Consider the following 108,304-nt stretch of genomic DNA (forward strand, 5'->3'; position numbering starts at 1 on the left):
AGTCAAATATTTTCTGTTAAAACACTCTTTCAACTGAAATTTGGGCTTTCTAATAAATGTTGTGGAGGAGTACCAAAGAGAAGTGCAGGCTTTTTACAGAAAATATTTATTTCATCTCAAAGTCTCTTTTGGTAAGATGGTGTAGTTCAGGAATTTAATGTTGTTTATGGTCTGAACTGGGCTCCTTGAACAAATTATACCTAACTATCCAACAATTTTGCAACTTTTATTATGAGATCTATCCAGACTAAATGTCACCTTGTAGACTGGGTACATAAGACAACTGATCTACAGTTTCAAACAGTTTCTTTCAGCTATGTTTTCAAATCAAATTATTTGGTGCACAGGCAAAACTTTTCAGTCTTTTCAGAAAAGTCTTTTTTTTTTCCTTAGACTTTCTGTAAAAGACAATGACTTTCTATTAAAAAGTACATGCATGTTAGTTTTTCCCACGGATGCTCAGCCAAAATCCATGCATTACTGGTAGTAAAACGCGTTAGGATTTTTAGAGGTAGAAGGAATGTTCTGCAGGTAGTCTGCCTCGGTCCCAACTCAGCCCAGTTAATAATGTGCTTTTAACTAATTTAATCCTCTGTGTACCTGAGTTTACAGGCCCAGGCTACTAACCTACACAAAGTTGCTATCAAGATGAACATTCATAATTACAAGTATTTGCTATCATTCTTCTGAGATCACTGTAAGGACGGAAAGAAGGACAGTGAGATCTCACACAAGAAGTAAGTCTACAAGAGGGTTTTTTTCGTTTTGGTTTGGTTTGCTGTTGTTTCTGTTTGGAGGGGGTGGTTTGTGGGGTTTTTTAATATCTCATCCATACATTAATAAGTTAAGATATTTTCAATGTTGGCAAACAGATTCCACAGAGGTATTTGAGCCTTAAGACTCATGTTATAATGTAATGCATTAGAAACATTTGCTTTCTACTTTTCAACAAAACCACTACATTTGATAAATACGGACCAAACACCTTCTTGCATACATTAAAGACAACCAACTTCGATAATAAAAAAAAAAAAAAACAAACAACTTTGGTTGTGGTATGTTACTCTTTTGCAGAACTGTGCTTGGAGTTCACACGGAGAAAATATTTTCCCTATCTAGGCTTGCTTTGATTTCACAAGCTTCCTGTAGATATATATTGAGGTCTGCAGAATTAACATATGGAAGGTCTCAGATCATATTACCACATATGCTAAATATAATCACTAATTATGTATGATATCACCTGAAACTAATTCAGCCTCCTTCACAGCAAGCCTACATTGTGAGCTCACATCAATCATACTGGCCCTGTGCATTCCAGTCTGTCTGTATATCCTGCCTGCTTCTTCAAAGGCATACAGGTGCCCCAGTGTCACCTTCCACACTGCCCCTTCTGCACAGGGCACGCTGTCCAAGTCCATCTGCCAAACTACCTTCTATGTCAACATTTGCTTTCCATGCTGGCTGTAGGAACAAGGACAATTAAAATACAATGTCAAATCCAAAAGAGAAACATACATCTCCCTGAGCTGACCATACGATCTTCCTTCAACTACCCTTGTTACCTTCCTCCCTGTAACACACAATTCTGTTGTTTTGGTTTTTTTTAAATATTATTTTATATCAGAGAATAGCTTTATTTGGGCCAGAATCCACCTACTGAATACTTGGCTTGCTTCTGACCACATGCACAGATTACCTAGCACAAAACCAACTTCATGATTATGGCACCATTTTTAGTTATTTCCTTTGCTACTAATTCTGCTGGTATTAATAACAGTTCATGTGTACTCAACACTTTTAAAAAGCAATCCTCCTTAGTAAATAAGTAAGCATTGAGTGAGGAGCCTTCCACTGGATGCTTTTGTTTTTCAAGATAAATGATAATTATTAATTATTAATATTAATAATTTTATTGATTTATTTCATTATTATATTATTATATTTATATTATATTTGTATTTATGTTATTTTAATAATTTTTAATTTTATTATTATTTTATTTTAATACTATTTTATTAATAATTTTATTATAATCATTAAAATTATTTTAAAATATAATTTTTAAAAAGTTATTAAATCTTTACAAGGAAGTGTACATGCAACACATGTTGAGGAGCAGCATTTGCCAACTATGTTTAGGCCAAGGTGTTAACATCAAAGCATCATACTACTATGAATGTAAATAACCATCATTATTAAGTATTATTTGGTTAAGCATGAAAAGTATGATTTGTAGAATACACATATCTGTAGAAGTTACATGGTAAGCTGAAACTGGCTTCAGTCATCAACAAGGTTGTGAAGGCTCATGTCAACCCTAGTTGCCCTGATTGCTGAAAACACAGGCAGACGCAAAAGGTAGCCTCACCATCCTTGCTAGGCCCTGGCAGAACAGATATTTGGCAAGTGGTTATTTTTCTAGTTCTTATTGTCTCAAGAAGACAACAAACAGTCAGAATGATAATGGCTTGGCTGCCTAAAAATGGCAAATTCATGGAAAGGAATAGGAAAGCAAGATTTAAAAAAACAAAAGGGGAACAAAACTCCATGTCTGGAGCAAATCGGTCACTGCAAATATGAAAAAGTTTCAAAATGTTTGAAGGTTGACAGTACATTTGATAGAGCAAAATATGGCCAAGAGTCAGTAAGTATAGGAAGAAGGGAATGGTCACATATCTGCAGAATTCATTTCATGCAAAAGACTTATTCTTAGTTCATATCCTAAGAGAGCAGCAGAGAACACGAGACACAGTGGAATAGACACTGGGAACTGTAGAAAATGTTAATAAATTTACCTTGAATGAGCAGAAGTGACAGTCAAGATCTACCTTTCACAGCTTCCACATAACAGACAAAGTCAATCATAGGTATGATGCTGTGACTACTTATAGGAATACCTGAGGGGGTACTGGCCCTCCGCAGAAAGAGACTTGTTAATGGAAAACTGGTGAAGAATTCCTCTACTTGTCTGTGTAGGGAGCCTAATTTCTCAAAAACATGACAGGAGAAAAAGAAAACCAACCCAACAAGCATCTCTTCCACACCCCCACACCCCCCCAAAAAGCAAACAACTACATCAGTAAATAAAAATTTCAGACAAGTCTGGACTAAAAAAAAAAAAAAAAACAAAACCCAAAACAAAACCCAATCTAGAAACAAAAATGCAGACCAGGCAAGAAGACACCACCTTAAAGACAAAGCAAAAGCCAATCCGTAGAGACATAGGCAATACTTATTAATACGGAATTTTACAATCTAAATATTGCCAGTCTAAAACAACTGACATCACTAAAATAAAAAAGTGAAGCAGCAGCAAAAAGCAAATCAGGTGACTCTTAAAAAGAGTATCTAGATCAGTTATCTCTAATATGACATTTCTTATGTTATGGGTAAGCATACTAGAAAACTAGTACAGTATTCTTACGGAAGATGGAAGTACGTATTCTTACGCAAGACTATTTTAGTAGTAATGTTTATAATGGTATACAGTTAGTCCTGAAGTCAAGGATACACACAATATATGGGCACAAAACACAGCATATTGTCTATGGAACACAATGTCAGATGGAGGCACTGCTAAGATTCAGGACTTGCTTGAAAGACTCATTTTGGCAACTCTGACTATGACTGGCAAGAGGGAAACGCAGAAGGAAGTCCACTATTGTACTAGTTTATTAGAGACTTTTAGCACTAATGCTTGAGACATCCCAGAAGAGGCTTACAAGAATAGCAGGAAAGGAAAAAGGAAAGGAAGAAGGCCCAGTTTATTGCAGCTGAAGGATTTTTCAGTAAAATGCAGAAAGAAGTATAACAGAATGGAACGGTGTTACCATCAACGCGATAAAAAGGAGCTGACAAACAGTTGAGCAGAAGTGGCAAAAATTTAGGGGGAGCCTGAGGAATGGTTGTTTAAAAGCAATGTTAAACTTGGAAGGAAATCCTGCAGCTTGTTGAGGGACACGGAGCTTGGCACAATCAAAATGTGAGCAGTTTCCACAACTACTGAACCCACAAAAGGCTCCTCTGCAGCTCTGTAATAGTACTCCCCTGCCTCAGCTTACCACTACAGCTGTCCAGGCATACAACACTCACTGGAAATCTTGGCAGAGTGGGTTTTTTTGGGAACCACAAAAAAGGACTTAGAACAGACCTAGAAGTTCCCCCTTTATTTATTTATTTATGGTGTTTTGAATTCAGGTTTAGCGAGAAGAACAATAGGCAGAGAGCAAGTTTCAAGGAAACAGCCTGAAGTGTGGAGAAAATACAACACATCTTCCAAAGAAGCTGTATCAACAACATTTCCGTTTCATATATTTGGATGAATTTCACTGAGAGCTGGAGCAGAAAGGCATTCTTCAAAAGCCTTTGCCTGAATCTCTCCAAATTTGGTCAAAAGGGATCTTTAATCAAATCATGGTGATTTGTTTTTGTTGGGGTTTGTTTTTTTTTGTTTTAAAAAAAGGAAAAAAGGAAAAAAGGAAAAAAGAAAAAGAAACTCAATTACCACCTCACATTTCAAAGTTAGTTATCTAAGTTGCATGCTTAGTTTCTCATTTTGCAGCATAGTGGTATTTACACTAATAAAGCCAGAATCAATAGTTGTTGTGGGTTTGTTTTCTTCTCTTCCTTCCTTCCCTAGAAAAAGAGGCTGGTCAAGGCTACATTGGCCAAAGTCTATAATACATTGTAAATCAATTCTCCAAAGGCAGGAAGAAAGGGATATGGAGCACTGGAGTAAACAAAGCAGTCATTTCAAAATAAAACCAACAAGATGACACTGAAGTGCAGCCAGAACTGCCACATGCCATTGTAAACAGAGACTGTGCGAACAGCTCCATCACTGGAGTCACAAGCAGATGCTCGTGTCAGAGGAGCACTCTGCATGGACAGGTCACAGGAGGCCATGCTGCTCCCCAGGGGGAGCAATCAATGGTGTACATCTAAGACAGTTAAGCACAGCAGGATCATGTCACCATGGGACAAGGATTCAGAATATTGCTATGTTGTTTTATCTAGCAAGTTTTATTTCTGGCTGACAGAGCTGGCCTTTAGGGTCTCCAAAGACGCAAGTCCCAGGCTGCTTTGATTTGCAAAACTGTAAACTCTTGCTCTAATCTCAGCTTGCTTAAAAAATAAGCATCTTTCCATCCCTGGTCTATCCTCTATCTTTCAAAATAATCTTGTCAACATACACTGACTGATAGAGTTGAAAGTGTCATAGATGTGTTTTTACAGTCACATTATTTTCATAGTCAGGACAAACAACTGCTCAGAGCTGACCTCAGAGATCTCTCTCAAGTTTTTTGTAAAGGATTTCTGTTCATTTCAGCTGTGAAGAATAGCACTGCCCTGGCTACCAGGGCCAACTGCAATTGCTCACAGCTGTAACAACTCTAGTGTGCAAGCAGCATGATGGCAAACCACTAATTCCAGGCCAGGGCTGTGACCTGAAAGCCGGGCATAGATGGGACCTCGCAGGAGTCTCATTCCTCTAAAGAAAGTACTAAAAACTTAACTAGGCCCAGGAGGAGCCAAAGAAATGAAAGTACTGATCACAGCCCACCATCCTGTTGCTGCTGCTTCTTCTCCCATCTCCAAAATCACAGATTAACTCCTCAGACTACAGACAACAGCACTCCTGTACCCAGCCTGTGACCAGGGTACCCCCGCAAGGAGTCTACATGGTCAGCTTTGCTGAAACTCAGAAACAACTTTGGTTTAAAATTGTGGATGATGGTAGAAGTTGAAAGAAAAATCATCTCTACTGAAAGCTTCTTTATCTCACCAGCTCTTCTACTATTCAGCATTCAAACATTGGCATTGCTGCTTCTCAGAGTCCCAGACCCAGTCCTTTGCAGCCAGGACTACTGTGGGAAGCAATAGGTAAGAGGATTATTTCTAAGGCTGTTAAAGAAAAAAAAAAACTGAGATAAATGCTCTAATGAACTGAAAAGTAAAGCATACACAGAGGAGCCTGTAAAGCAAATTATTAGATGTCCAACAAGTACTTTGATTTTCCACTTTTCAAAGCTGAGCACACACAGCATGAGAGCTTTAAAAATTCACCCTGATCCAGATTTTCTAGGTCTACCCAAATTCAGACACAGTTATTTGAAGGAATTCATCAGGATGTTAAATGTTATTGCCTCCTCCTTCTTTCTGAATGTTTAAACCATCTACATTAGCAGACTTATGTACAACACAGAATATTTTTAGGTGCAAAGCAACCTTATTTTTACAGGGGTGTGCCGTATAGAGCAGTTATGCCTTTCAGCACCAGCACCCATACCAAGGGGACTGGTCATGTGTGGAATGGCACAAATTACTAAAAGAGCTAAAAAACCACCTCAGACCAGTGTTTTTCTACAGGAGGGTAGGTATGTTTTTCTCCACGATATCTTGCAGCTACTGCAGCTGTAGGATTCTTCCAAAGAATCATTTTGCTAATACATCAAACCCTTTTAGTTTACTCCTGAACACTGGGACAGTGAAAACAACCCTCTGAATCAACCAGCCTAACCCCATCCCATGAGTGCAGAGAACTTAACTCTGTCTTGAAGTAGCAAATAATTTGTTCCCATACCTTAAATGTCACAGTTGCATTGTTTACATTAAACCAGTTTTAATATTTACCTATTTGACATTTCCACTGTCATTACATTATCACTAGATTCTCTTATCTACACTGACAGTCTACCACAGCTCTTTTCTTCTGTAGTTACTGTCATTATTGGTGCTGCCCTATTGCAAAAGAAAAGAGGTGCTCTAATAGGATCACATTATGCCAGACCCAGAGCAATTAAAACAGTCTCTGTCTCAAACATCCTGCAGGCTCAAGTAACTTGCCCACTCTTTTCTTTGGGCTTAACCTCTGTGATTGCTAAATCTCATTTACTTTATCCTTTTCAGATACTCAAATTTTTGTCTGTCTTCTGCTACTTTTCTCAAGATGTGTACCTTTTTGTGAAGATACCACATATAGGCCCTGTGTCCCCTTTTGGCAAACCTCTTAGAAACATACAAAATTAAGTTCTCTAAACCATGTAGCTGAAGAGGATGAGGCTAGGGGTCCCTTTAGCTCAGTCAATTGTAACAGCAATTGAAGTGAGTACCTCAGGAAGAATGGAAACCCTTCACTAAATAAACCCTAATTACAACTTCACCAGACAAATATTTCCAACATACTAAGTACCTAGTAGCAACCTTCCAAACTTGTGCAGCCATCTTACTGCAGCTCTTTCTTGATCACAACAGGTAATATAATGCAATACTGCATTCAATGTCTTTCCAAGAACAGAAGTACTCCCCTTTTTTTAATTTAACTAATTTTACACATACAAAAGATTGAAATTCAGTAACAATAGCATGAGCACTCTTAACTCAGTCCAGTATAATATTATTTGACTACCATCTTCCAGTCTGTATACATACTGTCTCCCTAATCAGTAAGGGGATCCAATCAGATATTCAACCAAAACTTTTACCTGCTCTTTTACAGACAGTTAACCCAAGTTTCTCCTCTGGCCAGCTAAAATTTATCTTGCCTTACCATTTTAAATTTAACTGCTAATGGTATTCATCTTTCCCCAGATACTTCCCTTAATTTTGTACTTCTCAGTAAATGCCAGTTGGTACTGTATTTTGCATACTTTCATGGTATGCTCAAGAAGGAATAGAGAGGACCCAAACCTGTATATTTTTTTAATTGTAATTGATATAAAAGAAAAGCGATAGTGACCATTATTAGGTATTCATGCAACAAATAAATTAAATAACAGACTTTTCTACATAACTCAAATGGAAGGCTGCACATAAGGGTTTGTTTCAGTGGAGTCTTAAATGCATGCCACTGTTTTGGTATAGTTTCTCCTCACTGTTTCACATTCCTCATTATTAACAAAAATCCTTCTTTCCTCTCTTCCTGTAGTCTACAAGTGATGCTCAGTCACTACTATATATTGTCTGGGAAGAAAGAAGACAGCCAATGGGACTGCAAGGATACTAAGCTGCATAGATTTATCCAACCTAATACATTGATGAAAGCAAAGATCAACAGATCTGACAGAACATGATGAAGTCTTCCTCAGTTCCAAGGACAATAGAATGGAAAAATAATGCAAACTACTCCTAGTGTTGTCAACAAACCTACTACCTGTGGGAAGCCTCATCCAAAGCACGGGGGTGCCTTTTCTGGTTCTACCATGCTAAATGTGTGAATCCTAGTGGTTGGTGACAGAACAGCATCACACTAAAACATGCTTCTTGTGACAAGTTTTCTGTTGTTTTGCATTTCTAAGGAGTGATGACACAGAAGCCCCACAGAACTTGCCTGAGAGCATGTTATGATGTCAAAAGCATCGCATACACCCCTGATTAAAACAATCTCAGGCAGATGTCCTCAGCTGTCACATGGATCACTCAGAGGATTTCAGAAAACTAAAATCATAATGGCATCCGTACAAGTAATTGCATATATTGGAGTGTCAGCTACATGTAGTGCAACTTAGACATATAAGGTAGAGAGTTTACTTGTTTGGAGCTGCAGCTAGTTTAGCAATCTAATGAGCTACATAGGTAGATTTTTCTAATGAAAACAATAACACATAATCCATCAGTACCATTTAAAAAATGCAGGATAAACTTTCATACAAAAATGCATCGAAGATGTCTTTTCCCCACAGAATACATTAAGGGTGGATCTTCTACTCGATTCCCTCAAGTACTGCAGTGAGGCACAGGAGCAAAAAAACATGTTCAAAAGCTTTTGCAGGAGCTTGATATCTTCCATCTGCTTTTTTTGGACATAGCCAAGGTCTATACAGGTGTATGCCAGATGGGCATGGTTACAGTGCTTGTGTTGACAAGTGCAATATTTCCAAAAGTTTTCCTGTTTTTCTTGGACAGCCTTCTAGAGAATGCCTAATACTTTGCCATGTACTTCATTAAATCCTGGAAAATTTTAAACTTCTCTGTAGAAGCCAAGAGAAGATGAGAATATTGCAGCTGGGACTGGATGTTGTTCTGCTGGAGTTTGAGGTTTTTCTCCATTCTGTCAGATAGCTGGTGTTGGAGAAACCAAGTTGTATGAGAAGATTTAATGCACCCTTTGAAACTGAAGACCTGTTCTTTGGAAACAGTGGGCAATGCTGGCTTTGTGGGCTAACAATAAGCAGTGTAGCTGAGGAGTGAGAGGAGATGGCAGATCAGCCAGGACCATTAACACAATAGATAGGGCAAGTTCCAATGGAGTCCTTGCTGCAACCTCTGTGCTCTTTTCTGGAACTTGAGCTGCAGGAATAGAAGAATCTGGTAAAAGGAAAGCAGAAAGGTGCATCCACAAGCAAGAGAGGAGTAATTCTTTTTGTGATGTGTTGGGAGCACCAGCCTAAAGTCAATTCTTCAGGCACTAACAACAAACATAGCACTATTCAAAAACCTTTGTGTCCCAATTCTGCACTGCCTTGCTGGTTTTTCTAGACACCTCCAGATACTTAAATGAAGTGCAAGATATTAATTCAATATTCCTTATCCTTCTTAGTCTAGGTTTGGTAACACATTTCTCCCAGGTAACATCCAACCCAGCCTTCACAGCTGGCTCAGTTTCCCAAACATCTAGCACTATTTGAGAGGGTTTTTTCTCTACCATATTCTGTAATAAAGTTATGGTTTCTCCTTTTCCAGCCTATCTGCAGCTTCTACAAACATTTATTTCTTAAAAGAGGCCACACCTTGGCAAAGTATCATGTCCTGTCCATTGCCCCTTAAAAAAAAAAAAACCACAACACAAAACCAAAAGCAGTCATTTTTTCTCTTCTAAGTTTCTCCAGAAATGTTAACTTGGATATGCCACCACAAATCCAGCATTAAGGCAACTATTTGAGTTCAAATTACTCTAGTTATATAAAAATAGACAGAGGCAGACAATATGAATTACAAATATAACCCTAGAGCACTGGCACTGGTATTAAGATTGATTTACTGTAGAGGAAAGCACCATATAAAGTTAGGCACCATATGTGCTGTCTTGGACATCAACACAGGGAACCTAAAAAAGAGCTTATTACCTTTAGCAAAAAATGAGCCTAGATTTGTAATGAACCTTCTGTCTCTTTCCATACACTGGCAAAAACAGTCAATGTCTATGATGTACAATTCTTTATAGACCAAACTGGCCTTGACACAGATTTAAGAGGAGCCTCATTTGCCTGTACTTGTTAGTCATAACTAAAGAGAACTGAGGCCTCACTGACAGAAGGACTAAATTGCAAACTGAGGTTATTAAAAAAAATTCCCTTCAGAACACACCAAATTTTGCTAGAAAAGTTTTATCCTTGTTTCTCTCAGACAAGGCACTGAGAGGGTCCACAGATGAGCGGCATTATGTGCTATACGTGAAACATCGGGGTTTTTTAAACCACAGAAAGCTTCTACTTACACATTTAATCTTCAGTTCCTAGGATATCAGAGATGCATGGAAAAGAATTTACTTCTCATTAGAGTTTTGTGCATAATTTTTTTTTAAATATGCCAAGAATTACTGTAAATTTAGATCACTGTGTTCATCGACTTTAAAATCCGGTGTGTTAGATATTACTATCCATAAAGAAGTATCCACCATGCTTATCCATATTGAGCCATTCTTCTAGTGTCCTGGAGAGTAGCAGTATTTTTTTCCCCCCTTTCTGAATAGTAACCCCTGGAGGGACTGTAGGTTCCTTGTTCTCTTTCACATAATTTGGAAATTACTCAATTGCTTAAGTATTCAAGTAGACACTCTTTCTCAAAACAGGCTCCAATGCTTTCCATCTTCTCTTAATCTTAATAGCTTCTGCAAACCTAAGGGGTTGTTGATAGTTGCTGAATCCCTGTAATTCTTAGAAATTTGTTGTAGCATTTCAAAGTGCTTAGATCCCTTTCTGCACTTTTAGAAGACCTATAACTTTCAACTACACTTATTAAAATGGAACACTGAAGATTCAGTGATTAACTTTAAACTGCAGATTTCCCAAAAACAAATCTTAAGCTGCCAAACGCAATCCTGCCTTAGCCAGCTTCTGACGTTTTCATGAGGATGAGACTGCCAAGATATGTAAATTGAGTCACTTTTTCTTTGTCAACTAGAGTCTAGATTCCAATTTCTCATTAAGTTTATTTGTAGGACCTTTTTTTTTTTACCCCCTCCAAAAATAATTACCAACTCATTGTTTTTTGGAATTTTTTTTTGGTATTTACTTTTTCCTGACTGAACTGTCACATCAAAGAGATACATAATCTACATGCAATTATTCTAGTATATTGTTATCAAAGAACATAATGACTCTCTGTACATCTACAAGTTTTCTCATACTGAAGTCAATAACAATGCTATTTACTGGAGGTGAGAGAATGCATTCAAGTTTGATGTTAACATTTACAACTGATCAATTGTTCAAGCTGATAATTAAGAATAGCATCAGCCCTTTGTGCTATTTTTCTTGTCACATCTCACTTTACAACATTCCTCAGTGGATTGCGGTGGAAGATTCTAAATGAAACCTGCAAGTGTATAACTGGCTTTCCTCTCACTTCCATCTGATGGCCTCTTTGATGCTTGTACAGGGATTCTTACAGAGGAAATCTGGGCAATTTATGATCTTCCAGGCTGATACTAACTTCACCTTCATAAATTTCATTGACAAGGTCTTCTGCAGATCCTTCTCAGAAAAGTTGCATAACATCACACCACTATGCACCATAGTTCTCTCTGTTATATAGGTGGTGATGCCTATTTATCCACTGACGTCTCCCGGTTCCTGGCTTCATTTAAGTCAGTAATTCTATCACTTATCTTGCCCTCATATACTTCTACCCTTCTTTAAAATTACCTGGTCTTTGGCTACAGTTTTCTTGCATTTCTAGCTTTTTTTCCTCTTTTCATGATGTTAGACTCTACTACCTCCTTTGTCAGCGTCCTGCAGAAACAGTACACATGTAGCACCAGCTGAATGCATTGCTTCTCATTGATTGTCACTCTTTCTTTGCATCTAAACCTTTTCTTGATTACCCTTGGCAAATATTCCAACTCATTCAGACTTTGCAGGGAGGATTTTTCTGGGGGTATTTCAGCATCTTCTTATCACTTTCTTTACCAGCAGCTTCAGGTTCAGCGCTGTTTTATTCATGTACTTTCCCCCTAGTCCATCTTTCACAGTTAATTATAACAGTACAAACTCATAACGATGTTACTGGGATGGCACAACATACTGGAGGGCCCAGCAAGTGACTTTACCATACAGCAACAGTTTGTAAAAACAAACTCGGGGGGAGTTGGACTGTTCTGCTCTTTATGCCCTCAGGCACAGTAGACACCTAGAAGGCTTAGACAGCTCACACACAGAACGTACCTGCACTCCAAAATCATTCCCTTAGAATCCATTTGACTAACTCAAAGAAAGCTCAAATCCTACCATACCTTTTGGAGAGGAGGAGGAAACTACAAAAGGAAAATATTTTTTCCCCTTCCCTCTCTTATCCATGTTAAGATCCATGCCCAACCCACATCAAGATTTTTCTTTTCTGTTAAGGGAAGAGATTTCTCTAATACTATTTTTATTTAAGTTGACTGGGTAGGACTACTCTTACATCTTCCACAGGTCATTTCCAAAGCAAAGCTAAACAATATATTGATATACTATATACCTTGACCTTAGATAGCATCTACCTGTAAAATTTTAAGATAGCTGCAAATAATGTGCTTGCACTTTTTAATTAATAAAATAGGTAAGCTATCAATTTACCTTTATGGCATATTCATTTTATACTTTCTAACACTCACAACAAATTAACACATCCGATATTTTTCTTGTTGTCTCAGAATACCTGACTCTAGATGAGAGAGAACCCTTTGAGCTTTTGCATCTTCAGGTAGTTTGTACAATGTTCAGGTGTGCTTTAGTATCCCCTTCCTCCTTTTCCAAAAGCTCTTTTCAGAAGCATATAATAGTTTCAGACTACAAAAGTGACATGAGACACTAAGCCTTGTTTTCAGAAGCACCTAGAGCATTCAGAGGCTGCTAAAAGGCAGCAGCTCTTATTCAACTAAATAGTTTAGGCACACCTACAATGCTCATGTGCTAAATACCTCATGGTTTTATCAGTGTCAAATTGTAATTGCCTGTTGCTTTACGACTGTAATCATAACTTTCTGCATTTTAACCTCCCCAGTGGATTGAGATATCCAGTTTCTGTCAAAAACTGATTGATGTTTGACAACACCTGTCAATTCTGACACCATGGTTGTGCTAGGATTTCATACGCTTGGAAGAGAGATAACCCTATGAGAATCACTCAGGCCAACATTTAACAAGTCTCCTTCCCTAGTCCTACAGGCAATTAAAGTACTGCTGTTGATTTGGATAATTTTCTACTGAGAAACTGGGTAAGGCTGGGTCAGGGAGTGGTGAGACATTGGCAGAGGTGAGAAAAAAAAAAGTTTATTTTCAAGAAATGACTGCTTTCCAGAGCACCAGCCCAGACCACCAGCAGAGCCAACACAGCAGGCCAGCTGCCAGGCACAAGGGTGCCAAACCAAGCCTCTGGGCTCAGGAGGGATGAGGTTAGGCAAAGGCAGAGCATTCAAGTCCATTTGTTGTTTCCCAAAGGGCTGTTAAGGTCTCTAGAGCTTTCCAGGCTAAGGTTAAAAAATTCATTTTGCTAATCCTACGTCTTTGCTCTCCAGCTGCCTCTTCTCCTAAGGATTTACCTGGTCAGCTCCCATAGTCAGGCATTTTCCCCATGGTGAAAAGATGGGAAGGGCATCACACTTACTGAAGGACCTGTAGTTTTCAGGCTCTGGAGTACACAGCCCAAGAAAAGGACCAGACACATGGTCAGCACCCAGGAGTACCTCTGCCTGTGAATCATGCTGTGCCTATTCAAACTGCTGGGAGAAGAGGAGGGGAGATGGAGTGGGAGGTATTGCATAGGTTCATTTTCAGCAGATTGGCATATGACTAAACAGCTTCTGTAAACAGGGTCAGGTTAAAATACCTCCCAAAGTCTACCTAAGAGAGACCAGTGCTCCTCGTTGCCCTTAGGTGGCCCAGGAAAGAGAAATCAAAGAAATTAAGTGATTTATAAAAATTAGGATTTATCAGGGTCTTTGTGACTTAGCCTGGACTGTCTAGGTTGACCTACATTCTGTTCCTTTTTCTTACTTCGTGGTCACATCTAATTTGTGGGTTGCCTGGATTTTTTTTATTCTTGCTTTTTACATGATCATAGTATTGCTTATTGATCACTGAATGTTTTCCAGGTACCGCTACACAGGGGTGTAAAACTCAGTGCAGTTTGACAGCTCCATTGCTGGTACAGTTTAATCTCAGCCAGCCAAGTAGCAGAAGGTCCCTCAAAGACAGCCTGCTTTACACCTTTTTACAAAGGCAGTTTGGCATTACCACTGCTTTTGCCTCATGCTTTGATCTAGAATATTAGGGTGAATATTTACGCTGACTCAGAAAGAGTAGAAGCACTTTTTTTTTTTAACCCAGAAGTGCACAACCTCATCTATCATTGTTATACTGGCTTCTATCCATTACTCTTTCTGCATTCACATTTTACCATCTGCCCACTGCTAACCTGGGCTTGCTATGTCTAACCAGTGCATCACCACAACTCTCTCAGATGAAAAATATAAAGGATTTGCTTGAATTCATTTAATTAGGAACTATACCATTCAGGGACCTGTACCAAAAATAACTTGATTTATGAGTTGGCAGTTTAAGTAGCCCCTTAGCAGTGCTTAACAACCACTGCTGATGTAAGATGTCTCTATTGATTCAGGACTAGCCAGGTTTGAAGTGAGTCAGGTAGCTCCAGCTCACATGCGTCAGAGCTGGCGGTTCAAGTCTGGAAGAATAAATCTGAGATACAGTTTTATGGCCAAATCCAGTTAAGAGACCTAGCAAAAGTTTACTGTCAAATCACTGTCTGGGAAAAAACGGCACAATATCCACAGTTATCTTAGCATTCTCTCCTTAAACTCTAAGCAACTGTGGCAAAGTAAATATCTTAGCTCTGTACACACACTACTTACTTTCCTTGTTGATATACTGAATTGTGTGAGAGATAGAATATATTGTCTCTACATTATTGTTTTAAATACAGCTTAGTCAGTTGCTAGTTGTTTTCAGAACAGCCACTGCAGTGTGCCTTAAGATGCAAGAAAGTCAGGAACAACTTCTGCTTTCTCGGTTTTAGATCGCACTCACCTAACGTGATCCTCTGTTATGACAGAAAACAAAAGGGACAGGTAAAAGTTGCTGGGTGGTGACTCAAAGACTGCAGGATTAAATCCTGCTTTCACTCTGGTGATCCCATGACCATATGTCAGTCAGGATAACATTCACTAAAGTACACCGGGAAAAGTTGAGCACTGTAATCCCATATTCCCACACATTTTTCTTCTGCACACCCTCCCCAATGCACATCGCTATTTTCCACTGTGAACTCAGGCTTTGATTGTTGCAGGTACAGATCAAAGCCTAAAATCAAAGCTCTACCACCCTCTTTGCAGAGGATGCAGCCTAGATGAGAGCTCACCAACAGTCCACGAGTACACTTTTCAGTGTTCCTTTTGCTGTAGGTATTTACCTACAGCCGAATGAGAAACTCCAAGTAGCCCATGGACCGTCTACCATATGTATACTCCCACCTGGGTTTTCAGTGTGAGCTGACTGCAAAACAGAAAGACACCCTTTTGCATACGCAGCTCTCAGAGTGCTGGGCTTTCAGGACCCTGTGGTCTGGGAGCAGGAGCAGGGTCCCTGGGTTGCTGACATGGGAAAGGAATGGGCACCTATGGAAAAGGTTCATACCTGCAGAGACTCAAGGCTGGGGGAGAAAACTTGTTGCCACTCCCACCCCTCTAACCAGTGTGGGGAAGAAGGCAGCCATAGCAAGTGCACTGTAACGGTTCTCTCAGGAACAAGCTGAGCGCCCAACAGCTCGAGCACTACCCTGGAGGAATATGTCAGTCTAAATGAATTAGATGCTTCTGAAAAGTCTAAAATAAAACTGGAAGGAAACATTTATAGGCAAGATACAATGTCTGAAGGCAGAAACAGACTTAAATAAATTTGGGGGTGGGGACTATTATCCTTGTAAAAGCAGGAATAATACCACCCCCATGCCCGATGGGCAATAAAGCACATTATGGAGCAAGGCACCAAGAGGCTAGAGTGACTTGGGAGATCAGGGGATGAAAAGGATGAATGAAAAGATCAATACGTATGAATAGATGCACCTGAGCACTCTAAGGATTTTATAATCTGTTACCCAAACAGATTCTGGAAGAACAGATACTAGAGAAAACAGGGGCAGAGAAATAGAGAGGGGTAGGAAAAAGAAGGTAGAATATAGTGACTGAGTAATTCTCCTTACACATTAAGAAGCTTCAAGAGAGGGGAAGGAAGAGTTATACAGCTTTAAACTCACATGGTGGTAGGCATCACTTCTGTACTACTTGTAACTTCTCCAACAATAAACACATACACGCGAGAACCAGCCCACGTGACTGGGACATGCACAAGCTCTTCACTGAAGGAGATGTCGTGGAGATCATCTGATGTGGCATTTGCTTGGGTAACCACGTGACCTTCTGTGAGCAGCAAACTAAGCAACTGTGCAAAATCCATAGTTCATTGCTCTCCTCTTCCCTGTGGCTGAATCAACTTTTGTATTTTTTTTAATGCAGTCTATTTGATCCATTCATACTTTTCCCTTTCTTTTGTCAGCTGGTCTCCCATTTATGAATTTGTACCATATATGAGGGCTCATTGCAATTCATTCAGACATGCTGCATTCCTAGAGATGCAGAAAAGACACACATTTATAGAGAACATAGATCCAACAGCATGCCGGAGACAGAGGTGGCCTTAAGTCTCTTCAGGGAATGCAGATGTGGTCTTTCAGAAAAGGCAGCCATTAGTGGGCTTCCTGCAGGCTGCCATTCTACCACTCATCAAGAAATGTATCATAGACTGAGTCATCTCTGCTCCAGTCTAATCAGTGTTCCAATTTCAAATCCTCAGTTTTAAGCATGAAACTCATGTTCCCTGTCCGATACCTTGTGTCACATACACTGGCCATGCTGCATTGTCCGTGCTCTCCCCACCTCTCGTTTTGGGATTCTGTGTGCTACACATGCGATGTCAGCTGTCTTTCAGGGATTAGATGGGCTGGAGATTTACAATGGGTTGCGTTTTTTTTTTCCTATGAACATCTTGTAATTCTGTGAGTGATTCTAATTAAGAGAAAAAACCCACCATTGTTGGCTGGACAAATTTAGGAATTTGTAAGAGTGTGGTGCTACATTTCAATTTCTTTTCTTGTCATAGCATACTCTTGCTTATGGTTTCAAGTGCATAATCACAAAACACAGTGTGGTACAGGGATTAACACCACAATAGGATTTACAAGGTTTTTCTTATTTAAATATGTACCATACAGAGACCTCTTGTAGCATTTAAAGGATATTATCTATGACCACAGAGATGCTTGAACTTAATGTTTTTAAAAGCCTGCTTACCAGGTGGCCTTATTTTCCCTCTCTCAAAAAACAAGGCACACGTGCATACAAAATTCTTTCTCACATAATTTATAGTAACATTGGTTTTTTTTTTTTAATCAAAGCAATTAGGTAACATGCTCACTGCTTATGCAAAAAATAAAGGTGTGCACATGCCAAAGATTTTCAGGATTTTCCTATAGGAATACATTGCATCTGGGAAACAGCAGGAAAAAGAACGGCACAGACATCTGTGTTTTCTTCCAGTGCAGCAATCATTTGGCTAAATTACTTTGACTTTCAGAACAACAGTTCTGCTTCTGTACAATAATTCACTGAATTCTAACTTGTTATCGGGGAAGGGTTGAATGTAATGGTACTCAAACTCAAACTATAATGCATACACACTATTTGGAATTCATTTATGAGTGCAGGAAGCTTGAGAGTGACCCACTGTTTTGAATCTTAGCTATGCATCAGGCACCATGCAGGACTTGGGAGTTCCTTTTGATGCATGGAAAGGAGCTCCACACATTGAGCCACATGAAACGAGAGCCCATTTCTTTGCCAGCAAGTTGCATGATGGATATAGGCTTACACTGTAGAGCTATACCACAAAGGAAGCCCATTCTACCCCACTGCTGCAGCATCTTACCTGCCATTCCCAGATCTCACACATCAAGTACTGCAAGCTGACATATAAATTGAGGATGCACTGGCATGAGACTGGGAAGAAATAGTAAGATTTCATTGTGCATTTATATCCTGTTCTTTCACTAAAACAAGTCCTACACATGAAACATGACACTGAAGGCCTACGTGATGTTCAGATGTGATGTCTCTGGGCAATTTGCCTCAAAGATGCTTTAGTGAGAAAACACTGATCAGGAGCATTACTGTAGAGCAGTTAGAAAACAATGCTCAATGATCCCACTGAGCAATTCTGAACAAAGCTGCATTTAAAATGTTATACAAGAGCTACATAACCACACGATCAGAATGCTGGCAGACTGGCCAGTATTTCATACGCAGCAAAACCTGTACTGAAATTACACTTGCAGTGAAGTAACTCCACTGACTTTTACACATCTTAGACCCTGTATGCCCTAAGCAGCATTTTAAAGTGTTTTGCCTGTATTGCAGCAATGCCAAGCCCTGATGGTGATTATACTAGAAGGACACTCACCCTGTGTAAAATCCCTATTGAAATCAAGTAGATCAGAGCTAGTCAAAGTCAGATCTCTCAAACTTCCTCAGCTTTTATCTGCAAGGGCAAAGCCATTATTTGCAGAGGGGAGACAAAATTTAGTTTGAAGAACAAAAACTTCGTGTGCCAACAGGAGTTCAGAATATTGCAGCAACATTGATGTAATAAAAAGCAAACTTGTGCTTTGCACAGGATAGATCCTCAAGTGTAGATAGGCCTCTGCATTTAAAAACCTTCCTGTCTTTCTTTAGAACTTGATTATATTTGCTCTTATTTCCTATTTACTGACTGGATGCCTTGCCAACACAACAAACCTCTATTTCACTTCAAAGGTGTAGCATGTCATATAACAATAACCAGATCACTCTCCCTAACATGCACACAAAAACCCCAGAAAAATAAAATTGCTTAGGAGCAAAGTCCCATTTGTGCTTCTGTTGTTTGGCTCTGATTATTCATCACGTGAATTATTTCTGGAAAGTCTTTAAGCTCATATACCAGAAAATATATCAGTGTCTGTGAAATTATTCCACAGGTATCAATTAGTTGTCTTGAGATACAAGTCAAACTAGTGATTTTGTCCCTCAGTGAAGCCCAGAAGCTTTTTGTCATGACATTCATGAGACATACCCTTATAATGGAATAAAGGACAGGAAAACAGACTACATAAAATTAGGCTGCCAAGTTCTTGACCCTGTTTCTACAACCTTCAAGACACTCTCTGCTAATCTTAACCCTCAGAGAAACTGGGGATTTTGGGGTGAACAGAGAACCAGCAACATTTAGTGCTAGCTAAGGTCAGCACCTACCTAGTGGGCTGCCCAGCTCCCAGTTGCACAGCCATCTAGAGAGCACCTGCAACACTTAAGGAGCCCAAGAGAAGGATTTTCCGATCCCCTGCCTGCCAGGTGGGAGCCACGCAGCTTATTCATGGTTAAATTCAGTGGAGACAGAAGAGGAGGGTGGTGTCATGTAAGATGCTAATTTACTGCAATCAGGTGATGATCCTGAAATTACGGAGCTTCAACTGTGCGTCTTTCCTGGGAAACAATAATTTCAGATAAATAAGCCACTTATACAGGTTTTGCCCAAACCCTCCCCATGATACCTCCATGATACTTTTTTTTTTCCTTAAATCTTAAGTTATTACCAGCTGTGCTTGGAAGGGACACCCTGCTACTCTTGTAGTTACTCATGGTCTCCCCACAGCCCTTCTTTTACTAGACTCAACAGGGTTATAGGTGGGTTTCAAAAATACCCTCCAAATCTGCCTGAAGATGGGGTTCCTCCTGCCTTTCAAAGCCTGCAGAATTAAATTTGATTGAAAACTTCAAATATCTCATTAGCTGGAGAATAACAGCTGCTACAACGGTTTTAAACATGGAACTATCACCCTTCTGGTACACTAGTAATCAATTTAAAAAAAAATCTAAGTTAAATTCACGTTAACTACAATCATTTATGCTGCTATTAGGCAATCCCATACAAACTGAAGCTCATTATTTATTTCTTATTTTAGCATTTGAGCAATCATAGACCTTGCTGGCTAACTGTTATTTTCCACTGCATATAGATGTACGCACAGGAAAGGAACGAGACATCTAAGGCTCCACTTAAATAGATTCATGTCAGCAAATCTGAGCTTATGTTGGGACTTCTCTCTAGAAGCAATTGAGATGTATGAGTAGGGAAATGCATGAACATAGGAGCTCCAGCTGGGCAAAGTTTATTAAAGAACTGGGATCCTAAGCTGACCACACATTATTGCTATATCCATTTGCATTTTTATTTGCAATGCATAGTATCAAATGATCCACAGATGTTTTAATAACTGGCTTATACGCCTACGTAACGAAATGTTTTTGAAAACATCTAGAATATACTAGATAGCCACCCTTAACTGTTTCAGAAATGAAATCTTAACCACTGTGACCTTTAATTTTTACATACAAGTACTAAAACTATGACAAATGCAGAAGCCTTTACACTAGGCAAACACTACAGGGCCTGTGATTCTGAATAAAATCCAAGACAGAACTCCAAGGTTTGGGCTTCTGTTTCCCAAATTTGCTAAGAATGAACTTTCCCCCATGTTGTCTGAAACAAGCAGATTTTTCCTGCCTTCAAACAAGGCAATGTGGGGGGCTTAGAGGAAAAGACATGATTAAATATCGACTGAGAACTTAATGGCCTTCAGGAAGAAATATAAATGTCAGGTGCTGGCCTAAGGTTCCAGAGGCCTGTAACCAGTGTACAATGACACTGAAATATTGCAGATAGTCTCTACTCTAACAGATGTTGCAATGATGTTGTTACATTTTTGTTTTCAACACTCACATACTTGTCCTTTGGACATTCCTCCTGTTAATCTCACGCTTGTATCTGTTGTTTGCAGCAAGTCTCTAAGGCAACCACAGGGTTGGGCAAATAGTTTCACTTCGTACAAGATAACAGGTGATTCAAAACATCTATTTTTTTAAAGCAAACTAAGTCATCTACACATCAAACATTGCAGTTGATTAAGAGTCCAAGAAAAATGAATCAATGTGTCCAACTAGACAATAACAACTTGATCCCAAAGTGCTGTAGCTCCCATTAATTTACAGGGTCACGGCTGAACTTCAGGGGCGTGTAAAACACAGCCTGCTGCCAAACATCCACCCGTTGTAACCACAGGGTGAGGAAAAGACTGATTAACTGCAGGTTTTATTGCCAGAGAATACACATATCATTAGTTTCACCCAAGGTGAAATTCACTTCTGTCCAAAGGGTCTTACTGGCACCTACATAAACAGCAGGTGCATCCCATGCAGGCTCCAAGAGGGTCTGTTCCAGACCTCAAGCCAGTGGAGAGACCACTCAAAAAACCCACGTCATAGAAAAATAACTATCACCTCCACTGGTCTAGAGTGAAGCTCTGTTTTTTCCCCTCAAGTCAGAAATCAAGGGCTTGATCCCGCTAAGACATGGCCACTTGTGATTCCCTGAGCTTGACAGGATGAGACTATTTCACAAACATGCAAAATGAATCTGTCTGCTGTCCTTTCAGATGCATGGAAACAGAGTTAACAACACTGATTAAACTAACCTTTCTGAAGACCAGTTTGTCATGAGAAAAGCAGCTCTTCTCCAAAATTTCCAGTTAGTCTACAATTCCCAAAAGATCATAACAGAATTAGGCTAGAGCTCTCAGGACCTTAACAAATCAACTCTTAAAGGGTTTATCTATCTGGGACTCTGGAGACAGTTGAAACAAGCAATGTTGACCTGGGTCAAACTCCGGTGGTTGAAAGCAGGAGTGTGCTATCAGGGCTGAGCTGTGGCCAGGAGGCATCTCCTCACTCAGCACCTTGAGGTCAGCAAAGGGAAGCTGCAGGCGGTGCTGTTAACACCACACAGCCCAGAGCATCTAACTAGGTGCTGTGGCGGGACCACCAGCCGGCCACACGGTTTCCAAAGTCTTAGTAGAGCTTTCTACTTACCATCTCCATTGGTCCCCAACCTTCAATGAACACATTGCTTTATGGTATTGCTTGTGCACTGTACAGCCATAATGCCTCCAGCCCATATTGCTGCTCTGACCTCCTGCGTAGAGATTATTTGAAGAAAAAGGATAGTTTATTAAAAAAAGTTTAAATTGATTGACGTGTTTTACTTGGAAAAAGGGGATGTTTGTTCTGCCTCACACACTGCAGGCCTAGGTACTTGCCCTAAGTGCTGCTGGCAGTTTTTCCCTTGTAATATACACTTGTATCAGTGGCTGGAGTACAGTCACATAACATGTCGCTACTCTGAAACTGAACAGCTTAAAACAGTGCCTCTTCAAAGCTTTGAACATGTTCTTGGACAGCTTAGGACTTGATCCTGCAAGCACCTCACTCACCAAACGAGACCCACATTGAAATTGGCTTACGTCCTAGACTAAGAAGGATTGGGCCCTTCATATTTTCTTCCATTTCATCGTTTTCCTGCCTTCTGTGTATTCAGGTGTTACTAATTTCTAACTCAGCTGGTGCCTATGCTTAATGCTAAGACAGTAATCCCAGAAATATCTGAGAAATAGGATAACAGCAACTTTGCAAGCCAGTTGCAACAATGTCAATAAATCCTACGGACCCCATAAAGAGATACTACTGTCTCTGAACTCAAATACTCTGAAATCAAAGTACACATGATGCCCAAAGTGTTTGCAGAGTACAGGAAGGTCACTTAGCTTACCAGTAATAACACTGAGTGACCAGTTGGCATAGATCCCACCACTGATGGTTGCCCCTTGGGAAGCCCAGAATCTGTTGAAAACCTTGGTCAATCATGTTGCAAACATAAATCCTATTCTGTCTCATGCTCCCACAAGAGAGGCATCAAGGGTGCAATGTGACTTTTCTAGAAGTCCTTTTATTGAACTTCACAGTACCTAGAAGTCCAAGAGCAGAAGCAGATTTTAGGTTCCACGGCAGAAACATCTCAAACTGTCACAATTTACAAAAAATAATTTACCCCTCCTTCAGAGAGAAGTCACCACAGATCCCACTGCAAGTCACAGTTCCCTCAGCATGAGGGGAACATTGCACAGATAAATGAAGATGATAGGTGTAATATTCTAGATGTATTATCTGATCTAGCAGCACAGATTGCTTAATCTGAGAGCTGCTCAATGATCAGCCTACACATCAGATATCTGTTCTTCACAAAAGGATGCCAAGAACAACATCCAAGTCTGATGGAGTGAGTTTCACAAGCCACCAAGAACATTAAGTTCCTGAAATATTTGGACAGTGTCCAGTGACAGTAGACAGAGTATCAGTGGCTGCATACCAGAACTTAAGTGTACTGCAGCCGAGTTAAACAAAGGACCAAAATATTTTCACAGAAGTATTCAAGAGCTTCATCAGTGAACAAGCTTTCCAGTTGGTACCCCATAACATCCTGGATGACATTACGTTCACAAGAGCCAATTCTATTTTAGACATCAGCAGCATTGAGGTGCCACATCCAGTGGCATCATTTAGTGCCACAAGGGCCATCAGATTGTCCTTATGCTATTTTATTAATGAGACACTTTGGAAAAGAATAACTAAACTAAGTCCAAGCTCTACTACTTACAAATCCTGAAGTCTGACAGCAGATGGTCTAGTAAGGTTAGAAAAGACCAGATTCTTACAGTCACATCTGATACTACTATTTTAGATAATGGCTGTAATAGGAATAAGCCATTCTCAGCTGAATTTTGTTGTTGTTGCCGTTTTGAGGGGGGGAAAAAAAGGTGTTGTGTAATTCCCTCACACAACAGAACAAGTATTAGCTTATTGTAGATTCCTGAGGATGTTTCTAAACCATGGGCTCAGTAGTGTGGCTCCTATTGCCCGGGTCTGGGCAAATTCGCAAGTCTTAGTGACTCCTGGAGTGTCAAGGTCCAAACATGCACTTCCTCCCCCTGCTCCTCCCCACATACCAGTTTCTTTTGGAAAGCTATCTGGTGAATGAACAGAGAAGGACCTGTAAGAGGTGAGAGGAGTGTCATCTTCTCAACTTAGACAACCGAGACACAAACAGGCTGAAAACACAAATTCAACAGAGGCTTAGTTTCATACCATAATATGCTGCTAACTGCCTGCTATGCAGGTGCAGACAGACACCATCCATCTTCAGCTGCCTTTTTTCCTTTTAAACATAAATTTAAGCAGGGGAGTATGTTAGGTGACAAAACTCATGTGTCTCATGAAATTCTAGGCATTGTAGTGTGACCCACGTGATTTGCAGCTATTGCTACAGAAGGAGCAAGGTCTCCCACAGGGTCTGCATCATCTCTGCCAGCTCCATGCCAATACCCTACAGTTCAGGAAGCACACCAAATGCCTATATTTAGGTAGATGATCGCTCCCCAGATGACTGCTGTAGCCACAGTTGGGGTCATCCTTCATTGCAGCATTGTTTTACAAATATTTGTCTTTTCTCTAGATACAGTAGTAGCACAAACAGGAATATAAAACCCTTTTTTTCCAGTAGAGAACTACTGTACAGAATGCTGGTTAGCCTGGGTGGTGGTACATAGGAGAAAGCAATTATTTGGTTGAGGTTCTCTTCTGATCTTGCATAAATCTTGGTGGAATTTATTGCTACCAGACATGTTATTTTGAGTCGTACGTGAACACAATTTTTGGGGTGCAGTTTAGTAACTAACCAGATTGACTGCTTGCCACAGATGTTTCCTCTTCTGAGACAGGAGGGATGTCCCGTGACTAAGGTTATGACAACGTTTGCACAATGAATAGAGTTTAAGCTGGATGGATTTACATCCTCCCTACCAGTTACTAGTATATAGAGCATCTCATTCTCTGCTCCCCTGGTTGTGTTTTTTTTTTCCAGCACCTGAAGTTTAGAAAACAAAATCCCCAAAAAATCATAAGCATTTTGAGGATGAAATGAACAGCAGCAGATGAGAGACACTCTAGCTTCCAACTAGTTATCGAGTTTTATCCTAGCGCTCTTGACAAAGGTCAAAGGTCCTGAGCAGCAGCACAGGGAGGCACATGCGCTCCAAAGGATGTCACTATTCAGAAGACTACAATACCACTGCAGCTGGGGCTTCTGCACACCTACCAGGAGGATCCACACTGACTTCTACTTGAATAACTATTTTTCTCAAAAAGCCTCTTTTGTGCATCTAAAGAATGGAATTATTGGCATGCCCTGTTAGAATGAAACAGAGGTACCATTGTCATAGAGCTGCTTTAAAAAAAAAAATCCTAGACTGAAAGAAAAACAACTGGAGTCACAGTTGGATCAAAAGCAACTAAAGCTCTTGGGCTTGCATCCACTAGCTGGAGGTGAATTGAAATAAACTCCCCATTCCACAGAGCTTTGGCAATCTCTTGGGAACTATACTCACCTCCAAAGCTATAAATAAATAAATAAAAGCAGCAAGGCCAGACCTCCCGCACCATCCTATTTGACATAGTAGTCCACACTTGGGTGGTCCAATTTGTAAACCAGCCTCTCTTTTATAACAGTGGAAAACACTAAATCATGCTTGTGAAAACTGAATATAGCTCCCAAAAAGATAGGAAAAAGAAACAGAATATAAGTAAGAGTAAAAGCAAGTTAAGTGCTCAAGGAGGAAGGAGCTGAATGAAAGAAGCCATTTAAAAATAAACTTGCTTTGGGCACTCCATACCCCATTGCGCTTTGATTCATGTTGGCATTGGCACCTTCCCGCCCAACTTTTTATGAAACATCCAAGCCTACAATAATATTGGCCAGGACAGCCTCCTGCCCCCCACCACAGAACCTCAATGACTCGAGATTTGCCAAGTGTCAAACACCTGGCATTCTCTGTAAAAGCTAGACAACATTTCACGAGACCCCTTTCTTTCTGCTGCTGACACACACGTTCAAAAAAATGACCCTTGCTGAGGGGAAGTGCCAAAAGCTGCAGTGATCCCATTCTTTTACCTTATTGTCAGGCTGCAGGTAGCGCTTTTGCATTTCCCCATCACAGTTATTTGAACAAGGGCTTGTACTTCTCCCTAGAATAACCTACACCTGCAATATGACAGCGCAAAGTCAAAGCATCCCCAAGACACATACAGAACAAACATTCACACCTAAAGAGCTCGCCTATAGTTGCATGCAATTCTTGTTGGGAAGTGCACCGCACTCTGTTTCCAATGCCTAGAACATAACCAAAGAGTCCTAAACACTCGGTTCTCCACTGATGTCTCACCTATAACTGGGAACACATTAAAAAAATCATGCATCATGTTAGGAACACAACTAGTAATGTTCTTTTACTTCTGACTGCAAAGCTTAACTGAAGCACGTTTAATACTGTAGTGCTATAGGCTCACCTCCCACTCACAAAGTATATACCTGAAAATTGTAACATCATAAAACAAAACTGAATCTCAGCTCATTGCACAAGAGGGATTAAGTTTATTAAAATAGGAACAACAGATCTAATCTTCAGAGCTTAACTTTACAAATTAAGTGGGATTTATAACAGCAGCCCTTAGGGTTACATTCAACTTCTCTTATATGAACTCACATGAGACCAAATACCATGAGACTGCCAATTACATATTTTCACCTCTACCACTGGTCTGAAGGCAACCTTGTCTATTGATCATTAGGATTGCTTTCAGCTGTTTAATCTTATCTGCCAGAGAGATAATGCCTATGGATATCACTTTCACCTCCCCTTCCACATGTGCACTTCCTTGCCTTCCACACTCACACAGTCCTCTGAAGATCCTTGTGTTGAACAGATGCTGCCCTACCTCAAGGGCCTCATTTCAGATCAGGTCTCAGATGCCTAAGAGAAAGCCTCTCCTCCGCAAAAATACCTGGCTACAAGCATATCAACTGCAGTTAACAAAGTTACATCATGCAATGGCTTCATAAAAAGTCACCGAAGAAGCTGCAAAGAATTCAGTTGCTGGGACTTCTTTTCACATAAATTTTACTAGAAAGATCAATACTTCCCCTTCGTGTTCTTTGGGTTGGGGCTCATCTGCCCTCAAAAGACAAAAAAAAAATCATAAAAACCAAACTTTTAGTACTCCACCAGAAAAATGCACACACTTTCTATCACAGACATCGCATCATGCCATCTCCTTAATTTAAAAGCATTAATCTTGCTCCTTCACATAGAACGATGGCTTTACACTTTGGCACGGAAAACAGAGAAATCAATGATAACATGGGCTCTAACCAGTAAGTGTTATACCTAGGATGGGGTTGAGCAGTCTGACACACAATTGCAACTCGTAGATTTACTAATGCAATTAAACAGACAGATGAAGAAAGGAAAAATTCAATAAATGGTGTTTTCATGCAAGAGGCTTCCCAACAAATTAGGCAGCCACTGACTACCATTTCTGAAAACACCACGTTACATTATTACCTTTAATTTTATCACACTTAGGAATAGACCTGTCCTAACAGCACCAGAAGTATGTAAGATGTTTACACTGAACTATAGTCTTAAAAAAAAAAAAAGTAAAAAACCAAACAAAAAAGCCACCTACGAAGCCCCACAAATTCTTCACATAAATGAGGAATATGAAAGAAAAATCAAACACGCATGATTTGCTTTTCCTTTCTAGCACAGCTGAACCTCTTGTGGTGTGCAGTTTTAATAATTTTCTCTCATTGATTTCCTGAATGTGTCCACGACATACATAGTCACTGTTATCAACCAAAATGCTGAAGAACCACTGATAAACACAGTATAAATATTCTGAATATATAATACATATGTTTAGTATTATATGTAAATAAGTACAAAATATATATAATATCCTGTTTTCTATTCTGTCAACTATCTTATATTGCAAGTTAAAGCTTATGAGACCCATAGGCAGATTTATTTATTAGCAGTTTTAAGGATTTATGGCTCTTTTGGAAACCCCAGAAGTACACTGAAGTACACATACTACTCAATTTAAATAATGCATGATGTCATTTCACTGGGGGATAATGAAACCCATCTACATGAAAACACCCTCCTCAGTTTAGCTCTTGACTTCAAAGACATCGAAGTGACATCTAACTACAGCCAGTCTCATATTTTATCCACTTCATATAATATCCTGTGCATCAGTCTATATTTTGTCTACAATACAATGACCAATTACGGAGCTTGATTTTTGTCATGAGGTCAGGTGCACAAAATATCAGTTAGCTGTATGAATTGTATGTAGGTATCATTCTTGTGACTACATGTTCAAAAACCACTTACCCTTACTGCAGAAATTTCTTTTCTTCAGACTAAACAAGGGAGAAAAGCAGTTGAAAGGGGACGACAATTTTTGTTGAATCCTCAGTCTTTTCAACACGTGCACTGGATAAGAAACCAAATTTGAAGGAGAGGGTATGGGGGAGTAAATGGCAGGGCAAGTTAAGTTGTTTGATGGTATTCTGTAAGGAATTTCCATTAAGGACATGCAGTCTAACAGACACACTGTACCAACCCTCTGATCAGGTAGATATGCCGTGAACACAACTACACCATCTGGCAAGCAGACAAGGTAAGCAGAGCAACATGTTACTAATTAGGTTCAGCTAAACACCAAACTCCTGGTTACAGTGAAGACTGAAGCTGTATTTTGAAAACCAGTGAATCTTGGAAAAGGAGGAAAACATTAAGTCTACCCAACAGAACTTAGGGTTCAACACCAACAGAGACACCAAACCTCTGGTACTGAGCTGAGGTCTCGGAAGTGGTTCTTAGCACCGACTCATCAAAACAAGAATCAGAGGACAGTAGCCAGCACAGCCGAGCAGCTAGGCCGATTTTGGTGCTCAAATTAATTGACATACAGACAGAAAATGAAACCTGGGGCCTTCTGATATTCAACCTAGACGCTAAGCATTGGATCACCTTTAAGAACCTAGACACAAGGAAAAGTTGTGTGCTCTGCTTGCATGTATGCTTTCAGTGCCTTCAAGACGACAAGTACCATTCAAAGGGAGAGACAGACATTTATCACAGGACTAACAGCATGTTTAAGTGTAGTTTCTGTACTAGCTCTTTTGCAACCTGGTCTCAAACCTTATTTGAACTTGTGGTTTGGTCTTATACTACAGGCAGATGCAATTTCCTATGCCTTATAATTTATTGCTCTGTTACAACCAGCAGCACTCTGCTGATCATTACTAAACGTACCCTTACTCATGCGTTAGGGCCTGCTTTCATTCACACACACACACTTCAGACTAAGAGTAGTTAATCTATCACTATCTCAGGGCTGGAAAACAAAGCCTGCACTGAAGAAAACTTACAAAATTTTTCCTTTCAAGTAATCATTTCAAAGACAGCTGCCTGATAAAACAGTATTAACGCAGCAAATACTTTGTTAATTTAGAAATACTAGTACAGCTAACTCAAGCATCAGTCCTAGACACATCGTACTCTCTGCTGCTAAAACAGGACTTCCCGATAACTTGTGTTTACCGAAAGACTTGCTTAATGCATCAGCCCCTGTATTTCTCATGGAACCTTGCTAATAATAGTGAACAGGTCCAGAAGACTGGAGTCATTTGGGGTCATTTATTTAACAATATTAAACAGAGCAGGAATGTAGCATAACGACCCATCATGCCAGAACCCAAACGTTCATATAAAAGTAACTAACAGTCCCCTGACTACTAGAGCAAAAAAGAGACAGATTAAGGCATTAACGGGAAAATAGGCTGCCATTTTAATATGGTTTGTGGGCACTTCCCCCCCTCAGTGATGATAGAGAGACATCTCCAGGCTCTAGCCCTTTTCTGTTTCCCCTCCCTCAACTCAAAGAGTGTTTTTTGTTTTTGAAAAAGTTTACAGCATCTGGACTTACAGACATAAAATATTGTATGATTTAATACATTTGAACTATAAGCTGCCTTTACATGGAGAAAACAAGAGCTTGTCTGCACGAAAATTTTACCAGTACAACATGCCAATACAAGTTACACTCACCTACCAACGTTAGCACAAAGGCATATTTACCCCAGTCACTTTTCAGTCTGGCTTGATGTCCTTTCTCACATCTAGCTGAAGAAAACCCCTAGTGTCACTGCAGAAGAGTGACTACAAGAAATTAGTGTCTTACATCAGTGCAAGATCTTGGGCAAATTCACTCTTCCAGATCCAGATGCACTAGCAAAAGAGGCCCATCTTTAGAGACTACCATTCCAGCAATTTATCACAAGGCATACAGGAGATTATACATTAATTCTCTTCAGGTAGGATTAGTTAACCTGAACAGTTAAGATAGTTGATCTAATGTAAGACAGAAGATACATTTTATGCCTGTCTTTGAAAAACCCAGAAGTTTCTCAAGTCACTCCTTGATAAAACTGGTTTGAAACAGTAAACAAAAAATGCCCTCTTCTTTGTGGGAGGCTTAAACTAAATGGGGTTTCCTTCATTGAAACATTTGAGAAAATAGAGGGGTGGGGGAGGAACCGTGTATGCTCATCAATAAAGATATAAGTTATCAGATGTAGACCACCTGAACAACATCAAAATGTTGGGTCTCAGCTTATTTTTGAGAGATTTCTGAAGTCAATTGTGCATCAGCAAAGAAGTTTCTCACACAAAAATCCACCGTATCACATTTCTGTTGTATTTCAACACTTGTAAGTGTGGCTCCTTTTTGATAACACTTGAAACAAGGACCCTTTCTGATTTCTATAGGATGAAACAGGTGGAATGAAACAACAGCAAAATCATTTTGGATGCTTGAAAACACATTTTTATATCCACTGTTAATCAACAGAATTATGTTTCAAGCAGTTTTGAATATGAAGATGGTTGTAAGAAGCATATTCCTTCATTCTTCCCTTCCCCTCGTTTTCACTTTTTTTGATCCTGGGACTAAATCTTCACACTTTTGCTCAGTCAGTCATCATTTGGACAGAGAACCCATCAACTTTGGCAAATATGCCATGCTTAGGTGAGGTGCCTCTATGATTGCCAAAACAGGAAAGGATAAGCAACCATTGCCAGTAAGTTTACTAAACCGAGCAGAAACAGAACCCGGGTCTTCTGCCTCCAAATCCTTTGCTGTCACTGGTGTCTTGAGAAGTCACAGCACTTCTGCAACTTACTTTCTCACTAAGAGAAAGGTAGTGTGAGGAAACACGGAGGACTGCAGCAACACTGAAACACATGGAGGAACTTGGAGTAGTGATGTTGTGAGTTATGGCATCCTGTGAAGAAAGTGCCAGACACCAGTGGAGGGTGCGTATTAATCACTTTTACTCTATTCCCCCCTCACCACACCCCCCAGTTTTGTCCTGAAAAGCCTCCAGATAGGGATGATGCTTTCGCGCTGGAAATCTAATGAAGGTCAGAATGGAAATAAACTGGCAATGCCAGGCCACCTTTCATGCTTTCTACCTGTGAACCATTTGTTCCTTTCCTGTGGGCACCCCTCTTCTGTGGGAAAAAAATGAATAAAATAAACCCCCAACAACCAACCAAAAACCAGCACAGCTCCTTTTGTGGTAAGATAGCAAAAAAGCTCCCAAACTGAAGCCAACAGATCTTTCAAAGGGGAAAAGAGGAAGAAAGCACATGCAAGAACAGAAGGACATGTCGACTTTTGGATTTTTACTTTTAAAATATACAGTCACTCAAGATACACATCATCCGTATGACTGATAGCTAAAACTTTGTCCCTTATTATAAAGGAAACTGATGAAGTGCAAATGGCAGTTTGTGTATTGAGTTGGCTGCTTCACAAACTGTAATTATGGTGGATGCAAAATGGATCACCTCATCCATCTGGAATAAAAATGGGGTTATCACTTGGCAATTTTGTTCTATATAGGACTGCAGAATATCTTGCCCATCTCTACTATTTGGTATGGCAGGGGTTTAACAATGAAATATAAAAGAATGCAGAGCCCAGATTATCTTTTATTTACAGAAGTGATAAATTAACCACTGGAAAGATAAGACCTGCCCAAGCAATCATTTCTCCTCACTGACCTCATGCTTAGGCACTGCTTGGAATGAAATCAGCTTTGGAAAAAGTCAGCCATAATTGAAAACAAATGGTGACAATGCACAAAAAAGATACACCAATAACTGACGTAGCTTCAAGACAGTTTCCTAAGCTCCGTGAAAGCTCGAACCTTTCCTAAATAGGCAGCCAGTATCTAGTGACATATTCCACCACCGCTTGCCAGATGACTGTCACGTGTACATCACTTATCAACCAGCGGGTGTGTTAAAATAGGAATACCGTGCTCCTTTTAGCTGTGCAGACTGCAACAAAATAGATCTCACTATAAAGTCCACAGTACGTCATACAAAACACAGTTAAGGACCATGGAACCACACATAATTATGACTCAAATGACCACTTACAGGAAATTGTATTAGGCTTTGTGATACACATGGAAGTAATGACTTAGCATTTGCTTGTGTACTTATATTCAGCTACCCAAATTATAAAACTAGTGTTTTCAAACCTTAAGATTATTTGGTCACTATTGTTGGGGTTAGGGAGGGAGGGGATCCACACAGAGTAAATGCACCTTACGCTTTGGCAAGGATGGTGACTAGACAGTTTGTAGAACTAGAAAAAACAACTTGTATTGTGGATTACAACCAGAAAACAATCTGATTTCTTCTGTAACTTCTGATGAGCACCTTGCTAACGAAAATAAGAACTCAAAACCACCTGGATCATTAGAAAAAAACCAACTTACTTTGCACAGACATGGCCAAGGAAAAAATATAGCTTTAAATCACTGCAAAAAATCCCCCAAAACATCCAAATCCAATTTTCAACTGTGGCTCATTTATCACTAGCCTATTATTTCTAGTTTCATTTGGTTAATCATCCATTGCCTTTCACATCACGGCAGAACAAGTACAGAAATTCTACACTTCTGCTCTGGCAGAATTTTGCACCCATTTTTGAGTGACTACCGAGTTGAACGCAACACAGTTTGGTTCAACAAATTCTTACATAGCTGTGTGTTTTTCTGGCAAGTGTCACAAACTCCTGTTTACTCACAGTCAAATAAAAAATTGGATCTGCAGAAAGAGAGAGAACAGGCTGTGTAAGAAACTGCCATCTTACCACCTTCTCCTTGCAAGTCCTTGCCATAACAGTGAGATTTAAGTCTAGGTCAAGAGATTGCCTTCGCACCAGATCTATCTGCCATTAATCCACTTGCCTATTTTTAGCCTTCATCATTGTGACTAGAAACTGGAAAATATGACCCAAGTGTACACAATGTACTGATCTCTACCCGAGACCGCAAAGAGCCTAAAACTATAACCATGAGTACAACACACCAGAAACTTGACAATTACACTACTGAAACTAGAAAGCTACAGAGAGGGTGATGAGAAGCTGGTCACTTTCCAGACAACTGCTGGATGAAGGAGAGAGGGCTGCAACCAAAAGAGTTGGTATGAGATAAAGCTCAGGTTCTACAATTCCTGTTCTAGGTGTGCAGCATAGTCCATCTGCTGCTGTTTTCTTCCACATCTGGCCAGGCAAGATGGTTTCCAAGATGCCAGCTTAAAATTTCAGGCTCTAAGCATGAGCAAGAAAGACACTCTATGTCAACAGCTCTGTGTTTACTGCATTATCTTGCACCATTCTTGGGCAGATGCAAAATAATTCCCTTTCTTATTGGGAACAGAAGTTTGTTGCGTCATCTTTCATTTACTAGAGGATAAAGGTTATGTAGGTGATTACTGCAAAACAGTAGATGCATAACAAAGTTTGGGGCATCAAAAGCCATTGGAGGCCTCATGTCATTGAAGAAATACAGTAGAAAGCAAACCTTTTTTGGAAGGGTTTTCTTCAGAGAAGTTCTATAAATACCAGCACAGAAGGAGGTTTGGTACATCTTGCTGCCATCATTTCAGTGCTGCTACTGGACAATTCTGAGGGCAACTGCAGCTCTGAGTTTAGGAAGTTTGCTTTAATCCTGCCTTGTACATGGCTACTCATTTTACAGACAAAATTTTCTCTTCCCCTCTGAAAGAACTACTCAGATAGAAAAGAAACCATGATCCTGATTCTAGCAGCATTTTCATCTAATCACTTAAGGTGAATACTAATCTGAAAGGTTTTGCTATTAGCAGGGTTTTAAGTCAGTTTTGGGGGTTGTTTTGTTTTTAAATCCACACTGAAACTGCCAGATTTTTTACTGGGGTAGGGGGGTGGGAGAAGGAGAGAAACCCTGTCGAGATTACCTAAACAAGTAAGTTTGACATGCACCTTCGACAATAAATACAGACTTCCATAAACATACTTCCCAATTTGCCCCTTTAGGAAAAAGATCAGATGGTTAGAAGCGGCACTAGAAGAAAAGGTAAAGAAAGTGACCCAGCACCATAACCACCCAGCCACGTTTTACAGAATTTGATAACATTCAATCTTTTCAGTACTTGGATAACAAAATGAAACATTTCTTTAAAGTATTTTCACTTTTATTAGTCAGTTTTATTAAAAGAGAAGGCATTTTCTATTCTCCTCTGCAATATCTGAGAGATATATACCAACCAATAAGAGAGTTGAGAGCTATTAAAACAGGAATACATAATTTCTTCCTGTATAAAAGGCAACAAATTGCACGTAAGGAGACTGGTTTAGAAAAGCAACTAAACACCGTAAGTAATATCACTGCCAAGTGAGACATTTACATTTATGCATAGTCATAGTGTGGTAGATTGGTGCCACCTTTTGGCTACAGGTTGCTATGAAATTAAATTTCTACCTAAAATGCTCATACAATCGAAACACATACCATGATGTGTGGGACCTTAGAATGTCTGAGAACAGCTGTGTGGGGCAGCAACATCATTTATACTTTCCGTAAACTGCACGGTGGGTAGCTGCATGTCTTGACATCTACTTACCACCTTCCAGCTTAAAATATCTTCACATAATCTTCTATGGCTGAAATCAGCTCCCACTGGAATGCATGCAATAGTTACTAAATTATTAAATACCTTCTAAGATTAAAATTAATATATTATCTAAGAAAAAAAGAATGACGACTCCAAGGAGATAAATACAACAGAAACTATGATGTGCAGTTTGTACAGCTTGTAGCTGATTACCCAGATGAGGCATTAGCCAAGACAAAGCTTTTGTTTCACTTTTCCTCCACAATAATTCACTTCTGAACAACAACACAAAGGAACTATGCAGCTTATTTTAAGCCAGAGACCATCTTTCACCCTAAAACCAGCTCTTTGAAATTTTTACAGCATACGTTCAGCTTTTATCCTCATCTGACCACTTTGAAAGCTGTTACTAACTAGTCAATGAGAAGTAAAACATGCAAACTATTTACTGCCACCATAGATTTAACCTATGCAGCCTATGGTACAACTTTAGAGTCTAAGATATAATGCACGAGCAAGTAAATCCAGACTGTTTACCCATGAAGGTATTTCCAGACTATGTGATCTGACTGTAACATAAATCCTCAACCTTCAAATCAATGGCAAAACCCTCAACAACTGTAGAGGAAACAGCTAACAATGAAACTAACAGATGAGCACAAAAGTATTTAAAAATCTTCACATCTATTAATGTCCTTTTTAATGACTATGCAACCCAATCAAATGTTATTTGAATGAGGCAGCACACATATCTGGTCAGTGAGGACATGAAATTTATAGATGATGGCACAGCACAATGAAAAGGCTGCAACACCACATGATGGCTCTTTTGAGTATGGAGGCAGAGCAAAATTTTTAATAAGTAATTACACATGAACTTGCTCACTGTCAGCAGAACATCTCTTGACATCCTTTTATGTTCCCCCACCTCCCCACTTGGTTAAAAAGAAAGAATCCAGCTGCAGGCAACTGCTAATTAAATACTTTGGCTTTCAGCTACAGTTGCTGTGTGCACACATCTGCTGTGCAATAAACACTGTTTTAAGTGTAATTGACATATTTTCCATGCTCTAGGAGAGAATATTTATGACATGAAGAAAAAAAGCAAGCAGGGTCCAAGCCCCTGCCTCATATTCACTAGAAAGTAAAAGCTGCAAAGTGTTTACAGTTAAAACTGTTTAAAACGCCTTTATTACTTCAGGCCAGTCTTTATTGTCACATTCCAATGCTTTGCTCCCAAACAACATATTTACTAATTTTTTGGCCTTAAAGCTATGTAAATCCAAACATATATTTCAGTGCCTAGACACGTTTAAGTGGTTCCTGTTGAGCATTTTGGCTTAAATGAATCATAAGCAACATCATGTTCTATTCCTCCTGATTTCACAATCCGTGTTTCAGACAACGGATTTGAACGGAGGTACACAAGTAAAGTGCCCGTAATGAAGTCCTTCTAAAGTCAGCCTGTACAGATCTCACTGAGCTACGTGAGCTTAGCTGTAACGTGGATGGAACAAGACAAAACACAGCTGAGCAATGACATTCAGACAAAGGAGATCTCTGAGTTTGGTCAGTGGCATCAAATGTCTGGTACTATTCAGCAACTAGCTTTTGACTGTCAACTTGTGCAATACTAGTACTCAAGTGTCTCAGAACAAGTCCCTTTGGAACACAGGTGAAACACCTTTCGTGCCTTCTGCTGGATATTGTTGAAAGCAGCTGTTCTCACAACCAAGTACTACAGAAGGAGGAACATTGCCATTTAGATTTACCCATCTCCCTAATACAGTAAACATTCTCCTTAAATACAACTGTACACTTCACATGAAAAAGAAAAACCAAACAAAAACAAAACACCCCATGAAAACCCCCACCAAACAAACCATCACTGACTGACTCTACATTTTCTTGCTTCCCTTTGTTAGTCAGAAGGGCTACTGACTAACAGTTCTTCACAGTATGTGTATGAAGGGATCTTATATCCTCCACTGAGACTACAAACACAGGCAAAGTACTAAGACAAAAGGATATCAAAATTTGATAAAACTTTTGAACAGCATCTAGTAGACACTACTCAAGTCTTCTACAAGCAAGCCAATGCAAGGGTACGCTGATCAGCAATCATCTGTCATCTGGGAGAAAGTACATAGATTTATAACAGTACTTATTTGTTGCTATACCAGCAAGGAGGATTTACACAAGTGAACAGGGCCATTTTTAGTATTAGTAAAAAAATAATGTAGCATAAATCATCGTGTATTAATCTTCACAAACACCTGCAAGAGTTGAATTTATCTGTAAATGGCTGTAAACAAACAGCCAACTTTTAGTATGCAAGTAACAATTATGTTCTCTTTACACTCAGAGCTGCATTTCTTTGTTCTGCTCTAAGTTACACTGTGACATCAAAGGCATCTTGATTTTAACTCTTCTCTAGAAAAGAATTAGAGATGGAAGTGCAAGTATGTATGTGAGAGAAAAGGAGAAATAAATGTGAGAAACTTGATGTATAGCTGACAGCAAAATAGCACCGGACCAGAACAAAGCCTAGACCAGACGTTGCTTTTCTTTTTGCCTTGGAATACTGAGAAACAGAAAAGAAAAATAATTAAGCATAGAATCTTAGAAGAGCTATTAGATCACGGTTCCTTCCAGCCTAGAACGAAGCACAGTATTACTCTCAATCTTCAACAGCTACCAAACTCACAAGTAGCATCTCACTCTTCCCCTCTTGTTCCCAGTCAGCATGAAAGCAACATTCACTGCTGGCCCCGTGACTCTATTAGCTCCAATAGGGCAGGTCAGCACAGTGAGCCTTGTGGGAATCAGAAGACAACTCTGCTATCATCCCTGAAAACGATGGTAAAATGTTATGTACTGAAATTAGTACATATTTTTAATCATTTAAGATATTACAGATAAAAGTGCTTTAAGATGAGGCTGCAAGACAAGCTTTCAAAAATTAGGGCATGCAAGAATTAAGAGTACACGTGGAACTTCACTTCGGTCCACCTCTGTACTTGTACTACTGTGTGCTATAATACAGTGTAAATGGATTAGCATGGAAAGTACTGGACAGAAAATAAGCAAGTTGGCTAGATTTTAAGGATTACAAAGCATTAAGAGGCAGTCCACAGTACTCCAACTATCCATTTCATTAAAATAAATAAAAATACAAGGCAGGAATTACAGAGGATTTTGATAAAACTACATCAAAACTCAAACATACATACTCTGTAGATTACTGTACAGAGTACTATATACTGTAGTATAAAAATTAAGACACCTGGACATATAGTCTGGGGAAAATTCTTCACTGTAAGGACAGCTGCTGCAACACAGTAAGAAAGCAGGTTCTCAGTAGTGCCATTTCCAGTCAAAATCCAAAAATAGAGGTTGCAACATTGGTCTATGCTCATCACCACAGTTTCTTACCTGGAAAGAGTAAATTCACAGCTGCTGTTCTCCTGGAACCAATGTTCTGCTTTAAACACAAAACATAAATCTTTCTTCCCCGCCCCCCTCCAGGAGGTAACCTGAGATTTGACAGCATACCTAAATCTACTTTTCCCCTAGTTTGTCAACTGTATTCAGGGAAACCTAACAAAATAGACAGTTGAAAAAAATCCTAAACTTCTGGGAGTATGAGTTTATCGTTGGTCAGATTTTAGTTCATCCTACATTAGAATAAGTGTTATAATAGAGATTACAGAAATGAAGCCCTTCAGCACTGTAATAGTTCTTCTCATATACTTTGATTTACCTCTAGTATTTATACCCGATTCTTATAATAAGCACTAGACTACAGCTGTACTAATATAAGTACTCATTATTTTAGTGTTAATTTGGTTTCTATAATTGCAAGCACAGAATTTTATAAAAATGGGTGTTATTGAAAAGGCATGAACAAATGGATATTCTTGATTTTAGAAATTTTTTTCCATCATATTGCTCAAAACAGTAGTTTGAGCACAAACAGGTGGGTTTTTTTTTCCCCAAAAAAATATGCAATTCAAAATTTTTTATGAGAAGTTGAAGCAACATAGTTTACCAAAGGGTATTCTTTGCTTAGAATAAGCAAACACCAGGATAACTAGCAGATCTAAGGGCATCTTTACTTGACTAAGAAAATCCATGAGATGTTAAGTCCATCTTCTGTTGCTGGAATGCTTTTTTTAGAAAATATTGCTCCAAATCAAACTGTTTATTTTACTTTCAGAGCCATGTGCATATAGGAGCCATTCACAGAATGTCTACTTAACAACTTATAGAAAAATCACTGAAAGAAACCACAGATTCTGCTGCTTTTTTAAAAGCCAACTTTCCTGATGATTTTCCCCTGTTCTTGTACATTAATGTGACAAGAGAAATACTTATAATAGGTTCATACACAAATTTAAAATGTCAAAGCAAGAAAGCATTAAGTGTGGACATATCATTTTCAGACTGACATATAAAATAAGCCTGGGTTTCTACGATGATCAGTTCACATGCTGCACTGAAAAGCTGAAAGGACAGAAATCAGCCACTTAAATTGCTATTATTAAAAAAATGCAGATTTAACCATAATTAACCTATTTGTTCCCAAATGAAGCCAGTTCAGATTTAATATATAATTTAGATCAGGAACAAATAATTACTTAATAGAATACAAAAGTGAAGAAAAAAGTAGTCTGAAAAGTCACAGTAACTTCAGAGAAACTTATATACAATGTAAGCATTAGAAAAGAACCGATCTGTTTCTGCTCCATCTATTAAAGTGCTGTAGTAGATAGAATGATATCTAGTATCAGCTAGCTGTATACTATGCCCAAATGCCAGGAAGTCTTCCCAGAGAAGAACTTCCATCCACTTAAGCAAAAGGAAGGGATGTCCTTCATTCCCAAAACAGCACTCACTCAAAAACCCCTCTTATTCAGCTTTAGAAAACTGTAAAATTCAAGCCAACACATTCCAAAGGGACTGGCGATTTTGGGCACAGATATTTGGGTGCACGACAACTCCTGAAAACTGTAGCTTTCAAGAGCTTGGTTCAGCACTTCCCCTTTAAAGGTGTCCCAGAAGTAAGGAAACCCAACACAACAACGAACACATTTGGATTTCTGAAAACCCTTGCGCATGTCACCTGACAGCAGGGGAGCAAACGGTCCCTCCCACAGCCTTTTCTGACCCACATCCTCAGCATCAGTATCTGCCTGAAGACCACAGCATCACTGTGGTTCAAGCACACAGTAGGCCAAAACCAACACAGACTAAAGCCCCAGATCCAAGTTACTGCCACAGCTGATCGGTTTTCAGTTCAAACAGCTCCAACTCTAACCATGATCTATGACCATATGAACAGCTTGTTAACATGATATAAACATAGCTGATGTCTTCCTGAGCATGTGGGCCGGAAGAGAAACCCTACTTAGTTCTGCATCACAGACACACAGAATAATTCACAATGGGAGAGGCCTCCAAGGGAGCATCTGGTCCAATCTCCTGCTCAGTGCAACACTAACATCACTGAATCAGGGCCAGGTTGCTCAGGGCTTTTGTCTCGATCTTAAAAAACTATCAGGGATGGATTTCTGGGATCTCTGGGAGTAATCTGTTACAACACTTGAGTATCCTCATAGTGGAAAAAAAAATCTCCCATTTCAATTTACAACCTCTCATCTTCCTGCTGTGCAGTTTTAAATGAGCTTGGTTCTACCTTCTCAGTAACTTCTTCAGTACTGGAAGGCTGCTGTTAGGTTCCCCCAAAGCCTTCTCTTTTCCAGCTCACTTCAGCCTCTTCTTGTGGAGGACACACCCCAGTGTATTTTGCCATGATTTAACTTTAACTGTAAAATTAGTAATTTTCTTTTGCTCACCTTCTGTAGTGGGTTGAAGATAATACAGAACCTCTAAGCAAAAAAGTATAAGCTTAGGGTATTTATATAGTTACTTATTAAAGCAGTCCAGAAACAGACTGTAACAAAAGGGTAAAATAACTACACGTTTGTCTTGGTGACATTTCTTTACGAAGAAAATAAGCACTCCAGCTGGGAGGAAATGCATTCTAGGTATTTAGAAAATCCATTTAAAAAAATATGTTCTTGAGAAAGACAGGAGGAATCCTCTGTATGTTACATCCCAAAAGAAAGCACACAGAATTACTCTGAGACTCGGGGGGGAGGGGGGGGGAAGCGGGGTAGGACACAGGATGGGACAGACAATGACGACACACAATTTTCATTAACACTTTTCAAGAATAACAATAAGAGCAGTAAGATTTTTTTGCAGAGCTAAGTGATCAATGCCTCCCAGCATGAAGTGTAGTTCCATGTCAGAGTACCAGATACAAAACTGGAATTCATCTGGGGACACAAAAAGTGAAGCAGAGCTTCAGAGAAACAGCACTGTCATTTGAGAAAAAAAAATCAAAAATCCACCTACCTTTTGACTACTATGGAAATTTTAATTCCAATGTATCCATTTGTTCACAGATGTTTTGAATTTTAACTGATTTTTCCTTCCAAGCCAGAAGCTGTACCATGAGAACCAGATAATACTTTTCTCAAACGCAAGAAAAGAAAGTCACAGTTTACATGAACAATACATGACTTGAATCCATGAATTCAATTGTGTGAAGGTATGCACATTACTACTTACAAAGGAAGCAAAGAGATAGCGATGTTTTTATATTTATCTTTTAAAACTTCATTGAAATCTTACAATTTGGAAGCTAATGAGGTTTGTTTGCTTTGTTTTATTAGAAAAAATACTCAGGCAAGGTCTACAATCATCTGTCAATTATAAATGACTTACAAGAAACTCATAAAGCAATAAAATTAAAAAAATACAAATACAAACTATATCTGAAACACTTCTATTTGGCAATTTTATAACAAATTCAAAAAGAAACAAAGATTACGGATTACTTTATAGGTACAGAAAAAGCAGTAGGTGAAGTGCTTAAGCAAAAAAAAAAAACAAACAAACCCAAAACACTGCATTTTTTTCAAAAATAAAGTCACATCACTACAGATTTTATGAATAATACCCTTATTAAACAACCATTCCAGAACATCTTATATTAGTGGTGCTTTTAATCTGCACTTCATTTTGTTTGATAAGATTTTTTTGTGTATATAAGTAACATTTTTAACCCATTGGAGCTAAGCAAGACTCTTGTGTCAGTACCAATGCAGAATGCATTTGTATTATACTAGGATATGCTCACTTCTGCAACCAAAGGGTTACTTTAAGTTTTATTCTATTTAATAAAAATTTAGTGTAAAAACTGCTGGTTATTAGTTTCACTGTAGTAAATTCCTCCCCAATAAGGAGGACTAACTCTGCAGTTTGACTGCATATATCCATACAAATTTTACATATTAGTTCCTTCCAATAGTAAGGAAAAAACTAATTTCTTGTTCATTATTAGAAAGGAGCGCCATGAATTAATTATGGGTACTATTCATCCCTCTAAGATTTCTGGGAAGGATGTTCAATGTATTTTTGTTCTTACAACAGATATTAACAGTAGTATATAGTCCCTTAGGTATGTAAAAGAAGGTTTTTTTATTGTTAAGGAAGGTGCTTTTTTTTTTAAACAATTCTTCTGGCAGCACTAGTGAATTACAATATCCTTCAATATTATTTCTACCGTAATATATACATTTTAACTTTCATGCCTCTAGAAAAACATCTACAGTACATTTCATAATATAAAAATATATTACAAATCTGCAGAAATATTTACAAGCAATGTACTATTATCTATATGCAACATTTTTGTCTCCGTACAAAGACTAACAGGTTAGACACATCTCTATTTGTCAGTTAAAAAAATCCATGGCTTCTTGCTTATTAAGCAAGAAAATGATTTTACTTTTCTTTTCAAAGCCAACTTTGGTGCATAAAGGATTGATTTTCTAGATTTTTTTTTTTTAAAAAATACCATTTTCTTTACATCTAGAAAACATTAGGCCAAATAAAAAAAGTATACTTTACAAGTGAATGGGGATCCTAAAGGGTCAAAAAAAGTAAAATAAAACACCAGTAACACTAACTGCTTAAACAGAGGTTTTTCAAAAACCATCCATTGATACGGATCACACAAAAGCAGATCTCATTGACTTACTATACTACTCCTGAAAAAGGGACCAGACATACTGCAACACTCTTAACATCTTTAAACCGTACTATATGTAATCATAGTTGATTGGAAAAGACAAGCATTCCATCAACATTTGTTTAAACATTATAATCCAACATATTTTAGGGATCTGCAAAAGGACACGAGATTACAAATGACAAATGATTACTACCCACCATACTCAAAGGGTAACAAGATAATCCCTTGGTAGCTGTTTTATTGTCTGGCACATGTTATATTTAGTTAACATTGACAAGAAGCCTAATAGCTCGTTAACAGTTCTCCTGGAAGTTGTGAGTAAATGGTGATGGTTACTTTTTCTTTTCATCAAATATAAACTACTGTATTCACTAAAGAAAAAAGCAGCTTAAAGAAGCAAGCATGCAAAGCCTTTTAGTTGTTCCACTAAGTTGCCAGAAGAGTGTTTGCTCAGTCTCCCACTGTACCATTCCATGAAAATGTGGATATACAGTAATATATTAATATATTCCACAGAAGCATCAACTTCATTCACAGAATGTTTACACTACGCATAAATATTTATCTAAGAAAAAAAAAGGATGGGATTTGACTAATGTGCAACTTTATTTCTAAATCCATTGTCAGTGACTAAGACTGCGGGTATCCCCACTTGCTTGGTTTTTACCTCTTCAACCTCTTCTGGGGCATTGTTCTGTAAAAGAAGATAGAACAGTTTTACATAAAGACCCCTAGATGTAAATTCGAGTCAGCTAGAGTATACTATGAAATCATGACTATATAAAATCTACTTTCCTTTAATTTGATTAAAACTGAAAGCCATTGTAGATGATCCCAGATTAGCGCATGTTTCAGATAATTATTTCAAACTTTCTACTGGAGTCATCATTTTAGCATGACATAGCTGTCAGTAAATTCCCTTAACCACTTTTTTCCCTTGCAAAGTTTTGGTCTTCAACTTTTTTTTTTTTTTTTTGCATCTTCCACAGTTGGTCCAAAGCTCTTTTTAATCACAGACTGATCTATCCTGCTAAAACACTACAACATTATGTATGGGGACATTAATTTTAGTTGGGAGAGGTAGAAAGGATTGCTCATTTTTCGCCAAGGACTTAATCCCCAAGATAATTACGTTTTTATAAGGTTATTTTTTTCCTTTTCAATTCAATCCATCAAGTTCTGCAAAGGTAATCAGTATAAAGATGACTAACACCTAAATTAGAGTACAAAACAGTCACTGCGTTAAGCAGTTTTAAAACACACAATCCAATTTCCTCATAGCATTTTTACTATTTACTCTTAACGTCAGTAATTTATACACTAAAGTAAGTTTTTTAAATACTTATATTTACAAAGATAGCAGATATAGTATGATGATTTATTTTCATATTGTAAACCAATTTTTCATTACTTTGATTAGTGAAAGAGATTGAATATTAAAGGTGAACTGAAAGGCTTATCACATATCATGATCTCAGATTAGTGTTCTAGTTACTTAGACACTAGGTCACTGGATGTTAAGGATGAAACATGGTAACGCTGAACTTTGGTAAGAAAGAAAAATTTTTCTTCTGCCGTAACTGTTTACACAAGTTTTTAATATAAGACCATAAATATGTATCTTTGGATGTTCAAAAAACTTAAGAGTGAATTAAGCATTTCAGATTACCTTTAAAAACTGTGCACACACTGAACTGTGGGTACTGACAATTATGTGAGCACACTAATAAAGAGGGGAGAAAAAAAATCAGGAAATAATTAGGAACAACATAGATTAGAAGCCAATCTGAAGTCCTAAAAACATAAATGGGAATGCAGCCTAAAGACAAGTAACATGTACTGTCCCCTTCTGTCCCCCTCTAAAGAATCTTGTTTTAAAAAAATAGTACTTGTATACAAGTACAGATTTCAAGGTAATACTGTGTGTATTACAGTTGAATATAAAATATGTAAAGATAAATTTGGACTTTAAAAAAATTGGTATACAAACCAGTATGTGATCTTAACAGAAGTGATCTTTCAGGATTCCACTGTATGTACCTCCTTTACTAGAATTTCTGTACACCAAGCACAAAAAAGTAAAATACACTTGGTAAATACACACATTCCCCGTTTCTCAGTAACTAGAGTTCAGTTCAAGAAGTTAAGTAATTCTGAAACAACTTAAGACCTCAGAACTTAACTCCTGGACGCTGACAGGATCAAGGCTCCCTGGTCTGGTGTATCATGCATTAGCAATCCTGATTTTCCAACGTCTAAAAGTTAAGTGAGGCTTAAGACTATATTTAAGTAAAGAAAGTTTCAAAATTAGGACATTACCTGTATATGTTAGGGTCCAGAAGCAAGGCAGTATCTTTTGGGAGTTTTGATAAATGAACTACTTTAGTTTTTAACTGATGTCGCTCACTTTCATTTACCCACACATCAGGCAGACTATGAATAAATAAAATAAAAATATTCAAAAAAGATCAACTGTTTTTCCTTACCATAAAATTATGTGGTAAACTAGTATATATGAAGTTTTTTAAAATAACCTTCTCATTTCACTGGTTAACAAGCATCTTCACTGGAGTGAGGAAGAGACAGCCAACCTTTACACATTATATTTCAAAGTTTTTCAGGTTCTCAGTGTGAAAAAGATACTAAACAGAATTCATATTATTCCACAAGAATACCAAACCAAACATACAATGATAATGACACTACATCCTCCATTTTAACAATTTAATGTGAAAATGGGTAGCGTGGAAAAACCCCAGATCTGTGAAAATACTTATTTTACTGGGCATAAAATCCTTTGATGCTGTCAAAAAATTAAGTCAAGGCCAGAATATACTGCAGGCACTGAGCTTCAAGTTATACTAATTTGCTTCCTCCAAGTTCAAAGCTTTCAATGTCAAAATGCTCCCACTTTGCTTAAGTTAATGACTTGATTATCTTCTGAGGAAATCCAGACAATCACCACAAAATATTTTGGCTACACAACAGTTCTCACTGTGAGATGGAATAAAACTTGGTCTTTATACATTAAAGGGAATTGTTGCTTCCATGCCACTTGCAGTGAGACTTGTGGAAGACAGCTGGAGATAACATACACAACTGATCTACATTTTGTACTTAAGGTCTTTGAAACTAAACATGCCTACTTCAGAGTGGCTTATGGCTTTATTGCTCCTTTTAGTTAAAGCATGTTGGTTTTGTTGGTTCTTTAAGGCCCTGCTGCGGCTTACATGGAACACATTCTTAAGAGAGGCACTGGGCTTGCAGAGGTGTCTTACTGAAAACCTGCTTTCTTGCCTCCTTCAGAAGGAAACATTGACCAAGGTTGTGCAGAACAAACAAGTGATCCATTTTGGTTCCACTGGGGGGGAGGGCTGACAACCCCTCAAAAAGAAAAAAAAACAAAACAAAAAAGCCCCCCAAAAAGCCCAAAACCATACCACACAACCCGCTGAAATTATTTTCAGCCCACAAAGTGGCTTTTCTTTTTTTTTTTTTTTTAACATGACCTAGGAGCCAAAGATTAATTTAAGGTTGAGGGAAAAGGCTCACATTTGTAATTAAGAAACCTAACATTTTCAAAGAAGTTTCAAATTGAGAAGCCCAACATTTAAGACTATCTAAACAAAACAGTTCCTTCTCTGACCAAAGCTATATGAAATTTTAGAGACTTTTGCAGGTTTTTAAACTGAATCTCTTTTTCAGCAGTGAAAGGTAGCTGTATCTCAAATTCAATTTTTTTGGGTAAGCCATCTAAAAAATAAAATGAAACAGAGAACTTTTAACCCAGTAGGAAAAGGAGTTTCTCCAATGATATCTTTCCCTGTTCAGATAACGTGGAAGGAAAAAAAGAGAAAAGGGGAGAAAACACCTAGGAGGCCATCCATGTATCTACTAAGGTTTAATACAGATCATGAAACGTAAAAAAACATCATAAGGCTTTTTTTTTTTTTTAAATAAAGCCAAAATCAGTGTTTGAGAAGCAACATTTGGAAGACATTTTTAGTAAGAGCTGTATGCTAAACAAAAAGTGATACAAACAACAAATAAGACGACTTTTCATGTACAAAGACTATTTGAAATACACATAAAGACAACTCAGTAAGCTAAGAAGTACTGGCACAAAGAATAAATCCCTGCTCTAAAAAAAAGTTTAAATGTGTTATTTCCCTTTTGTATAGGAAACGGGTTGGAGACTAGTATTTACTTTCTCTGAAAAAAATACTTAATGTACAGAGAACCTGGAGCAGTTTAACAGTTTCTCAAGATGACTCAGAGTAGAAGTTAAATCATTATTACTAGCTCCATCTGAAAGGCTGATGAACAGTTCAGCACAACGGAAAGTAATCATCATGACTACATTCAACTTTTCTAAAGTGCGAGTGCATTCACGGTGTAAAACAGATGGATGACATGAGCCATGATACCTTGTATTTGCTGCTCTTAACTGTAATGATCAAGATGAAATTGAACCTACCGAATACTCACTAATTCAGAACTATATCATGCAGTGCAAGCAATATACTCTGTACCTAACTCAGCTAAGGTGCAAGAAGTATCAATATAAACCTTATTACTTTGACCTGACCAATTAAATCTACATTCTGGCAGGAATGTCTTAGCATTCCTGAATAACTTCTCTTCGCCAATGCAGAGATTCGAATATTGTATTCATCTGCAAGAGTAAAAAAAATGCATTCAACTATATTAGAAAAAAGTACTGAATTTTATTTATTTACCTTATGTTCCCAGAGTTATATGCTTTTTTAATGCTTTCCATCTTAAAACACAGCTGTCTTTATATTTTAATAAGAATAATTTTCGAATGCTGTTATTCTATAGTATATAGTACTATAGTACTAGTATAGTATATAGTATAGTATATTATACAATATAGTATTACCAGCTGTCCTAAAAGGAAGCAAAAACACTACACTTTTTACTATATTTTAGTTATTCTCTCTGAAGTTAAATTGAAACTTGCAGTCTACAAGTGCTGCAATGAGCAGAAAAAGCTACAGACACTAAAATTTCACCAAGATGCGCAACACTGCTGCAGATAAGTCATCAGCAACCCTAGTCCTTTGAAAATAAAGGTTATAATAGATTCACAGTGCCAAGTTCACACTACTGCACATGACTAATTTGGGACACTACAAAACTGAGTAATTTAAACCACTTCACCAAAGCAAAGGTAAATTTCTGTTATGCTGAGGCTTTGCATCACCATCCTGCTCAACCACTTAAAAGCAGCACTGAATCTAAAGACCACCTTATTCTAAAAGTGAATTGCATGAACTATGACTATTTCATATGAAACTTGGATATCCTTACCTAATTGATTCTATCAATTTAATCTTCCTAGTAAAACTGAAGTTCCTTTTAAGAAACGGCCTCTAACCTCAATGTCCTACTTAATTAGGCAGCTATTCATCTTGGTGTGAACTAAATGTCTCAGTAACTTCCATCTTAATGTGAACTAAACATCCCAGTAACTTCATCTATATGCAGGACTATGGATACAGGAATCAGTATGCAAGATTGTAGATTGCAGAAATAAATTCTATTATAATTATTCTTACCTTTATATGGAAAAGTAGTTAATGACCTTAAACCTTGTAGAAAACCAGGAGCATACAGCTACTGCCTCTCCTAAAACTACTCTGCCTACTACTCTCCTACAGCATAGTGGTACCCAAACAATTATATGGAAAAGTAGAATAAATAAGATAACAATATTTATGTATAAATTAATTTCTGTGTCAAAGAATGAGATGACAACCCATCTATTTCATAGAATCATTAAGGTTGGACAAGACCCTTAAGATCATCAAGTCCAACCACTAACCTATCACTGCCAAGTCCACCACTAAACCATATCCTCAAGCACCACGTCTACCCTTCTTTTAAATACCTCCAGGGATGGAGACTCCACCACCTCCCAGGGCAGCCTGTTCCAATGCCTGACAACCCTTTCGGTGAACAAGTTTTTCCTAATATCCAACCTAAACTTCCCCTGGCGCAGCTTGAGGCCATTTCCTCTCATCCTATCGCTTGATACTAGGGAGAAGAGACCAACCCCTGCCTCGCTACAACCTCCTTTCAGGTAGTTGTAGAGAGCGATAAGGTCTCCCCTCAGCCTCCCCTTCTCCAGTCTAAACAAACCCAGTTCCCTCAGCCACTCCTCATAAGAGTTGTTCTCTAGACCCTTCACCAACTTTGTTGCCCTTCCCTGGAAACGCTCCAGCACCTCGATGTCCTTCTTGTAGTGAGGGGCCCAAAACTGCACACAGTACTCGAGGTGCGGCCTCACCAGTGCCGAGTACAGGGGCACGATCACCTCCCTTTTCCTCCCTGCCACACTATTCCCGATACAAGCCAGGATGCCACTGGCCTTCTTGGCTGCCTGAGCACACTGCTGGCTCATGTTCAGCCAGCCAGCTGTCAACCAACACCCCCAGGTCCTTTTCCTCCAGGCAGCTCTCCAGCCACCCCTCCCCAAGCCTGTAGCGTTGCATGGGGTTGTTGTGACCCAAGTGCAGGACCCGGCACTTAGCCTTCTTCAATCTCATACCGTTGGCTCCGGCCCAACGATCCAGCCTGTCCAGGTCCTTCTGTAGGGCCTTCCTGCCCTCCAGCAGATCAACACTTCCACCCAGCTTGGTGTTATCTGCAAACTTACTGAGCGTGAACTGAATCCCCTCATCCAGACCATCAATGGAGATATTGAAAAGGACCGGCCCCAACACTGAGCCCTGGGGAACACCACTCATGACTGGCCGCCAACTGGATTTGACTCCATTCACTACTAATCTCTGGGCTCAGCCGTCCAGCCAGTTTTTAACCCAGTGCAGAGTGCACTTGTCCAAGCCGTGAGCAGCCAGCTTCTCCAGGAGAATGCTGTGGGAGACAGTGTCAAAGGCCTTACTAAAGTCCAAGTAGACAACGTCCACAGCCTCCCCCTCATCCACTAAGCAGGTCACCTTAACATAAAAGGAGACTAGGTTAGTGAGGCAGGACCTCCCTTTCATAAGCCCATGCTGGCTGAGCCCGATCCCCTGGGTGTCCCGCATGTGCTTTGTAATGGTATTCAAGACGATCTGCTCCATGACCTTTCCTGGCACCGAGGTCAGGCTGACAGGCCTGTAGTTCCCCGGATCCTCCTTCCAACCCTTCTTGTAGAGGGGCGTCACATTCGCTATTTTCCAGTCATCTGGGACCTCCCCGATTGACCAGGACTACTGATAAATGATGGACAGTGGCTTGGCAAGGTCCTCTGCCAGCTCCCTCAGTATCCTCAGATACCATCCAGCCTGATGGCCTTATGAGCAAAACTTGTGATCAAAGTAGATAAATTACTTCTGAAGTACACTTACTACTTCACATATCCCAAGCCTACCCAAGGCAATACCTTTGTCCTGCATTGCACACAAGGATATTAATTTGGAACAAGGCAGAACTTGGAAAAACAAAGAGAAAAAACTTGCTGGAAGATTATTCCAAGCTTCAGTAGGAGAATCTGAAGTAGCAACAACGTGAGATGGATACCTTAAAGAGCCAACTGTGGTTATTATATTGTTAATTTGTGACACCTAGGCAAAGATTCTTGTAGTTCTACTGTTACACTGATTGTGGATTTTGCATACCTAGAAGTATTTTAGGATCATGATGAATCAGTGGATTAAACAAAGTTGTCTCAGTGATAAATTTCCTTATATATATGGCTGGCAAAACCAACCTGAAATCCCCATTCAATGATTAGAGGACCTTGTTATAACTGTCTACAGTGACAAAACGCATCAAAAATACAGCTTCAAACTTACCTAAGCTTGTATCAGAGTCTAAATAACTGAAAGCTAAAATAAAAATCAATTAAAGCATGGCCTATTGTTTTTTAAACTTCTAAAGCTATTTTATCTTATCTAAACTTATAAGAGCATTTTTAAAACTTTAATTTAAATATTCAAAGGCATAAAATAATTTAGTGGCAGACAGTTAATTCACCCCACTGTAAACCCTTCCCCATTTAAATCCTTTATCAAATCATTAGCAATATACTCACATGTCCTCTGGTGTCCAATGAAGCAAGAGTTTAATTTTTCCAGAATCTTCCTTTCTTTTAGCTATTACCTGATAATAATTACATAAATTATAATTAAAACCAAATCTGTACATTTTTTACTCAAAACCTGTTTTTCTTCCTGTTCTGATGGACATTCATAAAAGGCAAACTGTTTTACTCTGTGAAAGTTGTATTAATTCTATATATAGTTAGAATGTACATATCACTCTCAAGCCATTCTTGGCAAGGTTTAATGTATTCCTTTAACATTTGTCTATGGAGTGGTTCCTGGAAAAAAAATGCATCCTGTAACTAGTCGTCTTTTTTCAAAATTCTTTAATTTTTAAGCAGCTACTCCAAAAGCTTTGAAGAACATGCATTCCACTATGAATATGCTCAGGTTTGTTCGACAAGACACCTATAGAAGAGGCGAGAAACTGATACAGCTTATAGTTTAATTATAGCATGGCATGAGAATAAATTCTTTTCTCACAATCTGCTTTGATATCTGAACACACTATATATATAATTTCCTAGGTAAGCTTTACTTATTCCTTTTCAATACCTAAACCAAGCACTGAATGAGGCAACAGCAAAGGCTACCTGGAAGAACTCACAGACTTACGGAGATTAAGGCATACATAATAGGACCCTTAACACTGTAGAGAATACACTTGCTCCTATTATTCTAAGAATGATAAATCAAATGACTTGTCAACAACCTGCTGACAGTTGACAGAGTTTAAGCAGAACCTATGTACGCCACTGGTAAGGTCCCAGACAAGTGAGAACTCCTTTCTCATAGATTCTCATTTTGGCTCAGAGTAGACTAGAACAAAAGACACACAGAGAACGAAGTTTAGGTGCAGGACCCTGAAGCTAGACTCGCACCTTTAGCCAAGATTAATTTAGAAATACATACACAGAAAGTATAAAAGAGAAATCTGTTCATTCAGGTACAAATATATAACGCTGCCATTCAAGAGGTACCCCAAAAATTTACAGTATCCAGAAAAACAGGGAAAGGCCATTTACTTCCTCTTCTACTGATTTACCCTCAGCTTCTCCTTTACTACATGTCACAATACTTCATACAGAGTATCCTATTTGCTTCAAACTAATTCTCCCACCTTCTGCACCTCTGAGCATAAAATGCTTATAAATCTTTGAAAGATTCTATACATAGCCACTGCAGATAGTGTAAACTCCAAAAATTTTACTAGAGAAAGCACAGAAATACGGAAGGGTGGCAAGTGATCTTTAGGAAAAAGGCTAAACTGAAATGTAGCATATGGAACTTCAGTATTTAAGTTCATAATCTGCATGAAAGCTATTTCCTACAGCTAAATACCATGGTAAATTAAACTTAGCCATGACATTTCAAGGAATTCAAAAATTTGTTTGAGGTTTTATTTTTACAACCATGCAGCAATCTTCCAAACAAATATGATGCAGAGAGAAGTGTCCATGGATTTAACAGCCAGATTTGTAATACAGATATATTTGAGATATCTGAAGGTATCAATATGCTTGTAGATGAGAACTGGAATATTGGGTTTGTGTGGCAAGGTTTTGGTAGTGGGAGTCGCCACAGAGGTGGTTGCTGTGAGAAGCTTCCCCCGTACCCAATAGAGTCAGTGCCAGCTGGCTCTAAGACAGACCCACCACTGGCCAAGCCCATCAGTGATAGTGGTAGTGCCTCTGGGATAACATATTTAAGAAGGGGGAAAAACGCTGCACAACAGCAGCCGGAAGAAAGGAGTAAGATTGTGAGAGAACAACTCTGCAGACACCAAGGTCAGTGAAGGAGGGACAGGAGGTGATCCAGGGGCCAGAGCAGAGATTCCCTTGCAGCCCCTGAAGATGACCATGGTGAGGCAGGCTGTCCCCCTGCAGCCCATGGAGGTTAACAGCAGAGCAGATATCCACCTGCAGCCCATGGAGGACCCCATGCTGGAGCAGGTGGATGCCTGAAGAAGGCTGTGATCCCATGGGAAGCCTGTACTGGAGCAGGCTCCTGGCAGGACCTGTGGCCCCATGGAGAGAAGAGCCCATGCCGGAGCAGGTTTGCTGGCAGGACCTGTGACCCCGCAGGGGACCCACACTGGAGCAGTCTGTTCCTGAAGGACTACATCCTGTGGAAAGGACCCATGCTGGAGCAGTTGCTGAAGAACGGTCACCTGTGAGAAGGGCCCACGTTGGACAAGTTCATGGAAGACTGTCTCCTGTGGGATGGACCCCACGCTGGAGCAGGGGAAGAACATGAGAAGGAAGAAGAGGCAGAGAATGTGTGATCAACTGACCACAACCCCCACTCCCCATCTGCCTACACTGCTGGGCAGGGGAGGCTGTAGGGAATTCGGGAGTGAAGTTAAGCCCAGAAGAGAGGGATGGGGGAAGGTGTTTAGTTTTATTTCTCATTACCCTACTCTGACTTGATTGGCAATAAATTAAAATAATTTCCCTGAGTTGAGTCTGTTTTGCCTGTGATGGTAATTGGCATGTGATCTCTCCATGTCCCTACCTCACCCCTGAGGCTTGCATTATATTTTCTCTCCCCTTTCCAGCTGAGGAGGGGAGTAATAGAGCAGCTTGGTGCACACCTGATGTCCAGCCCAGGTCAACCCACTAGTGCCTAATATACTGAGTTTCTAAAAAATATTAAAGTCTCACACTAAAAAGTTTTAAACCAAGCTGTCATGAGATATGGGAAAAGCCATCCAATGGCCTACAGTTAGAGAAGCAATAAACCAAGTACAGTAACACACAGCTCTTCCAAAAGGAAAAGTTCCACTAGTTAGCTCCAGTTTCAAGATCTCATTTAATATATATTCACAGTTCACCTGGAAATGGGATTGGAAGACAGAGTGGGAAAATCTGCTTTTGATATCAAGCAATTCAAGATAAACCAAAGGAATGCTCCCCACAAGAACTGCAGTAGGATGTCATAGTGGGATACTGGACATAGATGACAGCAAAAATCCTTTTTCTAGTAATCTTTGCCAATTAGACAAAGTTTGACTCCTGCATCAAAGAATCCTGCAAGGTTCTTTAATTTAGGCATGAGAAATACTGCTAAGACTTTTCTGCACAAGTCTCAAGCCATACCCACAACAGGATACACACTTTTGCTAAATTTAGGGCAGGAATGAAAACCCCGATTTCTTTTTCAATAAAGGTTTAGAAAACACTCCTACAATCCCTTCCAACTTTAAGTTTTAGCCTCTGCCCAGAACCCAGCCGCTTCTTCTACAAACTCAGTTTCTTTGTTGTAGACTGAAACACCTGAGCCTGCAAACAAAGATAACTCAAAGCTCACTTCACAGGGCAAATAAAACTCTGTTCTCATCAGCTTTTCTATTCAAAACCATACATTTTCTTGTACAGTCCAGCTTACTCTCAAGTTAACCTTCAAGTTTTAAGGAGACACGTGTTCTCTCATGTAATGCAATCATCATGGGTATCACATACTGAAAAGTTTACATGTGACTTTTTAAGATATTAGCATTTGGACACAGTAAGCTAACTACTCTCAAGTTAGAAAGAAGAAGTTTTTCTCTACAAACTGCTCTTGATCCGATCTAAAACTTGAAAAATATGAACTAGGAAACCATACAGAATACACAAGTCACAGACACATATTACACCCAAGTACTAGTTTAACTGGGGTTGCTCTTCCTCTACATCAAACGATCAATAGCACTGCTTCTACAGGGATTTACAGTATAATACATGGTGATTCTAGAACCTCATAGATCTTTATGAGTATAACCCAATATCATCACCTGAATTCTCCAACAGGGAAAAAAAAGTATAAACTCTGACATTTACAATTTCTCATTTTCAGGAATATGCAGTACAAAACTCACGACTCTCCTGTCTTACTATCACCACACTGAAGAGAGATATATTTGTAAAAACTAAAGAAATGAACACTGATGTGTAAGAGAGACTCAAGAGTACAAAATTTAGGGCACTTCAAGTACTGCCTGAAGTGCAAGTACCATTCTCTTGTTCTAGAGCCCTAGTAGCATCTTCAAGCAATCAGTGCCAAACTAAGGGCTGGAACCAGCTTTCACACACACAGACAAGTTTAATAGGAAGAGAAAATAACTTTTAGCAGTAGGAAATTAAAAAATGATTTTTCATAACAAAAGAGCTAATCATATATCATACATGAAAACTATGAAAGTTATACCTAGGGTGCTTTCGCAGAGAGATATACTTGTATCCAGTATGAATTTTGCAGACTTTTTCCCCATATCATTGGCCTGTCTTGTCTCTGCTAAACAATCAATATTCAAAAATCTGAGCAATTCACTTGGGTTTGACTGGAATGAAAGATCCTCTCTCCACATATGTAACAAGCCTATTTTTGTTTAATATTAAAGTAGTATGTTAGCTTTCTGTTAGAAGACAACAGAAATCTGGCATCTATAGCCACCATTGCTTTTTCCTCCTACATATGTTTTGAAATTAGCAGATTTAAAGGGTTTATAAAAAAGGTATAAAAAGTATCCACTTTTATCACAATTAGTGAAATGAAAATTTTACCATGTCCTAGACAGGCTAGAGTCAAACACAGCTATGATGCAGACAAATACAGAATTGCAAAAATTCTGAGAAAAAACTTCAAAAAATGATTTGCTATTTTGACACTAGTAATCTGAGCTTTACAGTCAAGTCTGCAAAAGTTACAACTGAAATGGAAGACATCATCTAGCATGTGTGCAATAAAAATGCTCTGAAGACTTAAAATTGTTTTGTAAAGAACTTAAATCCATTTAAGTTTTTAATTTAAAAATATAAGTCAGCCAGTAGATGTACGGTCACTACAGCTTTATTTAAAAAACTCTTACTATGTTGTCTAAATTTCATGCACTGTCCCAGAAACAAAAGGGAAATTTAATTTTAACTTCTCTCCGTGAAGGAAGCATGCAAAGTTGTCTCAAATCAGAAATGGAGTTCTGCTGACCTCTTCTGGAACAATAGAAAATGTCACCCTATAAACTGGCATGCATCTTACTTTAGTCACTTACTGTATTTCAAAGTTTTAAAATTTCAAAACACACACAACTAGTATCAATACATGTGATAGCTGAACTATATAAAAAAGCTAAAAACAGTGAAAAACACTGGAACACAGTTCAGTATTCAAATATTTTAGAGAATTAATTCTAGCTATTTCAAAAAAGGTGGGGGAAGACAGAATAACCTATAAGCTGCATTTTTTAATCACTGCAATATCTGCTCTTTAGGTTAAATAGAAATGCTTGATTTTTTCCATCTGATAATTCAGAGAATCAAAGTAGTGAGAATTTTACTGCCATAAAAAAATTAAGCAGAAATAATTTATAATGAAGTCAAAGGTTAACTCTGGAGGGCAAAAACATTTCTTCAAGAAGGCTTTATTGATGACTGCATCCTACAGCTTTCCATATCTATATAGAGATGGGTTTTTAAAAAATGAGATATATATATGTCTTTTCATAGGAGATGAAGGGTATCTACAATGACTGCTTAGAAATTCTTCACATTACTATTTTTTCACTAGGATATCCATCCTGTAAAATACTACATCGTGCTGACATTCTTATGCTGCATAAAAATATAAACCTCCATCATTTATGTCAGTTTTCAGACAGCAAGAAAATTTTATCTTCATTTTTTTCACCTTTCAAATTAATGCTCCTGATAATTACACATTTTTTTCTTCATCTGAAGGTGGACCACACAAACCGTTTCATGCTATTTAGCCTGTCACCATTCAAATTCAATGTCCTATTTCTTATAAGTTATGCAAGATGTGTTTGCATCTGAGGTGACCATTAGGTCAGTGTAACAGTGTACATCCATCCACAAGACTGCTTCTATTCTACCTTTTCTTTTTAAAGCAGATCTTTGACTGACCCTCAATATAGCTGATGTCCAGCACAAGCCCACACCACTGTAGCAGCACACTAAAATAGGGTAGCAAGTGCAGCGCAGGGCTGGAATCTTACAACAGTTCTGCCACTGGTACAACCCCTCCCACAACTGAGGTATAAGCAATTTCAGACTTAATCAACTGCCTATCATCTTGAGCAAGGCTTGCACAGATAAGCTAAAAGGATTTTCACCACTTCTTTGAAGGTAATTCGAAGCAGTTTTAGGGTGTATTCCTCCCTCTAATTCCATCTCCTTATGAATTATTCCAATAGCCAAAGGTTAGCTTCCACACCAAGTCATCTGTCTGGATAAAACTTCAGGTTAAAGCAAGCTGTGAATTGGAAGAGACTCTGCTTTTCTCACAGCATTGTAAAATCCATGTTCGCCAGGAAAACTAGAATGAGATTTTAATACAGTAACAGCTAAGCCACCTGCAAATCTCCATTTGCAGCTGGTGCTCAATGCACATAAAGTTCAGGACTAAGCATTTGGGAAAAAATTCTAATACAGGCCACAGATATTTATAACAATCGTCAGTCTTGTAGAACAGGAAAAATTAATCTTTTATATGGAAAGAGACTGACAGTTCAATAGCTTGAATCATGTGTTAAGGTTAAGCCTTGGCTGAAGACACAGCAGCCAGCATCCCCTCCTTGGGCTGCAGTTCATCTTATACTAGTCTGCCAATTTACAAAGGACACCCTCCCCATTTCATCCCATCTCTTAATTCTTTTCTTCAGCTGAGTCTATACTTTTTAGGTGCCCATATCGCCCAATTTGGTTAAGAAAACCTGAGGTTACACAGCTTTTTGAACTTCTGATCCCTATACCCCAATTCAGTAATTTTTCCCCCCCAAAACTTTCATAAATTAATGCTGATGTCTATCCTATCCACAAACAAGTGAAATTAACAAAACAGGATATGGAAACAGGACTAAAGCCCAGTTCCCCACTTGGTATTTGCTACCTCCTAACCATTCGCTGACATTTTGGTGCTAAGTTTGTTAAAAGAAAAAAAGGGGGACAATAATACATTTATTCAGGATTACATTTTTTTAAACTGAGAAAAGGAAGAAGTACAAATATCAGACCAGCATCTTAAATATTCAATTACACAACTACCCCCAGTGTATTCCTTGTGATAAATTAGCAGTCACTCAGAACTATGGAAACGCCGTCAAATCACATTCTCGTTTAGAAGATATAACCACATTTTTCTGCAACACATACTTGCTGTTAGACATTTCCACAAGTGTATCAGACAGGCAATGTTGCAAGCTATTCAGTTTGTGAGCTCAAACAACTGCTAGCACTACTTTTAAAATGTTAATTTACTAAGAGAAATGGACAAATCAACAATGTAAAATACCCACTATAATACTTACTTCTGATTAATGCCTACAGCGGTACGAGGAAAACAAATATTCTGAATTAGATTTTTCAGACACATAGGTAAACAAACAGAATGCATTAATATGTATACTTACAGTACTGTGAAATACAACACTGTGGCCTTTTCCTAAACTTTCTATATGTGCTGAGAGGTTAAAGCAGATGGCTCGATGTCTTATAGCATCCAGTGTTTGCGCATCAAAGAAGTCATGAGGTCTTGCTAGAAAAAAAAGGAAGAGATCCTTAGCGTTCAGCACATCAAAAGCATTCAAACACATTCAAGCATGTAAATAAGTCTGCAGTGTCATTAGTAAATCATTTATCACTATGGTAGTAGCACTACCTTGTCAAAGAGTTGTAAACATTAATTTAGCTGAGAGGAAGGAATGACTCCAAGAGGGTCACAATCCATTGAAGTTTGGTCAAAACATACTCCTTGTAGATAAAACAGCTGTTTTGACAAACTGAATTACACTCACTCATTTTTTAAAGTTTCAAGTGAATTCTATTCTTTCTTAATCTTCAAAATTAAGAATTCATTAATTTTGCTGAGTACCTCTGGGAACATCCATTGCGATCATCTCTTAATAAAAATTTTTTAAGAAGTCCCAGTACAAACAAACTAAACCCAGAACTCATTAATAAAGACGAGTTCTAATTTAATGCAAAGTCAGCCCAGTTTGGTTGTGGTATTTATGTGGGAACCTAACTGGCTCACCCTTACTGCACAGTCAATACTTCCAATGTTACTGCTGTGACTTTTAAAAAATACTAACATCCTGAAAACATGAAAGTGCATACAATCAACATCTTAAATACAGAACTATACCCCTAACTTATTTCTTAATTTTATTAAAGATTATCTGCTCTGATCTAATTTATAATCACTAGAAAAACACCAGTTATTTCCAGTAAATACTGCAATGCTGCAGAGGGATCAACGATGGCACTAAAACCAAAACTGCTTTGTACTGCAGTGGAACACAGCAAAGGATTAAGTAAGAATTATTGTGAGCATACAGAAAAATACTAGCTCATCAAGAAATTTTTTATCTCCAAGGAGTAATAATGCTGAATAGTCATGTGAAAAATGCCACACTGATAGACATGTTTCTTTCTATGTAAAAGTTGTCATTCCATGTTTTTTGATTATTAGTAGACAGATTGTTTTCCAGCCAAGTACTAACTGCCTCACATACTACACTACAATTTATAAGTGCAATTAACATCTGATATTTTATAAGTAGTCTAAATATCAGCATGCACTAATAAAGCCCTTTTCCTTTTAGAAAAAGACTTTTATAGTTAAGCGTTTCTTGAACAGTAAAAAAATAATTGAATTCTCATTTAAAGTGTGAAAAAGGTCTATCAATTCTACACTAAGAGTACTTTAAAAAATAACAGCTACTAGGCACATACTTTGCATAACTTTAGAAATATTTCACATAAATTTTTAAAAAAACACCATATAGAAGTGTAGTAAAATTACACAAGTAAATACAGTACAAAAGTATCTAGATTTTTTTTTTTAAGTCTTATTTCAGAGCAGTAATTCTCTATATAACACACAAAAGTAAGAACAGGAGCTGATATTACATTATCAACTATGTATCATCCTGTAATCTGCAAGAACAGTGATTCTAAGTTCTGCTGTCTTCATTTAATACAACTTCTGTATTCCTTTTCACCAAGATTATCTATCTCTTATTTCAAAACAAACTACAAATTCCACTTAAAACTAGTATTTGCTACACTCCTGGGACTGTTGTTAAGCATTCATCTGTACATTAGGTTCTGTCCTTCTACCTCAGCTGGATGCTGCCAATTAAGCAATCATTTCACTAAAATGTTCTCCCGTTTTAAGTAGTAACGTAGAACCACAGCTCATGCTGCAAGTGATCAGTGATGCAAGCATATAAATATTTTATAAATATGAAGGAGGAAGGAAGGGAATAGAAGTAGAAAAGAAGAGACAGGCCCAAATTTTTGCTTTTGGTTTCATATAGCAAATTTCAGGATTTGCCATTGGATAGCATTCAACAGATGCTGAAGAAAGGGCACAATTTATCAATGGCAAATAAATAGCTTTATGTACTCCTTATTGAGTGTAAATGCCAAGTCTTCTATGTATCTTAAATCTATTCCCTCAGAATGATTTTCAAAGTAATGTGCCTCCCTTCCTGCTTAGTTCCAAGTACACATCAATTACTTACATCAAATAAATTAAAATCTTCATACCAGTAGCCTACTAAATGAAATTCCAAGTTTTATGTAACTAACATTCTTACTGCAAATTACTGTAAATACCTTGAACAGTGTCTCCTTATCTCACATTTCTCCAGTGAACTGAATTATGCTTGTTAATAACTACAGTGTCATCTTTGCTATTGGAAAAGCAAGTGACAATATTGTAAATATAATCTTAGGTTCTGCAAAATTCTTTGAGGCAGCTTCAGAATAGCAATACTATAACCTAATTTAGAGATACACACTTTCAATACATTTGGCTCTATACATCTAAATGACAGGCTACATGGAGCAGTGAATGTATTTAAGGCTATTCAGAAGATCAAGCTACTGACTGTAATCATGAATTATTCGTCATATAAATTTTGATATTGCAAAAAATCAGACAGTCTCTTTAGCACCACTGATGTAACCAGCTATAAAGGTATCTATAGTAAAACATGCTTTCATCAAAAGCACTGATTTCCAAACTTAAAAAGAACACATACTGTTTACAGACAGGAAAAATGCAAAACAGTTTAAGAAGGGCAAGACATTAAGAGAAAACAACAAAAAAAAAAAAACAAGTAACAGTAAGAATTCTCTTTATAGTCCAAGTTAGATGATCATGTTCTTGTCACATATAAAGCCACAGTAAAGTCTCCTCTTTTATTTATGCATTAGTGTCTCAGAAGGGTGTTAACCTTCAGATATAAAACAGATCTATATAGAAGCTAACTTATTTTCTGTATTTAAAATATTAAGAATTTGTACACAAGGGTGTTTCAATAGCAGCATGTAATAGCAATCATTTGACAACAAATATTTAGTAAGCCATTTACCCCTTGCAAAAAGGGTCTAATCAAACATAAGAAGGTATAAAGAACATGTCGACAACATTTTTTCAAGGGAAAATTTTTTTTGTGGTGCAAAACTAATTTTTTTTCATCAAATGACTATGTGAATGATTTAAACAGATTGTATACTATCAGATAGCATCTTGCTTTTCACCCTTTTGCCATAACGTCTAGTAACCCAACTTGCAGAGAACCTGGTACCTGTGTTCAACACCTCCCCTTTCGGACACTTTCAAAATACTAAATATAAATCTACATTCCTAGCTTTATATACTCTAGGCTGAAAATACTTAATGCTGTTGTTTTGTTACTTTGGCTTCTTAGATAGGGTCCTTGCCCCACTCACCCTTCTTGTAAAGACAAAACAGACAAACTTCATTCTCTAAAATTAAGCTAAGAAACAAAGACAAGCAAAATTGTTATCAGCCCTTTGTCAAGTTCACCTAATCAACAATAATCCACACAAAGTTTTAAAGAAAAGCTACCACTACTTAGCATTTTCAGAAAATGCCATCAACTTCGGATACATTTCTGGGTCGCATACCCTCTGGAGAAATACATTACAGTAGTCTGTTCCCAACTCAGTTGGAGATTATTTTTGCTTTAAGGCAAAACTCTACAGCCAAAGTCGCATTTGTCTCATGAGGGAAGACAAAAAATTGCAAGCAGCTGTCATTTTTCTTCCTGTGCAACACTTGATCAAGACAGCAGACCATCGAAGTACTACTGTTCGGTCTTTAACATACCCATAATATTTAGTACTTATATTTTTTGCCACAGATTAATTCAAGAATTCTGCAGAAAATTCTTATTACGACTAGAATACCTTAGCAGATAGTTTGAAGTTTTAACTACAAAGCTCATATTTGAAACTTGTCAGTCAATAACGTTCATCAATTAGTAATAAAATGCCAACCTGAAAAACTACCTCTGCATCTACTGGCAGGAAAATTCTATTAAGATGCATAAAATCAGCCACCTAACAAAATCAATACAAGAAGCAAGCCAAGATGCAACTCAGGAATCTCTGAAAGTGAAAATTTTGAAGTGACAAGTCTTGAACGTCTATATTTTGAGTAACACAGTCAACAAATCAAAGTAATCTTTCAGGAACCTGCAACTATTTCAAGTAAGTCTCTTTCATTACATCCAAGATGAACTAAAAGGATACCGCAAAGTAACCACAAAACCCTTCATTGATCAGCCTTCCCTTCTTGAAACTTCTCGTTCACATAGATTGCCAGAGTAAAAGGAAAAGCTCTTTGAAAGTCAAATTCTGAAAAGAATAAAAGTAGCTTTCTACCTTCTTTGAATGTTGAATCAGTGTCAAAATTAGAGGAACTCTGCAAATTTACACTTTTAAGATGTGTTTAATGGTATAATTTGCTCACATATATTTTAAGAATACCCAAGCATTTAAAACATTAAAGAAAAAAATCACCATAACTAAAGCTAACAGTGGCTCTTTAAGCACTGAACTGATAGCTGTCACACAGTATGGAAGAAAGACACAGGAAATACACTTTTCAGAAGTCTAGGTGATACCGTAACTTTCCAGGACAGACCTCTGTGTTCAAGGTACAAACATTACCACTGCTTCATAAATTTCAGTTGCTTAAAGCACTGTGATTATCCTTAAGACCTCATCTATCATGTGATATAGAGTAATCACTTAAGACCACTAGTATGTGCACCCATTGTTACAGTACCATTTAAATAATTGGTAACTGTGTTTTTTCCAGAACTCTTTCTGTTCCTGTGAAGAATAAGACTACAATTGCTGACCCAGTTAAGTAACACAAGTTCTCTGGTGCACTGTCACTAAAACCTGACTGCCAGCGAGGAGACAGGACTGAAACAACTGCCTGCTTCTGAACAGAGGTCCGTTTCTGTGGACAGTATGAGATAACTCTTTTTATGAACCACTGGACCTGTTGTATCTTGTGCTTCTCTCCAATACTGTAAGGTTGACGTTACACCACAGGTAAAAATTAATGGAAGTGTTTTCTTCAGCTGTTGACATACTAGCACGAAAAAATCTAAATGGGTTTTTACATCTTTACTCTAAAATGCAACTGTCTCAGTTACAATTTAAAATTAGTAAATAATCAGTTCCATACTGGAGGTTTGCATCCAAAGCAATTATAAAACAAAGTTAATTTTTTAAACAATTGCCTAGTCTTTCCTAACCATTTCTGCGCATTAGAATCTCTAAATAAATTTGACATGATTATTAGTCTGATGCTAGGACAACTCAGGAATCAAACAAGTGTATCAAAATGGACCAGAAAAAGTATTGCATAAGTGATTACTACTTGCTAGAGGAAGCAATTTTCACTTCAAATGATAAATCACACTTCTCAGTACATTGGCTCATATAAATTTAATGAACATCAACTGTGCGGAGAAAGATTTTAAAAATATAGCAAGTCAAATCTGCCCAAAATTAGATCTTGGTTATGCTCATGAAACTGTCATTAAGCTAATAAAACATTGTGCTTGAAAGAGAGCTTACATAATATGCATTTATCTCTAATTTATATGAATCTGCAATGTCTGTCTGCAGTACTGAACTTCAGACCTCATCATCACTAAACAGAACATTTGCCAAACAGCAATATAGTAAGTAAACAAAAGGCAGCTCTGAAATGAAAAGCATCTTTGAATTGTAAGCTCAAACCATTGCTCACAGAAAGCTGATCTTTTCTATCAAGCACACAGATCCTTTACCCTAAAAAGGAACACAATCGGAATCTGAATTGTTTTACTCCCATGACAAGGAATGCCAGCACTCTAATGCTACCAGACCCACATCTGCAGAGAAACATGCACATTGAAGAGAAACTTCCTATCTAAAACAAAACTTTCAAGAACTTCTACTTCTGAAAATACTTACGTAACGATCGTCGCCTCTTGTTCTTTAACTTTCTTCTTTTATTCATTCCAGCTTTAGATGGAGATTCCTCTTTGGCCTTTGGCTGACTGGCAACTTTTGAAGAGTTCTGCTGGCTGAAATGTGTGGGCACATGACGGGCAAGTCCTCCCTGAGATGCAAAGCTGGCATTGCACCCACCAACTACACACTAACGAGAAGAAAAAAAAAGAATAACTGTATCAGTGTGCTATATGCCACTCATTCACAGGAGTTTGATCAATCTTTCAGTTTGACTTTTCTGGCTCAACCTCCAACACACTAAAAGAAAGAAATTCTTAATGATCATGCAATTCTTAAAAAGAAAAACAATCTGAAAGAAATTTCTATCTGCACTTTATAACTTTCAATAATTATTCCATGGTGTCATAATATTTTTCTATGCTATATTATATTCAGTAATATTGTATAGCATAAAACCAATCTCAAACAATGCACTAAACTCCTCCCACAGAAAATAAATGCTTTTGAAGAACCTTCCCCTTTATAGACCAACATCCCCTTGTCTTACAGAATAAGAGTGCAATATTTTGAATTTCTCAACAGCTTTCCAATCTTCTGCATTTGATAACAGTAACGTTCTCTAACACCCTCCTTTCTTGTGACAAGGCAGAAGTAAAAAAATACATCCTTGCCCACATTAAATTTGAAACAGATTAATGCTTTTTGTAAATGTTATGCAAAGTCAATAAAAGGTTATCTTACAGTTCCGTCTAAAAATTTGATTCAGTACCTTGAAAGTCACATTAACAATTATTTATACATTTGTTTTGGGATGCTACTATTACTTCAGAAGTATCTAGGAAAGTTCTTATTTCAAGAAGATGACCTCTCTCTCTCAAACAGAAAAATAAGAAAAGGTCCAACAATAATTAAGCAGAAACAAGAAGTCACAAGATACATGCAACTAAGCCAGTACTGGCTACAATAATTATTGGTATTTTTATAAGTATTTGGTTTATGTTTACAATTATTTCATTTGCAAAATGACTATTTAAATTATACCGTTGGGGAGGGAGGCACAAGCCTTTTCCCTTGTGCTGAGCTTACAAGGGTAATAGAAAAGTGATTTTAAGTTATGCATTCCATCATTGGCTGCAGTGAATTGCGTGTCCACGTGATCCGTTTTTCTTCTGACCCAGACAATAGTAATAGGGCAAATGAGTTCACCAGCCAGTAGTAAGAAACCACTCTAAACCATTGGAAAGTTCTCCTCCTCCCACATCTGCTCTGCTCCTCCCCCTCCTTCCCCTTTCTCAGCTCCTTTATCTGTACTTCTCTTCTCTAGCACTTCACAGCTGAGGAGGCAGCTCTAACAGGAGTTCAGGAATAAGCAATGCTGCAACTGTGTACATAGTGCTAAGTTTTATCTGAAGCATGCACATTTGATTGGAAGACATGGGAACAGCAGTAGAACACCACACAGCATGTTTTGTCCCTAAAACCCAGCTTTATTGTTTTCCAACTGTGGCTGCATTGAAAAGTCTTTCTGCCTCAGACCTGGCAAATGCTTTTCCATGATCATCATAAAACACTATAATGACCATGAAGAAAAAAAACGGTGTTATCCCCAAGGGCTAAATACTTGCTATAGGACTAAAAATATGTATATATATTTCAAGAGACTAAAAGACAAACTAGGAGGACATTTTTCACATTTGCCTTTTGTGTTTGGTTTTTTTAGAGGGGAAAGAAAAAAGAACTTAGAGGAAGTTAGGGAAAGTTTTCTAAGTACTGAGCTAGCTACAAATATATAATTCCCTGATGAAAAGCTTTATGATCCTTCACACTGTATTTATTCCTCATGTCTCCCCCACTAATAAGTTTCTTAAGAAATTGTGAAGATTTTCTACCAAAAGCCTACCTATGCCTTTCTACCTTGCCCTATAATTTCACATGTTTAAACAATAGCAATATTGTACACTTATATTGTAGTGACTTACAATGGTAAGAAATTCCACAACATCTGAAATTCAAAACACTCAGGATCCTGATCTCATTTACACTATGGGAACCTCAATGCAATGTCCATTATTTCAAATTAATACTTAAGATTAAAATTTACACTTACAGAATTATGGAATGGTTTCAGTTGGATGGGACCTTTAAAAATCATCCAGTTCCAACGCCCCTACAGTAAGTAAGGACATTTTCTACTAGATTAGGTTGCTCAAAGCCCCATCCAACCTGACCTTGAACCTGACCCACTTAGTTGTATTGAAGATGGTCAAACTCACAATCAACAGACACGGATAAGACACATGCGTGCACTAGTTCAAACAATTCTTTATTCTCTATTTTTTAAGTCCTTGAAATAGCTGCCTTGCCCATAAAAGCAGTTTCATGAAACTAAACCAAGCTACAAAATCCAAACTTAGGTTTAACTTTCATTAAGGTGCTCCTGACCTCAGCTTCAAACCCCCAAACAAATAAAACCATACCCTGAAGTTCAACAGACACTGAGAAATTAAAATTTATATCTTGTAATCTCGTCAATGCCTGCTAGAGGTCAAAAATAACCTTAAGTCTTGGAACAGTGCATGTATTACCATATTCCAAGTTTAATAAAGTAGAATATCAAAAGGTAAAACCTGAAAACAACACAAACTATGGCAGGCACATCTCAAACTTTTTAAAACACAAGTTCACAAGAGTTCATTGTATTTCTTCTCAGATGGGAAACACTGTTTTATGACAAACTGCAGTTTCACTCAGTGTCATGACTTTTGTCTAGTTGTGTACAAAAAAACCAATCACAGATATTCTATACAGATTATCTTTTCTTACTCTTACTTTTCTGACACTTACTTTTCTTACTCTACCAAGTTTTAATTTCAAAAGCCCCAAACCAGCATCCTTAAATCTTCAAAACATGTAACTAGAAATTATCTTTTTCCAGAAAGCCTATTTACAGCCTGCAGCCACAGCATGAAATATTTGCAGAAATCATTACATTCAGATATTGTGTAGTTTGAGACTACCTGATCATGTCATCAAATAATCAACAGCTGATATATCAAAGATGACAGAATGCCTTTGCAGTAGACAGGAAATAGTAGAAGAGGAGAAAAGTCTTACCTGTTTTTTCTTTTTTTTCTCTAAAATAATATATCCAGCAATCCGTTACTAATGGGTAAAGTCTCTTCTCTCCAAAGATAAAGGAGCAGTTCAGGCTGTCACTTCAGGATCTCTGGACGGTAAGTCACACCAAATCAGCTTCCCACCAGATAATTATACAGATCTAGAGGGCTTCTAGTAAGTCAAACTCAACTATTATGCACAACTTTAAACCAACTCTTCATGCTTTCCCCAAAACCTAAATCTCAAATTTTTGCATTCAAATTTAAATATCACAGATTGGGTCCGGATTGGTGGATATGTTACTTCAAGAGAAAATAAGTCAACACGTAATAAATTTAATTTCTCCAGTGTACCCATACCCACCATTATTAATGGGCAATAATGAGCAGTGACTTTAACAAACAGGATAAAAATATCTAGCAATACAGGGTTATTTTCCTATTAATTCAAAATAACCAAATCTCCTTTTTAGATTATTCAATGTGTAATTTTTCCAATAAATCAAACAATATTTTACACATCTGGATAAACCTTCTTATTGTCTCATCATCTAAGTGTTCAGGCTGAATGCCTTTACATTTTTCTATCTGCAATGCTCTAAGGGGTAGAAGATATTCTGCCAAGAGAGTAACAGACATGAATTCCAAGTGAGAACTGAAGCTGCTTGGCTGTGTTTTCTAGATTCAACAAGTGTTACCCTACTGAGAGTCATACCAAATGCAGTCGCCTTTTAATGAATTCTGGAAGTTACAGAATTATTACTTTTATTATTACTCCCCCCTCTTAAGCAAAGAATGAAAGCCTCCAATGAACCTGTGTACTGTCATTCGTTGTTGATGAAAGTATTTACCCCATATGAGCAAACCTTTCATGACTGATCTGAAACACTAAGGGCATACCCACCGCAACTGGTGTGTGAAAGCAGCTGATAGCATACCCACAGTCTTATATTTACATAAAATTGCTACATGCAATTATCTTGCACAAAATGTCCCACTGTTTTGCGCTCACTCTACCATTTGTCCTTTCATTGTGCCTAACGTCTTGTATTTGGTCACCTAGACTACATTTTAAGAGTTCATTTGATATGTCTTCAAGTAACTTTCAATGCCTTCTACAGCAACAAGGCACAGCAAGTAGTACTTTGATTAGTTTGAGTACCAGAAACCATGCTGGAAAATGCAGATTGTCACAGCACATAAACTATTCAAGTACTTATTATTTGTGACAGCCAAGTTTAGGACAGGAAAGATAAAGTGAATTAAGAAATTAATTATCAGCTTGCCAAAGACAGTCACCAGCATCAGTCTTCTAACTCAGCAATTATTCCTCTAGATCCACCTGCCTACATATTCTGAAAGCCTGAAAGTTTTTAAGTTGCTGAATCTTCAACAGGACCACCACTACATGTTGATGATACTCCACAACATTCCACCAGTTTCTAAAAAGCTGCAAAAATTATGTAACAACAAAACTAAAAAGAGACTATTTAATTTTCCCTCACTCAACTCTGGATGTAAAATGATACACAAACATTAACATACTAAATATCTTCAGAGAAACAATTAGATGCCCTGAGAATACCTATATTAAATGAACGTCTACAACGACAAAAAAAAAAGATGAAAGGATGGCTAGAATCAGATTGCAATAAGCAAGGAGAAAACGTCCAGCAGTACGAGACCTATGAACTTCAGGTACTAAAAGCAGCAGCATAACTTCAAAAATACCTAACAGTGGGCCCAAGAAGGCCGGCAAGTTCTCAACCAGAAACACATTCCGGAAGACCAGTTTGTTTGTTCCTCTTGACAAGAAAAACAAATCTAGGAAACAGTGCTTACCAAAAGAAGGACTGGAAAAGCACACTGCTTTGTAGAAATAATATTTGACTACAGACTGAGAACTAGCTGCAATGAATGGTAACTATGGCTCATGTAATGGACACTTTTTATTGATGAAGGGATTGGTGGGTGCCCTAGGAAAAGATACTTTCTCAGTAAAACAACTTAGTGATGACAGCCTCAAAAAACCAAGCAAGAAATGCATCCATGTGTTCGACATGAAACCCAAGACCATCAGTATGGGAAAAAAGCAGAAGGAATAAACAGAAAAGCAATCTGATGACTAAAGGGAAACTGAGGTCCTCAATTCTGCCCAAAGATCTAGGTTTTTTTTTTTTCTTTTGTTCACCAGATGACTCAGATAAAACATCTTCTTATGAGCTGGACATACACAGAGCTAGCATACCAAAGGTCTCAAAAATAGGTACTCAGAGAAATTTACCTTTTCTGTGACAAAGGTATTGCAATATTAATGCTGAGGGGAACACACTAAACTACACAAATTAAAACCAGGAGAAACCTATGAAAACTTTTTGCCTTCGTAATTTAGAAGTGGGTTCATTTCTGTGACAAATGAACTACACAGTCACAAAGTTTATATGAATGCATGGAAAGGGTAAATCCACTAAGACCTTTTAATATGAAAGCACAGCACCTCATTTACAGCCAGATATAGCTTTTAATCAAAGGACAACACATGTATCACAAAAATAGAAAATTTAACCCAAAATGGGCAACTACATAGAAGAAGTCCACTTGCAAGCAAAAGGGTGACAGGACAGGGACATATCCTTCAACATATAGTTCTAAAGCAAAATACTTTTGTCTCTTACTTTGACTAGAAATATAAGAATATAGCCACCTGCCATATATTTATTACCCTCCTCTGTTCATGAAACAATTATAGTGTTCTTTTACCTTCACAAAAGTAAATTTTCTGTGCCCTTAATTGTCACAGAATTGTGGTGGGTTTTTTCTTTTTTTTTTTTAAAAACACTGAATGATTAGGTACTTTCATCAAGTTGTCTGAAATGGCAGATCCCTTCTTTTACACTAGAACGCAAGTGTATTCTCATGAGGCAACAAAAATTTCATTTATAAGGTAGGTTTTGAGACATACTTTGTCTTCAATAGCCATCAAAAATAAGAGGACCTTAATCTATCTCTGACTTGAAAGAATTTGGCTTTTCCTAAAGGTGAGCAATTAAGATTTATAAGAACAGCTAAATGCAAACGGAAACATTTGCTCTGTTTTTGAACGATTGCCATAAAACAATTAGTAATGGCTGTTCTTGGACTGATCTCAATTAATATCCAATACTTAAGTGTTTTTGTATCATAGTAGATTTCAAAAGCTTGTAGAAGAGAAGAAGTGAGGAAAGGGGGCTAGTTAATAGGTTGCTATCACAGACACTTATATACTTGGCTACCTCATGTGAGTCCTGAAGCCTATATTCAGCATAAATGACAGGGGAACAAAAGATGTTACAAAATTCTACTCAGACCACAATTATCCTCCATTCAAAGCCCCCATGAACAGTTTGAGAAATACAGATATAAAAAAAAAAAAGAGGGACTAAAGACAACAGTACGAGGAAAATTCTGAAGTGACACACATTGAGCCATGATGATTAACTACTGCAGCCCTAGCCTGTGTTTTGTTCCTTCTCTTAGTATGGCCAGAAGGTACAGAAAAATCAGCTGGTGAAACACACATATAACACACGATTATTATCAGAACTAATTGTTTTAAATTTTAGGGCTCTAGCTGTAATGAGCCTAGCCAAAGAACTGGCATACCAACTTTTACTGACTTTGCTCGGTAACTCTGACAGATTCAAAAGTACTACTGGTATTTCTGAGCTATGCCCACCTCTTAAACCCAGCATCTTTAAAATTGAGTTTCTTTGATCTAGACCAAATAAGTATACAAATTACCCTGCTGAAAGACTTCCCTTCAAGACCAAAGCTTCCTATTCTACTTTGAGGTAAACAAAATATTTAATTCCAAAATGATAAGACCTAAGGGACAAGTTTCCTCTGACGACTGGCTTTTTTCCCCCCCCTCTTTTATTCAGGGTTTAACACTTAAAATTAGATCAGCTGCTGGAACAACCATCCCCACAAACTTCCAGGAATCTATAATCCTTATGCTATACTTCCAAGAGCATGCTAACCTTATTCCTTTGAACAAAGGATATGATAACCTCAAGAGCAAGTTTCCTGTTGTTATTCACTCTGTCAGAAATTTTCAGACCGAACCACACAGTTCAGTATGGAAAAAAGTCTAACCTTTATTAAAAAACCAAACTTTTTTACCTGCAACACACTATTTTTAATCTCTAGGTTTTAAGTTTAGTTTTGTTTTCTGTCACAACTACTGTTATAAGCTGTGCAGCAGAATTAACTTCTGGAAGATATCACTGTAACAGAAAAGAGTTTTTTAGTAATAGAACTGCCTTAAATGAAAAAATTTGGAAAAAATTTTAAAAAAGAAGATACTACCTGAGAAGAAAGAGAGGAGAGGAGAGGGAAGTGGAGAAACAGTGACTAAAACTTGGTGAGGTTAGGGGTGGGGTGAGGAAGGAATAAAATGCTACCTCAACTTAATAAAAACCCTAATTCATTTTTATATCCTACATGGAAGGAGAACTTCAGTCTGAAGTAGTGTGGGTGGGACTTACCATCAAGTGATCCAGGACTGACAGCTATGAACTGCCCCAACTGTATCCATAAGAGGATGAAGCAACTCATTAATAACGGATTGGTGGATATGGGAATGATAAACACTACTATACCTAGAATTGCAGGTACAGATTAGGGGGAGAAAGAAAGAGAAAGTTAGAAAATACTACGCAGGAAATACAGTCAGCTCAATGGTCCTGCATTCCTGACTTCCTTGTTATTATCAGAGAGGTTAACCATAAATAGTCACTGACTGTGTTTCAGCTGAATTTTGTTAACCAAACCAGCTCTTATTCAAGCACAGAATGTGCACCATTAGGCATGATCCAAAGTTTTATGTGGAAGTGTAAAGCAAGAGGCAAAATATCTCACTGTTACAGTGTAAGCAGCAAAACTGGGAAATGCACAAAATCCTGAACTTCAGCACTATTTACTTCTAGACTTCCCTACCATTTATAGATTACAAGAAACAGGTACAGAGAATCAATAACGGTATCTTCACCTGTTTTCATAACAGAAAAGGACCTTTGGGCACAACTATTGCAAAGAAAAAAGCTCAGTTCACTGGATACTTTAAGAAATCCTCCTGTGATGGCATTTTTCAATTAAATATAATGTATCAGGAAAAATAAATAAGATCACTCTTAAAATAAGGGATTATGTCTTACAATGAACCTTACCTTGAAAGGTTTGTCCCCACTGTGTGTCAACATATGCCTCTGCAACCAGCTTTGACTTGTTGAAGGTGTATTATATACTTTGCAACCTTTCCACAAGCAAACAAACACCTAATAGAATAAAAATGCGGTAAGTTTGCACAAGTCAAAAGAATCCTGTTTTCACAATACAAAGTACTCCACAGAATTTTGAACAATAACCATTTATTCTGCAAGACACTTCTCAGCTCACCAAGGAAAAAATAATTACAACCACAAATATTCAAAAAAGCAGGTTACTGGAATAAAATAAAGAAACCAGATGCTCCTGCAATAAACACAATCAACAATTTACATTTTCTGGGTAGCAGATATAAAATCACTTACTCGTACTCTGAGCATGAAAAAGTAAAAACTCTTAATTACAGTATAGTTGTGTAGATACCAGAGTTTTATATTGTGGAATACTGGATACTTCTAGTTATGGCTTTATATGCAATTTCTGATGAAGAAAGTTACAATTTCATATAGGATTCAAAGTCTATGGGTGTTTTGTGATCCCAGTGTACAGATCAGTCACATGAACAAGAGTGCATTACTCATGCTGCTTGTCTCTCTCCTCTCGTTGTGTCTATCAACAACTAAGAGAATTAAAAAGCTCAACGAACTTGCCCTTCATTAGAATTTCCTCCACAGGTCTGTGTGTGAAGGGAGGTATAGCCCTGATTCATAGCAGCAAAATACAGTCCCCAGGAATAGCATTGTCCATAATACAGGTTTTCAGAACTGCAAGAAACTAATTGGATTTGAGTTTCTTGTTCTCTTTTGGAGATTAAAAAAACTCAGTCTTCAAAAGACTGTATTTTCAAAACAAAAGAGCAGCCACAGGAGTGCTATGTACTTGCTGTATAATAGACAGTCCAGCTTACTCATACAAAGCTGGAAAACCCTGCATGTCTGTATGATTGATCCAGATCTACTGACACATAAGGCCCAACCCGCTAAACCTTTGATGTCTGCTGCTCCTCAGTTTTGAGATCCTCTTGAAGCCACAAAATTGGCATTTCTGAGATTCCTGGCTGTGCAAGAGATCTGTAACTATCCCAATATTTTCATCAGCAACTACAGACTGCAAGGCACTCAAAGGAGTGACTACTATGAAGTCGTAGATTGTGGAAATGCAATCCCTCCAAAAAACGACCCACCAGAAGACCAAGCAAGGCTTCTTAGGGATCTTTGTCAAAAGCCTGATCCAAAATATTTCCGAAAAGAATTTTTGGGAGGTGAAACTATTTTGTCAAAATTTTCCTGTGCTCCTCATGGATCTGGTTTGGTTTGAAGCCATTATCTCAGTATTAGCTTGAAAATACACATTTTACCATACAAGGATGCTTATCACACTGCTTTTAAGCTCTCAATAAGCAGTTACTACTCCTACTTTTCTCCAGATTTGTAGTCATTGTAGTTGAGTAACGTCTGAACTCCAATAAAAACCACAGGAATATAATTTCTAACACCACTTAAACACCTCGCCAGCAGGTGGCAGACAAATCCTTGAAACAAAACAGCCAGGATCAGTCCCCTTCCATAGCATCAAATTGAAGAACTTTTCAAAAAATAAACCAACTCCCACAGGGGATAAGAAGTGTGAACCAAATGCAACAGTTAAGACACCTGGTGCTTCCAACAAGCTCCTCTTTCAGAAAGACAAATACAGTGTAACATTTTATAAATAAAAATATGCACAAATTATGTCACATGGAATGTAAGTGAACAGAAATACAACAAAAAAAAACCCACACAACCTGAAAAATCTTCCAGTCCCTTTTCAAGAAATGAAAAGGGGTCATGGAAGACCCCCGGAGATGCAGTTATGTGGAAGCCCACTGGATACTGATACACCTCATCCATTTCATTGCTTCATCCAGGATTCATGTAACACTTGCATAAACCTACTAAGTGAACTACAGAAATCATCTCATGGGTGGCTAAAAAGCCAGCTCACTCCTGGCTTAGAGCTTGGAATGAAAAAAGTCACCAAATATGAGGCTGAAAGTTCAATCATACAAAAAAAAAACCAAAAGAAAAACCCATTAGCTAAATATAATCATGTCACTGAGACAGCCATGACTCTGGTTGTATAATAAATTAGTTAAGGTAATGCAAATTAGCATTTTATTTAAGTCTCTTCACTCAAGATAAAGTGTAATGGCCTAACATTTTACTTCTGAAGAAGTGACATGATAAAAAGTCAAAAGATAATGACTATTTTAGGTTAAGATTAGCTCTGCAAGAAATTAAAGAGCTGCAACATACAGTGGCAAAGGCAGGTAGATTGTGTGTGATGTAAAGGCAGTTTACATGACATATTCCAGGCAAAGGTGATTTGGGAGGTTAGGGAGGAGCAGGTAGTTAAGTACAGAGTTGAAACTACACTACTGGAAGATGTTTTGAAACACTTAAATTGAGACAAACATATTGCGTTATTTGATCAGGGATTAGACTAAAATATACATTATTATGTATGTACCTCAATTTAAAAAAAATACTAGATGCATTATATTGAAGGTATACTTGCCGTCAGTACTACAGAGCGGGCTGTTTTGGTAAGACTTTGTGCTCAAATCAATGAGTCTTATATCTTCCTGTGTATATTTTACCTCTAATGAGACTCCATTCATAAAAATAATCAAGGTATGACTTCACATGCAGTAACACATAGTTTTAAGAAAATTAAATCCAAGTATAAGCACTTATACCAACAGCTTCAAGACGTTAAGTTAGCACATTATCAAAAACCTGATTGCTTCAAATCATTTATTAAAAAGAACTTACTACATTCTTGAAGTTAGGCATTCAATAAAAAACACAGAATACCAAACCAATTGAACTATGCAAAAGGCACAGCTGAATGCCTATGGAACTGATACTTTAAAACATAAAATTGGCTACTGTTATTAAAGAGTAAAATATTGGCAACTAAGAAAGAGGGAGAAAAAAAAAATAACACCAACCCCTCCTCGTTGACCATCCACATGTATGGAGCGAATGTGATCTGCCAAATCTGGGCTGGAGCTGAAGCAAGCATGGCAATGGTCCCAACAGCAATTATAAGCAATGCTTTTTGCAGAGGAGGCAGGAACTCCTTGTCCGTTCATCATAACTGGAGTTGAACGCCCACTGGAAATTGTGCTGTCTACGTCCATAATAGTGCTGCTTATGCTGAGAGACAAAAAAGAGAAAGTTCATATTTGTTGCATGTTAACAGAACAAATGAAAATCACAGTTCTTTGGAGCTTTGTTTCAGATGTATTTAGACAGGTTGAAGAGAAAAATCTTAAACAAACTTGCTAGTTGTTGTGGTTCATCACCTTAACTATAACAAATGTACAGTCAGGAAATAGCTGCTATTATTCAACAGTATAACTTCTGGACACTAGGAAAAGAGAGGGATGGAAAATTCTCCCATTCACTGACTTGTCAGAAAATTAACTCTCATGTGATTAACACAGTCATTTTTAGGCTACCTTAAACAGCCATATTCATTATTTTTATTTCCCAGGAAACAAGGAATAAAAAAAAGGCATAAAAGGCATGCTGGGTCAGACATGGAGATGTATCTAGCCCAGCATCCACTGCTAACACTAGATCCTTAAAAGGAATACAGCAGTGAAGTTCTACAGAAGGTTTAAGGTACTCCCACACTTACCGCAGCACAGAATGTCAGTGTCCATCACATACATGGTCTAAACTAATGCTTTTTGTTTTGGTGTTTTTTTTTGTTGTTAGGTTTTTTGTTTGTTTGTTTTGGATTTTTTGTTGTTGTTGTTTGTTTGTGTGGGTTTTGTTATTTTTTAAAAACTTTCTAGAGAAGCTGGCAGCAGCAGTGAGAATACATGGCCAGCAGGGGTCATTTTCATCAGCTGTTCTGCTCTGTATCCTGGCAGATACAGAGCCAAGTACCAAAGCAGACCAGAAAAAAGACTGCATAGAGAGCACCCTTTCCATATGTAAGCAAAAAGTATGGAGATAGATGGATGTTCTTCCTAGATAAACAATAACTATTGTCGTACCTTTAACTTTGCGAACCTATTCACTGCCTTTTAGGACTTTTATGGTTGTCTTCCACAAAGCCCCAGCATTACAGAACAGCTATTTGAAAGAACCTCAGTCAAATTCTCCTGCTCAAAGAGGAGCAAGTGAGATCAGCTTGCTTGTGGGCTTGTCCAGCCAAGTTGTTAATGGGTGTTTTCAAAGGCTGGAGTTTCTGCTACGCTTCTGAACAATTTTCCCAATGTCTCATTAACCTCATTTTGGGGGAGGGGGAAGTTTCCTACATCTCATCGGAATTTCCAGTGTTGCAACTTCTGTCTGTCACCTCTCATCCTTGGCAGCTGTAGGGTTGAGGTGACTCTGGCTCCTCCTTTGCTAAACCTCCCTATCAGGTCACTGAAAGGAGCAATAAGCCTGCCCTCCTTATCCCAAACCTGAGGAAACCCAATCTCTCAGCCTCTCCATGTACAGAATTTCCTTCAGCCTTCTAACCGTCTTGGAGACCCTCCACCAGATCCTCTCTGATATGTGAGTATCTGGGATGAGTCCCAAACTGGACACAGTAATCCAGACATAGTCTTAATGGTGCCAAGTAGAGGCGAAAAATCACTTCTATTGACGGTACAGATACAATTTTGCACATACAGTCCCGTACGTAGCAGTATTTTTTTCCACACGGGTGTCTTTACATATTCTTCTGAGCAAAATGCAAGGAAAAAAGAATCTAATTACATTACTGTGAAGAAAATGATTTCTATTCAGCTCTACCTAATATTTATAATTTTCTACCTTTTATCATACCCCTTTTCTCCCCCACCTCTTGCATGTAATTACTATGCTAAAGTATTCTGCTTTTAAAGGTATAGGTGCTGTTCCATATTTTTGACCATCACTGTTTACATACCCATTATTGTTCTAGTACACACTTTGAGAAGGATGAAACAAAAACTACACCATTATTCAAAATTTGAAGATGTCATTAGCATGTTTGCTCTTATGCTCTAAAAGCCTTTACTAGCAATTTTTCACATTCTCTATTTTTTTTAATCACTACTGTGCTAGCTGTTTTTTCCTGTGACAGATTTTGAAATCTTAGATATTTGCCTTGTTTACATTTCCACCCATCACCCACCATGTGGATTGCATGGCATTTATCAATATAGAAATGTCTTGCCATAGTCAAAACAGACTCCTTTTAGCAATACTTTCCAGTTAAGCTTTAGTTTTAAATGCCCCAAGTAATTTGGTTTCATGAGTAAGTTCTGTCCCCAGAGATACCAGCAAGGCAACATTTATGAAAACACTGACTACCATATCCCAAGCACAGATCCCTTAATCTTCTTCCAACCCATTAGCCTCCTCCTATTACTATAACCGACCAATTACTCTTAGGCCTTTATTTTCAAAGTTAATAGGACAGTTTTAGAGACTTTCTAAACAGGTTTGGGTTTTTTTTCTTTAATAAAAGTACAAACACATACTTACTGAACACTACACTGCTGCCACATGCTTCCCCCCTGCCCCCCATTTCAAAAAAGATCTAACAATTTACAAGGCATGGCTTCTACCCATGAAAGTCATACAGGCTCTTTACTGTTACAGCATTTTTCCATGTGCCCATTACCTTTATTTTCTTCCCTTTTCTATACCCTGAATACACACACCCACCTCACCCTCACTCCACAAAAGTAGTCTCCGTTTCTTTCATGACATACAAACTCACAACCCACGATTAGCAAAAAGAAAAAGTGGCCAACGGAAGCCTACAGATATGGTTTTGAATCTGTTCCATATTGCTGCTTTTCCCAAAAAGCTTATTTTATATTCACCAGAAACTTCCAAGAAAATGCAACTGAGCTGAAGCTACCAGTCCCAACAGCATTAACAGCCATTACCTACAACTACTGGTAATAATAGTTTAGGATCCCTCTAGGAAATTGTCAGCTTTAAGTGCAAAATATATTGCAAGCAATCCCAGTTTTTGCACCATTCCAGGCCCATAACAGATGCAACTAGCGGACTGACAGCCCCTCCTTTTTCAGCTGATGCCTAAGCCAAAAATTATCCCCAGAAGTAAAATCTTGAACTGTTATAAAAGCAAAGTTTACCAACAGGATGATAGGAAAATTAAATAATTAAATGTGACCCCCCATACATCTGAGTTTGAGTTATCCAAATATAGTCTTCCCAAAATCTGTACTTAGAAGTAGGTTTGAATGCATACAAGACAGCACACAGCCTGACCACTTCTGTCGCATACAGTAATGTTACACAGTTCAGAGGTTCCAACAGGAAGTTGCTTAACCAAGGATGGCAAAGCGCTGCAGATGCGGCACTCGGGCAATAGCTCCTTCAGACAATTTCATGTGGATAAGTAACCCTAACTTCACCACAGTTGAAGGGTACTGAAGTACAGTGCTCACTTTAAATAGGAGCTCAAACTTGCAAGCTATTTTACAGTGAGTTCGAGTTTCTACATCCACTGACAGCATTAGTAGAGTTCTCAGAAAGCCCACAAATAGGCATATCCAAACTTTCGACTAAGAAGAGGTACAGTGCTGGTGACCACAGGGATAGACTGCGAAGGGGTATTTAGCACAGTTCTCTCAAGGGTTCCCTCGTTTTACAGCCTGGTCTTAAGCAGAAAAGCAATGAGGAAACATAACCCAGAACAAGCTCTGTGCAAGAACTGGGGGGGTTGTCGGGAGGGGGGCAGAAGTGCTTGCTCACGGACACGTGTGTGGTTTCTCCAGTTCACAGGCATGCAATCTGGTTAGTTTCTCTAAGCAGCGATAAAACCTCAAATTGATGAGCCCACAGCATGAGAGTTTATTTCATATTGCAAATGAAATGCAACATACCTTGACCACCTTATGATACAAGGTCACAGGTCTCTAGTTTTACAGCCTAAGGGATACAAATACTTAAGATTTTTTTTTTCTTCAGTATGCTATCCTACCTGCAGTAAATTACTCTTGTTTTTGGAGAAAAATATGTAGAAGTCGACTAGTAATACTGATCCAGCAAGAGATATTCTGGTAAGTAGGATTGTTAATGACATGAGAAACCAATAACACTTAGAAAGCTGATTTAGTTGTAGTTTAAATGTTTGCTTGGTTTGGTTCTAATAGCTTACATGTTTGCTAAAGACGAACAGATTACAGTTGCATACGTGATACCAAAGTTCAGTATCAGAGGAACTTAAATAAAAGGTTGCCCACAGCACTTAAACCAAGTAGTAGCATATAGAATTTCTCAGAAATGGGAGGATGAAGTACGACATTGCACTATGATTCTATAATCTATTCAAGATATAGTCTAAAATTGGAAAAAATAACTGAAATCCTGGTGAGTGATAACATCAATATTTTATTTAATGGGGGACACCTTCCTTTCCTCTAGTTTGAAGAGCTTTGTGTAAGACATTAGAGTACATATTGCTGTAACAGGACCTACTAGAGGAATAGCTAAACTGCTTATAAAACAAAATGGCCAGGGGTAATGCAACAAGAGATCACTGTTTTCTAATGGCTCTCTTGACAGGCTCCACCAAAATGCAACAAACTCACTGCCCTGACACATTCCTTCTCTAGAAATAACCTACTAAAAAATGTAAAAATGTTTTATCTTTTGTGCCTCCAAAACCAATATATTTCAGGTGATCAGGCCAACTCACAGTACTGAGAACCTAGAATTAGTTTCCATCTTTCTCACTTAGTGGGTTCTGGGTCACCAAGGAAAGAGGTAAAGGCTGTGAGGAGAATCTGTGAAAGACCATCAACATCTTTCCTCTCTGTTAGTGCCCTGTACAGCTCAAGCATATGTATATTTTCTCTAGTCTTCCACACACTGAGAAAATACCAGGAAGCTTTTCAGAGAAGTTTGTAGTTGCTCTCTGATGCTATGTATTAGCATCTGAAGACACTGATGTGGGAGGTCTCTTGCCCTTGACCTGCCATTTCAAGATGAAGCAGAAAGATGATAGTAAGTTTTATAGTCATAGCTGTGGCTGCTGCTAAGTCTGCAAAGGCTGAACTACAACATTCTTTTGTTAGACCTTCTGATTCACCCACTTTTTTGTTTCTTGGGATTTCAGAAAGGGTGTGAGGGCAGAACATACAAGTGGGCAAGGTGTATGCGCAAACTCCACCATCTTATCTCATCCACTTGAGTCTTTTCCTGACCAAAAGAGTAGAAGCACATCAACTCAGCCCAAGAAGGGCTGGGACTGCTAAAATAGTGTCTGTATATCTTTCAGTCTATGAATGGGGCTTTTCAACCCAATCTGACTGAACTATCTGCTTGAGATGATCCAAGAGATGGAAAAGCTCCTTCACAAAGGGAAAATAGTAATGGAAGTTACATCCTTCTGCTTTCTCATCTGAAATCCACAAAACCCTTAAGTGGGAAAGTAATAATGTATATCAAAGAAGAGAAAACAGAAGTAAGGAAAACAGGTATTCTGGCAGACTACTGGTAACAAAGCAAAGACATTGAAACAAATTTTTAGCTAAATAAGTTAAAGCAAGTTTTTCTGCCTTTCCTAAGCCCTTTTTCCCCAGCCAAGAGATCTGTTTAAATCCTGACTGCCACTATCAAAGCAGAATGACATGAGTAGAACTTAAGCACTTGTGGCATTCCCCTATTGCTAGCGACAGACAGGTCTGGGTTTGCTCCCAAGCTGTAAGCAGGCTCCAGCTCCATTGTAATGGATCTATAGACCATAGCCTGATGAAGAACATTAGACATTTGAGTTTGAGAGTTCAACTCAGGGGTCATCCCAAACAATGGAGCATCAAAAACAGTCACTGCTGGAGGGAGCCTGCATACACAATAGCTGTTTTTAAGAAGCACCATTCAAAAGACCGACTAATTACTAGAATTTAGAACTGTTACAGCAAGCACAACATAGTATTTGAGATTATGTTATCTCTACTTTCATCCTAATCCGAGCACCAGAATCAACTTGAAGTAAAAATCACAGCTCTAGAGGCAAGAACTGAATGCCGTTCTAAAATACCTTACTACACCCACACCTCATTTTATCAAGTCTACAGAAACACTGGCAGACAGTGCCTTCCGAACACAGGAAGGTAGAACTGAAAACACAGAATCTTCTCAGAAGAGTCAGACCATCTTCCTCCTCCTACAGTTTTTCCCTCTACCACGAGATCAACAGCTTTGAAATGATACTGACATTTAAAGTGTGTTCATTAAGCAACAACACTAATGCAAGCTTAAATAGAGGAATTGTTACCTCAAAGACACTGTTTCAGGTCTTATTTTTACCTGAGCTGGAAATAATACATCTTGATTATGAAAATGATTAAGATTTAACACTTTCAGGTTAAAAGGTTAGTACCTGCACAATCTGTATGTGCATGTGAACCAAATGCATCTAGCTGGTTAAATCCAGTCCGAACTGTATTTAGAAACAATCCTGAAACTGAAATAAAAAGTAATAGCTAAAAACTTGAGAAGTTGCAAGTCATTTTCACTTTATAGAGAACAGAAAAAGTTCAAGCATTTTAAGTCCTGGATTATTCTTTTCCTTTAAGGATCTGAGCAAAATTAAGCCACTGCTGGCATTACATAAATATTAATATTGTTATGTAAGAAAAAAATCTCCACATTATTCCCAATTTAAAAATGCACAAATTTCAAACCACGTAACTTACCACATGTGCATTCAGGCACTAATTGTTTTATCCAGTTGAATGCAAATGAAAATATAACAAGCCTGTGATTTAATGCATTAAAGAAAATGGTGTATTGCACACCATTCCTGACACATGCTTGGTTCTCCAAGGAGATCAATTTCCTCACTACTGCAAGTAATCCCTTCCATTGAATTTAATGAATGGAATGCCCAAAATTTTTCCCCCCTTTTTTTGTTGATCTTTCAGAACAACAGACTGTAGGAGTCTAGAAGGCATATCAATGAAAAAAGAAGAGCAGCATAATTCCATTTTTGCTTTCCATGTAGCCCCATTAGCAACTGCCCACTTGAAGTAATAGTAGAGCCAGGCACCGAACACATGCACAAAAGCTCAATCAATTTGCTATTATACTTTTAATGTCTGCTAAACGTACTCCCTCTAGACCTTATCTGAAGTAACCTTCCCTCAGGCAAAATTCAGACCTAACAGATGGGCCTTATACCATACCCTTGAGGGTCAACAAGCACTACTTCAGCCTGATCAACAGGAGCTCACTTCAGAGTTACAGTACCTCCACTGAGAATGCTTAGCTTCCAGTCCCCAGATGTTCAGTAGGTAAGCGAAGGACCCAGCTGATTTCAGCTGACACCAAGGGAAACGACTGTGACAGATCCTATAATAGATAACCTCATCTTGTAACTCATCAAATTAAAAATGAGCAGATACTTCAGTGAACACACACTGCAGGATTGCTAAAACCAACACTACTGAGTAGCCGTCAAGCTGCACACTACGCTAATGCGAGGAACATTCAGAAACAGTTTCTTCTAAAGTACACAGTGATAATCCAGTGAAAGCATCAAATCCACAGAATATTGCCTCCGACTAGATAAAAAGCATAATTAACATTCAAGAATCCAAATACTATGAACCTCACTGGAAATAGGTGAATATTTTAAGGATTTAAAAAATGCCCTGCTAGTTTCTTCAGCTTTTACTGGTCATTGAAATGCCCTGTCATTTCCACATGGAGCTTCGAGGGAAGCTTAAGAAAGCGAGCTGAACTGTAACACTCAGATAAAGCAAATTCAGAATAATGGAAACACTCTGAATGACCGTCATTTCTTCCAGCAACTTCAAGGGTTAAAACATAGAATACAACAGAAAAGCTTTTACAATGTGGAAGACCAAATCACAACTAGGTACTAATCCCAAAAGAAAACAAACAGCATCAATCCCAATCATTCAATTACAAATGCCAAGTCAAAACAGAACAAAAATTGAAGGGGGGGGAGAGGAATTACATGCCTAGTGACATACCCCAGCTCTTCATTATTTTCATTTCACTAGGAAAAGTCAAGAGTGAAAACTAAAGCTTCACAAGTTTGCCCATTACTCTATCTTCAATTCCTTTTCAAGACAAGATGCGGAAAACTCTGCTGTACAGCTCTGGCCAATGGACTAGTTCCACAAAAACAACAGACTACCTAGCAGTTTTACAGGTTTTTGAGGCCACCAAATTCAACGTGATTTACACTCACTAGTTCCTAATGCAATCAATGGTCAAAGATAAATCCTCACAAAGCCTGAAAATGATCAAGCTATCAACTCTGAGCTCTCATCATTGATAGGACGCTCCTCCATCTGTTCTAGGAATTTTCTTTCTTTTTTTTAAACCTTCATCACTTCCAAACATGGGAGCCACTGTATCTTCTCCAAGAAGCATCACATGACTAACTTTTTTATGTTCCACCCAGCAATACAAACTGCAGACCAAGGCTGTGAAACTGAAGTAGGACAAACATCGTTTCCAAGAGCTAACAATTTAAATGCTACAACTGAACTTGATGCACCTGATCAACAGAAATTACTACATCAGTTCCAAAATGAAAGCAGTACAATTAATTCATATGGTTTTGTATTAAGATTTAACTTTTGCTGACCTTCAATGAATATTAAGCAAAACTTAATGCCAATCTCTTTATGAAGTTATAACAGAACATCTGCATCAGGGTACCAGTATGCAATAAAATGCAGTGCTCAAGGCAGCTATACACAGGTGTCCAAGATTTGAATTAATCTTTGCTTTATGCTTTCCAAATGATCATGCCAATTTAAAAAAAGTGAGGTTTAAACAGATCCAAAGAAAAATTAAGAGTTCATAAAACATGTGCAAGCACCATAGCCAGCAACAGAGTAGAAAAGTTTTACATTTGCCTGATCTTTTTCGTTCCTCTCCCCATCTTTCGTGAATTTGGTATTTCATGATGCATTCACACTGGTAACAGATATACTCCTACTACTATGCTTCCATGATTTATCAATTTAATTCCCCAAATCAAGCATTTCTGTTCCACAAGCAAATCATTTTGCCTTATTTTAATGGATGTAGTTTGATTATGGCATGGAAATGCCATAATGCTTCAGAGTTCCTACAGTTTCCAGAGAGAATCTTCAAAGTAGACAGAAAATAACTTCAGCTACATGAATTTCTAAGGGTTTGGGGGTGGTTGTTGTTGTTTTGGTTTTTTTTTTTTTTTTGGGGGGGGGGGGGGGTGGGGGTGGGGTGGGGGGATTAATCATTTTCCTGGGAAAACTATTTGTCTTTAAATAGAAAGTATCCAAAATAATTTCATGACTGCTAAATGATTGGTTTCTGAAGGCAGGAAAGTCTTCCACCAGTAAGAACAAAAATAGTGTATGCAGATAAATGACCACCAAAACAAAGACAGAACAAAAACAGATTACAGAACACTGAACAGCTGCCCAAAAGAAAGATAATTCACATGGCAACAAGAAGTTAGAATACCTGGATAAAAACAATAAGGCAGAACTACATGAACTGAAAGTCCACAGCTGTGTTTTAAAGGCAGTACTCTGTTCACATCTGCTCTTGCGGCTCCTATCCACAAAGACCGCTGATACCAAATAACACAACTGATTCCATGGCTCTTCAGAGGCAAGGGAGAAAAAATAGGAGAGGCAAAACCTGCATATGGTCAGCAGTTACTTCATGAAAGTGACAGAGAATTAACTGAGCAAGAGAGAACATACTGAAAAGTTAAGAGCACTAGAAAAGGAAAATAGCAGTGTTTGGTGGCCTAGCATTTTCCAGAAGCACCTTCAGGTTCTTGATACCTTTAAATAAGTAAAAGCAACATAAAAAAACTTCTAGATAAAGGAAAAATATACTGATTTCCAAAACTGCATGATTTAAGAGAGTACCCACTCACTTGGAAGCACTTGTGCTTCTGAATCACTTAGGCATTTTTTTGGACATCAAACCTATGCGTTACACAGATTAAGTTATTCTAACATGAACGTCAAAATGAACAAGATGCAAGAAGTATTCATAAATCAATCTAAACAAATCTCCAAAACTCTTTATTGAACATCTATATAGTTATATGACTACTAAGAAATCACCACTGTGGAAAATAAAACAGCCAAGGGAGGTAATGTTATCACTTGTCATGCTGTATAAAATTTAAAAACTTGTTTTGAAATGCTTTTTGAAGCAGCATCTTATTTCAGAGTAAAGCTATGTCTAGATTAGGTATAAATACCCAGAAAAGGGAGCAACACTGCAAACACTTCAGACTGATAATATAAAACCGGAGGAGGTAGAAAAGCTCTTTGAGACAGAGAAATCTAAGGAACTTAAAATAACAAACATGCACAGGAAACAAAACAAGACTGAGAAAGCATGTTATGAATCACCACCTCTCTAGTGCCATTTCCACTCTCCTGGATCACTTACCTTGATTATTTAGATTGTTAGTCCTAGAATATTTGGGCTCATAATATTTACGTAACACAAACCCAGGTTATCACTGGATTTGTAACATACAGAGAACAGGTAACACAATAAAGAAACTTGGAATGCCAAAATTTCAGAAGAGCAGTGGGAGTGTAGATCAGGTTAAACATGCATGCCTTGTGATATGACAGCACAAAGACTACACATGCAAAAGGATTACACAGATCAAGAAACTGTAAATGGTTCTGCCTTAAAGATACAAAAATAAACTGACTTTCATTTCTATGAACCACATTATCTTCAACTTGTTAATCTCCTTGGAAAGTTAGGGAACAGCAACAAGTTGTTCATAATTTTCAGTCTTTCCTGATAAAACATTATGTTTACTTGCACAGCTTAAGAGAAACATTCAGCCATTAGAGAACCACCAGAATTAATTCTTTTTTTAACTGTGCTTTCTATTCTGAGAACCATAATCAATATGAAGTAGTCTTATTTACACTGGAAGTTACCAGCCTTCAAGCATGGATATTCCACCTGCTATAACTATTACCCTCCCATCCTCAGGATACCTTACCTCACCCCCACCCCAAGAACACAGAACTCGGAAAATGAGCAGAAGACAAAGTGACCAAAGATAGATGCAAAACTCCCATCCAAAGCCTAAAAAAACCCTCCAGTTTCAGTTACCATCATGTATAGGTTCAGTTTAATAGAGAATAAAAATACATAGATAGGATAACATTCTATGAAGTAGCTGCTTTGCCTGTTCATACCTCAGTGAATAGTTGCTACTTCAGGAATTAACCAGACATCAAAAGCAGACAAACCAGCAATGTAAAACTCACACTAATTGCCTCAATTCATAATAGAAAGGTCATAAATTAGGATCTGATTCCTATTGTGCTGGACACTGAATTAACTACTACTTGTACAAATTGCATGGCAAGTTGCAGATTAGACAAGTTAGCCTCCTAAGGAAGCCTACATAAAGATCTGCCAGTAGTAGTTTTACTTAAAATGAAAAAAAGTTTGTTTCTGTTTATTGTGTATGTAATGAAAATTTTTTTTGTGCCTTTAAGATTTTTTTATTTGAAATTTAAGTTATAATTACAGCATAATACATTATAATAATCAAAACAAAGACTTTACTGCAATTTTACAGGGCAACTGGTAATTTGTACAAGCTGCTGCATGGAACAACATTAAGATTAAAAGTAAGTGGAGATCCTTTATGCTAAATTTTTTTGTAGGAAAAATATATTTAATAAATTATACTACCACTATATGTGCCAATAATCTCGTCTTTTACAAGCTTCTCAACTCAGACAACTTAAGCTTGTTTTACTCCGACACTACACAAACTATTTGAATTACAGCACTCTTCCACAGTGCATCAGGGTGACAACAGGACTTCCAAGACCATAACAGAACTTTTGCTTTTGTATCACTAACAAAATATCTTGGCATATACCCTAAGTAACCCTCTATTAAAGAACATATCCATTAAACATTAACAACTCAAGTTTAGCAAAAGATATTTAAGATATTAAATTCTAGCATAGAGAAGAAAATTACATATGGGAAAAAAGAAATCCCAGGTCTTTTTTTAACTCATTTCGCCACCATGAAGGGAAAAAAGTACACCAGTATCTTAAGTGAGAGACTTCAATTTTTTTTGCCCCTGATTATTTGGGGGTTTTAGGGTTTTTTTTGTTTTTGGGGTTTTTTTAGTTTTACAAAATCACCATCTGACAATTTTAAACACTATCTTAGCACATCAAACCCCATGATAAATAGCAAGCATAAAATGTAGTATTTATATTTTGTTTTCTAAAAACAGATTTATTTGAACAAATTCATATTCTAAACATGAACTCTGGACAGAATGCATAAAGTTATAAAAAGGAACCAGTTACATAAATAGAAAACAAAGAAACCTCTACTGCAAAGAATCTTCCAAAATTACTGTTGTTTTTCTGCAAGTCACATCACATTTTTTTAATAGCAACTGGGAGAGTGATAAAACGCACTGTTCACACAAAGGAGTTTCTTACTGTCTTCTGCTCTCCTCCTCTGCATAAGTTAACTGGAGATTACATTCCCACCTGTTTCAAGGATTCCCTGCAATAACTTGGCTCCTTTACAGCAGGGACCAATTTTGCACTTCCTTTGGGTTAAGCTGATTTTTTCCTCAGGCTATTAGGCCCTATACCAAAAGTCTTCTGTGTGTATCTCAGGTCTCCCCCTTCCCAGAAACCCCTAGTCCCATCTCAAATGCTCCATCTGCTCCCTTCTGTGCCAGACCCCCACTTTCCTACCCAATAATAAACTGCTCTACAACTACCCCCATGCAATGGGTTCTAGATGTACTTCCACACTGCTGTTTTCCATGCTAGCTCTGCACACTGCTCATTCCCCCACCACTATTCTCTAATTGGGTAGTGGTTTTCAAAAAATGTGTAAATATATTAAAGCTATTGGAAAGCTGTGCAGATCTAAGAGTGGCTATGGCAGAACATTTCCACTGCATCATCCAAAAAAGTTAGTTTGTTCTGTTACCAACTCTAGAAATGCATGATGTCACATCTTTGCCAAATGGATGTTCAGGCTGCGCATTAACACTCAGTTTAACTTAATTGGAAAGTGGAAAAGGAAAAAAAAAAAGACCAAAAGAAAGAAAAAAAAAAAAAAACAGAAGACCAACACAGTTCTTCCCACTACTGCCTAGGAAATTCCCTGAAACAACCCACCAATCAAACCTCATATTCAGAAGTTACCAGACTTAACGAAATCACAAACTTAAACAAAATGCACATAGACCTGTGTGGATGTACAAATCCAACATAAAAGCAACACCATTTCTCTTACACTGAATAGGAAAATATTTTTCTCAAATTCTATGAAGTATATTTACATCTTAGTACATTACATTAAGTATAACAGCTCATTATACCAAGCTCTTTCATCTAGTTCACAAAAAGACCTCATGTTAACCACTCAATTATACCAACCAACAGCTTTATTACTAAAGATACTCGCCGTACAAAATTTCTGGGTTGTTTTGTCTTCCCATCAAAAGCTATTTTCTTCAGTGCCAGAAAGGCCTGAACATAACCATTACAGAAAAAAAGGGGTTTATTTTGCAATTTGAAAGCAAATAACAGCAACAATAAATGCAGTCAGAAACACTGCAAATATAATTTTCAGCAGAATTTTGGAATCTCAGGTAGTCTTCTACATAGCCCACTCTGACACGTCGAAATTAAACACTAAAAAAAATTTAACGACTTAACCACCTTGCCATAAGTGCTAATGAATGATTCTTCACTTCCTGGATAGGAACAAGTGAGACTATACAGCAAAGACAGGCCTGAAGCACTTTTTAATCTGGTCACATGGATATATGAGGCATACCTATTAGTACCATGTGCCTTCCTGATTATATTTCAGATTTACTATTCTGCCTTCACAAACATAACTTGCACAATTCACATGTCACTGCCTAGTTAGTCTTGAAAATTCTTCACTTTTAAGAGTTTAAAAACTAGAAAAAATGAAGACTATATTTAAACCTTTAAATAACTAATATTTAAAAATCAGCATACATATTGAAGGTTGAGAAGGCCTTCATTTTCAACGACATTTAAAAAAAAACTCAGCCTAGATCCTGGGTTTTTCACATCAAAATCTCTTATCTTTCAACCCGTTAGTTTCACACTGCCTCATTTCACTCGATAAAATGAACAAACCTGACAATCTAAAGCACAAAAAGGTTCATTAATGAAAAACTTTTCTGAAAAGTCTGTTTTCAAAACGGCACCCCTACTACACAGGAAGAGAATAACATTTCTAGAAGCTTTCTACAAGTCTAATATGGTTAAGATAGCTAAAAGCTTCCTTGGGTATTATTGAGTATGCCAGTGCCTCCCAATAACCAATTCTGTTGGTGAATAACAGTAAGTGTGAAAAGGCTAAAAAGAAAAAAGACAGCCTTACGAGTTACATGAAAATTGCCCGGACTTTGAAAAAGATGGACATTAATTAGTGCTGTGCCTGAGGGAAAGATTACTACGTAGGCCAAGTGTAACAGGTTGTCATTGGACCTACCAGCTAATCAATCAGCACTTATATACCAGTCAGCAAAAGAGCTGATAAGTTTCAGCTGAAACTTTTTTTCAGTGCTTCTTGCCTAGTCAGTAAGAGGAGGAAACAAAGGATAAACTGCTAAAGAAGGGTAACAATGATGTAAGAACAGAAGACCAGGGGTACTATCTAGGTGAGAGTACAAAGATGCAAGACAAATTCACAAGGGCGAATAAAAAAGCCTTTCATGTAACTACTTAATAGTTCTGCTAAACGTATCACAGTTGCAAGATCTACCACTGTTCTCTAAATCAAGCAAAATCTGATAATGAAGCTATTTCAGATTTAAATATAGCTCCATAATAAACTTTCCAGTAAACAATAAATTATTTCAGTAATCTAACACTAAGTGTTTGTAAGTTAATATTGTAGTTCAGCAGTAACACATCAGTGAGCTGCAGATGCATCTTCACTGCATTCAGATCAACTGATCTATACCTGAATCCATGCATCTGCCTAATGTCTTGCTTCAGTACCTGTGGCCCAATGCTAAACTCAGTCACTTTTCGTGCTTATAGAATAAATAATCGTTCAGTTAACTTTTAAGGTCATATCAGGTGTTTCTCAGCACTCAAATAAGACTAGCTACTCCAGAAAACTCTGAAGGAACACGTCCATCCTTTCAGCACATGTCTGAAGTTAGGGAAAGGCACAAGAAAATTACCAGCATTCACATGCTGATAGTCTTTGTTTTAACTGTAAATCTGGAGGATAACTAGACTTGAATGCAGCCTGTTATTATTGAGCCAACTGATTCGAGCTTGCTCAAAAGTAGAAAACTTTAGCACAGCAGTGGGAACTTAACACAGTTCCCTGGAAAAACCTGGAATGATTACAGATCAATGAGATGCCTACCAGTCCTAGGGTTACTGCACTCGATTCTCATTACTAATACCACTGAGCCGAAAATGCCACCTGGTTATCCTAGGTATCAGTTTGGGTTTTGCTTTTCGGTTTCTGGGTTTTTTGGGAAGAAGATAAATATGTGTGTTAACAAAGTACTAAGTCTGTCTGTGTGCATAGAAATAGCTGGTTAAAATTCACCCTAAGTTTCAGGGCAACAACACTCAATATTATAACACAAGGAACAAATATAAATACTTCCAAATTTCCTACAGTACCACCCCAAATTATTTATTCTATTAGCAGATACTCTCAAAATACATTCAAAATGTTGGTAACAGAAGTTGCTGAACAGTATATTTTGATCATATGCAAGATTTTCCTGTTCAGCCATTTTATTTGTAGTGATTTTATATTTGAAACCACTAAAACAAAAAGTAAAAAACATAACACATTGATAATTGTGGGAAATTATAAAGACCATGCACAGGGAAAAAAGATTTTGATCACTCATGGAATTCAGGTGCTCTCACCACACCCTCTTATTTATTCAAATTTTCTAAAGAGGAAACAAGAAAAAAAATCCCAAGCCTAGGGGCACGATCTGAATGTTACCAAACCTGCCTACAGCAGGAGAGTCTTTACCAAGTACACCCTTCTATCAGCTTCCTCTCACTTAACCCAGGGACTGTAAATTCAAGCATGTTAGTTCAGTATCTCTCTTTCCTCTTCTCTCTCTTCCTTCCCCCAGGTACTCTTAGCCTACAATACGTTGTGAACAAGACACCAGGTTCCGTAGGACTTCAGAGACACAGGCAGCCAGCAAAGGTCATGAAGTTTTATATGAAATAGTATATTGTACAGTACATCACTTAAGACAGAATATCATTCTCCAATAGTTACAGAATTTACATTTTAATGCAGAGGTGACCAAATCAATGAATGATTAAGTCCAAGGATTTTAATATACTATCATAAACCTGTACCTCCACCTGTAAGCCTGAACTGTTCCCAGCTCCTCCCTGGAATTTCACCATCCCACCTCACATACTCTTCAGCTCTTCAGCACATCCGCTACCTTTTGCAATGCTCTGATTCTCTGTCTGATCATCTAAAAGGCACAAGATTACACTGTGACTGGCTTCTAAGCAGCAGCGATCATTTGGATCACTAGGTCAAAGCAAGTGACTTGCTGGACTACATGTAGCAAAAATAATAAAGCATTCTACCATGGTGCAGCAAGGAGTGCACACAAAATGAAATTTTCAATCAGCAGGAATAAAAAAAAATTACACTCTTGGTAGCATAGGTCTTTTCCTCCCCAACTCAGCAAGCAGGCTTTGAAATTTCAGCACAAAATTCCCTCTCAGCATCCCAAGTTTTCAGCCTGGAAGTTCAAGATAAAACTTTGAAAAGATTAAAAACAAAGCACAATCCTTATTCAAACCACTAAACACAAAGAGTCCCACTCCTGCAATTGAGTCTGTACCAATAGTACTGGAAAGAAGCAATGATGAGAACACACAGATTTAACTGTGTGACTACAGCAAGAAAACCGTGAGAACAATGACAGAGAGAAAGTAGCACACTAGCTCTGGAGTGCACACGCAAGACATAATGACGCTGTACTTCCAGAAAACCCCTGCAAGTTATTTCTGTTATTTCCTCAACCCACAAATTGACATGCACTCAGATAAGATCAGGATTCAATTTAGATTTTAATTCGATGAAAACCAAGAAACTATTATCTTAGAAGTCCATTATGTACCCGGGGTGTTTTTTTTTTTTCCAGAAGTTTACTCTCATGCAATTTCATGTAAAATCTCAGCTTTTGAAAAAACAAAACAAAACAAGCCAACCAAACAAGCCTCCAACACCCACCCATCTCTTTCCATCTGCACAAGTTTGGAAGAAAGAAAATGTGACTCCTATGGGTCTTAAAAGCCAGATGGAGACCAAAAATTGAATTTTTTTTTTTCTTTCTTGCCTTCAGAATTTTAAGCAAATTACATAGTTTTGGGGAACCAATTCACGAGGGGTTTGGTTTTTTTGTTTTTAACACTTGAGGTTAGATCTAACAATGCCTCACTTCTGGAATATGAGTATTCGTATAGCTACACAGAATTTGATCTAACGTGTATTCCAAGTACATTTCTGGACCAAACCATGTAATTTCTTCACCCTTCACAATGAAACAAAAGTAAAGTAAAAACAAAATTATAGCTGTTACTTAACTGTAACTCTAACAAGGAAGTCTGATACTTTTTAATGTTAAATTAGAATAAAAAAATAGCACAAGTTTCTGAAACTATTTGAAAGTACTAATTAGTAAAAGGACTACAGCATTTTAGCACTGCTCTTATCTCCATTTTTCATCCTATTTCCACTTTGTCAATTTAACTGTTGCACACAACATCCAAGAAAGCACTCCATAAGCCATGTTCTTTGAAATGCTTGGCTAAACCAGCCCTGAGAGGTAGACTTCAGCCATGTGCGAGAATTTGGTTGTGCCTTTCCACAAGAATCAATCGAAAGTCTCAGTAAGACCGGATGCATACCTTTAACATACAAAAACCTGAGAAATAATCTTTACATTTACTATTACAGAACTCATCCAAAGATGATTTTGAGCCTCAAATTACTGAGCCCTCCTTAATACTGTGCATGCTTATTACTTGTGCAGACCTAATATGGAAAGGCTGGTCTCCTTTTCATTTCACTAAACTATATTTTTTCTCCCAGTTATGTTTTAAGAGGTTACCACTCGGTTTTCTGCCTCCAGTGCCGAGACCCTGGTGCCGGGTGCAGGTAAAAACACATCCACAGTTCGTTTCCCATCCTGAAGCTCTGGTACCCTCCGCCCGTGCGTTAGTGCAAAACACAACCCTAAAGAACCCCAAAAGCACCATCTGACAAACATCAGCAGCTCCTGAGGACAGCAGCAACCACATATAGCCACTAGAACGGGCAGCGCCCCGTCCCCAGGTCGCGACGGGGGCCGCTCCAGCGCTCTCCCCAAAACGCTTAACGATGCCGGCTGCAGCTCCAGAAACCCCCAGGCTACCTGCCGCCCGGTGCCGGGCCGGGGGGCGCGGGGGGAGCGCCACCTCCTCCCAAAAGCAGCAGGCAAGGCCCCGCAGGGGCCCTGGTGAAGCAGAAGCCGCGGCGGGGGCGGAGAGCCCGCCGCGCCGCCACAGGCCGCCCCCCGCCCGGCACAAGTTGGCCAGAGAACCTGTGGCTGCCCCCCGTCCCCCGCCGCCCTGACAGCCCCCGCTCAGGCCGGGAGCGGGGCGAAGGGCGGTCAGCGCCCGGTGAAAATGGGCCTCTTCCCTGCGGAGAGGCGGCCTGGCTAGCGAGCCCCCCCGGCACTGCGAGGCGGGGAGGCGACCGGACATGGCGCCCGCCGGCCTCCGGCCCCGGGACCCCCCGCTCCCTGGGGAAAGGCGTGGGCGGCGGCCGCGGGGGGACGGGACCGGACGGGAGGCGCACGGCACTGACCTGTCCTCCGAGTCCATGCGGCTGAGGGGTTCCCCGTCCGAGGACATCTCCAGACTGCCCCGCCGGCCCCCCGACGTGGCGCTGCAGCTGCTGCTGCCGCTGCTGCCGCCGCCGCTGCCGCCGGTGCCGTAGCCCTCGTCGCCACCGCTGGACACGCTGCTGGAGCTGCTCCCCCCGCCGCCGCCGCCTCCGCGGCCCAGCCCGTCCTCCTGGCTGCCCCGGGGGCCCTTGGGCTCCTCCTTGGCGTCGGCCTCGCTGCTGCCGCCGGGGCTCAGCGAGCGGGTCTCGTCGCTGCAGCAGCCGCTGCTTGTGCTGCTGCTCCCCACCAGGCTGCTCTCCTCCTCCTCGCCGCCCTCCTCCTCCTCCTCCTCCTCCTCTTCCTCCTCCTCCTCCTCATCCTCCCCGTCCCCGGCCTGGCTAGCGCTCTCCGGGCTCGGCTCCGACATGCTCTCCGCCTCGCCGTTCAGCAGCAGCAGCGACTCCGTCTCCGCCGCGGCCGCCGCCGCCACCGAGGACGAAGGCGACGACGAGGATCCAGCCCCAGCCTCCTCCTCCTCGGCCGCGACGGCAGCGACCGCCGCCTCACCGGGAAGCAGCCCCTCCGGCTCCGCCATGTCGCTGCGAGCGGCCGCCATGGCGCCTGCGAGTCGCTGCGAGCGGAGCCGAGCTGAGCTGGGCCGGGCGCGCGCGCCGGCGGCAGCGGCGGCGGCAACGGCGGGGGCGTGCGCGTGGCCGGTGCGCGTGGCCGGTGCGCGCGCGGCCGCGCTCCCCCCTCAACCCCGCAGCTCCCTCCCCTTGCCCTTCTCACCCGCACAATCGCGCGGCGGCGCGAGCCGCAGAGAGGAGGAGCCCGCGCCGCCGCACGCGCTACGGAACGCGCCTGCGGACAAAAATTGCGGGGAGGGCGGAGCGGCGGGCCCCTGGCGCTGGGTGGTGAGGGAGGCGGCGCGCGGGAGGGGCGTTAACGGTCGGGCGGGGCGGGGCGGCGGTTGGGCGGCGGGGATCCTAGCCCGCTGCTAACGCCTCGCTTGAATCGCGTCATCGTTACTCACCGCGCCTGGAGGAAGGGCGGCTGAGCGCTCACGGCCGGAGGGGAGTCCCGCAGGACCAGCCGCGAACGGCGAACAGGGCGCTCCCGCCGCCGGGGTGCCTCCCCCGCCGTCCGGGAGGCACCCCGGCGGCGCCAGCGTCCCACAGCCCCCGGCCTCAGCAGCCGCCTGGCTGTGTCCCTCAGGGGCTGGGCAGCCTCAGCGAGGCCTGCGGGGCTGCCAGAGGGAGGGGGCGAAGAGACCGGGAGTCGCGGCTGAGGAGAATTTGGTGACATTTGTATCCGTGAGAGGAGGCTGTAGGGAGTCCGGAGCTGACTAGACTCGTAACTAAAACGAGGGAAGCGGAATCTAGAGCTTACGAGAAAGGGAGGAACGGGGCTCCTCAGCAAGAGAGTTACAGGGCGCAGGTCACGATGTGACATTACCCAGTGAAAATTGTCAAAAGGCGAGCTCAGCTGAGACACAAAGGCGGAAAAAGGTTTTCAGCCGTACTGACAAAAAGGAATGAAAAAGCTGTCTCGCTATGCTGTGAGGAGTGAGAGCAGAGAGAATAAACTAGATGTGGTCTTAAACCTCCATTTGCAGTAGAGGGGTGCGTTGGCTAGAAGGCAAAAGCAGTATGACTAAAGGGGAATGCAAAATATAGATTACTGCATTCAAATGGAAGAAAAACCAAAAGAGTTTAATGTACCGAAACTGGGGCAATTTGTGGTGGTTTTTTTTTTTTCTCATGAACCTAAATTTGGTTCTGGAGGCATGGGGTTACTAAATTTTTTGAGTTGGGAATTGTGCCATCTGAAGAAAACCGGCTGCGTATGTGTAGAAGGGGAAAGGTGAAAGCTGGACAGAGTGATTGTCAAACACATACCAGACTTCAGAACAAATTATGAAAAAGTAATTTTAATATTAATGTAAAATGGGGTAAAGTTTACTAAAGGTAAAGCCAGACTAACGCGACAGGCTTTTTGATGGGGGTCTTGTCTACATGGACATCAAGAAAGCATTCGATAAATTGGCATGTGGAAGTGATTAGCAAAAGTTTATAGGTTGAGGGTTTGCAGTAGAATGGGAAGGTGGGTGGAATCTGAACACAGACGAAATCAGGTAATTTGACAAATTATTGGAGGGATGATGAGGGTAATGGAAAGCATAAAAGGCTGTTCCACCTGAATTTTAAATGTCATATATACATCTGTCAGTCTTTACCCAACTCTTACAGAACTTGCCACATTAAAAAAAAAAACAACCAAAACAAAAACTTGAAGCAGTGGTAGTTCAGTTTAAAAACAAACTACAGAACCACAACTCAGTCCAGAAAAACATTGTGCATCCTGCATAATAGGAAGAACATCACCAATTCAAGTTACAGCAGGCGTATCTGGCACATCCACAGAGATCCGAGATTCCAGAAGTTAACCGCGTAGGATTAAAATCTGGACAGGGTGCTCCTAAAACCTGCCTTAGCATAGCTGGAGACGGCTCCCAGCCCATCAGCAAATGTAACTGTTAACAGCAACACCAGCAGCCCGTGGTGCAGCAGCATCAAAATAGAATGCCACGGTGCTGAAACAACAACCCGGTGTTGGAGCAGAGGGACGTGACAATGGATCAATCTTTGGAAACAAACCAATGACATCTTTAACCAGCAGAGGAGCATAGGCAAACTTCGGGAACCAACAACAGCGAAAAAGTTATGACAGTTTCTCAGATTCCTAGAAACCAGCCTCAGCTAGAAAGTGGTAATGGTAAGAATGCTTTAAAAAAAAGAAATAGACAAGGAGAGCTGTAATGCTGTTTCATCTGTGTAACGTGCGTGTCATTGGTCTAGTAACTCCACCACACAGTGACCAAACCCTGAGCTTCTACATCCACTTTCTGCCTTTCGCCCGCCCTCCCGCTGAGAACGCACTCTGTAATTTACTCTTCCCTGACAGAGGTGTGGCACCCCCGGGTGGGTGTTGCTGTCACAAGTCTTATCAAACAACGAGGCGTGAGGTTTCAAAAACAAACGACACCGTTTGATTCAGCCAGAAGACGGCAGGAGCTGAAGTGATTCCTGTGCCTCTTCTACCCAATGATTCCCTTCTGGAGTTCTCTGCGTGGCCGGGGGCAGAATCAGAGGTATCAAGTCATGAGAAAACAAAAATATATAAAGGACCTAGGAAAAAGACACCTTTGACAACCTAAGAATATTTAAAAAAATAAAAAAGGAGAAAAATTATCTCAGAGAACTCCATGTACCCTAATGTAAATTGTCCAAATCCACTTCACTGAGTGTTTCCAAGTCTATCTGGGTCTCTTGAGGTCCTGTGTGCGCTCAAGGCTCCCTGTGTTCGTGTACCGAAAGCACGCAGGGTGATTCAGACCTCCCACTCTCCTAAGTAGGGCAGTAGAGACGCCAGCTCATTAGGTAATTTGTGTATTCAAAGAGGGTCAGGGAAGGAAACCTCAGGACGCAAATGAATAGGAAGGACGGTGTGAACCTGCCTAATGGAAACCACTTAGCATTAAGCAAGAGATCAGTACCGAAGGGGCCGCTACTGCCGAGTCGGTCGTCAGAGAAATGCTCTGTGATAAGCTCTTGGTGTCCTACGCTCAGTTTTTCAAAACCACAAAATTCTGCACCCGGGCTTGGTCCTTGAGCACTATAATAAAGTCATTGAGCGTAAGCAGCAATGATTACTGGAGTCTCTTGTTACTGTGCTTTCCCTGTACAAAAATATCCAGCTTAGCAAAGGTAAATCTCCTTTTTCTCCAAGGTTTTTGACTTTTCAAACCTCTTGAAAGGGGAGATCTGTCTGAGAACAGGTGAGTCCAGAACTGGCAAAGGCATCTAAATCACTTGCATTTGAATGGCCTGATAAAAACTCAAAGCAGGAGACATGCAGTTAGGAAATCCTTTGGAAAAAAGAACTTAGGCATCCATTTACACTTTGAGAGTGGATGTTACTCTGTCCTTCGCATGAGGGGCTTCTGGTGCACTCCGTCTCGCTTGGTGTGACGGGGTTACAACAGGGACAGTGCTCTAAAGCTGAGATATCTATGTTGAGGCGTACTGATCTGTGGTACTTGGAGGATATTCTCAACAAGTTACAAAATTTCAAAAAGGTCAGTTGGTAAAGTAGAAGGATCTTGTTCACGGGCAAAGAGTCCAAGCAGAACCATTTTCCACCAGTGCAAGAACAACCAACACCGCAGACACAGCAGAGCAGGGAGAAGAAATTAAGATTTTATTCTCTTACCTCAGGAACACCAGGGTGTGGGGCCTTCACGTTGACACCAGAATCAATAACGAGCAGACGCCAAAGAAGTAGTTTCTTCTTTTCTTGAGTTACAACAGTTTTGCTGTCTTGTGGGGTTTTTTTTGAAGGACAGTTAGGTGAGATCATCAGAAGGTTTTGTACGTGTAAGGCAGGTTTTTTGAGCTTTTTTCCCTAACGTTGATCAGCATCATAATTCTATGACATATAGTATGTAAGCAAACCACTTCAAAACAGTAAGAAAGGCCTATAAAGAGAGGGAGAAAAATGCTGTAGGCTTAAGGTACGGGAAAAGTGACATCCTGCCTTGCACTTGTTAGGATACTAGGGGAAGTTCTGTAAAACCAAACCTTTGGTCACTGAACTGCCTCCTCCCTCCCCTGCCTCCGCAGGCATGTCTTAAGCACTGCAGGAAATTCCTGCTGCCTGAACCTCATGACTCACCTTGCTCGCAATATTCTGCCTGCTCAGCAGCCTCTGGAAACTGCACCCTTCCCTCCTTTCTGCCCCACCCTTCTCCATCCAGATTCGAGGTCTGGAGGAAGAGGCTGCAATCTCCCAGTGCTTCAAGTAAGCATCCAGCGCCTGGTTCTCACCCTTCCCTTCAGACCGGACTGAAACTGCCTTGTTCTGCAATTCTGACCCCACCCTCTCCTGCAGCACCCACTTAATTCTCCCTTTAAACTCAGCTTCTGTGCCGCTTTCTTTTTAAAGCTGCCTTTAATCTTTCCCCATACTGTTTGCTTAGAAACCGTGACTATAGGAAACTTCAAGCCTTGCTTAGGTTGGGCTAACCAAAGGGAGGCTGCTGGGAATGCGTGTTGGGCTGTGTGCTGGGGTCCCTCTTGTCTCCCCGTTGGGCGGTGAGCCCTCCCTGGGGCTGTCCACTGCCTTTGCAAAACACTTAGCAGCACTATGAATTCTAATACTGCTTGGGTCCTTCTTGCCCTTGTTCCCTGGCCATGCTTTGTTATAGCTCGCACGGTGACACGCTGCTGCTTCTGCTGTGCCAGCACAGCTCTCCCTCAGATTTGTGCCACAAGCTCAACCAAGGAACTGCTTTTAGTGGTAACTAGGAGGAAGAAAAAACATAAAATGGTGTTTTGTTGCTCCTAGGTCGTGAAAGTTGAGAAAACTCCGGGCAGCTCAGCTAAACTTAACTGTGCCTGCTTTGGGGATGTGAAAAAGGGAACAGGAAAATGAAGACCTTATTAAGGTGACACAGAGGACCAGGACTTAGTTCAGGAATGGAAAACCCCATTCTGTCATTCTGGAGCTCATCCAAAAGCATATCCTAATATTCATTATATTTGCATTTGTATTATTGTAACAACTCGCAAGCCCAGCAGAGACAAAGGCATCTTTGCACTAAGGGCTCTGACAACACAAGCAGTAAGGGGAAACCCGTGTTCCATAGATGCTCTGATATAATTGAAAGGAATCAGATATTTTTCAAGTGCATAACACCTCTTCTCTAAAATGCACGCTAACTGATGTTAAATTTGCTGTCAAATGATATTGAAGGACAACACAAAAAGCCATACAAGAAAGCATGAAGAAGAATTGTAAGTGAAATATACATTGCTTTGAGTTCAAGGCATCAGACGGCCTCATAATACGGTTCATTTATGTGCTTTACAGCTTGTTCCAAAAACCGACACGTAAGAACAGAATTTCAGATAGATACTATTTAGCTACGATAAGCTGTTCGTTATTACAGATACCACTGAGAACCAACTCAGAATTTCCTTCAAAAGCAAAAGCTGCTTGCAATAATTCTGCACTGGTACATCTATCTGAATATTAATCCTGTCACCCCATGTCTCTAAGTTCTTGTGAGTTCCAGGGACTTGCCTAAGTCTGACCTAAAAATGTGTTGTGCTTTTCTTTGAAACTATTCAGAAAGTTTTCCAAATGCCGCATTGGAAAATTTAAAAGGCTGATGCAATGCTTCATATGAACAGGTAAAACAGTAACATATGCAGTACTTACAAGCAAAAAGAGCATCTTTTCTCTGCCATGAATATTGTCACTATTTTTATCCTCTGATTCAAAAAAATATATTAATTATCAGGAACATTTTCTTTTCCTCCAAAAGTATCCTATACCTCCTTGTGTACAGTTTTTACTTGGCACAGTTTGCTCTTTTTCAATAAAAGGCAGCCAAAATTCTTAAGTCTCAGAAGAATCGGCATTCTTAAAGGGTGCAATTTAGATTAGTTTTAACCATAGATAATTAACATATTTGCTTCCAGATCAAAGAGTCCTTACATGCTGTTAATTTGGGGAATGCGTGTTCCCTACATTCTTATGCAAAACAGAGCTGGATTCCAGCTTTAGATTAAGGTGTGCGACCAGGAACACAGGGTTGCCACCAGTATGTCCATTTGTTTTCTGCAGGTCAGCCACTACAGAGCACTACAATAAAACCAGGGGAGGTCACCCCAGCGGAGGGGGCAGTTCTGCACAAGCGCACTAGGCAGTAACTCAGAGCAGTTTTTTTCTAAAACTGTAGATGTGAAATCAAGAGCAGAGTCTTTCTTTGCACAGACAGAGATTCTTTTCAAAACCATAAAACTAATCAAGATCTTGCATGTTGCAAAACCGGTGTGTAACCATTACAACCGAACAGAAATGCATAATGAATTGAATGCTAATTAAATACAAATCACAGCTTGGAAGGAGTACAAGTTTACAGCAGCTTTTCCACATTCTTCTAGGGTTACTTTAAAACTCCCCTTCTTCAATTTGTGGTCATACCTAGAATATGGGATTTTCACAGAAGAGCCTTAAATTTTTTAAAATGAATATTTCATAAAATTTAAATTAAGAGTCCCTTGCAGAAATCTATTTATAATGTTTGCACTTTTTTTTTCTTGAAAGAATCTCTTGTCTTTCCAAGATTATGCTCATGTGAACGCATGTTCTTCCAGCCACGGTTCTCAGCTTCCCAGAACATGATGTGGTGGGCCCAGCAAGGGGCCCTGAGGATAATTGAGGGAGCGGAGCGTGTCAGATGAGGAGAGGCTGCAAGAGCTGGGGCTGTTCAGCCCAGAGAAGTGAACGCTCAGGGGGATCTTATCAAGATGTATAAATATGTGAGACATGGAGTAAAGAATATGGAGCCAGACTCTTCTCAGTGTTGTCTGGTGAAGGGCAAGAGGCAATGGCCACAACCTGAAACACGGAAAATTGTATTTAAACATAAGGAAAACCTTTTTCCCAGTGAGGGCTGTCGGGCAGTGGAGCAGGTTGCCCGAAGAGGTTATGGTGTCGCCATTCCTAAAGATATTCAAAACACACCTAGACACAGTCCTGAGCAGTCTGTTCTAGCTGATGCTGCTTTGAACAGGGTGGTTGGGCTCGAGTAACTCCAGAGGTTCATTCCAACCTCAACTATTCTGTGATTCTGTCCAGCTGAGATGTTATTCCCATGTTACACAAAGACACAGGCATTGCCAAATCTGCAAAACCAGGAAATAGTTTTCTGAGTTCCCAGATACAACCACATACCCTGGCTTTGCCCCAGCCTCACATGGGGATGAAAACCACGTTCACACTGATTTCTAAAGCTGGGAAGATACTGTCATGGGGAAGGTGTCAAAGTCCAGATTTCCCAAAACCTTAACAGCTGGACGGTTCCTCTTCTCTCCCCCCTGCTCTGCTTATGTTACAAGAAAAAATCAGGTTGTGGAATGTTTAGCAAACAGCTAGACATATACAGCATTAGTGAAGTTAAATAGAAATTATTATGTGGGAGGCTTTAGCATGAGCTAACACCCAAATTTCAGAAAAGTTCAGATTTGCACCTAAAAACTAGAGTTCCCATTATTATTGTTGTTCACTGAGTAGCAGAAGCCATTCTGAAAGTAATTGGAACTAATTTAACAATTATAAAACCAGCAGGATGACTGTTGTCATTTGCCACTAACGACGTATTTATCACAGATAGTGTATTTGTCTTCTGAGCTATTAAACCGATGTTTCCAATTCCAATGCTTCAAACCTTTCCTTTAAAATCAAGGATCTATCATGTTCATGGAAAATAAGCCAGGTCCACAGAAGTACAGCGTCCCTCCCTATTCTCAATCAATCAAATCTGAGAGAGAGAGGGAGATTGATGACAACAACCTACTTTTCTGTGCATGGCATTCACTGAATGTGAAAAGGGGTTTCAGCAGGACCGAGAAAGTAGCTGTTGTCATGACAGCACTGGGAAGCCCAGGGACTGAAAAGATCTTCATCAGCTCACTGCAGCAATTCTGTGCCAAAGGAACTGTGCTGCCTGTCTGCACGCTGACAACAGAGCCAGGGGAGTGCCTTCATGTCAAATCACCCTGGTTTTACTCTGTGAACTTCCCCACTCTTGCCCTCTGAAGCTGGGATATAGTTGCAGTCTGGCAAAAAAGGAACTTTCCTGCACCCCTCCTTTCCCTTCCATATCCCACGCACCTTCTGTTTGTCTGTCTGGTTTAACAGGGGCAGCACCTAGCCTTCCTCTACTCCCTTTTGCCCCTCCCTGGCAACAAAAACGCCATGTAGAAGGCAGCGGTAATCTGTAGAAAACCTATGCAAATACCAGCATGTTCTACAATCCAACTCCATGGATGTAACAACTGCAACTCCTGTTATCTCAGCGTTATGGGGTAGCATGTCTGCATGCCGTGACGTTTGCATGGCAGCTTTGGGGCAAGAGGCTGAGAGGATTTCTGTGGCAGTATCAGCTGCCTGGGGACATACTCTTGACAATGGTGGGATCTTGTCTGGTCAACTTTGGCCATTCTATTGCAAGTAAATGCACTGTCTTTCCCACTGCAGTTAGGCAACCTGCCGTCCGTGCCAACTGCCCCACTGTAATCACCACAAGCACCAGTTTTGGGGGACCTCTGAGACTATTCCTTTCACAGGGAAGCTTTTATTTTACCGAAATGGCTAAAAACGGTTGCTGCATGGCTGAGATCCTCATAATGTAAACAAGGAAGGAGAAAGTAAGGTCTTTTTGACCATGCACGTGTTGATCAAGTTCCAATACTATTTATTTGAAGCACTGGGAAATATAAAAAACGTGAACATTTGGAAACCTGCATTATGCTCCTGCTGATTATCACTAATGGAGCAGAAACTGAGATTGAGCACTTCACACACAATCTTGCAACAGCCACCTTTATTGCAAATTAAACGATCAGAGATTCGTGCTCTCAGACAAGCTCTACAAGCCTCATCTGAAACTTTGTCCTCTCTGGTATTGATCGCAAAATTCCCATTGACCTCAGTGGGGCCCGAATGTCAAACTCGGCCTGAGGCTTGGGGAACTCAGGAGTTTTGAGGAACTCGGAGCAAATCCTGATATTGTTGGCCTATGGAGGATGGCTGCTAGGAGGTGGGGACTCAGCACATATCACACAGGAAAGTCTAAGTTGCACCATGACCCTTCTATAATTCAGAATTTAAATAGTTCAGAGGGTCCCTCTCCCAGGAAGCCTGGAATACATTGCAGAATTAGGACACCTAAAACCTAATTTAGCTTAATGCCCCGATGACGCACCCTATAGACACGCTGCACGTCTTCTAATAGGCAGTGATTCTTCTCCCCTGAAGTCTATTCCCAGCTCAGTTGCCCACAGACTCTTCAAAGCAACTGACTGTTTAGGAGTGGGCAAACCATTTTATCACCTAGTAGTGCAGCAATTTAACCGTGGTTAGGATATGCATAATAGAGTCTCTTTCCCAGGATTGCTCTGCGGTGTAGTCTGTCTTTGAAGCCTTCCAGTGAAAGTGGCGGTTGTACATACGCAGGGAGTGCTCTCAATAGCGATGGGCCTACTTTTTAATCACATGACGCTTCTGATTCTATTCAGTCTTTTAAAACTTTTTTTTCAGTGAAGATGAACATTTGTGCTTAATTATTTTGGCCTAGTGACACATTTAAACTGTATTCAAGAAAAGAAATACTGTCCAGTACCTTTCCTAGGCAGTTCAGTGCCCCAAAATAGCTACTATACTGCTTAAAATATAGTAGGAAAATGTGGCACTTTAAGTTCTTAGCAAGCTGTTGCTATAGAGGCCTGCTGTCAGAACAAATGGCAGCAGTTTGGCTTTATGTTACATTTAACTAGATGATTTATCATAACCATCATCTTTACAGTTGAATTTCTAGCTGGGTTTGGCAATGCTAAGTATTTGCTTCATCTTGGTGAAAAAGTGCATTCAGCTATCTAAAGCCTGGAAGATATAGGAAACATTTTTATTATAACACTTTGGAGAAAAAAATCAAATTTTAAATGCAGTGCATCTTTCAACAATTCATGCCTACATGTCTTCATGTAGAACTGGGGACTCTAAGTTGAGAAAACTGTTTAATTTAGGTTGTGCTAGTGCATCAGAGGTAGAACAAAGAGGCAGGTATTACAGGAGTGTAACTCAGGCACTGAAAACTGTTCAAGTAACAGCTCCGTAGAGAGCGATGACCTACTTCTGCCTTGTTTCTTCTGAGGAAAATCCCTTAGCATCACTTCAGGCCATGGTTTCTGTGCTGCTACCTCGAGGACCTGATCCTACACGAATGTTCCTCAGCCACGTTCACTTCCCAGTTTCAGAACCACAAGTTCCATGCAAAGAGGTAGCAAAGCAGCCAGTTTAACATGGGACTTTACAGAAAAAAAAAAAACAACATTCCCCCCCCCCCCCCCCCCCCCGTGATTCTTTTCCCATAATTTAAGTGCTGGACCAACAGCCTTGAACTACTTGTCTTTCAGTTTTGTTGTAAGAGCGTGCATTTTAGATGTCTTTTCCATATTAATAAAGTCAGATTTTGGGACTTTTATTGCACTAAGTGATTTCAGCCCACCACCTGCACTGTACTGTGGTAACCTCCTTTGGCATATTGCCTGTATATTCATTTCCATTACATGGAACACGTTATCATCAGCTTATGCTCTGTAGTAAAATATACACACAAACCTGAACAACCCAGTCTATGTCATGCTGAACAAAGTATGACGAAATAAATCCTGGTTTAAAAGGTGTACAAATATTAAAACATTATATAGTTGAGAGTTACTCCCCTCCTCCCTTATCTAATTATCGTATTAATAAGCAACATGCTGAATTTTGGCCGAGATGTAGTAACCACAAGAGATCAGACTCGCACAAATTCTCTCTCGTATCACAACGTTTGCAGTGTGAGCGTGTTTAACTTTTAACCATATAAGCTGTCCACCTGAAGCCAAAAGGGCCGTTCCCATGTGGGCTCAGGTCTTCATATTGAAGACAAACTCTGTTGCTCTGGTTGTACGCGACTCCAAATTAGGCCAAGAACCTATTTTGTCTGTTTTGCAGTAATTTGTCCTGTAGTTCCAGTTAAATATGACTGTCCTCTTCTCCTTGCTGCTGCGTGTGATTAAGCAGCAATACCGCGACGCTTAAAAGTCACTTTGTCCTTATGGCTGGTGAAGCAACCTCACTTCACCAAAGGAAGGCTCTGAGATGTGGCTACAACTTTGCAAAGAAACCTGTTTATGCAAAGTCACATCATGAACTTGATTTAGGTTAAAGGATCAAGTCTTTAATATTTTAAAATACACAAGGAACATACAGCACTGGATCACTGAGTATGAAGGTTAATAAAAATACAGCCTGGCATTAACATTTAAAAGGCTCTAATTTTTTCTTCACAGGTAATTAGTTCTCACAATGAAATAATCTCCTTTCTTATCCTGAAAACACATGCATAAACCAGCTCAGATAACATCATTTACATACAGGCTGCTGCATCTGCATGTTAATGTCTGGCAGTGAAAAGTTCAGACAAGTTTGTAATCCCTGATTTCCTGCGCGTGCTCAGCACCCAGATTCCCAGAAAGTCAGAAAAGAATGGGGTACTAAATATTACAAAGATGACAGGTCAGCTGTGGTCTGTGCTGCGTTTGGACAGCTTGCAAATTACACTGTTCCCCAGCCCACAGGATCTTTGATGGTTCTGGACATTTCAACATCAGGGTTTTTTTTTTAAAACACATATTGGTATTTGTATATCACAGTTTCTTTTGTCAGTCACTTATGGTTATGGCGGTCGCTCTAAGCCTATTGTGCTGCTGCCGCTTGCTTTGTCCACCTTACTATATTGCTTGGTATCGGAACCAATCTGCATTCCCATTTAAAGCACTATCATGTCACCCATCAGCAATCATTTGCTTTCATCCCTTAAAACTACCATACAATGGCAACCACGCCATGAGGACAAAAGCACAGGCAGAGAGGAAAAAGAAGGAAAGCTAAAGTGGGAAAGTGGTGGCAGCAGCTGCAGCGAGGCTAACTTTGTTCTTTCAGGGTCCTTCCGGGTGAGTACTTGACCTTGGACTGATAATGTACGTGCCCTTCATCTTCTGCTTCCCCGTTAACTTATCTTCCCAGTGCAGATACTGGAAGGAAGCTTAGATTGGCTGCTTTTGCATCAAGGCCAACAGGTAATAACACTCCCTTACAGCACAAGCCAGCGAGTCTGTGCTTACAGACAGCTGCAAGAAAAAGGGAGGCATGTGGGAGGGCAAGCCTCCTATTGCTGTAATATTGTTTGCTAGCAGCACTCTTCAAAACACAAATCCAGCTTGCTGGGCATCCTTAAAATCAACAGCTCCTAGCAGCTGTTGGAGAAGGCCATCTGATCAACTGAACAGAAATCCACTTTGCTGCATTCAGACAAAGATGCAGTTACAGCATCTGAGGGTTTGGGAACTGCCTAGAAATTCTGGAGTGCTTAGGCTTTAACTGGGATTCAATCCTGTCTACAGTCATCCTCCTAATAGTTTAGAGCCATCAGCTGTAAAGAGACCTCAGACTTCACAGACTGCTTATGATTAATTGCCTGAAAAGGTGGTTAAAGTTACGGATTCTGTTCAAAGGTGAAATAACTGAAGTGCTCTAGGCTGGAACCAGACAGACAAGGAAAGATGTATGGTAATTCGTGCAGAGCACTTCTCTGAAATAGGCATGGCTCAAAGCAAGGCTTTAGACTCCTACCTTTTACAAACATGACCTAACTGTGCTCCTTGAGGTCCACAAGATTTAATGAGGCAAAAATGATCAAAATGTCATGACCTCTGTTCTTCCTTGTCCTAAATTCTGGATAATGAAAATGAAGAGCTT

General features: G+C 39.2%; 1 protein-coding gene across 3 annotated transcripts; it reads right to left on the reverse strand.

Moving 5' to 3' along the window:
- Positions 1 to 41,840: 41,840 nt before the first annotated feature.
- AEBP2 (AE binding protein 2) lies at positions 41,841 to 95,627 on the reverse strand. 3 transcript variants are annotated; one of them, XM_075114614.1, is made up of 9 exons: positions 94,852 to 95,627; positions 75,906 to 76,113; positions 72,916 to 73,023; positions 64,593 to 64,779; positions 58,709 to 58,833; positions 51,294 to 51,361; positions 45,551 to 45,664; positions 45,222 to 45,288; positions 41,841 to 43,925 (listed from the first exon to the last, which is right to left on the reverse strand). In XM_075114614.1, exons 1-8 carry the CDS (start codon positions 95,484 to 95,486, stop codon positions 45,234 to 45,236), a joined length of 1,500 nt encoding a protein of 499 aa, XP_074970715.1. In that variant the 5' UTR covers positions 95,487 to 95,627; the 3' UTR covers positions 41,841 to 43,925; positions 45,222 to 45,233. The 3 variants fall into 3 exon arrangements, 2 of the variants coding, with proteins under 2 accessions (XP_074970715.1, XP_074970725.1); XM_075114624.1 differs by lacking the exon at positions 45,222 to 45,288 and having other exon boundaries at positions 94,852 to 95,626; XR_012663777.1 differs by lacking the exons at positions 41,841 to 43,925; positions 45,222 to 45,288 and adding an exon at positions 46,462 to 46,615.
- Positions 95,628 to 108,304: the final 12,677 nt, after the last annotated feature.

Source organism: Phalacrocorax aristotelis, chromosome 1 (genome assembly GCF_949628215.1).
Source record: "Phalacrocorax aristotelis chromosome 1, bGulAri2.1, whole genome shotgun sequence".
Lineage (NCBI taxonomy): Eukaryota > Metazoa > Chordata > Aves > Suliformes > Phalacrocoracidae > Phalacrocorax > Phalacrocorax aristotelis.

What these genes read in the sequence shown, in the direction of transcription:
- AEBP2 (XM_075114614.1), bottom strand. Translation starts at nt 95,486, where the DNA reads ATGGCGGCCGCTCGCAGCGACATGGCGGAGCCGGAGGGGCTGCTTCCC. An exon ending in TGGATGGTCAACGAGGAGGG is followed by an intron (nt 73,024 to 75,905) that starts GTTGGTGTTATT and finishes TTATTCTATTAG; the next exon opens with GTGTTTGTTTGCTTGTGGAA. An exon ending in CATTGGACACCAGAGGACAT is followed by an intron (nt 45,665 to 51,293) that starts GTGAGTATATTG and finishes ATTTATTCATAG; the next exon opens with TCTGCCTGATGTGTGGGTAA.